This window comes from Phocoena phocoena, chromosome 4 (assembly GCF_963924675.1).
Source record: "Phocoena phocoena chromosome 4, mPhoPho1.1, whole genome shotgun sequence".
Classification (NCBI taxonomy): domain Eukaryota; kingdom Metazoa; phylum Chordata; class Mammalia; order Artiodactyla; family Phocoenidae; genus Phocoena; species Phocoena phocoena.
The window spans coordinates 75,254,514-75,398,692 of record NC_089222.1 but is presented as its reverse complement, the minus strand read 5'-3'; the positions used below and the strand labels follow the sequence as shown (position 1 = coordinate 75,398,692).

The 144,179-nt window shown below is 38.2% G+C and overlaps 2 protein-coding genes across 3 annotated transcripts in view; both read right to left on the bottom strand.

Annotated features, from left to right (window-relative positions):
* The window catches only part of SLC12A8 (solute carrier family 12 member 8), a 113,369-nt gene extending 104,335 nt beyond the window's left edge, over positions 1-9,034 (bottom strand). Inside the window, 3 exon segments of the mRNA XM_065875847.1 lie at positions 3,693-3,884; positions 8,575-8,721; positions 8,957-9,034. Of these exon segments, the coding sequence (XP_065731919.1) occupies positions 3,693-3,884; positions 8,575-8,721; positions 8,957-9,034 (417 nt within the window).
* A 30,400-nt stretch (positions 9,035-39,434) lies between these two features.
* ZNF148 (zinc finger protein 148) lies at positions 39,435-129,218 on the bottom strand. Of its 2 annotated transcripts, XM_065876348.1 has the most exons (7): positions 129,137-129,218; positions 119,263-119,611; positions 92,934-93,059; positions 82,771-82,894; positions 81,492-81,575; positions 46,484-46,602; positions 39,435-46,159 (listed from the first exon to the last, which is right to left on the bottom strand). In XM_065876348.1, the coding sequence occupies exons 2-7, from the start codon at positions 119,593-119,595 to the stop codon at positions 44,561-44,563; spliced, it is 2,385 nt and encodes a 794-aa protein (XP_065732420.1). In that variant the 5' UTR covers positions 119,596-119,611; positions 129,137-129,218; the 3' UTR covers positions 39,435-44,560. The 2 variants fall into 2 exon arrangements, with proteins under 2 accessions (XP_065732420.1, XP_065732422.1); XM_065876350.1 differs by lacking the exons at positions 92,934-93,059; positions 129,137-129,218 and having other exon boundaries at positions 44,290-46,159; positions 119,263-119,595.
* Positions 129,219-144,179: the final 14,961 nt, after the last annotated feature.

The window sequence follows — 144,179 nt, the reverse complement described above, 5'->3', positions numbered from 1 at the left end:
AAGGGAAATAAAAACAAACATATTGAGAGTTTTATTCTGTTTATGCAAAAACTGTGTCTGGGCACACAGAGCACGGTGCATCTAGGATGCAAGGCTCCCCAACAGCCGGCTCTCAGCCAGTGAGCTCGGGCCTGGCCTGGGCTCTGGCCTGCCCTCGGGAGAGGTGTGGACAACAGCGGCTGCCAGCCCTTCCCCAGAGCAATCCAACCACCCCAGACGTGGTCTCCCTTCCAACCATGAAGCTCCTCTTCATTGGAAAACATCCCTTTCGATTTGTTTAATGTATGAACCTCCCCAGAATTTATTATATTAAAAAAATGCTTTTATCTGCTCTTAAAGTTTATAATCACAGGCATTCGTTTTTCTCTTTCGTCCTCTACAGAGAACTTCTAACCCTCTGCCACAGGAAGCAGGGGGTGTCACCCGCTATATTTTCAGGGTGTAACGCCTCCCTTCCAGGGCCTCTGTTTTTAAAAAATTGCATTTTCACAATCAGAGGCAATTTTCTTTCCATCTTTGGGTACCTACCTAGAGAGCCAGAGTTGTCCCTCCACACCCCTTCCCTTCTCACACGAAATCCCTAGTTTAAAGTTTGAATTGGTTGGCTGTATGTCCTACATATGTGTTCCCTCCCACAATGCAAACCCCAGGTCCCTGAAAGTTTTCCAGTCCTCCACTGTTTTTACAGAGTCTAGCGAAGAGCAGGTAAGCCATGAATAGATGCTTTTAGACAGGACAGTGCAAGCTGAAGCTGGATATTCTGGTGTCCAGGGTAAGCAGCCCCAAAGAAGTGCTCAGGTGAGTGGGGCAGGGAGTTAGGAGAGACCCCAGCTCATCGCCTCCTCCACTGGCCCAGGGGTCTGACCCCACACTACAGGCCCCGCACCAACGTCTCAGAGAGATGAATGGAGAAGGGTTTGGGAGGATGCAAGGAAATGGAAAGATTTTGTAAGCTTTAAAAATCATTATTTTAGGGCTTCCCTGGTGGCGCAGTGGTTGAGAGTCCGCCTGCCGATGCAGGGGACACGGGTTCGTGTCCCGGTCTGGGAGGATCCCACGTGCCGCGGAGCGGCTGGGCCCGTGAGCCATGGCCACTGGGCCTGTGCGTCCGGAGCCTGTGCTCCGCAACGGGAGAGGTCACAGTGGTGAAAGTCCCGCGTACCGTGGAAAGGAAAAAAAAAAAAATCATTATTTTAAGCGTCTGTATCTCCTAAACGTTGATGCTCTGGGGCAAGGGCCGGCAAACTTTGGCCCTCTGACCAAATCCTGCTGCCGCCTGCTTTGGGCATAAGTTTGACTGGCACACAGCCATGCCCGCCTCAAACTGTCTATGGCTGCTTTCACACTTACACAGCAGAGTTGAGTCACTGTGACAGAGACCTATGACACCCTCACAAAAAACTAAAACATTTACTATCTAGCCATCTATAGAAGAAGTTTGCTGACCCTGCTCCGGGGCACAACAGGCCATCTCCTCTGGCAATTACTAAAGACACATGAGTGCATGCATGCCCTGGGATGAGGGAATTAGGGGTAATAAGAAACAGGAATAAGGACCCTCAGAAAACCCAACCACATCCTGGAAGAAAAAGATCTCAAATCAATGACAACCTTCCACCTTAAGGAACTGGAAAAAGAAGAGTGAACTAAACCCACAGCAAGCAGAAGGAAGGAAATAATAGAGATTGGAGCAGAAATAAATGAAATAGAGGTCAGAAAAAGAATAGAGAAAAGCAACAAAACCAAAAATTGCTTCTTTGCAGACAAACCTTTAACTAGACTGAGGAAGAAAAAAAGAGAGAAGACTCAAATGATTAAAATCAGGAATGAAAGGGAGGTCATTGCTACCAATCTTACAAAAACAAAAAAAAGATTATAAGGGAATCTATGAATGATTATATGCCAAAACCTTAGATAACCCAGATAAAATGGACAAATTGCTACAAAGACACAACCTACCAAGACTCAAGAAGAAACAGAAAATCGGAATACGCCTATATAAGTAAAGAGACTGAATTAGTAATCAAAAGACTTCCTGCAAAGAAAAGCTCAGGACCATATGGTTTCACCACCAATCTCTACCAAACGTTTAAAGAATTAACACCAATCCTTCACAAACTCTTCCCAAAAATAGAAGAGGAGGGAACACCTCCCAACTCATTCTGTGAGGCCAGCATGAACATGACACCAAAACTAGACAAAGATATCACGAGAAAGCTACAGACCAACATCCCTCATAATATATAGGCAAAAGTCCTCAACAAAATACTAGCCAACTGAATCTAGCAACATATAAAAAGGATTAGCAGCCACACCCTGATTAGAAAGCCCACCCAGCTCAGCTGCAGAAGAAGCAGAGGCATGGAGAGGACCCTGACCAGAGGGGCACCAATGTTTCTGGCTTTTCTTAGTAAGAAGTTTTTTGATTACTAATTCAATCTCTTTACTTATGTAGGCACATTCTGATTTTCTGTTTCTTCTTGAGTTTTGGTAGCTTGTGTCTTTCTTTGTGAGCACCTTTCCTCCAAGTCACCTCACATACAGGAGGCTTCCTCTCTCTGGGAGGCGGGGAGGCCCAAACCTCAGCGCTGGTCCCTGTCTGTGGTATCTGCTTCAAGAGTGGAGCTTTTCGTCTACCCAGAGAGCAGGGAAAGTGAGGACTGCTGTTTGTCCATCTTGCAGCCTGCTTGGCTATAAAATAGCAGAGAAGTGAAAAAAAAAAAATCGATAATACAAATCCCCAGGGTAATAAAGTAAACTGACAGTTTATTACTCACCTCCAAACTCCCATGCTTAAAGATCCTTCTCCATAAAGGCAAGTGGTTTTTAAGAGTGCACTGACCATGTGTCTGCCTTCCACACATCTCTCACACACACACACACACACACAGCTTTGTGCTGTTGGGGAATCAGATGTATTTTTGCTACAATACCCTGCCCCTGCTGCTTTAAAAATAAAAGAAACAGACCGACACTTTCTTTGAGGAGACTCTTGTACTCTTACTCAGACAGATTCTTTTAACTGTTTTTTCAGCCACCCACCACCCTTTGCACCATCATTAAAGCCTTTTTCAGTCCAAGAAGTGCTTACAAAGAGCTGCTTCTTAATGTCCGCATTTGCTTCCTCAGCATTAGGTCACCGTCCCTGTGTTTTAGCTAAACACGCTTCAGTACTTCTCCCTACTCAGTGGTTTTCCGAGGGCCTCCGTCCACATTAGTATTCTCCTTCTCAGACAAAGCATCCACACAGGGGCTTTCAGCCTCCCTGTTCAGGCCATCAAGCTATCAATGCGTCTAGAGCTCTGGTTCATTTGAGAGCAGCCTGCTTCTAAGGAAGTCCTTGGCACAGGCAAAATGTCCCCTTTTCAGCGTAAAAGTGCCCCCGGGACCGGGCCACCCAGCTGCCACCCCGGCTCCGGCCACTGCTGTGCACTCCCCTCCCTAGAACAGGCTGTAAGGATGGTCCCAGCCCAGTCCCAGCTCCCTGGTGGAAGCAGGACTCCAGAGGCAAAGGGGGTGGAAAGGACGGAGCCCTGGACTAAGGGTCAGGGCCCTGGACTATGAGCTTGGTTCCACTATGAGCTCCCTGCAACTGCCCACTTGCCTGTCACCAGGTCAGAGGGGAACGTGGATGAGAAGAAGGTGGCAGAAAGCAAGGCAAGGTAAGCGATTCCATTGGCCAGTGGCCTCACCTGTCCAAACACGTACAGCAGCCTGATGGCGCCTCCGGTCTGCCCACCGAGGACCGCCGCGATCATGGAGTAGACGCCGCCGGTGCCCACGTCGCAGTGCTCCCCAACCCCGATGCCGGACAGCACTGTGACCAGGGCCACCAGGGCGACGAAGGACACCAGAAACACACCCACGAGCACTCCCGTGTTTCCCTGCAGCGGAAGAGCAAGGAGCCAGGTCAGGGTTAGGGCACGGAGGGAGCACTGCCCACCGCTCCCACGCCCCCGGGGGTGGGCCCGCTGGACAAGGACAAAGGGCCACAGGAGTAAGGCCTGGAAGGGATTCCAGATGAATGTAGTGTCCCTGCAGCAAACTCTTAAGAGACTCCCCAGCGCCGACAATGTCAAGTCGAAGCCATGCCATACCCTCTTGAAGCCCCTCCTGGTCTCTCCCCTCTCCACCTCCCCAGGCCCCCTCATCCCTCTGCCGACAGCCCTCCCCCAGACGCACGCGGCGCCCCAGCGTGAAGTCACGTGCCCCCTTGCCCCCCCCCCCCCCACACCCATGCGGATCCCCTGCCTGGAACGCCTTTCTGCCCGTTCCTCTTCCTTGGCAGGTTCACTCCAACGCATCCCTCAAGACAGGGGTTAGACTTTCCTCCTGCAGGAAGCCGTCCCTGGGAGCGTTCCTCTGGCTCCAGGAGTACCCAGGACTTAGTGCTTACCACAGCACTTATCACACTGAGTCTTGTTCCAAAGCCCGTCTTTACCTCTGGGCTGCCAAGAGAGCAGGATTAGGTTTGGGGTTTTTTCCTTGCTTTCCCCATTTCTCTTTCATTTGTGTGCACAGCACTCCTGCCGCCCATACTGCATCTATTCTCTTCTCGCACTTCTGACATTTAAAAATGCTTATCACCTGCAAGTTATTTGAACGTTTAGAAGTTCACTGCATTGAAAAATTGGTTTATTTATATGAAAGACCTTTTATAAATGAGTAGCGAAGCATGGGGAGGGGGGAGAAAAAGGGGTAAATATTTTATTTCTATTTTGACATCTACTGATATTTAGATGGAGGCTGGAGAATGAAGTGGGATTATTGTATTTGTTAATCTGTTGGGTTTTCAGCTGAGAGTAATGTCATACCAAGCAAAATTATGATTCTGTTGATAGAGAAGGGGAAAAACTGGATCTAAAGTTCGCCACGGTAGACTATATGGTACCTAAAGAATTAGGTTATATTCAGTTATGCTTTATTCAGTTACTTATTTTGCTGTTTTTATATTTTTAATGAACTTATATAATTACTATTTTCTTCCTTTGTTCGTGCTTTTAAATTGTCTACATGGGATAATTTTTAAAAGTCTGTACCAGTCTTCAGTTTTCATACCAAAATTGCCACTTTAACGTTTTCCAAATTATAAATATGCTGCCAAATTATTCTTTAGGATTAATATTTTCTATTTAAAAATGACTTGGGCATGACCTCTACTTATTTTAATTTTATGCTATCCTCTAGAAGCTCTACCTTATTTTTGGCATTTCACATTTACCTTTCTTTCCATGTTCAAGTATGATTTTTCAGGTAAAACTAATGTCAGAATTGAAAAGGAGAGATCATTTTAGGACAAAAGGATGTATTTGTGTGGTAGCAGCCTCAAAGATGGTCCCAGTGGTCCCCACCTCCTGGCATTCATGCCCTTGTGTAATCTGCTCCCCTTGAGCGGGGGCTGGATGGAGTGACTCACTTTTAATGAGCAGAGCCCCGCAGACGTGATGGGATGTCACTTTTGAGATGAGCGTATGAGAAGACCGTGGCTTTCATCTTGGGCACCTGCTCCCTCCCTCTCTCTTAGGTTGCTGGCCCTGGGGGAAGCCAGCTGCAGTTACTGAGGCAACCCTATGAAGAGGCCCACGTGACAAAGCCTGACAACAACCTCACAAGTGATCCTGGAAACAGACCCTCTGCCAGCGGGGCCTCCCGGTGAGGGTGCAGCCCTGACTGACAGCTTGGCTGCAACCCCATGAGAAACCCTGAGCCAGAGGCACCCAGCTAAGTTGCTCCTGGATCCCTGAACCACAGTAATGACAAGATAACACATATTTGTTGCTTTAAGCCGCGAAGTGTTGGGATAATTTGTTGTACAGCAATAAATAATTAACACAAGTTGTACTTCACTTTGGGGATGGGACTGACACTTCTGGATAGCCATTTCTCAAAAAAGCCACCCAGCGAGAGAGTTAAGAGGAGGCCCTAAGATTTAAGAATAGAAATAGAGAGCGCTTACCCCTCTCTCCTTCTACCGTTCCACAAGCAGCCCCTGCATGAGGCAGAGCCCAGGGGCCTAGGCTGTCAGTGCCAGGCCTTCCTCTGCCACAGCAGTCAGGTTGCTGGGCCTCCCCTGGACACAGGCTGGAGAGGTGCTGGGCAGTGAGGTGGCGTCTGGGAAGGGGAAAAATCGGAGGTTGATCCCAGAAGCCTGAGAATGGCTGCCAGGACAAGGCATCTGAGCTGGAGGATTTGTGTTTTTGGAAGTGGGGGCCCCTGTAAGTTTGGGAGGAGTATGAGAGACACCCACACCAGAGAGGTTGCTAACCTTGCTCTAAGCTTTCCACACATTAATAAAGAAAACTTTCAGACCCATCCTGGCTATGGCTAAGGCTGAACCCTGAGCTAAGGGCCTGGATACGGAGTAGAGCAAGAGCTGAGGAAGGCGTGGCCTCAACCAGGCCTCCTAAGAGGACTAAGAACCCCATACACCCCACAACAGTGAAGCTTCATCCCCTGGAATTTGCAGATGTGATGGTTAACTTTATGTGCCAACTTGGCTAGATTATGGTGACCAGTTGTTTAGTCAAACACTAGTCTAGAAGTTGCTGTAAATGTATTTTTAGGATGGGATTAACATGTACAATCAGTTGACTTCTTTTTTTTCTTTTATCTTTTGGCCACGCCACGTGGCATGGGGGATCTTAGTTCCCTGACCAGGGATGGAACCCGCGGCCCCTGCATTGGAAGCGTGGAGTCTTAACCGCTGGACTGCCAGGGAAGTCCCCCAATCAGCTGACTTTAAGTAAAGGAAATTACCCTCCATAATGTGGGTGGTTCTCATGCAATCAGTTGAAGGCCTGAAAAGCAAAGACTGAGGCTTCCCGAAGAAGAAGGAATTTGGTCTCCAGAGTGCAACACAGTAGTTCTGCCTGATTTTCTAGGTTTTGGACTCAAAAAACTGCCACATCTATTCCTACCTGCATCTCACCTATCCTACAGATTTGGGACTTGCCAGCCCCCAAAATCATAGAGCCAATTTCTTACCATAAACACATACCCCTCTCTCTCTCTGCCTCCATGAGATGATAGAAAATATATACAGCCGTCCCTAGGTATTCACAGGGGATTAACTCCGGGACTGGTCTTGGATACCAAAATCTGCGGATGCTCAAGTCCCATCGTCAGCTCTTCCTATCTGCAGTTTCCCTTCCACGGATTCAACCAACCGTGGCCCGTGCAGTACTGTGTTATTTATTGAAAAAAACCTGAGCATACGTGGACCGTGCAGTTCAAATCCATGTTGTTCAAGGGCCAACTTGGTCTCTGCACCTGGCTCCTGGCACAGAGCTCCTGAAACCTTGTCATTTCTTAAGTGACAAGAGCACTAGAAGCATCTCTTGTGCTAACATTTGTCTTTGACCCCATCCCTGACACGGGGCTCCTAAAACCCTTGTAAATTCCTAAGCGATTAAAAACACAAGGAGCATCTTTTGTTCTAACGACGTCGCTGTCAGTGGGCTGCTGGATGGGGGCTGGTCACCAGAAAGACCAAGCCGCGATTAGAAGCTTGGAGTTTTCACCAGCACCACCCCCAACACACATATACACGCTTCTCTAGAGAGGGGAGAGGGGCTAGAAATGGAGTTAATAATTGATCATGTGTGATGAAGCTGCTATAAAAATCCCCAAAGAATGGGGTTGGAAAGCTTCCAGGTGGGTGAACATAGCCACATACCAGGAGAGTGATGCCCCCCAACTCCACGGGGACAGAAGTTCCTGCTCTCGGGACCTTTGCAGACCTTGCCCTAGGTATCTCTTCATCTGTCTTGATCATAATCCTTTAATAAGCTAATAAACATAAATAAGTGTTTCTCTGCTGCTCTAGCAAATTAATGGAATCTGGGGGGGCGTGGGTCGTGGGAACGGGGGGGTTGTGAGAACCCCGGATGCACAGCCTCGGTCAGAAGCATAGGTGACAACCTGGACTTGTGATTGGCAGCTGAAGTGGGTGGGGGCAGCTTTATGGGATGGAGCCCTTAACCTGTGGGATCTGATGCTCTCTCCAGGTAGTGTCAGAATTGAGTTACATTGTAGGACACTCAGCTGGTGCCACAGAATTGCTTGCTGTGGGGAGAAATCTGGTAACCAGCAGTGTCAAGTGAAGTGTTCCGTGTGAAAGTAAGGAGAAAGGCATGGAGGAGAACCGTAGGTTTTTACAATTTCTTCTCCCTCCCCTCCCCCTCCCCCTCCCCCTCTCCAGGCAGGGCATCAGGTGAGTTAAAGAACACCGGGAAAGCTGGAGAGGGTCACAAACTGGAGGCAAACTTGCCATCAGCCTGCTCTCTCTGACCCACCTCTAGTCCCACCCACAGTGTGCCCTGACTTCCGTGCTCATATTCCTGTAGGTAAATCCATGGTGAGGCTTCCACAGGAACCTCTGTCTGCGGCCCAGGTTCTCAGGATTCTCATTTAAAAAGCAATACTAGCTACTCCAGGTACTTGATCTTGTTCTGTGCTTCCAGAGCATCAGTGCTTCAGGAATCTGTTGACTACACTGTGGAATACCCAAGGGTGACAGAGCTTTCCATGCCCCAGGCCCACAGGAGGCTCCACGGCCACCAGCTCATCACTCACCACCAGCCAGCCAGTCCTCAAGAAAAGGACAACCCCAAAAGTGTTGATCATGCGGGACGTGAACACACCATCCCAGGTCCCGAACAGCACTGGTTCCCATATGAACAGCTGGATCTTCCACCAGGGCTGGGGCTGGGCCAGAGCCTCCTGAAAACAGGGCACACAGGAGTCAGCTCAGCAGCAGTGGGGAGGGCTGGAGCGGGGAGGGAATGGAGGTGGGTGCTGGGAGAACTCAGCTTTAAAGCTCTCCTGTTGGGCCATGCCCTGCAGGGCTGTGTGCGTAGCAATTCCTGCGCCATTCACAGCCCAGACGAGCTGTTCAGCAAACTCGGTTCCCTTTCCTTCCGGCCACTCGGGAGACTGCATTTCCCAGTCTCTTTACAGGCGGTGTGGCCACGTGACTGAGTTCCAGCCACTGGGATGCGGGTGAGCGCGGGATGCTGGGCTCCAGCTCTGACATCGGTCAGGAGCTCCGGGTGACGCCATCCTCCCTTTCAGTCTCTCCCTTCCTGGTGGGAAGAGGAGCTTCCAGCAGTTACTAATCTTTGGAGAACCTTCCTTTACTTACCTTTTTCTCCTCTGGCCCTTCTAACACTTCTGTAATGAATTCTATGTATTAAATTCCCTCTGTTGAAAAAATCTAGGGCAGTTTCTGTGTTCCTGACTGAACACTGGCTGGTACGGTGATCCCTAAGTGCCCTTCCATCCCATACCCCAGGATCCCAAGGCATCATTTGGCAGTCGTCTAGAATCACAGGCTAACAAGTGGTGAAACAGATGCTTTCCTCATTTTTCCAATTCAAAAATAACAAAGGCACTTACAGTACACTCATACAGAAACTCTTCACTAAAAAGACTAAACCTTATGGAAATACTGAAAACGATCTTAAACAAAATCAGTAGCCACTCATACGATGAACTGTACCTGCACAGGTCGAGTAATTAACCTAAATTCAGACATCACTGGACTCTTCCAATGGCCTCAAACTACTGCAGCAGTGATGAAATGATTCTCACCTGGGGGTGGGGAAGGGAGGCACCCAACTAAGGCCCACTGTGTGCACTAAGTCTAACTGGTGCGCGTATGTGATCTATAACCTCAGGGAGATGGCAGAGAAGTCAAGGGACAGGGGACATCTAAGGTCCAGAGTCAGGGGCAGAGGCCCTGAACAGCTGAGAACAATGGGTGCGCTCATGATCTAGGACCAAGGCCAGAGGCCAACTATGCTCAGTCAAAACGAAAGGAGAGGATCCCAGCTTCCCCCCTTGTATCGTACACCTACAGATGAAAAAAGGGCCTCAAGAAATCATCAGGGCCATCAGTGAAGCCACGCAGGACAGATGGGCCGGGGGGCTCCTGACACCAGCTGAAACGCCTTTCATCTCTGTATATCTCTGTGCATGTCTTTTGCAAACCACTAATGAGGAATCTCCTGAAAGTCAATAAACATGAGAACAGTGATCTTGGCTAAGAGCAAAGACCCTGCCAACCTATGCTTATTTTTGAACAAATGGTACCAAGGGACTTTGTGGTAAGTAAGATTGTTTTCTAGGATCCTAATCTCAAAACTCAGGACCTGGCCCAACTTCCCGCCTCTGCTTGTGTTCGCTTCCTACCATGGCTTGTTACAGGCCTACTATTTATTAGAAACAGTCATAACAATAGCAACTATCCGCAACAAAGAGTAATAATTTAGGGAGTGCTTTCAGCTTCCACATCAATTCCCCACTTTGATGCTCAGGTCACCCCGGGAGCGAGGCAGGGAGAGGGCCCCTGTCTACAGCCAGCCGAGGAAAGCGAGCCCTGGAGAAGAGACACAACCAGCCTAGGTCCACAGTTGGGGTTTGAATTCCCCAACCCAGACTGTAAAACCTGCACCACAGGTCACAGGCCCTTTTCTCTCCTAAATGTCAATGTTTCAGGTGCAATTTCTAACATCCTGGATTTCGCTTAATTGTGAGTACCTCTGCTTTACCCTTAAAATTCCTGTTGTGATTTTAGAAACTGTATTCCTCTGTCATCACAGCCTTCATATTTCCCCTGTAAAACCTGCTTTGTTTATTTGTTTATTTACCTAATGGGGGTATGAAAAGCTTTTCACTCCCTGGATCTCACTGGACTAAATCAGCCTTAAAGGTGCTTCACAGATGAATGAAGTCGAAACTTTAGGAGACTCTTTACCCTGAGAATAAAGGTGTAAGTGAAGGTATACATGGTTTGAAATGGGTTTGGTGCCCAAGTCATGACAGTTTATTTCAGGACATTTAGAGGAGTGCGCATATCTTTTCTTGCCAAGTGACACAAGAACACAACTAAGTCTCCCCAAACCCTGCTCATCTGATACTGGCAAGAAACACCTAAGTTTGACCCAAGGTTGGGGCCCTGATGTTTTGAGAGAGAGAGAGAGAGACATAAGCCAATGAGAGAAAAGGAAGAAGGAACAAAAGCACCAAAAAGGGGAGCTAGGATGAGATGGAGAACCCTAGAATAAAATGACAAATAGATACTCGGGAGACCCCAAGGGACAATTCCCAGCCCCCCCGCAGACATGCTGCCGCCAACATCAATACAGGACGCCAGCCCAGGGCCCATGCTAGTCACCTCTCCCTGGCCCACCACACCCTCCAGCCTCCCCACTTTCAGGACGCCCTCAGCCTTCTGCACTGCTCCAGGGTTGGCCTTGTGGAGAGTACCGGCCTGACAGGCAGCTCAAACCAGCTCCCTTGCATAGTAACTACCATCGGACCGGCTCAATTCTGACACCAGTGCCAGTGGGGGGCAGTTTCTCCTACACCAAGCAATTCTCTGACACCAGTGGGTGTCCCATAGTTCAAGACAACTCCGACACTGCCCGCCCAGAGACAGTGCCATCCCACAGTCAAGGGCTCAGTCCTATCAGACTGCCCCTCAGATGCCAATCCCAAGTCCACGTTGTCACTATGCTTCTGACCCACGGGCTACTGATCAGAGGTTCCCACCACCCCCGTCTTGGGTTCAGTTAATTCGCTAGAGCGGCTCACAGAACTCAGACAAACATTTTACTTACTAGATTACCAGCTTGTTATGAAAGGATATGACTCAGAAGCCACTAGATGAGGGGGTTTAGGGAAAGGTTTGAGGTCCATGCCCTCTCCCAGCGCAGCACTCTCCCACCATCTCCACGTGGTCACCAACCCAGAAGCTCTCCAAACCCTCTTTTTTGGGTTTTTCTGGAGGCTTCATCACATAGGCATGACTGATTAAATCACTGGTCATTGGTGACTGATTTAACCTCCAGCTCCTTTCCCCTACCCTGAAAGTTCCAACCCTCCAATCACAGGGCTGGTTCCTCTGTAACCAGCCTCCATCCTAGGTGATTCTAAAAGTCACCTCACTAATATAAACCCAGTGGTGGCTGAAGGCATTTGTTATGAATATCAAGACACCTTATCACTCTTATCACTTAGGAAATTCCAAGGGTTTTATGAGCTCTGTGCCAAATATCTATTTATTATAAATCACAGTATCACAACTGGCTACTCCCCAACCCTACTCTCTGTCTGTCCGGCCAGCTCTCTCCGATCCCCTTCAGCTCTTGCGCAGATAGGCTGCGGGCAGAGCCATGTCTGCAGCATAAGCAGACATCCAATAGGAGGACAGAATATCAGCTTCTCCCCGCCACTCAAGGGACCGCATGCCAAACCCCCTCCTTTATGGGAGGGTAAGGAAGCTCATCTCGTCTCATATATGCCCTCCCACAAAGGCCGTGGCTCACAGACTCTCCCTTTGTGCCTCTCCCTAGTCATTTCTGTTGCCCAGGGAGAGGGAGGTGGAATAGCTGGGGTGACAGGGGGTGATAGTTGGGCTAGTTCTGGGCTATCTTGTGCTTGGTACCAACTGTTGATAACTCTCTTAGAACCTCATTGTCTTCAGATTTGGGCCCCAGTCATCAACTCCAAAATAACAAGAGTCTCATTCAACACTCTACGACACAGACATGACAGGTTGCGGGGAAAGGCAGGTGGCAGTAGGATGTGTGCCGTGCCCAGTATGGAGGCTACTGGGAAGCAGGGGTGGAAACTAAGAAAGAAGAGACAGAAAAGTGAGGGGCAAAGCAATCCCTCAGAAAGGGGGCCACAAACATCCTCAAGGGGCAGGTTCCTCTCTTTCCTGAGGACCCTCAGGTTGGCAGGGACAACTTGGCAGGTTCCAGGGCACAGAGACTTGGAGTCTGGCCACAGGTGATTGCACCTGTGCGCTGCTCGTTGCTAGGGCTTTCCTTTCCAACCTCCCAGAACAAGGAGCCAGGCCCTCTAAGCCAGGACTGCACCCCACACTGGAGACACCACGGCCACCTGGTGGGTGTTTTAGTTCAGAGGTAGAAGTCTTTCTCCCATGAGAATCTTCACACTCGAGCAGGGCATCTAGAAAGACAGGGAAATCACACCTGAAATGTGTCCAGAGTGGGAAACACGTGACTTCCTGCATCCAGCAAGTGGAGCCGAGTAAGACAGAGAAAAGCTCTGCTACAGGCAATGATGCGAGCTCTCACCCAGGAGCCTCTTGTCTCAAACAGCCACCGCCCTCCCACAGGCCACCCTCCAGGCCTTACTGAACACATCTGAAATGTGAGAAAACACCTATTCTCTCTCCTGGCAGCTGGAGGAAAGGAGACTGGTAAGAAACTCTGCTTCTGCCCACTTGGGTCAGGAGCGGATCAGAGCAAGACATAGCCTGCCCCTTCCTCCCAAAGACTGGTTCTACCCTGGAGCACGCACACATGCTCCCGCAGCTTGCTTTCTGAAAGCTAATTATTTCATTATTACTCGCACATCAGAGGATATCCCAAGCTGCTGCTGAACTGTGGCGCGCTGAGCAGCGTGGGTGCCGCGTCCCTTTCCTCTGGCTCTGAACAGGCGCCACAAGCTGCAGCTGGGCGGGGGGCAGCAGGGCTCCACGGGCCAGCAGCCGCCTGCGGTGCCCGCATCCGGTGCAAGTAGCTACACACCTGCCTCGAGGCGGGCTGCGCAGGTCAGATGAGGTGATCATCGTGAAAGTTTTCCTGGTTAGAGCGTGAAGCACATCAGGCAGTTTTAAGTGGGGGTGAGGATTTCTTCAGGAAAGTTGGGAGGAAAGGGAAGAAGAGAGGTCTTACTGACTGTGCATCTTCTATCTGCCCTGGTACCTCATCCTCATGTTTCAGGTGAATCCTTGCTCTACAGTTCAGCCTGAAATCTGCCTCTCTCCAACCCCTGCCCAGTCCCAGCGCTGGGGCAGCTGGCCCTTCTGTATTGTACTAGGAGTTCGAGAATGGGTGTCCGATGAGCGCTCTGCTACCCTGACTGAAGCTGGTAATGGGAACTGCTCCGCAGGACCCACATGGAGTGGTCGAAGCCTGATTTCCCTGGATTCGAATCTGGGCAGCACGCTTGGTCAGCACTGATTTAGGCACTCCTAGAAACGTGAGATCTTCGTGGCTGTGCGGATCTCTTCTGCACAGAACAGGTGCAAAAGCCAGTGTCTCCGTAACAGTAGTTCCCGGTGCTTGACCTGTGGCTCTTCCATCGTGTGCATCCCGGTCCAAGGCCAGGAATCTCCCAAGGCACAACCTGGTCAAGCAACCACACAGGCCCAGGAGTGGCAAGACCCGCGGACGCTGTGACAGCGTTGATGTTGGTGGGGCCCCTGCCCGAGCTCTGCCTCTCAGAGCTATACAGCAGCTCATTCCCCACAGAGCGGCCACCTCTGTGGTCAGAATGAAGAACCCAAAGACACAATGCTCTGGGCACCTGACAGCACCCCGCAGATCTAAATTCCCACAGCAGCGATGCCATGGCCACCTAAACAAGAGCTTCCCCTTCCCTTCCCAGCCTCCTTGGCAAAAGGACAGAGCCCTCCTGCGAGACTCAGGCTGCCACTAGACAGTCTACCTCAGTTTAACATCAGGAAGAGAAACACAGACCCCAATGCCCTCCCCCAGTAACAGGCAAACCAGCTAAAACTCAACTGCAATCGATTTATTTTTCTAGGTGCTTCAGTGGATCAGACAATACTATACCCATTTGAGGATGCTTATGTACTAAGTACTTTTGACGTTTGGAATCACATCAATGTTTTATATACTCAAAATTAAACAAAATCAAATCAAATCGACAGGATGAGAGAGAAAAATTAAAACAGAATGCAAAGAGAAACAAATTAACCTAACTATAATTCTAATGAATAATATAACCACACCGAAGGTGGAAAAAACTGAGCAGAGTTAACTTTTTTTTTTTTTTTTTTTTTGCGGTACACGGGCCTCTCACCGTTGTGGCCTCTCCCGTTGCGGAGCACAGGCTCCGGACACGCAGGCTCAGCGGCCATGGCTCACAGGCCCAGCCGGTCTGTGGCATGTGGGATCTTCCCAGACCGGGGCATGAACCCGTGATCCCTGCATCAGCAGGCGGACTCTCAACCACTGCGCCACCAGGGAAGCCCCAGAGTTAACTTTTGAACATAGTGCTTTGACTATGTGCTCTCAGTCTAAAGACAAATAACTAACTACAAACTAATAGAAATTCTAGATAGAAAGTTTGTTTTTTACAGGGGTAGGAGTTACCACTCCTGAATCTACTTTCCATGAATTGCAGGACTAAGCAAATAAGTAAATATACCGACTGGGAGTCAAGTTTCTCACTGTTGGAGAAGGCAGTTAAAATTAAGAAAAGAGGAAAGAAGAATGAACCCTAGTGTGATAAATTAGAATTAGAGGTATCAGTTTGAATTTATAGTTTTTAATATATATAGACATATCTATACATATCTATATATCTATATCTATAAATATGTATCTGTCTACTTAAAGGGTCTGTAAGTCAAGACACCCCAGTAGCAATGAACATACCTAGCACCCAGATCTTGGTCTCTAAATACCATTTCTCACTTTAAGGAGCCAGAGCTCTTTGGAGAAATAGCTGATTCAGGGCTGGGGCAGAAAAAGTACAAAATAAGCCTACAATATTTTGTGCCAGAAAGTAAGGAAGGGCTCCTAAAAATGATGAGGATGTGTCATAAGGACATAGAAGCCAGACTGAAGGGGCACCCACTAGCCAAATCTGGAACAAGTTGAACATCAAAATCAGTAATAATCGCAATAGAATACACATGGAAAAAATAAGAATCTGAGTCCATACAGATATAAGCAAATGAATAAATTAAAGAGGAAGGAGGGAAAATTCTTCTTTATAGAAGACCAAGTAATATATGTAGAAGAAATGATGATGTTAGAAAATCACCATTCTGCAACCATCACAGTAATAACTGAGTCTGCCAAGAATCATCAATGTTTGCTAAAGCTAATGGGTAGAAAACTGATGAGGAACTGGATATTTCCATAGTCTCAAAGTATCCCCAACAAATTATTTATTAGTTACAAAGGGAAAATTAGTAACTTTAGAGTGGATTAACCTAGTGGGCACCACCTTAAATAAGTAACCAAAGTTAACATTACCAATAATGGGACAAGTGGAAACCCTGTACCTCCCTCCTGATATGATGCCTGGAAAAGAACACAATATCATTCTACGGGTTCCTGCCAAAAATGCAAAACCTGAATCTAATCATGAGAGTTCATGTCCCAAACTCAGAAATATTCTACAAAAAAAACTAGCCTGTGTTTTGCAAAAAAATGTCAAGATCACGAAAGACAAAGAAAGGCTAAGGAACCATTCCAGATTAAATGAGACTAGAGAGGTGTGATGACTAAATGCACTGCGTGATGCTGGATTGGCTCCCAGTCCGGGAGAAAAAGCTACAGGATATAAGTGAGATAACCAGCGAAAGTGGACTGTGAAACTGTGGATTAGATAATAGGATTTATCAATGTTAAATGTCTTGATTTTTTTTTTTTTTTTTTTTTTTTTTTTTTTAGTATTCCATAGTCCAGCCATCCAGGCATGGACTATGGTTATTTTATTTTATTTTATTTGACCACACCAAGCGGCTTATGGGATCTTAGTTCCCTGACAAGGGGTTGAACCCAGGCCCTTGACCATGAAAGTGTGGAGTCCTACCCACTGGACCAGGGAGTTCCCTAAGGGTCTTGATCTTGATAAATATAATGTGGTTAGGTAAAAGAAAAGTCCTTCTCAGGAAACAGACCATGAAGTATTTATGGATAAGGGGACATGATGTCTACAAATTAGTTCCAAATGGTTCAGGAGAAATATATATGTAATCGAATATAATAGGTATTAAAATATATATTATATATATGGAATAGAAATATATGTATATATATATAGAGCACACAAATAATAAAGCAAAAGGACAAAATGTTAATAACTGGTAAATCTGAGTCAAGAGTATATGGCGGTCTGTACTGCTGCGACTTTCTACAAGTGTGAAATGTTATCAAAATTTCAAAAGTTTAAAAATAAATAAATAGTAAAGGCAATTTTTATTTTTTAAAAGAAGCCCAGACATATTTAAAGAACAGCTTGTTCACTCTTGTACCTCTAGTGCCTAACACGGAACAGGTACTTACTAAATGTGTTAGTTAAATGAATGAATGAATGAATACAAAGTGCTTTAGAGAGTGACATTAGACACCTCTTTTAAGATAGCAGAATATGCACTTTCCTACCTTCCAAATTACCATGACAATGACAGAAAAGATGTGTTGTTTTTTTTTAAAAGTATGAAACTATAGTTATAACTAGAAAGGGAAAAAACCAAGTGCTACTAGCAGATCAGACATTTGGAGAGATTCCTGCAGATGGGCTTGGAGGCACAAAACAAAAGCAAGTGATAGAGCAGCCCAGGGCAGCCAAGAGAAGAGCTGCCTTCCAAGGCACCTGAGAAGTTCCAAGTTCAGAGCCAGCAAATGCTAGGAGAAGACATAGGCCACAGCAATCATTGGGCATAACATTATCTTGGAGGCTTTGTCATGTAGATGGAAGTAACATATATAGCATAAAAGACTGGAGGGCAGGGTTGGTAAACGCGCCTATGTGATTGTCAAGTTCCTGCCTTTTACATTGAAGTGGTACAATATTAACTCTAAACAAACTGAAAATTCTTAAATGTATATTTTTCTTTTTTTTTTTCTCTTTTCTTTTTCCCTTTTTTGCGGTATGTGGGCCTCTCACTGTTGTGGCCTCTCCCATTGCAGAGCACAGGCTCCGGATGTGCAGGCTCAGCGGCCATGGCTCACGGGCCCAGCCGCTCTGCGGCATGTGGGATCTTCCCGGACCGGGGCACGAACCCGTGTCCCCTGCATCGGCAGGCGGACTCTCAACCACTGCACCACCAGGGAAGCCCTAAATGTATATTTAATCTCTAGAGCAGCCATTCTCAAACTTTTTGATCTCCAGACCCCTTTACATTCTTAAAAATTACTGAGGATCCCAAAGAGCTTTTGTTTATGCGTGCTACAACTATCAGTATTCACCATATTAGAAACTTAAAGGGAGATATTTTCAAATACTTATTAATCATTTAAACATAATAATAATAAACCCATTATCTGTTAAAATAAGTAACATGTTTGCATGAAAAATAACTACTTTCCCAAACAAAAATATTCAGTGAAAAGAGATGCCTTGTTATACATTCTGCAAATCATTTTAATGTCTGGCTTGATAGAATACAGCTGGATTCCCATATCAACTTCTGCATCCAATCTGTTGTAAAATGTTGTTTTTTAAATACATGAAAACAATTTGGCCTTCCGTACTTCTATAGTTAGAAAAGGAAAGAGTAATTTACTACCACTATTCCATATATGAAAAAAATTCCTGTCACCCAAAAGATAAGAGAATTATACTCAGAAAAAGGTGACATGGGATATAAGAAACAGCAGTAGCTGCATATGAACCAGAAGAATTAAAGGGAACTTGAAAAAAATTAAGACTCTATAGCTCAGAAGCAGCAAAGCCTTAACAACTTATGCTTGTGTTTTCTTCTCCATGAGTCTAATAACATCACTTGGTTATTCAGTTAAACACACACATATACATCTTACTATTGTAAATTTATAGTACTATTTATAGGTGTAAAATTTTTATAACCAACTATAACAAACATGGAAATACTCATTACAATTACAGAAAAATATATAAATTTTATAAACCTTGACAATGTAAAAATAATAATCCAACTAACAAAAAATTCAAAATGAAATGAGAGAAAGGAAGAGAAGGATGAGGAAATGAGAGAAATGAGAGAAGGAAGAGTAAATGTGCCAATGTCCTCTTTTTTCATATCAGGAAGCAATAAGTAAACTGATAATAAATTGATAACTTAGTCTAGAAATTGAGGTATAAATAAGTTATTTAAAGTTATAATGATAACCACTAGGGAAAATGAAACCCGGAAACCAGAAACCATTAGTGACTGTCTCTGGGGAATGGTGGTGAAGGAACAAAGGAAGAAGGCTTTTAATTTTATATAATTCTCTCGTTTAAAAAAAATTTTTTACTGCATGCATGTAGTACGTGTATAATAAAAATAGTAATATCTTTTATTTGAAGAAAAATTTACCACTTTATTAGAAGTATTTGAAAAATAAAATGCTGACTTCAAGTTAGTAATTTATTTACAACTCAACTTCATTTTATGCAGCGGATGGATGTGATTTGAATCACATTTTAAATGTACTGGAAATATAGTCTACTTAAAAGTAGTGAAGTCTCTGGTAAAATTAATGTCTGTCCCTAACATTTGTGTATCTTTTTTAAAAATTAGAATTTGCCTTCGCTTTGCGTTGTTGCTGTTTTTTGGTTTTGGGGTTTGTTCATATGTTGGGTTTGTTTGGGGTTTTTTTACTGATAATTGCCTAAAATAAAAAGGGAAAGCTACTCAAAATGAGTCACAGCTTTCTGTTTTAAGTTCTATAAATACTGGGATTCACTTTACAGCAAACTTATCACCTGGACCAGACATAACTTTTTTTTTTTTTTTTTTTTTTTTTTGCAGTACGTGGGCCTCTCACTGTTGTGGCCTCCTCCACTGCGGAACACAGGCTCCGGACGCGCAGGCCCAGCGGCCATGGCACACGGGCTCAGCCACTCCACGGCATGTGGGATCTTCCCGGACCGGGGCACGAACCCGTGTCCCCTGCATCGGCAGACGGACTCCCAACCACTGCACCACCAGGGAAGCCCCAGACATAACTATTTTTGGCTAAATGAGGGTCACTAGGCTACCATGGCCTCAAATTCATCAGTGAGCACCTAAATCCTGTAACTGCTGACAGAGACTGTGGATGTGATTTACAAGCTATCTGCAGATTGGGAAAAGAACATCACAGAATTTTTTACACAGATCAGTGGTTTTTACTTCACTATCTTTTTCTCTTTCATTATACCTATTCATGTAAAGAAGAAAACACTCACACATCAAAACAAAAACAAAAGGAATGTACCCTTCTTTTGAGAAGTGGTAATGACAACAATATCCTACTAGATAGGCATTCAAGCCAGAATAGGTACTACCTCTGGAGACTGCTCATGCCAAGCTATTCTGAAGCACACCACTATCACTACAACCACTAGTCTTTTGATGACGTTATTAAACTCAGAAGGAAAGAAAACAAATTTTAAGAATCAGATTACATTACTACTTGATAATGATTAATGAGCAAAAAGAGATACTGAATTACACTCAATAAAGTAGGTATATTTCTTTAAATCTTACTACACTTATTTGACATTGTTCTATGAATACACATCTATGTAGTATTTAAACTGTTATCCTGAAGAGATATATTTTGGTCAGAGAAAGAATAAAATGAATGGAAAAATAAGCTAAAATTCAGTTATCCACTCCTATATGAAGCCAGGTTGTTCAACCAGGCCAGACCAGAGTCTAAGCACCACCTAGTGGCCTCTGACTCAAATTACAAGAAAAGTACTGCAGAGACATTAACACAGCATCTAAGATTCTCCTTGCAACCCCAAACTATTAAAAAATGGCAAGGACTGCATTTTTTCTATATCTGACCATGGATGAAATGTACCCTAAGGCAGTAAGAAATTTTTAAGTCATCTAGTCCATTCATTCATAGCTAGGCAGAATGTATTAATCATGCTTTTTCCTTTCTATATCTTATGACATTATGACTCTTAAAAATCTTGCAGGACTTCCCTGGTGGTGCAGTGGTTAAGAATCCGCCAGCCAATGCAGGGGACACAGTTTCAAGTCCTGGTCTGGGAAGATCCCACATGCCGTGGAGCAACTAAGCCCGCGCACCACAACTACTGAGCCTGCACTCTAGAGCCCACGAGCCACAACTACTGAGCCCGTGTGCCACAACTACTGAAGCCCGAGCCCCTAGAGCCCATGCCCCACAGCAAGAGAAGCCACCACTATGAGAAGCCCGTGCACCTCAACGAAGTGTAGTCCCTGCTTGCCACAACTAGAGAAAGCCTGCGCACAGCAACGAAGACCCAAACAGCCAAAAATAAATAAATAAAATAAAGTTTTAAAAATTAAAAAAAAGAATCCACCTGCCAATGCAAGGTACATGGGTTTGAGCCCTCGTCTGGGAAGATACCACATGCCGTGGAGAAACTAAGCCCGTGCACCACAACTACTGAGCCAGCGTACCACAAATGCTGAAGCCTGCGCGCCTAGAGCCCATGCTCCGCAACAAGAGAAGCCACCGCAATGAGAAGCCCACGCACCACAATGAAGAGTAGCCCCCGCTCTCTGCAACTAGATAAAGCCTGCATGCAGCAACAAAGACCCAACGCAGCCAAAAATATTAATCAATCAATCAATCTTACGGATCAGGGAAGAGATGAACCTTCCCAGGGCTAACCAGTTCTTATAGATAGGAAACAGCTGGCGAGGAGCATGTCTCTCGTATGCAAACTTACCAATTCTGAGTATATTCCCCAAGCCACCCCCTTTATCTAATTCTCACACAACGAGCCAGTATTTCTCCTGCCCTAAATCATCCCCAGGCCAGGTGCTAGGAAACTAGAGACCATCTCTATAGCCAAAGCCCACCAGAACTATTCAAACCAGCCAGTCCTAAGCTGTTCACTCTGCCCTGCCCTGCCCACCAAAAGTACAACAAAGGCTCTGGCCCAGGCTTTCGCTTCATTCCTGCTTTTGTCTCCTGACCAGAACCTGACACTTCCCCTGTGGCCCTGCATGGCATTCCTCCTTCTCTTGGGAAATGTAAGCAATAATTCTTCTTTCAATGGCACTGATCTCTCTGTGTCCTCACTCAATCACCTCCACAAATGAAGCTCCTGTGGGTACAAGTGAGACAATCCCACCTAATTCATTGCAGTGAAGAATCACTTTCATTCTAGTTTCTAGGGAACCTTCATCCAGAAAATGTCTCCATTCCACTTTTTACAAATATGAAGCATTTTCAGAGCACTGCCATTTTCAGGGTTGACCTCCTAGGCTAAGTGATACACAGGGCTGCAAAGTGGAAAGGGGTGAAGATAACAGAGAAAGAGCAGGAAAGGGCGACAGAGCCCACATGAAAGCTGCAGACTTATCTCAACCCCGAGAGTGGTTTCTGCGCTTTCTTCTCTCCCAGGTTCCAGCACCATAGCCTCTTTTCTTCTGTCACCTCACATAGGTGGTTCTGTCCGGGTACCACTGGTCTTTCACAGTGAAGCTAATAGCTTAAGTCTCCAACACCCTTCACTTGCATTAAGTCCCTCCCAAAGATTACACCTAATTTTGTATTTGTAATTTGTATCCTTTTTACTAAAGAGAATCGCTAAAAACTTTACAAGCTTCATGCCCTATAGAAGCTGGGAGGGTGATAGGGGTCACGGCTCCAGGAATCCCAGATGTGAGCCCTTCTCTTCCACCCAACCACCCTGGACCCCAGTTTCCCTATCTGTACAAGAGGTGCTAACGACAGTCTTGTCCTAGGTTCCCTTTTCTTTTCTCCTCAGATGCATTCATTTCTCTATATTCTAACAAGGCAATAAGCTGTTACCTAGCATATGGCTGCCAAGGCTTGCTTTGCATATTGGCTTTTTAAAGATGCTAAAACGGGCCTGAAAAACGCATAGCAAAAATATAAGTCAGTTCGTCACTGTACACTGGCTAATAAGGGCACAGAAAACAAGAGCAAAGCTTGTGCGATGAAGCCTGACACCAATGCTCAAAATTATAACCTAAAGACTGACTGCATTAAGATCAACCAGAGCCATATTATGGGGTCAGGGGGTCATGGGCTTGGTTCCCACCAGGGTCTGCCACTCTTCGTATGTACCTTTGGGCAAGTCATTAAACATCTCTAGGCTTCTCTTCTGACAAGCTAAGCAAGGGGCCTGGACCAGAGGATCTCTTTTTTCTTTTGAGTTTGAGAGTTATTCGCTGCAATAATTTGTACCCCCTCTGTCTCTTAACATGTTCGCTTCCTTCTGCCTCTCTTGCTGATACCACTCAGCCTCACAACTCGACCAGACTCTCTTTCTTTCCCTTGCCACGCTGAGCTAACCTAGGTTAAGCCACTGAACTGAGGAGGGGAAGACAGGGAAAGAGCAAAGGAGAGCACAGAGAAGGGAAAGGTAAGGCAGCGAGTCTGGCGGAGCGGAGTCCTGGTGCAGGGTCAGAGGCGGCTGGCACCCTGGCTCAAACGTGGACCAGATGCCACAGCTGGGTCTGCATCAGGCTTGTTTCTAGGGTGACTAGCTCAGGCCAGCCAGAAACTATCCCACAGACTTCCTAGAAGAGGGTCCTCACAGACCCACTCCTGCTGGAGCTCAAGTCTCCAACCAGATAAAGAAGAAAGAATATGAGTTGCACTAGCTAATCTGAGGCTTTGGGTGACCCATTCTCGGGCCACAGCATGACACTGCTTCCCTTTAACTTTTTCTGGAGACTGTCCAACCCTAAGAGAAGGGAAATAGCACATCAGATTAGTGGGAGGCATCCCTTATTCCATCGTAATTAAGAGGTTTCAGTTTTAATATCTGCAGCACTAGCTGGAGATCCAGGCAAGAACAGGCACTCAATAAATACCTGGTACACTGACCTGACTTTTCCCCATTTCCCACACTAAGAGCGCTGGATCCTGCTGGACTTCAGACCTCGCACAGATGTCTACTTTCCATCTCTCCCTGTCTCCAGCTACCTGCTTTCTCCTGCCAGCTGCATCTTCCCGACACATCGTGTCTGTCACAGTCCTCTCTGTCCAGCGACTGAGGGAGACGCGCATGGAATTGAAGGTCATCAGCCTTCCATTCACCTCCCTCTGGCACCAGCTGCTCCTTGGCTTTCCAGCCCCGTGTTTCACAAACAGCCTACTCGACTGGGTTTCAGTGTGAAACCTGCTTCATCCAATCACTGAACATGCACTGCGTTTAGTGCTCACAATGGGGCAGGCACTGGGCCAGATCCTTCTGCATATGGCATAAGAACCCTGAAAATCAGGTCCGCTCACCCCGTCTCGCAGTTGTAGAAGCAGACTGCAAGCCCAAGAGTAACTTGCCCAAGGGCCCAGCACATCTAGTGGCACAGTCAGAATTCGGAACCCAGGTTTCCAGGTTCAAGTCCACCACCCAACCACACTGCACATCAATGAAGTGCCTGGGGACAGAGGCTCCCGGAACAAGACTCGTACGTCCACAGTTCAACAGGCCCGCAAATACACACACACACACATACACATTCCCAAACCACTCCAGACCCAGCTAGGCCTAGAAAGCACCCCATCTTCCTCAATGGACTGCCCACCCCACATTGTCCATAGTGTCTTGCACAATGTACCACACTCTGGTTCTGGCCGGGGGAATCACTCCGGACTTGGGACTCCTGCCTTAGGTGTTTTACCTGACCTTGCTGTGCTGAGTCAGGCGTTCACGTGCCAACTGAACCCCCTGATCATCCATATCGCTACCTCGTGGACCAAACACAGACTCCCCGCATCAGTTTTATCATTAGCCAACATTTACAGGCTGCTTCCTACGAACTGAGTGCTATACTAAACATTTACATGAATTATCTCTGTTAATCTTCATAATTCTCTAAGGTACTTTCTACTACTGTAGTCGTTTCATAGGTGAGAATACGAAGGCTTAGCCAGGTGAAGTAACTTGCCCAGAGTCACAAAGGGTTAGAGCCAGTACTTGAACCCAGGCAGCACCATCAACTCTCAGATCTACAGCCTCTTCTCACTTGGTCTCCTTGACCAACACACACACACACACACACACACACACACACACACACACACACACACAGCTACTCCATCTGGTCCTGAGATGAGTAAAGCCAAACCAAGAATCCATTCATTGGGCTTCCCTGGTGGCGCAGTGGTTGAGAGTCCGCCTGCCGATGCAGGGGATACGGGTTCGTGCCCCGGTCCGGGAAGATCCCACATGCCGCAGAGCAGCTGGGCCCGTGAGCCACGGCCGCTGAGCCTGCGCGTCCGGAGCCTGTGCTCCTCCACGGGAGAGGCCACAACAGTGAGAGGCCCGCGTACCGCAAAAAAAAAAAAAAAAAGAATCCATTCATTCACCCCTCCACCTAACTCACAAGCATCCCCACTCTTGCCAAATCTCCTGAGAGCTACTTTCCAGTCACAGTGATCAAGAGCAGAGCAGACCTGAACTGAAGGGTTTAGGGTAACACCCGCCCCTCCACTCCCAGCCTGTCTTCCCACTGGGCACCGTGGACTTCAGGCCTCAAAGCTCTTAGCAGAATTCCTGCCTTCCAGACCTGGAGTAAAGGGAGAAAAAGCTCATGGGAAACTTCTAGAGGGCCAGACACTTCAAACATATCAGCCATCCAGCCTGCTCTCTGTTCCCATACAGGCTTTGCTCGGGCCACTGGGGCAGGAGGCATAAAGCAGAAAGGATTAAAACCCGGACCTTGGCAACAACTATGCCTGGGTTCAAAGTACCCCCATTTTTCATCTGTCAACCAAAATCATCATATCTACTTCAGAATGCTGTTGTGAAGACAATGCATAGTAAATGTTCAGCCCATAATAAGTTGGTAGTTATTATCATTTTCTTACCCTTTCAGCCTCAGGGATGTGCTTCCCAACTTTACCACTGATACTTCAAGATGTAATACAAACAGCAGCTCCCCCAATCCCTAACCAGGTGAATTCCGTTAAGTAGAGCCAGCACTGATTGAGCATCTTCCATATGCTGAGCACTAATGGCAGGGACTGAGGACACAAAAATGAATAAGACATGCCCCTGAACTTCAGGAGTTCACAGCCTCAAGGAAGACAGGAAAGAAACAGCTGACTTCAATGCCACACCGCAAGTGCAGTGACAGGGCATGCTGCCAGAGGGAGCAGGGGAAGCCAGGCAGATCACAGGGGACTGTGGGGGCCAGGGCAAGGAGTCAGAACTGAATTCTAAAGGCAGTGAGAAGCCACTGAAAAGCTTTAAGCAGAGGAGGCAAATGCACAGACTTATGCTTTAAAAAGGGATCACTTTAGAAGAGATGTGAGGAAAGAAGTTAGGAAGGTATGAACAATTCAATTAAGAAGTAATACCTTGGACAAGACAGTGCAAGGGAGACAAAGGGATAGATTTCAAAGATGTCTAGATAATGAACAGCAAAGGCCATGACATTTAACACTGTCTAATCCCTCAATGTTCAGAGATTGAGGGAGAGGGAGATGGAGAGGAAGGTGACGCATAGGCCTTTACATCCATCGTTTTAAAAATCAACTCTCGGGACTTCCCTGGCTGTCCAGTGGTTAAGACTCCGCGCTTCCACTGCAGGGGGCATGGGTTCGATTCCTGGTCAGGGAACTAAGATCCTACGTGCCGCACGGTGTGGCCAAAATAAATAAATAAAAGTTTTTAAAATAAAAATCAACTGTCTCTTAAGGCACTCATAGCAATTTAGCCTGCACTAACATTTACTGACCACTTGACTGCCAGACACTGCCTTAGGTACCTGGAGGGTTCCAGTGGCAAATCAGCTGAGAGAGAAGTATCAGCAAAGACCAGCATAGGGAAAAGACACAAGCACAGAGCCCGGGGAATGGTGACCTTCGTCTAGAAGGTGGGGTAAAAGGAGTAAGATGCAGGGGACCAGGCTTGAAACTCAGGCTGGGTCAGACTGTGCAGGGCCTAGCCTAAGGAGTTTGAACTCTGAGTGGTGGACACGGGGAGCCATTGAAGGTTTTAAACAGAAAGAGGATCACAGCTGAGCCTTAACAGATTCCTCTCACAGAGATGAAACAAGCGCTCTCTTTTTGGAATCCCTGGAGACAAGGGCCTCACGTTTTCCATCTGGTAACCCTTTTCATGCCTAACACAGTACCCATTATTTAGGAAGTAGTCCACAAATACACGTTAGGGCCATAAACACTCACGTACAGTCTTGCAAACCCAAAGAAAACGCATTGCCAGTATGATGCGAGACTGGTCAAGCTAAATAAATTTTTTAAATAAAGTAAATAAATCAAGGTTCTCTAAGGGTCCTTGACCACATTCAAAACTTGGCCACCGGCCTTTTCATTCAGGAGCAAACAGCTCTGGGCAAGAGTTCTGAAATATCTCTGAGGAGCTATTCCGGACCTCTAGTCACCCGTTTCTAAGCAGACTGAATACTTCAGGGGCTGGATATATAAGGAGCTCAATACAGGATGGAGGATACAGCTCTGAGCCTGCCAGGGCGAAGGGGAGCAGTACCTTTTGCTAAGCATTTGCCACTTGCCAGCCACCATGCTGCATTTTTCGTGTGTACCCGTGTACATGAAGAGGGGGTAACTAGCCAGTTTGGATTCCCCCACCAACCCTGAACCCCATCTGCCTCACTAGCCTCTGCCCTTTGGCTCAGGCCTCCTGGGTGTTGGACCTTGCTCTCTTGCTACTGTGTGAGGCTATGAGTTGATTCTCTCTCCTTCTGGGGGGGCTCATTCCCCCCTGTTATAATGCCAGAAAACCCTCCTACCCCTCTCTATAAAGATGAGAGAAATCCAAGGGACAGTAAAAACCTCATGGTTGAGTGATCGTTACAGAGCAAAGACCCTGGGTGCAAGTAGCCTCCTGATAAATGCCTAAGTATGGTTGGTTGGTTTGTTTTTAAGGGGCAGCCACTTCAATTCCATACCTGCATTGAATGTTTACTAAAGCTAATGATCAGCAGGGAGAGGATAAAGAAAGAAAAAACAAAACCTGCAGATATCACAGAACCCAGAAATCTATTTGGCTTCAGCATATATGAGTTTTTCAGAAATAGAATTACCTTCTTACATTGGTTTGATTCAGTATTAACAGGAGTTCATATTATCTGAGTCCTCACTCTGTTCATGGAAAACCTCCGTGGGTGGGACGGGGTGGGAAGAGGAGTGTCCAGGATTCAAAATCCACTACAAATACCAAAGAAGATTTTTTGCGCACAGATGGTTAGGAATTGGCTGTAACGTTTTCTCGATTAAGCTGGCATACCAAAATAAACTTCTGAGATCATTACTTTTAAAATAGTGCACTGTGATGTTTCCATTCAGCTTCCTGCCTGGTGACCTTTGCTCATGACCCCCACACCGCCCAGGCCTACCTGCTGGGCTGCGTCATGGAAGAGTTCCTGCACTTGAGACATCTGGGCCATTCTCCGGAAATGGGGGTCCTGGTAGTCTGGGTGGGGAGACCCCTCTGGAAGGTAAACAGGATTCTGGGTCAGGCTGGAGGCTCCTCCTTCCCTGGATCCTTATGGCCCATCCTTCCTCTATACCAGATAAGGCCCTGGCTGAGGGAGGGACCTTGTTCTGCCTCATCTGGAAACACCTCCTTCCCTCTTTGGTACCCAGATAGATCCCACTCATTCTTCAGAGCCTCCCGGTGCTCAAATGTTGCTGTTCTTTGAAAGCCACAGCTGCCTGCAGCTCTCTGTTTCTCCCTGAGCTCCTTCAATACGGGGGTCAGAACCAACTGCCCAGCTGCCCAGCCCTTGAGGACAGTTTTACACTCCTCTCCATCCTTGTGAACCCCTTTGTCCAGGGCAAGGGCACCATCGGCTCACTAGGACCAGCTGCAGGTGGTGAAAGACTTACCGAGACCCGCTCCGGAGCCGCAGCACCGACCCTTCGCGTCTGAGTCAGCGCTGGGACCCGCGTCCCTCAGGCACCCCTACTTACGGGAACCCCATACAGCGCAGCGCACGCCCCCTCCAGCCTCGGCCCCGCCCTTACCGAGTTCTCAGGAACCCCTGGGGTCGGCGGGAGGCTCGTGTGCCAGTGGCCGTGTGTAGACGCGCCAGGGGACAGCGAGGGGGTCTACCTGAGCAGGCGGGCAAAGGTGACCCAAGCCGGCCCCCTGACTACAGGACAGAGCTCCCCGGGGAGAGGAGCCGCCCCGAGACCACCCTACACACTGCCCACCCACCAGCCGCGCGGCGTCCGCCCTCGCCGGTTCCCGGGACGCCCGCTCCTAGCGCTGGGCCCGCCCAGTCCCCGCCCCGCCGCCACGTGGCTAACCAGGTGTGCGCGGCGCGGGTCCCAGCTGTCTCGCTGACGAGGCATGCCGCCCGGGCTCGAGCACCTGGGCCACGACTCTCGGGTCCAGGTGGAGAAGGACGGGGCTGCAGACACTTCCCCTCCCCAAGGGTGGTGCCTGCGCACCCGCCGCCGCCCAGGAGGGCTCCCAGAAGAAGGGAACAGCAATCTTAACACGGGTGGGGAGGGACTGGGCGGGGGGGGGGGGGGGTGAGGGTGCGGGGGTGGACTAGGGGGAGGGTCCGCATGCTCTCAAACGTAACAGCCACTGCCTCCACCGCCTAGACAGCTCGCTCACCGCACCCCCGCTGAGGTGCCCAGCCCTGGGATTAGGGGGACAGGACGCGAGCCTACTCACTGCAGTTGCTTCTAAGGACCTGCGCGTTACACAGCACGCAGGAGTGAGAAAGGCTGGGGAGCGGGGGAGCCCGCGGCTCCCACTGGTCCGCAGACCCCTGGACAGGTGCAGAAGCGTCTGAACAAGAGACCGTGACTGCGCTCCGGGGTAGCCAAAGTGCAGCGGCCACGCGACCAGGTGACCCTCAGACTCGCAGGAAGTGGAATTCTTTTGCCAAGAAAGTGGCCTCGGGCATGCTGAGGTGTGGGGAGGAATTACCCTCGTCACCTTCAGCAATTCCCAGAACCGGCTTGGAGGGGCGGGAGTGAAGTAAGGTTTCCAGGGTCCCCGGCTTGCAGGGATAAAAAGAAATTAACATACAGAGAGATTAAATTATCGCTATTTCCAATCTGGCATATTTCCTAAGCCTGAAATAACTTGCTAGGCCTCCATCTGGGCTTCTGAGAAACAGAAGGGCAGCTGGGAGTACTTCCCACGCCCACATGAGCCTTTGTGTGAAAATCCCTAAAAATAGAGGTTGTTCTTTTAAAAACAAAAGGGAAGGCAAAGCCATGGGAACAGTGACAGAGCCCCAACCTCTCCTGCTCCAGAAAAGGGTTTTTTGTTTTTTGTGGGGTTTTTGGTGTGGAAATATATATAACATAAAATGTGCCATTTAAACCATTTTTAAGTGTACAATTCAGTAGCGTTATTTATATTCACCATTTGGTGCAGCCATAACTGCTCTTTCCAAAACTTTTTCATCACCCCAAACTGAGGCTCTGTACCCCTAAGCAATAAGTCCCCGCACACCCCTCTACTCCCATACAGTGGTAACCTCTAATCTATTTTCTGTCTCTATAAATTTGCTTCTTCAAGCCTATTTCACATAAGTGAAATAGGACAGTATTTGTCCTTCTTAAGTCTGGCTTATTTCACTTAGCATCATGTCCTCAAAGTTCATCCATGTTGTGGCATGTGTCAAAACTTCATTCCCAGCAAAGAAGTTTTTAATAACCCATCTCTGTAAGAGGAAAGAACCCCAGGATAAATTACAGATTAGCCACCTGTGAACAAAGCATGGCTAGGTGGGCATATTACTGGAATCCACTACGTGTCCATGTATTACATCTGTACAGAGAGTAGTAGTGCCATCTTTATTATTCACTTTGGGGTCACACATGACACTTTGTTTTTTTGCCTCAAGCTGGTTTCCAGTTTGCCATCACCTTCTGATGAGCCTCTTTCAAAGTGTCAATGTGAACTCTGAAGAATCCACATTCCATTCCATATCAGCCCGAGCTAAAAACATTAAAAAAGGAAATCAACCCCTCTGTTCATACCCACCTACTTCCTGTCACTCATCATTTTCTAAACAAATGAAAAGTTCCCTTTGAAACTTACAAGCATCTTCTACACCTAAGAACAAATGTTTGTTTCTTTGCTTCATGTTAAGCTAGAGAAGCCTGGCCATTTGCAAAGAAAAAAGTTTACCCTGCTTAATGTAGATGTATAAAAATGATACTAACTGTAAACAAACAAAAAACCACTCTTATTGTATCAAAAAATAGCATACTGCATAACCTTTGAACAGAACAATTCCATTTTTAAGATACTACCCTACATGACCTAGTACAAAGATGTTCACTGCATCATTACTTTGTAATAGTTTTTTAAAATTGTAACATCCTAACTGTCTACTAATAGAAGACTGATTACATAAGTTATGGTACAGCCGTACTATGACAACCAGCACTAGAAAGAATTAGGTGTTTTTATATGTACTAACATGAAACTTTGTTCATCACATAATAATGAGTAAAAACAGCATGTTGTAGAATAATGTTCTTTTTTAAAAAGTGCATATATGTATATAGTTTGTATGGAAAAATACACATCAATTTGTTAATAGTGGGGAGGGGGATTGAGATAGTGAGTAAAATGGGAGAGGAAATCTAGTTTAATGTACAAATTCTGGATTTTTATTGAATTTTTCTTCTTACAATGAGCACATGTTATTTTAGGAATCCAAAAAAAAATGAGTAAGAAAATTAAGACAAGCAATGTAGGGCAGATTGCACTTTCCAAAGATAACTGCACTAACATATTCCATCCCATATGCTCTTCTTGCAATACGACATTGACATTCCTTCAAAAAGAGATGGGAGTCTATGTTCCCTCCCCTTGAGCCAGAACGCATCTTTGTGAGTGCCTCAACCAATAGGAGAAATGGAAGAAATGACACTGTTTGACTTCCTAGGTTAGGTCATAAAGGCAGTGGGGAGTCCATCTGGCTTCCTTGCTCTCGGAGCACTTACCCTTGGAATTCAGCCACCATGTTGTGAGGAAGCCCAGGCCACATGGGGAAGCCACATGTTCCACCAGTAGCCAGCATCAGCTGCCAGACATGTGAGTGAAACAAGCCTTCAGATAATGATTCAAGTCCCCAACCTTAGATTCTTCCAGCTGAGGTCCCAGACACTGCAGAGCAAAGACAAGCTGCCCTTGCTGGTATCTGTCTGAATTCCTGACCACAGAAACCATGAGATATAATAAATTATTGTCGTTTTAAGCCACTAAGTTTTGGGGTAATCTGTTATTCAGCAACAGATAGCAAATACATAGTGCATCTAACCAAGGTAAAAAATATTTTGCTTCCTTTCATAGTATTTTTAGTCATTTCAAATCGTTCAAAGTTACTGTTATTGCAGTACCATTATATTAAAAAAACATAATGTTGTTCTTAAACTCACATCTTTTTTTCTATTCAGGAACCACTCCAGCTAGAGTTGAAGCCCACAATAGTGAGGTTGTTGCTCTGTGTGTCTTACCCTGCTCAGCCGCAGACAGAAGATCCTTCATTGCATTCCTTTCCAGTGGTTGGTGCTGGGAACTGCCTTCTGTGCGAAAACTGGAGAAGAGACCATGTCTTGAAAAAAGATCTCATTTGTCAGAAAGTCTGAACCCTGGGGAGGGATCAGAGTGTGGACAAAGTCCAAGAAATAGAAATGTGAAAACAGTTTGAAAACATTAGATCAGAATGTAAATATGTATAATTACAAAAACGTATTTCACTGCCTATGCCTTAGAACCAGAGTCAGAAGGGCCACAAAGAGTGGGTCAGCTAGTCTGATGGTCTTCTCCTAGGCTGTACTTTACCATCACCTGGTGTAGTTTAAGAAAATACCCGAGTCTGGGGTGGGGCCTGGGCATCAGTATTTTCTTTACACTCCTCAGGTGATTCTAAGGTACAGCCAAGGTTGAAGACTGTGGAATTTCTAGCTCAATCTTTTTCTTTGTTTCTTTTTTTCCCCCTTCTTTAAGGTACCTGAGAGAGAGCATACATCCTGTCCACACTGGTGTCTTACTCCAGTTATAATCTTCAAGGACAAGGAGAAAGCATGAAATATATCACCCAGAGAACACAGGTAATATAAAATGCATGTATCTTTTTCTTTTTAGTTGGTCATTATGATGCACCTCCCTGGGGCATGCCTGACTTCTAAAAATTCACAGATATTCTGCACACACTCAGAAAAGTTTGCTGGCTCTGAGGAATCAGGATTTGAACCTAAACCAGGTTTAGTTCCAATACCAGCCTCTCTCCTGTACACAATACAACTTCTCTAAACCAGGTGAAGAGATGAGGCAGAAAAATATTTTCCTTCTTCCTGGACTTTAAAATGCTTTCCCAAGAACCCCAGAGGCAAAAAGGAAGTCAGTCAGAAGGGCTGGCAGGTGTTACTGGGAGGTGGAAGGGGGTGAATCAGGAGATGCAAACCTGATGGAGGTACCAGCCCCTCACACAGCCTGAGAGCTCTCCATTCCCAGAGAGGTGTGGACAGGACCCCTGGAAGACAAGCCTTGCTCTGGCTTCCCTGGTTGGGCTGAGTGGGGAGGGAGGGGCCGACAATGTCCTGCTGCCGGTGTCCCCAGCTCCTGTTGAGCAGGTTTCTCCTCCAGGATCTAAGCTATTTGTTGACTCTGGGGGTTTGCCCTCAGACAAGAGAAAGGCATTCTCCCTCTATCAGCCACCTGGCATCTGGCATGAGCCAGGACCTGGTGGGACCATGAGAAAATATGGGTTGCAGAGAGAAGCCTAGTGAACAGGGTACAGTTTATTTTATGGATGACAGTGGCAGCCTTACTGAACTGTGACAACAGTGCAATTAGCATTCAGCCTTTGTTTGAATATCACATACTTAAGACCCAATCACAGACCTTCAAGAGTCTAGATGAGAAAACTTAGGTCTGAATTTGAGTCCTGGATCTTCTCTTCCACTATGTGACCTTGTCCAAGGTGTTTAATATGTCTCAGCCTCAGTGTCCTCATTTGTAACACAGAGTTAATGATAAGACCTTTCAAGCCTACCTGGCAGAGTTGTTATGAACACCCTAGAATTTGCTGGGGATTGAAATCCAACTCAGCTATCTGTCGTGTCCAAAATCCACTTTCTTTCCTCCCATTGTGAAATTCACATGACCAGTTTTCTGGTCCCACAGCTGCTATCCACAGAGCCTCAAACTCCCTGGCAGTGCTTCTTCTACACCACCTGCAAGCTCTTTTGGCATCCTCAGGTGTAACTCAGAGGGCCTGGATGCCCTCTTTTAACTATATTCTCCAGACATCTGTTGATCACCAAACTGTGCCCAGTGCTGATATACAATGGGGAGCAAGATGGCTCTGGACAGGCAGAAAACCAAGTCAAATTCCCACACTAATAAGCAGATCATTACAAATAGCCAACCATGCTAGGAAAGAACTGTACAGGGTGGTCCAAGACTCAGGGTGGCACAAGGGGGCGGGTGGTTATGACCTGATCAGGGAGACCAGGATAAGCCTTTCTGAGAAAGTGGTGCTGCAGCTGAAATTGGGGTGGGGAGGTTAATAGAGAAAACTGTGTCAGTGGCAGAAAGGGTCATAACCAAGTATGAGAGGCTGAACGCAGTTCAGTAGTGAAAGCAGAGGATGAGAGGCTCACTGCAGGTGAGGCGTGGGCTAATGGCTGCAGAAAACCATGAGGGCCAAGGTAAGAGCTTAGTATTTACCCAAGTAGCAACTGAGACACTTCTGAAGGTTTTGTGCATGGCGTTAATCTGGAGAAAGTACTGGAGGCCACCTAGACTCGCTGTGCAGAAACTTGAAGGAGCCTGGGCTGTGGTAGTGATAAAGGGAGGGGGCGGTTCAAAAGGATTTGAGGAATATTAACAAGCCCTGCCTCCATGACTTGCCAATCTGATTGATTAGATCATAGAACCTTTATTGGGCCACACCCAGCAGTGAGTGAGGTCATTTTCCATTAACAGGTCACACACGTGGACCTGGTTCTTTGTCCCTATGCAGTTGGGGTGAGGAAAGGGCTGGGACCCACTTGCTCATTGATGAAATCCTGGCTGTCCTGTTTTTCACTCTTCTCATGTATTGAGATGTTCTCATTTCTCTGCAGCCAGAGCGTTGTAAGGTGACAAGGGGAAGGAAATGGCTCTGGGGCCTGTAGTCCTGGCCACATACTCTGGCACATTTCTACATGAGGGTATGGGAAACAGGTCTAGCACATGAGAAGATACCTTGTTTCCTACTAGCCATTGATCCTTGCAAGCATCTCCTTTGGGGATTTTGTTAGACGTTTGTGGTTGAGTGCAGAAATCCATCATTTCCAGGCTCCCTAATCATAGCATCATCTTAATGGCATCAAATCTCCACCACCATTTCTAATATCGTTACTGCTAATGCCTCTTTTACCCCATAACATTGTTCATTCATTCACTCATATCTGCTTATGTGTGAGGCATGGTTCTATACTGGGAACAAAATGCCCTCAAGGAGCCTACAAACTAATCCAGGAGTCCCAGAGTCTTTTCCTGATAAACAGTTTTGAATTCTCCCGAAATATTAATACTAAAAAACATTTATGATAAATAAATCTAACTTGTATGAAAGGCCAGGCACCACATACCATCAGTCAGTTGTTTCCGTTGATGTATACCTGTTACGGCACATGCCATACAGCCATTCAGGAGGAAGAAAACAAAGGAGATAGCATAGAACAAACAGAAATGGTGAAAGAAAAATAAATGTACGATGAAAAGGTGAGGGAGCAGGCCCATCGCATTCACACAGACACGCGACCCTCCCTCCCGCCGGGTGAGGCTGGCTGCAGTGCTCCAGTCTTATTGTCCATGACTCTGCTTTGGCCTCGTGGGCAGCCAGGTCCCTGCTCACGATTAACCAATAGCTTGGGATTCAAAAGTTCAATATATTCTTGCTTTTGGAAGATGGTTTTTTCTTCCTCTGCAAGTCTACTGATTTTCTCATTCACAGCAACGTATGCCGTTCTCCATCCCTCCCAGGGTCTCAGATAATGGAATCATAAATTTACAAAATTTGTCATTTCCACCTAACTAGTTATTCTTTGCTGGTCAAGTAAATCCAGACAGACAGATCCTATCATATCTTCTTTAATCTTTTGAAAGATATTGTCAGCAAGTCAGGAATTTACTCATGTGCTGCTTTACGTGAAATGAAGCTTCCAAAATTTGTCCAATTCTGCTCTATTTTGCCTTTGAGCTACTTCTAAAATCTAAACTAGGGAATATTTGTTTGTGCTTTTGTAAGTTTACAAATTATCTCAAATGATGTGATAGTCACAGCAACTCTCATAGGGATTTTTATTATGCCAATCTTACAGATGAAAAAAAACACTGAGACTCAGGAAAGATAAGTGACTTGTACAATGTTACACAGGTCAAGGTAGAGCCAGAACTTGAAGGTCTAAGTTCCTTGCTTATTTCACTGCTCCTTATCTGCCCATGCAGAATATTACCAAACTCTACGCCTGCTGTCTCACATCCTCAGCAAAATCACACACAGCTTATTTAAAGCTGTCCCACCCAGCACTGGTTACGCTGCCTTCGAGTGCCATCATCCGCTCCCAAATCCGGAGGGCCACCTCCACAAACTGTGCTGGACAACTGCTCTCAGCCAAGGCCTCCTGTGGAGCCCCGAGTTGTTCTGAACTCATTTACTCGGTTGTGCCCTCTTCCTAACATTTGATTTTGTGCTCTAGTAATCAGTCTTAACCCTCATATTGCCACTGACAAAAGTTACACGATAGTGCTCAAGGTCCCACAAAGAAACAAAGGCAAACTACCATATTGGAGGTTTAAAGATAAATTTTACAGTGGCCTAAACACCTTGAAGGAAATGGCTAAGGAAAAGAGAATACCGGATAATTAGAAGCTAGTGGAAGTTATTTGGCACGGAGAGTATCGTAATCATATCTGGGAGTACTGACTAGTAGTGTATGATTTCAATCTATTTAAAATAATATTAATACAGTTTCATGAAGACTGTGCTAGAAATGACTAAAAGCATTGGTTCTACTTCTAGGAAAGAATCCTCCAGCATCCATTTCCAAACCCCAACGAGGGGTAAGTGATTCTCTCATGCATCTTTACCCTCAGGTTTGTGAATCCCTACGGAGTATTAATCTTCCATTTCTGTAACAGGTCAGTTCCTTCTGAACAAAGCCTACTGTCTCATTTCCACAGACCAGGTTTGAATCCTATTCGTAAGTTTGATATTTTAATTAGGGGATAATTTTTAATGATATTCTCTATTTCCACTGTATTTGTATACATTTTCTATCTTCTGGAACCAATTTATTAAAATTGTCTAGAAAACTATTCTAGTTAAAATAAGGAACACTACTACTTACCCATTTGTTGAGGAATGACATATAAATTACTCAGCACGACGCCCAACACATCTTAATGCTGAATATTTGCTTTAATAACCTAAAGTACAGTCCTGCATCCTGCAACTGATACCTTTCAGATGCTCAAATAAAGACACTCGTAGCCTCAACCACCTATTATTTGCATCTAGCACAAAGCCTGTTACTAAGTAGGCGATCCATGCTGAATACCATGCCCCCACAAGTAAGGATTCAGATCAATAGAAAACACAATTACTATCACAGATAATACATTCTTTGGGCCCCTTCACCACCTTGACACAGGCATCATCGTTTCAGAATCTTATTAACAATGGGATAAGCTAGGAAAAATTAAGAAAGTTACAACTTTAAGAGTTCATCTGTATAAATTGATAAAATACGCAAAGGCTCAAATGTTCTCTACTTCACAATTCAAGTCCATTTCTAAACTTGAGTTTTCCCAGTACTTTGAAAAATCACTTTGAAAATGTCACTCGCATTTACAGTATCACATCCCAGCTCTTACCCGTATGCATATACAACTGCATGAGTGCGTTGGTAAAATGTTTTTACTATAAATGTCCTTTTAAGGACATCTGAAAATGATAAAAGAACTAAAATCATGAGACTCAAAATTTACCTTTAGTTCACTTAAAACTCTTCTGCTCCATTGATTCTTTATCCATCAAATGAATATAATTTACTCCAATACCATCATCAGTTTCATCAAAGTGGAGGGAAAAATTGGCAGCACTCCGAAAAAAAATTTTAAATTCCGTCCAAACATATAATCATTAAAATCTTCATACTCCCTTTGTGCATGATAAATTGTCAAGTAAGACTCAATAACGTAACATTAATTCAAATGACTTCAATTTTTTCTGTAATCTTCAGAAGGTGGGAGAACTATCATGTAGAGTATCTCACCACCCCCCTCCCTACCATTCCTCATCATTCAGGAAAAAGTGTGATCTAGGAAATGGGTTAGTAGACTATAGGTGGTATTATTATGTATAATTGGTTAAAGCACCATGCTAATAAAGTCAGGGTCCTACGACTAATCTCTGCAAAAGCCAGTAAGTTTCTATTTGTCCCAAGGACCCAAACTGCACTCTCCTAGCTGCAGACAGCTTTCTTACAATGTGTCCCACTGGTCACAAGATAGGGAGGGGGGACTGGCAAGGAGGTAAATGGATGAAAACAAATCTTCATTAACGGGAAAAAAAAAAAAAATTTCCATGTATGATGATAATTGAATCGTATCTACAAAGAAAAAAAATCATATATGTTCTTATGCCCTTATTCTTGGCTCTATGTTAAGTTTATCTCAAGTCTAAAATACTGGGTGACTAACACCTTAGAACTGCCTAATAAATAATGTTCTACACAAAGCTACAGTAAAGGCCCTGCTGTTACCCAATCTGTGTAACAAACTGTTCATTCCACATAGACATCCTTTTTCTCTTTTTAATATTGATCTTTCCAAAGTTTTAAAATATTTTCCATTAGTTATTTGGTTCAGAATATTGTGAAAAATTCAGCTAGGAAATTATTCATAAAACTGTATTCTGATTTTATTTTTCAAACAGCCAGTGTCCACATTTAAAATGCAGAATTTGCAAATATAAATTATCTAATAATTCAATTAAAAATAAAACAAAAACAACTTCCTTTAGTATCATAATACATAAAATGGTATTATAAACTCCAAATGGCAAGGTTAACTACATGACAATGCCAGAAGCTGTGAAACTCATTAAACCTCTAAACGAATAGGTCAGTTTAAAGAACACTTCTGTGTTCCATGATTATGCATGAAACAAACTTTCATTGTATTATAAAGGCTCAGCAAATCCATTCAGCATAACATGGGGTCAAGCAAAATTTTATTTTTACAATGACAATAAAAAACGCATTTAAACAACAACAAAAAATCCTCCCAATTGTTTAAAAGCAATTCTGTTTGGAGGGTAAAATGTATTTTAAAATATACTGACTTACTGAGTTTCAATTGCCAGGCTGCTGACTACCAATGTGAAAGTCTGTATTTAAAAATATCACAAATATCTTTTCATTTGACAGTGAAAATTTCAATGTGATAAGTTTCATTGCAAAGCAATTTTCACCTGAGTACTTTGAAATTTAGTGCTCATATATTTGAAGGGGAGGCGGGGAAGGAAAAGACCCACTTGTGTCAGATACTGAGTTTGTAGTTCTTTCACACTGATTTCCCAGAGGGCTGAAGAAACATCGGCTATGACCTTTCAGGACATACATGATGCTCCCCTTTTTCCTATAAATTTGTTCTGGCATTTCATAAATTCCCAGTATCCATATTTCCACTTAGTTACCCACTCAAGCATAGCAACCCAATTCATTCAATTCTATACAACAGTGTCTATATTATGTACATGTTTAATTATCAATAGGAAATAGAAAATAAAATTTACAGTGATTGAGAAAGGGTCAGAAAATGGGATAGGAAAAGTAATACTGTATATTCAGAATATCCTATTATCCTACCAGTTTCAATGACAAGGTTTTTCCTTTATTAGTTGAAATACAAAGAAGGCATAGGGGATCCCAGGAAAATAACACTATGTATCAGAAAATTCAACGTGCTCCACCATCAGGATTTCCATTACACATTTAATTTCTTCTGTACAATTTTTAGAAACTTGTTTTTCTTTTCAAAATCATCAGATTTCCAGGTTAAATTCAGCACTACACAGTATGCCCTTGAAGTAAGATGAGGTTACCTGCTTTATTTGGATAACAAGTTCCCTTCCAGACAGCATTAAAATAAAGACAAGTAAGACTACACAGATAAAATCCAGTATAATTCAAATCCAACAATGAAAAATTTCCCCCATATTGTTGCAAAATTCTTTCTACTGAAATGCTCTGCTACAATAATAAAAAGCATACATTACATATAAAAGATACCAGTGTACTAAAAAGTGACAGAAGTGGACTAGCAAATCCTTCAAAGCACATTATATAAATGACTAGCATTTAAAAACATTTTTCCTATAAAATGTAGGTCATATACATTTATAAATTGGCGGTTTCATTTCTAAAGCAGTGATGTGTGTGTTCAAATAGTTAGCTGTTCTGTACAGTATAATATCTACTCAAATCAAACTACAATAGGTTTGTCTTTCTTTGTATTGAAGTTGAATAAATTCATCTGATCAGCTGAGAAATCAAGGTTGAAAAATAAGTATCTAAAAATCAAAGTAGAAAGTTTAGAATTATTGAAATGTAGCTATGAAATATGAAGAGAACTATTTCACAATGGAGCTGAAGTCACCTCAAAACTTATGGGCTTGAATCTAAAACAGAAACAAATATTAAAATCCAAAGCAAACCACAAAGTTAGGTAGCAGTACAGAAGCAGGCAAAAAAACACACCCCCTTCCTTCAGTGTGATGGGCACTAAGTTTTGCAGTCTTCCTCCATCTTGCAGAAGGGTGGTAAGGCCATTCAATGCTTAGTGAAAGTGAGTACAGATGAAGGCAGATTTAGCCTGTCTCCCCTGCAACTTCAATTATGCTGTGTAAACAGTGTTACGTTCCAATAGGAGGAACAATGGAATTTGCTTATAAAAACTGATTAAAGATAATCATTATTAAATGAAATAAAGATAGTTAATAACTCTGAAATGTTTTTAGAACTTTCCTGATGCTACTTGTAAAGTTAGCACTGCTATGTATTATTGCTTACATACAGTACAACATCATATGCCTTCTAACATAAAGCAGTACTGTGATTTGTTTGTACATATTTACAGATTCTTAAAAACAAGCTGTAAAAACATTACATACTTTCAGACAATACAAATTAGCACATTGGTACTCACTTCAAAACAAATGGAATGCATAACATTAATAAACATCATAAAGGAAGACTCACATAAAAGTCCTTGATTGTCAAGACACGTTTATATATAAACTCTAACTGTGCAGAATTAAAGATTCAATCGTAGGTACATCCTTATTTGATGAACCATATTTACAGCATGGTATTGCATAAAAAAATAAAATAATGTTTACAGGGTTTTACTTTTTTATCCATTGGATTAAAGAAAGCAACAAACACAACAAGAAATGTTTGTCTGCTTTAGTTTCCTACCAAAGTTTAAGTGAAAAAGGAAACATACGTTTTTTTATTTGCAGAATATAGCAAAAACAACTGGAAAATTATTTCCCTGAAATAAAGCAATTTGAAACGGAAAATGTTTAAATTAAATTGCAGAGTCAAAAAGTTTCTCATTGATTATAATAGTGCTTCTTCAAGTAAATATACTGTGAAAAAACGAGTTCTAGTTTAAAATGTTCTAAGTCTAAGAAATGTAGTTTTACAGTAATGCCTACTTTTAAGTTTCCCGGCTTTTTTTTTTTTTTTTTTTAACAGCCCTTTAAAAACCCAAATTAATAAAATGAAGGAAGTGGCAAAAGATCTAACCTAGCTGGCACTTTGCAAGTTTCTCTGGCCTGTGGAAATGAAAGCCTACCCTGAGCACAAGGCCTCTTTTGCCTCTCAAAACGAGAAAAATTACCCAACCATGGACAGTCCTCACTCAGCCAGAGCTAAAAGGATGGATTTCTATGGTATCAACTAGAAAATCTTCAAGTAGATCCAACAAGTTTAAGAGCCACTTCAAATATTCTGAACCAAATGAAATATGTGTGCAATAAATATAAAAAAAAACCACGCTTTTAGAAGATGTTCAAGAGATATTACTTCAACTAATGTGATCTGTTTCCAATCTTCAAACATGAGAACAGGTCCTAAGAAAGCACAGCTCACTCACACTTTGCCAAGTTTAAGGGTGTAAGAGTATGTTTTCCTAGAACAATTTGCTCACCAAGAGAAATGAAAAAAAAATTGCAAAAGGATATCCTCAATATTCTGATTTAAAGCAGCACAAAAGGCTACTTGCTTTCTCTATTAATGCCCAGATAGAAATTAAGTAACTTTCTGAACCAAAGTGGGGAAACCCAAACTGCTGAGATGTTTATCATATGATAATACAAGGTAACTCTGGTAGGCATGTAGAATTTCACAGTAAGAGAGCAATGACTATACTTAAAAAGTGGTAAGTCAGTAAATTATGCCAAAGTATCATTTATCTCAAAATATGCTTATAATGTGGTAGAAAAGTCTGCCATTATGTAGATGTAAAGAAATGTGGTGAACACAGGAATGCAACACCTGAACTGCCTGCATGACTGCCACTTTCAGAGGCCTTCCCTCCTTGACCTACTGCTCAGCAGTAGAGCCACATTCTAAAAACTGTGCTGGTGATGTTAACACAAACAAAAAACCTTATTCTGTACCAAGTTCTCAACAGAACAGAAATTCTAACCAGGCTCAAAACAAAAACAAAAAAACAAAATAAATGCCTACCATCATCCAATAGTAGTATGAGAAAAACAAAAATGCCTATACCTAGGGAGAGCACAGTTCCATTGTTAACATCTCGCCTGGATGAAGCCTTCTTGAGGTTGTAATGTGCAACGCAAGACACACCATTCTTAAGAGTCAATAATGGCAGAACTTCAATATCTTCTTCAAAGAAGTCTAAAATTCTTGAAAAATTTGGCAGCAAAGAAAGCTGTCAAATGGGAAAATATTTCAAGCAAAGTTTAACAACCAAAGTGTAGAGGAAACCCATATTAAACATAATTTATATTCCTTATCACAAAAACACCATATATTCAAAATAAATGCAAAAGATGTTAAGGGTAGATATTTCTTTGTTCCCTTTCTTTATGAGAACAGTCTTGGGATAACATTAAATAAAAGAAAAAAATAATTTAAATGTATAACATTCTATACTGAAACAAAGACTGCAGATCTATAAGGCCAATACAAAAGTTAAAATGGAAATTAACATTAAGTTGCATCTTCCAAGGGTTTTAATTTTAGATTATCACTGGTGCTGTATCAGTACGTGTGCATTGTGACAAAGATGGTGGAAATTTAAAATAAAAAACCAAAAAGTTGGAAGAAATTAAACAGGATAATAAAATCAATGTAACTAATGTTACTTTCCAAAAATTAAAACTGTCCAATGTGTAACTCAAACCATCATTCTTTAGAAAAGTATATATATAATATGTATATATATAAAAGCACTATTTATTGTACCATGCTGTATTATTTTAAGACAAAGAATTAAAAAAAAAAAACATTCGTGGTATAAGGATAAAGTCTGTAGTTTATTTAGATTTTGAAATGCAACAAAAAGTTTCCGATCACTCATCTAGCTGAAAAAGAAACTGTAGTTACTAGAATTAGTAAACACTCTTGGTTTGTAAAATTGTAATGAGCAGTGTTCATTAAAAAGTAACTCAAGATAAAATAAGCAATTAAAATGCCCATTTCTTTAGTTTCTCTGGATACTGTTTAATTATCCAATCTATCAAGATTCTAGAAAGAGAAGGATTAAACCAGGTTTTACAGTTCCAAAGATATCCAATTTCCTTTTATTGCCAAAAATTAAAATTTTCAATTATGAGATGATTATGACACAACCATATCAAACCTAAAAATCTAAATTTTTTTTTTTACTTTGAGAAATCAAAAATACCAAATAGATTCTAAGTGCTCTATGTTAACTGAAGTGTATATGTAAAGTAAAATACAATTAAGCTTTAAAATGTGGAATATACATTTTGTATAAGCATTATGTTCTTGGGAATGTAATCTACAGAATATCTTTTTACTAAAACTTCAAAACCTTGATACTTGCACATGAAAAATCATAAAAAATATCTAGGTACAACTGTACAAAGAAACTGACACCAATATGCATACTTCCATACAGAAGTGAATGCTTCAACAGTTATGTATTTTGGTAAAAGTTTTGAAAGTATGCATATTTTTAAAGTAATTAGGCTTTTAAATAGTGGAGTCTTAGACTATCAGATTTTTATTACTTTTTTCTCAAAAAAAAAAACATGTCAATATAATGCAAAATGAAAATCAAGGGTATATGGCATATCATTCTTTTTAAAAGGTGGTTTCCTTTTTTCCCCCTATAGGACACACTAATTTATTTAAGCCATAATCTCTTGACATTTAAACTTTTAAGTTCACTCTGTCTATACTCAGATTCCCTGCTGAAGTGCCATGACTATGCTGAAAAACTTAGAAACAGTATGAGTAAATTTCACACAATTACTAATCTCCTAAAAATGTACAATATTATCAGTTAGGAAACAATTGTGCGAAAGTCTTTTTTTTTTCCTTTTAAACTTGGTGTAGGTGGAATAGCAAGTTTCTGATCTAAAACAAGTAATGCATTGCTTCTATAAAGGTGACAACATGTAAGGCAGTTCAAAGAATGCTGACTAACCAAACAAAATGCAGTTATTGGATTATCTTGCTATTCATATCAGCTTAACTTGTTTTAACGCATTGCTCTTAAATCTGTACAGCACTCCATTTTACACAGAGTAACCCCACTCTTGATTAATCTGTTCTAAAGTGCCAGTATTATTTACACATTTTTTTTAGCCAAAAGTCTGGCCAGTTGTGGCATCAGGTGAGGATGTCATCCCAGCTCTATTATCATTTACATTCACCAAGGGAAATTCTGGAAATTCAGCACTTGTCCCTGGTCCCCGAAGGTTCACCTGTCCATTGGCAGTGCTAAACTGAGTAGCTATTCCAGCTCTGGATCCATGATATGGAGCACGGAAGGGTTGTTCAAAAGAGCTCATTTGGTAAGCTTGGTGGACAGGCTGAGCCTCAGCTTTCTTCTGAGAAGTCACTTGATCCAAAAAGTCCTGTGTTGATGTGGCAGAAGCATGGTTTGTCTCATCACCTGAAAAGGGAAATGAGTGCTGTGAATCACCAACTATTAGTCCAAAGTGGGACTTATCTGGAGTTGTTCTTAGTGGAGAATTCATTCCTGATCGAAAGCTATTGATGGGCATGGCTGCATAGACTTGCTTGTCTATGGAAGAGAATGCTGGCTGATTTGGAAGGGTCTGGTTATCGGTCACAAAGTTAAGGCTCGGGCTATTCAAATAGGCATCATTTTGGCTAGTTCTGTCCAAAGCCTGCTGCAGAAACTTTGAGTATTCCTGCAACATGTTGGCTTTATCTGATGAGGATGCTTGGGAGCTTGATCCAACATTCTCCGACTGAGTAACCTCAGGTACTTCGGAAGAATTTATTGATATGCTAGAAGTCACCTCAGTGTCCGCAACACTGAATGATATCTCATGTTGTCCATTAGCTTTATGAGAATAATGATCCAACAGAGTCTGCAGTACCTCATCTGGAATAACATTTTTGTCATGATTACTTTTTATCTCCACATTCAGTGCCTGTGAATCTAATATGGATGCTGTGGTACTCTCATCAATGACACTTGCCACAGCTGCCTGTGTTACAGAAGGCTGAGAAGCTATGGTACCCACATTCAGCGCATACTCCCTACTATTGTTACTTGCTGCCTGAAGATATCGCTTCTTCTTCAAAAACTGCATGGCATCGTCGTAATTAGTGCTACTGTGCACAGGTTTACTAGGCCCCTCTTGCAAATTGTCAACCTGGTCAATGTCAGCATTGCCTTCTGAGTCCAGTAAAGCTTGTTTGTCCACAAGTTCAAAAGCATACTTTGAAACTTTGCTCTCTTCATATGTGGATAAAGGCGAAATTGTTTGATTTTGCTCCAATGGCTGTTTCAGACTTCTCTTACTATTAATTTTTTTGAGAACCAACTTAGGTGGATGTATTTCTCCTGATGCATCTTCTAAATGCGATCCCCCAACTGAAGAATGTGGCATTTCAACAGCATACTCTGCCACCATATACTCATCTTTTACTTTAGTACTTGAAGAGTAAAGAGGCAAGTAATCATTTTTGTCTTTCTTCAGGTCAGATTTGTCCAAAGAACTCTCTTTGTCCATCCCAGATGATTTTTTCTCAGTTTTCTGCCTCTTCTTTTTTGGCAGTGAGTTATCTTTTGGTGATGTAGAAAAGCCAGAATCTTCCTCAGATGTCAGAAGGCCACCTTTGATGGCACATCTGTTTAGTTTTTTGTCATGATTTTCATGGCACATACGTTTATGTTTCAGTACACGATCTGTTCTGGAAAAATACTGTCGAATTCAAAGTTCGGAAGTGAGTTTTTTTGTTTTAGTTTGTATTTTGGTCAACCAAGAAAAGAAAAGAAAAAACGGAATTAATATAAAGATAGATATAAGTATAATAATATGAGCAACTCCAAACTAATTTGCTGAGCCAACTGTTTATTACAAATTGAATCAACAGCAGTTAGGAAGTTCTTCTAATAGTTTTAGTAGTAACATTTTCTAACTTAACTTATTAGAATTGTTTTATAATTTAATTTCAGATAGAAGAGTTTCAATGTCACTCATACCACAATAAAATGATTTTTAAAAAATATTCAAACCACATCTTACCTGTAAACAGTATTCACACTGGTAGGGTTTTTCTCCACTATGAGTTCTCTTATGCCTTTCCATATGATATTTTTGAATGAATCTCATACCACATTCATCACAGCGAAATGGTTTTTCACCTAGCACATGATACAGAAAGTTTAAAACAAAACAAATACTGTAAAATAATGAATTACTTCACCACAAGAACCTCTAAATAAATGGCTTTTGAACGTTGCCATACTTTGTTCTTTTAAAATGACCAAAGTCTCCCTTATACTAAACATATCTTCCAGTTTAATTTGTCAAGAATATCTTGCTTTGTAAAAATGGAAGAGACTGGTACACGCCATTGGAAAGAAAAGGTTGAAAGCAGGCATACTCAATTTCCCTTTTACTGTATGTGTACATAATATACTCCTTCCATAGGGACTGGTATTATTACCAGGACCTTAACAGTAATATGAACAGGGTTTCAGTAGAGTGGCTGATGTTTCTAATCCTTTTTTCAATCATACAAAAAGTATTTCAGAAAAATTTTTGAAAAAACAAAATGTTACCCATACATAGTCCAACACAATTCTTGGGTATACCTTTTTAATTCTTCTTGTCTTTTCAAAGATATTTGTGGTTAAATGAAATTTGAATCCTAGGAAAATATTTTTTAAATCTAATTTATTAAAACATAAGAAGAGGGCTTCCTTGGTGGCACAGTGGTTGAGAGTCCGCCTGCCGATGCAAGGGACACGGGCTCGTGCCCCGGTCTGGGAGGATCCCACATGCCGCGGAGCGGCTGGGCCCGTGAGCCATGGCCGCTGAGCCTGTGCGTCTGGAGCCTGTGCTCCGCAACAGGAGAGGCCACAGCAGTGAGAGGCCCGAGTACCGAAAAAACAAACAAACAAAAAACATAAGAAGAGCTTAAATTAGAGACTAAGTTTTAAAAGTAATGTTTGTTTATCCTGATTCTCTTTTCCTCGACTCAAACCAGCATTTCTCATGTCCTTTCGGGAGCGAATTAAATTGAGGGCTGTTAACTGGGCACATGACCCCCACACCACCCCCAGTTTTTTTTTTTTAAATCACATAAGGACTTCTCAGCTTTAATGAACCACAACTAAGAAGATCTAAAATAGCTTTTAATGATAAAGCCACAGCCTAAGTAAATAGAAGGGTGTGACAAGAAGTTATCTTAAATAATGCTTGTTTGGGAAACCACTGTTTCTATCTTCCATACAGTCAGCAAAACTTTACTAATACTTCTCCTCTACCCATAAAAATATAAGACATGTTACTTGTCCTCAAAGAGTTTATGACATAATTGGGAAAACAAGAAAGAAACAATTAACAGAACTATATCCAGCTCTGGTTTACCTTTATAACTTTATAACCCACTAGTTATCTTCTTAACATTTTTCTCCAGCCAAATCGAAGAACCTACCATCTCATGCTTTCCTACTTCTGCCTTGATTCACGCAGCTCCCTCAGTCCACCTCTGTGTGTTCAGGTACTACACTCCCCTCAAGGCCCAGCCCATCTCCTCTGGGATACTTTGCCCTATTCCCCTAGAGGAAAGGCATCTTTATCTTCTTTAACTTTCCAGAGAACTTCAGCTCTACCTCTCCAATGGCACTCATTACTTTCATTCCAATAATTATTTTGTACGAATCTATTCTTTTAACTAAATTACATTCCTTTAGGTCAGAATCTGGGCCTAAATTATCTCTATGTAGCTCAAAACACTTCGGGCAACTTTTAAGGGCCACATGAATGGCATAAAGGATTATTACAGTGGATTATAATTGGAAAAAATGTTATTATGAGCTGGTATGATCTGGGAAAGCTTCTTGTGTTAGAATCTAAGCTGAGTAGCCCTTTAAGGGATTGTGTGTATGAGATTAAAGCCAAGGAAAGAAAACTTAGTGAGGAATAACAGAGCAACTAAGGGTTGAGATACTATAAAATATACTGGAGAACTGGTACCTAAAAAGACAATTTAATTTGGCAACAAATAAATTATTTGAAACTTTCAAGAACTGCAACTTCTGTAATTGCTATGGAGTTATCAAATTTTAGGGCCGAAGGGACTTTGAAATGGCTTCAAACTATGCTCCTGGGGGCTCCACAGAGGCCTGCAAAGGATCATCCTGGTGTGGCAAATGGCTCTAAGGTTGCCACCCAAAATTCACGACAGAACAGCTCCACTTCTGTACACAGGGAGTCTGAGTAAGGACTCCAGAGTCCAAAGGCTAGAATGGAGACCTAATACAACTAATCTTGACCAATTTACTTATTTTTACAAAAAAGAAAGTCCAGAAAAATTAAGATACTTGTCCAAGGGGTTAGTAAGTGGATAACTAATGAAGCAACAAAAGCTGGAAGAGAAGACCACTTATTTAGGAAGTTTGAAAGTGAAAGAAATGAGAAAAAGGAGGTGAGAAGTAATAGGAGGCAATCCATTTGAGATTAAGGATTGGTAAGGGTGGGAAACAACTAAAATGGAATATTATGGTAAATAATCGAAATAACAAGATCCCAGAAGAACTAGGATGAAAAGGGAAGGAGAGTACAAGTATTATTTTTAAAAGAAGTTTAAGAATAGGTGCATATTTTGAAATAAAGACTGTATATGATAGAGCTCATTAAGATCAGAAGTTAAAGTCATTCTTCAAAAGTGAGAGAGGATAAAAGAGAAAATTAGTGAACTTATTAGAATTCAATTAATTCTACATGATATTCATGAACTGGAAGACTTTAATGTTAAAAATGATAATACACCCCACATTGGTCAAAGCAGAAGCTGACAACCTGATCCTAAAATTCATATGGAAATGCAAGGGATCCATAACAGCTAAAGCAATCTTGAAAAAGAAGTACTAAGTAGGCAGACTCAGACTTCCCAACTTCAAAACTTACAATCAAGCTACAGTAGTAAGATAGTGTGGTAATGGCATAAGGATAGACACACATATCGAGGAATAGAATTGAGAGTCTAGAAATAAACCTTTACATTTATAGTCGACTGACTTCAGTGGGGAAAAAACAGTCTTTTCAACAATGACACTGGGACAATTTGATACCCATATGCAAAAGAATGGGGTTGGACCCCAACCCCACACTGTATACAAAAATTAACTCAAAATGGATCATAGGCCTAAATGTGGGAACTAAAACTGTAAAACTCTTGGAAGAAAATATAGGAATAAATCTTGACTTTGGGTTAGGCAATGATTTCTTAGATACAACACCAAAGGCACAAGCAAACAAACAAAAAATAAATAAAATATACCTCAACAAAATTAAAAACTTTTGTGCTTCAAAGGACACTATCAAGAAAGTAAAAAGAGAAAATGCTGTAGTAGCTGCTGTGGGAAATAGTTTGGCAATTCCTCAAAATGTTAAACTTAGAATTACCATACAAGCCAACTGTTCTACTCCTAGGTATATACCCTAAAGAACTGCAAACAGGGATTCACTCAAAGATTTGTATACCAATGCTCACAACAGCATAATTCACAACCACCAAAATATGGAAGCAACCCAAGTGTTGAATGGATAAACAAAATGTGATACATACAGACAATGGAATATTTTTCAGCCATAAAAAGGAATGAAATTCTGATATATGATACAACATGGATGAACCTTGAATAAATTATGCTAAGTGAAAGAAAACAGGCACAAAAAGGACAAATACTTCGTGATTCCATTTATATGAAATACCTAGAGTAGGCAAATTCACAGGGATAGAAAGCAGAATAAAGGTTACCAGGGACTGGCAGAGGAAGGAAAAGGGAGTTACTGCTTAATGGTTACAGGTTTTTGTTTGTGTATAATTTTGTTACACAATGTTATAAAGGTACTTCACTACACTACATTGTATGCTTGAAAATGATTAAATGATAAACTTCAAGTTATGGGGTTTTTTTAAAAAGGTGAAAAGACAATCCATGGAATGGGAAAAAATATTTGCAAATCATATGTCTGATAAGGGATGTATATCCAGTATGCTAAAAAAAACTCTTACAACTCAACAATAAAAAGACAAACTAATTTAATAACAAGTAATGGATCTGAATGAACATTTCTCCAAAGAATATATACAAATAGCCAATAAGTACATGAAAAGATGCTCAACATCACTACTCATTAGGGAAATGGAAATGAGTATCACGAGAAACCACTTCACACCCAATAGGACAGTTAAAACAGAAAGGACAGTAAGAAGGGGTCAGCATGGATGTAGAGAAACTGGAACCCTCACACTTGGGTGGTAGGATTGTAAAGTGGTACAGCTGCTTTGGAAAACAATTTTGCAGATCCTTAAAATGTTAAACATAAGAGTTACCATATGACTCAGCAATTCCACTCCAAAGCATATACCCAACAGTACTGAAAACGTTATTTCCACACAAAAACAAATATTCCTAACAGCATTATTCATAATAGCCAAAAAATAAAAACAACTCAATGTCCCTGAACTAATGAATGAATAAACAAAATATGGTATTTTCACACATGGAATATTATTTAGCTATAAAAAGTAATAGAAGTACGTGCTACAACATGAATGAACCTTTAAAACATTATGCTAAGTGAAAGGAACTAGACAAAAAAGACCACCTACTGTATGATTCCATTCATAAGAAATGTCCAGAACAGGGAAATCCATAGAGACAGAAAGGAGAGTAAAGATTGCCTAGTGCTGGGAGGAAGGGGTGCAGGATTTCAGAATGGTGAAAGTTATTCTAAAAATTAGACTGTGGTGATAGCTGTGCAACTCTGTGAATATACCATAAACTACTGAATTGTACACTTTAAAGGGGTGGGTTTTTTGATATTGTAAATTACATCTCAATAAAATTGCAACTTTAATACTGCATGATAACACAACTGACACCACGCAAAGTGAATGAGAAATGATTTCTTCCCACAAGGAGCTAGCAATTAAGTTCAAAATAAATTAAATGGAGAAAAATCGTGCTTAAATTATTTGCTACATATTAGTAGAAGATCAAGAATTAAAAGCTTATTTAACCAGAAGCAACATTAAGAAATTTACTTTAAAAAAAAAAAAAAGAAATTTACTTTAACAAACATTAATGCCTTAAAAGCAATTTGTAATAATGTTCCTTTGTTGCTTAAAACAAAACACTTTCCTGGTCCCCTAAATAGAACAATTATGACAGCTAAGTCAGCCAGAAATGAATGTAAACACAAATTCATCTTCTGTAGTCATTTATTTTTTGATTACCCACTTTTGTTATCTTTATTTCTAATCCTTTGTTTTTTGTTCTGCTTTAGTATTTATTTTCCTTTTTTACTCTACCATCTTTCTTTGTATCTTTCCTCCCTCTCCCATTTTTTTCCCTCTTCTTCTCTCTCTCCCTTTTTAACTAGCCATTCCAGAATAAAACTTTTTAAGTTTTGCCATTTAAGGATCCTTGTTTGTTTATGGATTAGCTCACATACTTAAATGATTCCCCCCCCAAAATCAAAACAATATAGAGAAATATACAGGAAAAAGTCTTCCTCTTATCTTTGCCCCTCCATAGGTAACTACATTTATTTGTTTGGGTCTGTTTCTTTCCAGAGTTTCTTGACACAGGCATAAGCAAAAATAAGTACATATTCTTTTTGTAATTTTTCCCTCTTTCTTACATGAAGATAGCGTATTTTACTGTGTTCTGCATCTTTTTTTTTTGATTCAGTAATTTGGAGATCTTATCAGTAGAAAAAGAGCTAGCTCATTTGTTCTGACAGCTGATATCGTTCACTGATGGATAGACATACAATTTATTTAACCAATCCCCTATTATTTCCAAACATTTCCTGTTATAAATAGTGCTGTAATATATACCCTGTCAATGCAAAATGTGCAGGTACATCTGTAGGATAAATTCTCAAAAACAGAATTCCTGGTCAAATAATAAATATGTTTGTGATTTTGAAATACACTGCCAAAATTGCTCTCCACAGGAGATATTAATATGTACCCCGCCAGCCATGTACGAGTGACTGTTTCCCTATAACCTTGCCATATACTACTATGTTGTTAAACTTCCTGATGACTACAAATCTAATATGTGAAAAAACAATATTTCAGTATGACGTTGACCATCTTACATGTCATTTTCTAAGAAGTGTCTGCACCTATCTTTCACCTATTTTTATTTTTTAACTAGGTTGCTGATCTTTTTCTTGATGATTTATAAGAGCTTTATTAAAGAGACTGGTCATCTGTCTGTATTAGTTCCAGTTTTGTTTTGTTTTTTTTTAAATAGTGGGGGTGGAGTTGTTTGGCTAAGAGGGGTTTTAATTTTTACATAGATGAATTTATCAATCATTTATTTTATGGATATTAAATTTTGCGTGTTATTTAGAAAGAACATTCCTGTTCCAATCTATCCATATTTTTAATGACACGTATGTAGTTTCATCTTTTACATTAAATCGCATACATTTGGAGTTCATCCTGAGGTAGAATGTGATGGATAAAACTGTCTTTCCAGATGGCTATCCAGTTTTTCCAACATCATTTACTGCAAGGTTCATCTTTTCTTGATCACATTTTTTATCACAATCATACACTAATAAGTTCCATGGGTCTATTTCTAGACCTTCTATTCTGTTCTATGGGACTATTCATAAGCCAGAACAAACAAGTTTTAGTTATTAAGACTTTATAATATACTTCAACATTTGGTAGGACTAATCCCCCTCACTGTTCTTCTTTTGTTTTTCTCTGGTTTGTCTTGTTTTTCCACTTTCCAAATCATTTCTGAATTAGCTTAGTATCTGTGGTGGGGGGAAGGGAGAGTTGCCTGAAATGTTTATGTTAACTTATGGAAAACTGATACACTTTATGTGCTTTATGATGTTAACTCTTCTCACTGAAAAAAGTGGGGGTGGGGTTGTTTTGTGTCCTTAGTAGTGTTTTAATAATTTCCTAATATGGAATTTTCCACATTTCTTGTTGCTGATATTATAAAAAGGGTGTTTACTTCCATTAAATCTTCTACTCTGTGTGTGTACACGTACAAAGCATATGGTTTTCTGCAATTTTAATGAATTTGCTGGTTTTTAGTCATTTTCAGTTGACTCTCATGGGTTTTCCAAGTTTACAATAATACAGTTATTTTTAACCTATAATATTTTTCCTACTTTTGCTGGCTACTATTCTCAAATATTGTTAAAAGTAACGGTGATAACGTGCTCTGTATCTTGTTCCCAACTCTGGTACTCTGGTATGTCTCTTGAATGGAAATGAAAATAAAATAGCTGATATATAGTTCCTTAAGAAACATAAAAACACTTAAGTGAAATATCTTTAGGAGAAAATCCCGTTATTGTTTTTCCCCTTAAGGACCAGAGACCCTCTGCTGGAAAAGGAAGACAATCTATACGGCACTTGAGTGATTTTAAGATGAACAGGAAAGACTTACATGAAAAATACCAAGGATTTTGTAAATACTGTTTACAATTTTGGAAAGCAATAACATGGTGAAGAAGAAACAATTTCAAGGTGTTCCACTAATGATAATTTTCCAATACCCAAGGAGCCTGGAGTTTCAATTCTAATGGTTATCAATGAGACCACACTTTTCCCCCACTGCAGTGTTTCTCCCTGGTAACTCTGACACTGCACACACTGAGTTGTTTACGGGTAAGAATTCTTACTTAAAATGTGGGTAATTATTAGGGCAAGTTATATAGAAGAAACTCATATGGACATAAGCTTTATGCATAAACTAGCTCAATATGACTTGATACATTAATCTCATTTTTGGTAGTTTCAACTAATCCTCTTCTTCCTTTTCAACCATTCTAATCTGGCTTCTGCACTTACTTCATCAAAACGGTTCTTGTAAATCACCTTCAGGTTATCAAATACAACCAAATGTTTTCAGTTATCTTAGACCTCTCAACAGCATTCAACTTAGGTGATCCCTTTCTTTGTCCTTGAATTCACTTTTCCCTTGACTTCTATGACATTCATACTCTTTCAACCTCTCTGACTGCTCCTTCTCGATGCTCCTTCCAGCTCACTCTCCTCCCTCCAACCATGAAATATTTTAGTTCTTCATGGCTTCCTCCTAAGCGCCCTGATCTTCTCCTTTTATATTCTTTTCTTTGGCAGAAAGGGAAACATCTATTTCCATAGCTTTAATTACTCTCTAATTTGAGCCCCAGACCACACATCCAAACTGCCTACTGAACATAACTACTTCCATGACACTTAGGGATCTCTAATGCTTCATCATATCCCACACTAAACTTGTGATCGTCAACCCACAGCTTAGTCCTTATCCAGATTCCCTCTTTGTATGAATGGCATCTAGTTTTGCAAGCCAGAGGCCTGCACAGCTTTTCTATATACCTGTCTCCATATTCAACTAGTTAACATGTTACTGACCTACTGATTCTACCCACTAAATACCTGTCAAATCTGCCCACTTCTTTCCACTTTCCACTGTCATCACCCAAGTTCAAGATACTATCACTCCCTGACCTAGACTATTTAATATCCTCCTAACAGTAGTCTCTATGGGATTCACTCTCATCTCTAATTCTACATCACAGCGAGATTTTGTTAACATTAAGTATATCTGATCACGTTGAAAGCCTACTGTTCCTAGGATTAACACACACACACACACACACACACACACACACACTCTCTCTCTCTCTCTCTCTCTCTCTCTGTCCACTACCATCTGGCCCCTACCTTTTCCTCTCATATCTGATCTTTCTTCACAACCCTCCCCTTCACTTTCTGAGCCCTAGTCAAAGTGGTCTTTCAATTCCTAGTACTGTCATGCTTTTTCTCCTCCCCAGGATCATTTTCTCCTATAACTCCTCCCCAAAACCAATTCTTTGTCATGATAGTGGATCTAAAGTGCTTTACACTCAAGAAATGGTATCTACTGTTCTTAGTAATCAGAATGAAAGTGGCAATTATTTTAATAATGAAGTCTTAATAATATCTATGTCAAAATATTTGTATTATTTAGATATTATGACATCTAATAATATATAATAAAATACTATAATATTTAGGTATTAATGGTATCTATGACAATGTTCACATGGCCTAGTAAAACATACTTGATAATACAAGGGATTTTCTATCTTTAATAAGTCATAAAAAAGGGAGATCAGACAAAATTTACAAGTATAATAAATACTACACTAACCAAAAAAGATCATTCATTATTATGAGAAGCACTATAAGTACTTAAGAGTACAGGTTTTAGAGTCAGACTAGCCAGGTTATAGTGCTGGTCTCAGCATTTCTTAACTGTGAGACACTAAGGATGTTATTTAAACTCTTAAGACTTGATATTCTCATCCATAAAGTGAAAATATTAATAAAACATATATCAGAACCAAATGTTAAATGAGGTAACGTGTGTGAGTAACCTGTCTTTGCTTAAGAAAAAGCCTAGCACATTTTAATAGCTCAATAAATATTAGCTATTAAAAATACAAATTAAAGAGGTTGATGGTAAATGATTATCATTATATTAACATATTGATTACAGTTAAAACCCAGTGACTGGGCTATACATCCCAAATGAAAATACCCTTAGGCTAGACAATTAATTCAGAAAAACGGGAAACAAGGAGGATTACTGAAATAATTACACGGAAACATAATCACACACCCAGTAATTTGCTTAAAACTTTAGAGCATATAAGAAATAAGGTCACTTACTGCATGATTAAATTTATCTAACATCCTCAAAATGGCGTAATTATAAAGATGGAAAACACATTAGTGTTTGTCAGGGGTTAATCATGGAGGAGAGGGAGTAGGGGAAGTAAGGTGTGACCATAAATAGGTAGTACAAGGAAACTTTCTGCAATACAATGAAGGTACAGTAAAATTTTAAAAATAAACAAACTAAAAAGAATATCTTTGGCATATAGGAGGTTAGAAAGTTCATTTATCAGTCTAAGAAGAACCCATATACTATAGAGGAAACTGTATTTTATAGGAAATCATCTGAGACTAAACCACAACCTATGAAGTACAAATTAGGTTATTAAATAAAAACTGTGAAGTTGCCACAGTATCATGAAGACATGTCAGTTAAATCAAACTGGCAAAAACCCAAAAGGCCTTAAGTTAATTAATGAAAGTAGTAATTTTTCTGGGTAGCAAATTTTTTAAACCCCACTTTTCTATAAGTATAGAGTGGTTTTCTTTCCTTAGCATGGAGGTCAGGGAGAAACTTCAATGCCTGCATTTTATACTTTAGAAACTCTGACAAAGTAACACACTGGGGTCACCACCTCCCCCCACAAAAGAAAATGAAGAAAGAGTTCTTTTATTTTTTTTCTGGGCTTCTTTTCTTTTCTTCTTTTTCTTTTCTTTGAGCTATGAAATTATACATTTACCGGGTAATCTTTTTAAGTGGTTTGGTTCCCTTAGGATGAAACAGCAAATGACAAGTGGGGAACTATTTCTTGGATACCACAGATTAGGTTTTGGACCCCTGCTTTGAGACAGACAACACTGAAAATGATCAATTACCTCTAGTAAGAGCAGCATCCCAGACTCTGTTCAAATTTTTAAAGATGTGAAAGTTGGCCTAGGAATCATTTGAAGAAAACAAAACAAAACAAACAAAAACCAAAAAAACAAACAACACTGCCCTAATTCTGAAAATAAGTGAACTTCATTAAATTATGGCAATTTCCACATTTCATTTTTCTGTCAGCCTATACACAACTGGTGCTAACATCTAAGCATATTAACCCTAAGTAACTGATGTCCCAATGACAGCACCTAGGCATACAAGACAAAGTAATAAATTAATGGTAAACACCATCTAAATGTGGAATAACTATTTTCTATCTATTTTAAAAACTAATTCAGAATATCACACAAGTCTATCTTCCACAGATGTGGTTTTAAAATGTTTTTAAAATTAGTAAAATGGCTGGATAGATGGGTGTCAGTATATCCCCACCAAAAAGAAATTTAAGTTAGAATCTCAAAATGTAAATAGATTTAAAATAGCAGTGAGCTAAGTTAACATTATCCTGACTTGTAGACATTTTAAATTAGTCCATCTGTTTTTGAACTTTATATATAAACCCCCAATTTCCAGCTACCTCTTGAAAAAAAGTGCTCTAGAACAAAAGTTCAGCAGTTAAGACTACATTAAGCACAAAAGGGGGTTAACCAAATCAATAGACTCTATATTAAATCCCTTATATTGCATCCCGTAAAAGAAAAGAACTCGTCATCAGCTTGTCTTCATAAGAGACTGGACAAATGCCTATCAGCTTTCATCCTTTTTTTTTTTTTCTTAAATTAACTAGGATATCAAAGGGTGAAGGACCGTTCTCTCAAAAACATACTCTGTTCAACAATAAAACCCTTCTCCTAACCAGAGCTAACTAATCAGGGCCCTTTACTTTTTGCCCACCCTTAAGACTGTCTCTACCGTTCTGTCACGATACAGTGATTTGCCTTTTTACATTAACTGCACCCTACACTTTTATTTCATGTACAATTCATTTCAGAAATACAGTGCAGATGCTCTAATTTTAACAAGGAGCATAGCAGAACGTATATGAAAAGAATTCAGGTAGTCTGACTCAATAATCAGTGATGATTTCAGCAGCTATCTTTTTTGAATTCAGTTGTCAGTTAAACAGCTAAAGAGAATGAACAAGCCCTACAGGTTCCACGGACATTTATGAAGTGATCTGCTCCAAGCACTCTATTTTTTAAAGTGAGACCTTAAAAATGCAGGTGAAATAGCATTTCAACCTAGAATATATATCTTATTTATGTCATTATCTTAAAATTTTATAGAGCACCTACTATGTACCAAGCACTTGCTGGGTACCTTTACATTTAAATCAACTCTATTCTTGTCAAGTAAATTATCCCCATTTGGCAAGGCTAGGAAACTTCTGCCCAAAGTCATCGTGATAATAAACCAGGCCCAGTATTGAACCCTGGTGGCCTTGTTTTTAGTACCAAATTATGTACCTCATGGTTTATCTCAGAACAATCCCAAACTGTGGACCAATAATACATCAAGTCTCACCCAGGCTTTCATCAATTCATTTCACACGTACTAAGTGTTTGCCAGTGTTGGGAAATGACAGGAAATGTCCAGGAAAATGATAGTAGTGGAATGGCTGGAACCTAAGTTTGCTTCCTTTTTTTTACACTATTTGATGAATTTTCACAAGTGAATACACCTTTGAAAGCATCACCATGATAATAAGAATGAATTTACCTAAAACCAGTTTCCTGTTACTCTATAATCCCTTCCTCCTGCCCCTCTATCACTCCCTTCCGCATTCTCCAGGCAAACAATTATCCGATGTCTGTCCCTATAGTTTATCTCTATTATTATTTATGTATATCTTCAAACATACACAAAAGTAGAGAAGGTAGAGTCCTCAGGTACCCATCACTCAGTTTTAATAATTATCATCACTTGGCAAATTTTATTTCAACTAATTCTTTCTTTCTTCCTTTCTTATTATCAAGTAAACTTTTTACTGGAATATAACAGCCATACAGAAAAGCAAACAAATGCTCCCAACACCAGAGATCAGTTCTGCCTTAACTGCTTATTATGGAAATTTTAAAGCACATAAAAAAGTACACAGAAAGTACTCTCACCATATTTTGAAAGCAAATTTCTTGAAATGTAATATACCTACACAAAACTACACCAAACATAAATATAGTCTGATGAATTTTCTCAAAGTGAACAGACCTGTGTAATGAGCCTCCCAACCAAGAAATAGAACACTACTCTTACGAGTTACGAGCACTGCAGAAGCACTCCTACCCCTTTTCCATTCGTAATGGCTACATTGATTTCTAACAAATAATTCATTTTGCCTTGTTTATGAACTTCACATAGAGTCATACAGTATGTATTCTTCTGTGTCTGGCTTCTTTCATTCAATGTTATGCTCTTATAATGCTGTGTCTAGTATTCCATCATATGAATGTACTACAATTTATTCATTCAACTCTCGATGGAAAGTTTGGTCTATTCATAACAATGCTGCTTTAACATTCTGGTACATGTCTTTTGGTGAATACATGTATACTACATAAGCATTAAACTAGGAGTGAAAATGACAGATCACAGAGTCTGTGGATGTGCAGCCTTGGTAGATAGTTTACTAACGTGGATGTGCCAACTTACGTACCCACCGGCGTAATATATGAGTTCCAACTGCTCCACATCCTAGCAAGTACAGTCATCCCTTAGTATCCAGTAACCAAGGAGACCCTTGGATCCAGGAATGCCTGGATTTTGGATACCAAAATCCACAGATGCCAGAATTCAATCAACTGAAGATCATGGAGCATTTCTGATCTGTGACTGGCTGAATCCATGGGTGCAGAACTGCAGATACAGAGGGCCTAGTGTACTTTGTACCACCTGTATTTTTCATTTTAGCCATTCTGAAGTGTGTACAAGTGGTATCAGATTGCAATCTTAAGTAATTTTCCTGGTGGCTAATGAAACTGAGAACCCTTTCATATGTTTCCTGATCACCTTGGTATCCTTTTTTGGCGTGTGTTAAGTGTCTGTTCAACATTCTGTATGCTTTTCTACTAGCCTGTGTTTTTCTTAATAGATTAGGAGGAATCCTGAACATACGTACCAGGCTTAATTTTCACTTTCTTAATGGTGTCTTTAAGGGAAAAAGGGTCTTAATGTAACCCAATGTATTAATTTTTTCTATTATGACTGTTTCTATATCCCAGTTAAGAAAGGTTATCTCCCTGTGATATTTTCTATTGATGTCTTCCATTTCACTAACCTTCTCTTTTACTGCCTCTATTATTCCATTAAACCCATGTGCTATGTTCTCTGTATCAATTACTGTATTTTTCAGTTTTAGAATTTTCATTTGCCTCTTGTTTACAGCTTACAATTCTTTGGTAAAATTCTCCATCTTTTCTTCTATTTCCTGAGTCTTTTCTATTATTATTATTTTATAAATTTATTTATTTGATTTATTTATTATTTTTGGCTGCGTTGGGTCTTCGTTGCTACGCACAGGCTTTCTCTAGTTGCAGCGAGCGGGGGCTACTCTTTGTTGAGGTCAGAGCTTCTCACTGCAGTGGTTTCTCTTGTTGCAGAGCATGCACTCTAGGCGCATGGGCTTCAGTAGTTGTGGCGCACGGGCTTAGTTGCTCCGAGGCATGTGGGATCTTCCCAGACCAGGGCTTGAATCCGTGTTCCCTGAATTGGCAGGCGGATTCTTAACCACTGCGCCACCAGCGAAGTCCCTATTATTTTTTTAAACATATTAGTCACAGTTTAAATTGTAAAGCCCTTATCTGGTAACTCTAATATCTAGATAACCTGAGAGATTGTTTGTATTATCTTTTTATTCTCTTGCCTTTCTGTGATTCCATCCTATCACTTGGTATGCACTGTAAATTCTTGACTGAATGCAAAACACTGTATATAAAAAATTTTACAGGCTCTGGATAATGCTATCTTCTTTTAAAGAGGGTTCACCCTCTTTCTGAGCAAACAGTGTGTGAGCGTTGATAACCTAAATCCCCAAATGGATTAAGCCACCTTGAGTCTGGGTTATTTTACAGCAAACCTAGGACACCGGCTTTTCAAAATTAGAAATGATTGTTCTCTTCCCCATTTCCTGTCTACTCTCAAAAATGGTCAGTGACAAGCAAACTGCCTTAGTGCTTTAAAATTTAATACTTAGTACCAAACAACTATACACTTTTACACTAGTAGTTCTACATTTTTACATACCTATTCTCTCCGATATTATCAGGTCTCTATGAATTTCATTATGTACTTTTAGATTATTCAATATGAATAAGGGTCTTTGCTTACTGAGAATGCACCATTAATTTAACATATAATGTGGTAACAGCACTTTAATTGTTGCAAGCGAAGCACAAATCTGATAAATTACATTCTATATAATTAAAATAAGTCAGATACTAAAAAAAAAAAAAAAAATAAGTCAGATACTAAAAATATTTCCCAAAGATAATTTATTTTCCATATGATGCAAGTTAAATTCTTTTAGTGCTTCCGTTTGGTACTGACACTGATTTATGTGAAATAAGCAGTTTAACCAGTTTTTAGATAATAGATGTTATGTGACAATACTTTATTACCTACTAAATATAAAAAATATTCATACTGTTCTTTGAAATATATAAGGAAGAAAAATAAAGCGTAATATTGTTGGCACATTTTTGTTTTTCAATTTCTGCATACTTCAGAAAATACATTAATGTAAGTATTTCATTACCATTTTACTCTTTATTTTGTAATACAGTTAGAAATATGAAGTTAATATTGTATATCAAAATAAAATTAAATGCAATGTTATCTTGGAAGATACCAAGAGGTCTATTAAGAAAACAATGGGGGCTTCCCTGGTGGCGCAGTGGTTGAGAGTCTGCCTGCCGATGCAGGGAACACGGGTTCGTGCCCCGGTCCGGGAAGATCCCACATGCCACGGAGCAGCTGGGCCCGTGAACCATGGCCGCTGAGCCTGCACGTCCGGAGCCTGTGCTCCGCAACGGGAGAGGCCACAACAGTGAGAGGCCCGCGTACCGCAAAAAAAAAAAAGAAAGAAAGTCGCAAGTCAACAAAACATATTTCCCTTCAGACGAAAAAAATAATGAAAGTTTAAACTATCCATATGCCTATCTATATAAAATATTGGAAAATCCTCAGCTACTTTGCAAAATAAAATCACTATTAACCCATCTTCCTCCAAAAGATCAAAACCTTCCAACTCACAGATGAACAGATATGATACTAGGATAAAGTTCTCTTTAATTATTTTGATTTTCTCAGTGAAACAGGAAGCAAGTAATCAGCTGAAAGTGAGAGGGAAGGAGGAAATGGAGATTCATTGAAAGGAGAAAGTAAGAAATACCTGTTTGGGAGAAAAGTTGGCAAGCATAAAGCTGTAAAAGATCAGACAGTAAATATTTTAGACTTTGAGGATCATACAACCTCTCTCACAATTACTGGACTCGCCTATTATAGAGAGAAAACAGCCACAGCCATTACATAAAGGAATGGGTATGGCTATGTTCCAATAAAATTTTAATTACAGTAACAGGCAGCAGGTGGAACTAGTCCACTGGCTGAAATATGGACCCCATCTAGATGAATGGTAGAATGAACAGACTAAGGAAATAAATTCCAGTACGCATTAAGGGCCCACTCAAAATTAAAAGCGCTCCTAATTCAAGCACAGCTTTCTGTTTTATTCCAGAGATGGAAAGAGTTAAATTTCCCACATGAGACTTCACCAAATTAAAAAGCTTTTGTACAGCAAAGGAAACTATTAACAAAATGAAAAGGCGGCCTACTGAATGGGAGAAGATATTTGCAGAAGATTTATCTGATAAGAGGTTAATATCCAAAATATACAAAGAACTCACACAACTCAACACCCCCCCAAAACAAGCAAACAAGAAGACCACAGAAAAAACAGATTAAAAAATGGGCAGAAGTCCTGATAGACATTTTTTCTGAAGAAGACACAGATGGCCAATAGGCACATGAAAAGATACTCAACATCACTAATCATCAGGGAGATGCAAATCAAAACCATAATAATGAGATATCACCCCACACCTGTCAGAATGGCTATTATCAAAAGGACAAGAAACAGTAAGTGTTGGTGAGGATGTGACGAAAAGTGAACTTTTGTGCAGTGCTGGTAGGAATGTAAATTGGTGCAGCCACTATGGAAAACAGTATGAAGGTTCCTCAAAAAATTAAAAACAGAACTACCATATGACCCAGCAATTCCACTCTGGCTATCTTTCCAAAGGAAACAAAAACACTAATATTTTGAAAAGATATATGCATCCCTATATTCACTGCAGCATTAATCACAATAGCCAAGATAGACAAGCAACCTAAGTGCCCAACCATAGATTACTAAATAAAGAAGATGTGGTATATAGATACACTGGAATATTACTTAGCCATTAAAGAAAAGAAATCCTGCCAGAGTGAAATACATCAGAGAAAGATAAATACCTTATGATTTCACTTATACGTGGAATCTACAAAACCAAACAAATAAACAAACATAACCAACAGAAACAGTCACAGACACAGAGAGTAAATCCTAAAAGTTCTTATCACAAGGAAAAAATAATTTTTTTCTTTTCCTTTTATTTTGTGTCTATATGAGATGACAGATGTTCACTAAACATTCCCGTAATCATTTCATGATGTATGTAAGTCAAATCATTATGCTGTACACCTTAAACTTACACAGTACTGCATGTCAATTAATAAAACTGGAAGAACAAATAAAAGATCAACCTATTGAACTCTACAAAAATAATAATTTAAAAACTAATAAATTTCCCAAAGTTCTAACTTAGCCAAGTGAATACTATATACAAGAGGTCTGAGTGTAAGCAAGGGAGTGATTACAATAAATGACAACAGAATTTACACTGGGTAAGAAAAGTAATGAAGATATGAGGAAAACAGGAATAGTGAAAAGGAGGTAGAATCACTGGACTGAAGGCACTAGTGGAGAAAAAAGATTGTTGAAACCTAAGTACTAGAAGGCATGAGCAGGAAGTATGCTTGGAAAATGAGAAACTGAAATCATGAGGAGACTGAAGTTTAGTAAGCACTAGTCCAAGAGTGAGGAAGAATGAACGACAAGATCACCAACAAAGCAGAAGTCTGAGTAGGACGTTCAAGGAATAAACTTTTACAGAGATCAGCAAACTTGTTCTAAAAGGGCAGAGACATACAATCAAGGATATTGTATACATACTCGTACAATGAGAGAAAACAACTTCCATACATTGGGTTGGCCAAAAACTTCGTTCAGACTTTTCCGCAAAATGTCATGGAAAAGCTCAAACCAACTTTTTGGCCAACCCAATATTTTACTGGTGAAATTCAAAATATAATGATAATAATACTGATGATGACAATGATGGTGACAATAGAATACAATTTTTCACCATACAGCTGTACTAATGAGAAGACTGGAATTATTTTTTAAAGGAAGTGGTAGCATTTTGCTGAATTGGGATTCAAAGTTAGTATTTCCCTGTCATCAAAGTCAATTGCAAATGTTTATCTGCTAATGCTAATCTGCTATGAGATTTTACAAGTATTCTACCTTTGAAATTGTTTTGTCACAAAGATAGGTACTGATATCCATGAAAATATAATCTTAAGAACTATTCATCAGTTGGAAGGGATTTATAGAATTCTATTAGATTCTTTTCTTGATATGTGTCTTTTAACACGCCATCACATTACAGATGAATTACTTCCGAATGAAGATTAGGTGAAGTTCACAATTTAATGAATTTTGAAATATGGAAATTTCCTTTGCACGTGCATCAAGGTCCAAAAACTGATCAAAGTGTGGTCTGAACTTGGAAAATGATCTGCCCCATATTTGTGTGGGAATAGAGATTGTGCTTCTTGAAACTTGTAACAACAATGGAAAGTGTATAAAGCAGCATTTTGTGATTCTACATTAACAGCTGTCAAAACGACTTTGCCACAGTAGAAGTGTCACTGTAAGTACTGTTTTCCCCTTGTTATATTAGGATGAATTTATTAAGAAACATTTTCAAGTCTTCAGCAAAAGCTAATTTTTCCAAAGCCATTCTTCAGTATTCAAATAACAGTGGTTGAGAGTGGTTTCATTCAAAAAAATTTTAACCTTGGCTCTACACTCAAAAACTCCCAATAAAACTTTACCAATTTTAAGATATTAAACTGCTGTATAGTAGAATAAGTCAGGATGTTCAGTTTCTATATAAGAAAGAAATTCACGGTTAAGTCTGCCAGAGCAAATGAAGTTTGCTGTTGACCCTACTAGTTCAATGACACATAATACATTCAAATGTCTTCCACAAAATTCTGCTCATGTAATACAATGAATAGCCATAAGCTTTAAATGCTTTACATTTTCTCAAGCTTTGTAAATTAGGCCAACTAAACTTTTTTCTGCTCCACACATATTTCTCCCACCATCAGCTGCAACACATCTTAGTGGAGTCCACGTCACATTTATATTGAAATGTTTTCTCATGTATTCATTTAAAAAAAAAAAGCTTTATTGAGATCTAATTCACATACCATACAATTCAACCATTTAAAGTGTATATAATTCCATTTTGAAAATACTGCCTATAGTTGTTCCACAGAGGCTAATTCTTCAGTCACTTCAAATTTGGCATTGTCTCCTTGAATAAATAACAACTAAGTAGTATTGGTAACATCTGTCAACTTATCAAGAGCCAAGAAACCACTTGAAATCATCTGTCTTGTTTTTTAATTGACTACTGATGTTGCTTCATGTAGGATTTCCTTTGAAACCCAGGGTTCCACAAGAAGAGCTTAAAATCACTACCCTGTATTAGTTTTGCTCCTTTAGTTCCTTCTGTTTAAATTGTTATTAAATTTCATCTATATTTATTCTTCCTTTGAAATGTCTTTCATAGCCATTTCATTCGATTTCTAGTCTCAATGTCTTGTTTGTAAGTTCAGACCCTCATCATCTCATTATAAAAGCAATTCTTTCAATGAAGGAGAAAAAGAAAGATTGGGATTTGTTTCAGAAGTTAATTTCCTGCAGTGGAAAAAAATTTAATAGCTAATTAATTAATCTAAAACCCAAACACTGCTAAGCAAATAAATCAGGACTGTTACAGAGCAGTAGCTTCAACTCAATTCAGTACAGTTAATGATTTAATGCAAACTTTAAGTTTATACACAATACTCAGGGACATATTTACTATTCAAGAACTTTCATCCAAGACATAAAAACAATGCAAATGCAATAGCTTAGAAATAGAAAATACCACATACAAGGGAAAAAATGACCCAAAATGCTATTATTCTGCTAAAATAGTCTGTTATAGTTGTCTATCTCTTGGCTGCAACCTTTTTTTTTTTTTTTTTTTTGCGTTACGTGGGCCTCTCACTGTTGTGGCCTCTCCCGTTGCGGAGCACAGGCTCCGGACGCGCAGGCTCAGGGGCCATGGCTCACGGGCCCAGCTGCTCCGCGGCATGTGGGATCTTCCCGGACCGGGGCACGAACCCGTGTCCCCTGCATCGGCAGGCGGACTCTCAACCACTGCGCCACCAGGGAAGCCTCAACCTTTTTCTTAATATCATAAAAAGCCTAGGTAATATTAGTCACTGAGCAAATTCTCCTACTAAATAATAATCTAGAAGTCTCAGTGATTAAGCAGAGCATCAAGCAATGCTTTTGGTAAGGTAGTCTCTACCACTCACTGTAACAATCATTCTCTTCACCCTTGCTTATTAGTGTCTCATCCCCTTAATTACAGCCCCTCAAATGTCTCCTGGTCAGCCCCTAATATTTATGTCCACGGCTTCCGCATAAGGGAAAACCCTTGCATTTGTCACTGAATCCTAACCTTTTAAAATGATCTTTCAGTTCCAGGTTCCCATGAGTCCACTGTTCATTTCCCCCAATTCTCATATAAAAAAACAAAGTATCTTAATAACAGGTTTATTTTTCTATAGGAATAAAGTTAGACCTTCTCAAGACTCCAGAGTTTCAGCTGATCAGACTCCATGTCCCTCCCCTCTATACAAGTATAAAGAACTAAAAGCTAGATGAAGTAGGCAAGAACATATCCGATTGATTTTTAAGGATGAAGAGTGTTTATTATGTAAGCACAACACAGAACACTATGTTATTCAAACAACAGCAATAAATATGTTGCTCGTTTTGTGTTGGTAATCATTTTATTTTTTCACAACTGCATTTGTCAATCTGGTCAATTCCCGAAGGAAATTAAGAGTTGACTGAATATATTTTCTGGAATAACTAAAAATGAACGCTGAAAGCAGTAATTCTTTAAACACCCTTAGAAAGTCAAAGTCAAAACAGATAATGAAATGTAGGTAAAGAACAACAAATTAAGCCCTGTAAAGAATTTACAGAGGGGTGAAAATATATGGGCGGAGGGGGGTTGAACAATAAACTTAATTTGTCTATCAGCTTTTTAACATAGCTAGGAAGAGGAGACAAGTCAGACTTCTACAGGAAATAAAGAGCAAGAAGTATTTGCATCAATGACTAATAATGCGAACAGCATAAAAGCAGCCCTGGGAGATAAAGCTGGATAGATAAGTACCTAGTACTGCCTTAGGATATCAATCCTATGACCTCCATTTGCTTCGCAACAGTATCATGAAGTTAGACTCTCTCCAAAAGATCTACAGAAGAGCAAAACAAACTACAAAATATGCAGAAGCTGTTATTATTATTGTGGCTGCTTTCAAAGAATGTCAAGATGCTTTCAACAAATTCAAATTGGGGTTGAAAATGATGATGACACTTCAGGCATTTTTTTTAAAACAAACTCTTCAGAGATAACAACATCTAAAGATCTTAAAAGTATCCAGAAAAATTAAAATGAATGACCTTGAAAAGTAGATTTAGGTTGCCCTAAATATTTTAAATCCAATTTCTTCACCATGCCTGAGTCCAACTCAGACGGTACATTTTGTCAGCCACTCTTCCACCAAAGGCCCAAATAAAATATATGAATTCTGAGCCTAAAGTATCATTCAAAGTCAGTCAGTGAAATGAAAAACTTTATCAACAAATTTTAAAACTGTGTTGTCAGCCACTCCAGACATCTGAAACTTAATGAATTCAAGATCTGAAAGGCAAGAATGTTGGTCATTCACTCAACTAGGCTCTGGAATAGTAAGTAGTAGTTGTTGTCGAAAAGCCAGCTTCAATATTGGAGAATCCTGAAGGTGTATGACTTCAAGGAATGACTTCAAGGAAGTAATTGAGTATTTTTCCAAAAGAATATGGTGCCAAAGGATTTGTAAAACAAAACATCAGATCTAGACTCAACTATCTTAAAGTTTCATCTTCTGCAGAATGTAAAATAATTTGGGGGGTGGGGAGGAAGCAGGGAAAAAGCCACATTAAGGGAAGGCAAACTAACAAGGCAAAGAGTAGAGAAACTTACGTCATTCTAGACTAACCATATTTTCTAAAGTAATTGAAAACGGTTAAAAAAAGAAAAACCAAAACATCAAAAATGAGAAACTGCTGTCAGAAGTAACATTTAAAAAATGAGAAAGTTCTATGTGTGAAATTAAATTTTGGGAGTCCCTTTTCAGTTCTTTTTCTGAAAATTAGTTCATCCTATACTGCTCAAAGAAGAGGCTCTGAAGTCCAGAAATCTTTATTTTCTTTGTTTCACTGTAATATTCAGTGGTTTCCAAGTTTTGCCTATTTCTGATAAACTTGGTGAAAATGAAGTAATAATATATTCCATGAAGCTTAACAATGTTGTTTTATTTGTTTAAAAGATTTTTTAATACCTGAAAGTAAACTTGATTAATAAATGTGCAATTATGTGTATAAACTATAATTTTTCTTACTACTTATACATAGTTAACAAAAAAGTAACACATTTGCCAAATTTCTAGTTTTCTTCACAAAACAATAATATTCCTCCAACATGGCAGTTAAAATGCAGTTTTTAAATAATGCTTACAAGATAAATTTGACACCTCCTCATTCGGCATCAAGGTTTGACAATATCATTCTAAAATCAAGCTTTCTACTCTTATCTCCTCATTCCCACTCTACCCACCCCTTTCTGCTCTACTCAGAATGGTCATCTACATGTTGTTCATCTTGCCTTTGTTCATTCCACATCAGGTGGAATTTCCTCTTACTCCTCCATCCATAGACTTCATCTCATTCCGACATACCCAACTGCCTGCAAGCCATAAGTCTAGGTTCAGGAGTGGCTCTGCTCTTACCTGAACAAAATAAAAACCTCCATGTTTAAAACCAAATTTTCTGTCAACTAAAAATGTTCCTGGTGCCCGATCTACTCTTTCAATAGCATAGTGGTTAAGGGCATGAACTTTGAAGACCTAAATTATGTCATAAACTAGGTGTGTATATTGAGGCCGATTACTTAATCATTTTGACCCTCAGTTTCCTTATCTGTTTAAAAAAAGGAGTAATAGTACCGTCTTCACAGAACTGCTGATGATAAAGTGAGATAATTTAAGTACTGTGTTTAATACAGTGCTTGGCAGAGAACAGGTACTCAATAAATCTATCTGACAGTATTATTAGGTTTATAATAATGATGACTTCTAGGAATTTCTAGCTTTTTAACTATCCTGAAGTACCTTCCTCTTCCTGGTGCTTTTAAACGAGCAAATCTGACACACTGCTTCTCCTGGTATCCAGCACTGCAATGATCTTAATGGCTTCATGTCTGCCTGATTTTTAACTTGCTGCTCTGTGTGTTTCTGAACTATATGTGTATCTGTCTACCTATCCTTCCCCAAAGATTCCCAACTTCAGTACACCCCAGATTTTTTTCCTGGTCCTGGCTTCCATCATGCTTCTGCTCGATAGTTCCTGTGATGACACTTGACTCCCATGTAACATATGAACTAAATCTAACTCACAGGGCCACCAATCTGACTCCTCACTTGTCTATTTTATCTGAACCCCTAAAGCACAGGTTGTCTGTACTACTTGTATAGTTTGTCAAACTGTGAGTCGCGTGATTCACATGTTGATCCATTCAATAATTATACCTAAACAAGAATGAGACCACTTCAAGAGATTCCCAATTTGTTAAACTAGAAACTTGTCAAAACAAATGGTAAACATTCTTCTTTTAACTATAGACACTATAAACTAACAACACTGTATATGGATTTGAGGGGGAGGGATACTCACACACACAAAACACCTACAATTAATTGAAAACTATGCAATTTTCATTTTAAAGACTCTGATTCTTTATATTTCAGTTCTAAAGTATAACGTTTAAATGGAGTTTTCTGGATGACTTCTCTTATCCCCCAAAACAAAATATTTTTTTAAAGTTACAGTATAGTTTTATATGTAGGTATGTATGTATATATGTGTATGATTTCTTTTATATCTTCTCTGGGATGTTTTGTTAAATAGTCAAACTTTTTATACGTGTTTTATGTTATATCTTTTAATGTGAATTACTAACAGTTTTGCAAAGAAAAAAAAAATCTGGCTTCTGAAAGTTTTGTTAAACTGGAGAATGTCAGTCACAGCAATCTGAACTTCCCTGCTTAATCTTTCTTGGCAAGCTCTGCCCACGCCAGTGCTGTCTGGCTTCAGCAATCAGAACGCAAGGAGCTCATACTGCAGTAGCCCAACAGTTCCTTCATCTCCACAAAGAGAGTTTAACTAGGTCTGTAACATTTTCTTTTAATAAGACTTCTCCATTATGGCTAATAAACTCTAAGTTAGGGCTTCAAAGTAATGAGAGGTAAACTAATTTTTGACAATAACTGAACCATACTGAAGGAAATACAAAGTGCTGAACAAACCTAGTCAGGGGTGAATCAACATTCTCTCGGACTCCACCTCACTAGCCCAACTGGTTTAAAAAGAAAATAATAATGGTGTTATTCAGCTATTTAACATGGTTGTGAATAAAAGTCATAGTCAAGAGGAAAAGAAGATCAATGCATGTTTTCAGGCGTGAAGAATGCTAACTTAGAAGACAGATTTTTAGAAGACAGATTTTTAAATTGTTTCTTGCTACATCTGTATCTATAGAATTGTGTATATTCAAGAACTAAAGCCTTAAAAAAGAACATTGTGGGAAAAGAAACCTAAGGAATATGTATAATTCTGAATGACTTGCTTTTTTTTCAAAATCCCTTTTATTTGGGAGAAAAATCATTTTATAAAAACTTACCTATATATGGAAATAATTTTGTAACATTTTACTAATGAAATAAAAAATAGATTATGAAAAGTGCTATAACTATAAAAAAACAGCCATAATTTGCTATAACAGTCACAATATTAGAATAAGTATTCTGTGGCTTACTATTTAAAAGAATTCAGAAAATTAATATAAAATTAAAATACTGAAAACTGTACTTAAGTTCTTTACTCCTCAAACCAAAACACCCTACCCATGGCAATAAGATGGCATTTCCTTAAAGTGGTAACAAAATGACTAGAAAAGAACATGCAACTGGAGATATGTCATTCTAACATTTATTTTACATATGTATTAAAAAATGCTAAGAAAAGACACCTTAGATAAAGGTATCTGACCACATAGTAAATCTGCCAGTGACAAATGTTCAACCTTGGCTGTATACCTTACCAGTAATTCTGACCCAAACCAAAATGATCAATTAGGATTATCTTCAACCCTGGCTTCAAGTCCTCACCTTCTCTCCCATATCCCCAAAACATACTCTAAGTAAAGGATGTAATACATTCACAAAAGATATAAATCTCCCATAATTGCCAAAAATAGCAGTCCCAAGGATATCTGCATTTTGACAGTTTCAGTGCCTTAGGCTAAAGGAACAAAGCTTTAACCAGAAGTTCAGGGATCAGCCTTGGTACTCTCCCCTAAAATGGTATTTCATAGGCTGGCCCAAACAATTAAATAATAACCTGTCCAGGCTGAGTTAAAAATTTTTTGATTTGAAAACAAAATCAAGCTAGGTTCCTGGTTTTTAAAAGCCACAGAAGATTTCTTTACTGGTAACAAGAGCAGCCAAGCAAGTAATGATTTTTAACCACGTTGCAAATGGAAAAGACAATAGGTTTGGGGGCTGGGAGACTGGAGGTGACAGTATAATGAGACCCAAAAGGATGAGGGAGGCTATAAGGAAAACAAAGCCTGTAAGAACTGGTAGTTCTTCTCACCAAACAACCTTTGAGGTTCAGTTGATAGGTGACTTACTACTTATTTGACAATTTAAAAATGGATAGGGATCAAAAACCACATTCACAGAAAGACAAGATGAAAAGGTAGAGGGCTAAGTACCAGAGGAAGGAACAACATAAAGCCCCAGAAAAACAACTAAATGAAATGGAGATAGGCATTCGTCCAGAAAAATAATTCAGAATAATGATAGTGAAGATGATCCAGGACCTTGGAAAAAGAATGGAGGCAAAGATCGAGAAGGTGCAAGAAATGTTTAACAAAGACCTAGAAGAATTAAAGAACAAACAGAGATGAACAATACAATAACTGAAATGAAAAATACACTAGAAGGAATCAATAGCAGAATAACTGAGGCAGAAGAACGGATAAGTGACCTGCAAGACAGAATGGTGGAACTCACTGCTGTGGAACAGAAAAGAGAAAAAAGAATGAAAAGAAATGAAGACAGCCTAAGAGACCTCTGGGACAACATTAAACGCAACAACATTCGCATTATAGGGTTCCCAGAAGGAGAAGAGAGAGAGAAAGGACCCGAGAAAATATTTGAAGAGATTATAGTTGAAAACGTCCCTAACATGGGAAAGGAAAGAGCCAACCAACTCCAGGAAGCACAGAGAGTCCCATACAGGATAAACCCAAGGAGAAACACGCCGAGACACATAGTAATCAAACTGGCAATAATTAAAGACAAAGAAAAACTACTGAAAGCAGCAAGGGAAAAATAACAAATAACATACAAGGGAAGTCCCATAAGGTTAACAGCTGATTTTTCAGCAGAAACTCTACAAGCCAGAAGGGAGTGGCATGATATACTTAAAGTGATGAAAGGGAAGAACCTTCAACCAAGATTACTGTACCCAGCAAGGATCTCATTCAGATTCCAAGGAGAAATCAAAAGCTTTACAGACAAGCAAAAGCTGAGAGAATTCAGCACCACCAAATCAGCTCTACAACAAATGCTAAAGGAACTTCTCTAAGTGGGAAACACAAGAGAAGAAAATGACCTACAAAAACAAATCCAAAACGATTAAGAAAATGGTCATAGGAACAAACATACTATTACCTTAAACGTGAATGGATTAAATGCTCTAACCAAAAGACACAGGCTTGCTGAATGGATAGAATATGCTGTCTACAATGGACCCACTTCAGACCTAGGGACACATACAGACTGAAAGTGAGGGGATGGAAAAAGATATTCCATGCAAATGGAAATCCAAAGAAAGCTGAAGTAGAAATACTCATACGAGATAAAAGAGACTTTAAAATAAAGAATGTTACAAGAGAAAAGGAAGGACACTATGTAATGATCAAGGGATCAATTCAAGAAGAAGATATAACAATTATAAATATATATGCACCCAACATAGAAGCACCTCAATACATAAGGCAACGACTAACAGCTCTAAAAGAGGAAATCGACAGTGACACAATAATAGTGGGGGACTTCAACATCTCACTTACACCAATGGACAGATCCTCCAAACAGAAAATTAATAAGGAAACACAAGCTTTAAATGACACAATAGACCACATAGATTTAATTGATATTTATAGGACATTCCATCCCAAAACAGCAGATTACACTTTCTTCTCAAGTGTGCACGGAACATTCTCCAGGATAGATCACATCTTGGGGCACAAATCAAGCCTCAGTACATTTAAGAAAACTGAAATCATATCAAGCATCTTTTCTGACCACAATGCTATGAAATTAGAAATCAATTACAGGGAAAACAACGTAAAATACACAAACACATGAAGGCTAAACAATACTAAATAACCAAGTGATCACTGAAGAAATCAAAGAGGAAATCAAAAAATACCAAGAGACAGGGGCTTCCCTGGTGGCGCAGTGGTTTAGAGTCCGCCTGCTAATGCAGGGGACACGGGTTTGTGCCCTGGTCTGGGAAGATCCCACATGCCGCGGAGCGGCTAGGCCCGTGAGCCATGGCCACTGAGCCTGCGAGTCCGGAGCCTGTGCTCCGCAACGGGAGAGGCCACAACAGTGAGAGGCCCGCATACCGCAAAAAAAAAAAAACCTAGAGACAAATGACAATGAAAACACAACGATCCAAAACCTACGGGATGCGGCAAAGGAAGTTCTAAGAGGGAAGTTTATAGCAAAACCAGCCTATCTCAAGAAACAAGAAAACCTCAAATAAACAATCTAACCTTACACCTAAAGGAACTAGAGCAAGAAGAACAAACAAAACCCAAAGTTAGAAGAAGGCAAGAAATCATAAAGATCAGAGCAGAAATAAATGAAACAGAAACAAAGAAAACAATAGCAAAGATCAATAAAACTAAAAGCTGGTTCTTTGAGAAGATAAACAAAATTGATAAACCATTAGCCAGACTCATCAAGAAAAAGAGGGAGAGGACTCATATCAATAAAATTAGAAATGAAAAAGGAGCAGTTACAACAGACACCACAGAAATACAAAGCATCTTAAGAGACTACTACAAGCAACTCTATGCCAATAAAATGGACAACCTGGAAGAAATGGACAAATTCTGAGAAAGGTATAACCTTCCAAGACTGAACCAGGAAGAAATAGAGAATATGAACAGACCAATCACAAGTAATGATACTGAAATTGTGATTAAAAAGCTTCCAACAAACAAAAGTCCAGAACCAGATGGCTTCACAGGTGAATTCTATCAAACATTTAGAGAAGAGCTAACACCCACCCTTCTCAAACTCTTCCAAAAAATTGCAGAGGAAGGAACACTCCCAAACTCATTCTATGAGGCCACCATCACCCTGATACAAACAAAGATACTACAAAGAAAGAAAATTACAGACCAATATCACTGATGAATATAGATGCAAAAATCCTCAACAAAATACTAGCAAACAGAATCCAACAACACATTAAAAGGATCATACACCATGATCAAGTGGGATTTATCCCAGGCATGCAAAGATTCTTCAATATATGCAAATCAATCAATGTGATACACCATATTAACAAACTGAAGAATAAAAACCATATGATCATCTCAACAGATGCAGAAAAAGCTTTTTACAAAATTCAACACCCATTTTGATAAAAATTCTCCAGAAAGTGGGCATGGAGGGAACCTACCTCAACATAATAAAGGCCATAGATGACAAACCCACAGCAAACATCATTCTCAATGGTGAAAAACTGAAAGCATTTCCTCTAAGATCAGGAAAAAGACAAGGATGGCCACTCTCACCACTCTTATTCAACAAAGTTTTGGAAGTCCTAGCCATGCCAATCAGAGAAGAAAAAGAAATAAAAGGAACACAAACTGGAAAAGAAGAAGAAAAACTGTCACTGTTTGCAGATGAAATGATAGTATACATAGAGAATCCTAAAGATGCCACCAGAAGACTACTAGAGCTAATCAATGAATTTGGTAAAGTTGCAGGGTACAAAATTAATGCACAGAAATCTCCTGCATTCCTATACACTAATGATGAAAAATCTGAAAGAGAAATTAAGGAAACACTCCCATTTACCACTGCAACAAGAAGAAGAAAATACCTAGGAATATACCTACCTAGGGAGACAAAAGACCTGTTTGCAGAAAACTATAAGACACTGATGAAAGAACAATCAACAAAACAAAGAACAATTAAAGGTGATATCAACAGATGGAGAGATATACCATGTTCTTGGATTGGAAGAATCAATATTGTGAAAATGACTATACTACCCAAAGCAATCTACAGGTTCAATGCAATCTCTATCAAATTACCAATGGCATTTTTTACAGAACTAGAATAAAAAGGCTTAAAATTTGTATGGAGACACGAAAGACCCCGAATAGGCAAAGCAACCTTGAGAGAAAAAAATGGAGCTAGAGGAATGAGACTCCCTGACTTCAGACTATACTACAAAGCTTCAGTAATCAAGACAGTATGGCTTCCACCCCTTTTAGATGTTACTAAACCCACAAGGAAGGCTAAGCCGTAACTGGCTTACTGGTAGAGCAAGAAAAACTCAAAAAGGCAAATGATATCGTTCTGCTTCTAGTCCCATTCTTCATAGTTAGTGATTTCACATTGTGTGGTCTGGAGTCGCAGAGATTTGAGCTGGAATCTTGGCTCCACCATATACTAGATTATATAAATTTCGGTAAGTTTCTTAACTTCTGTGTGCATCCTACTTCTTCAACTAAAAAATGGGGATAGTAATAGCGCCTCCCTTTCAAGGTTAATGAGGACTGAATAAGACATTTAACAAAACATTTAGCACAATATCCAGTCTTAGTAAATTCTCAATAAACATTAACTACCCAATATAACCTGCTGAAATCCAAGATACCCCATGGCTTAGCATAATTATTTTTCCAGACTAATATTACAAAATTGTGACCAGCACTGTAAAAAAGAATTTACTACTAGAACTGAAAAGAAAACAGCAGAGCGCAATAAGTCAAGTATTGTTCTGAAAATCTTTTTTCAGACTCAGACACACATTCTTTCTCTCTCTCCCCACCCCCCTCAACTGAGCCTCCCACAGTTTTTCTCTGTTGCCTTCACTATGTAGTCTTCAAAAGACTGCATATCTGGCTCTTCTTCAGGGCACAAGAGCATTTTGTATAAAACTCTACAACACTTACTACACTCGGCTTGTTTATATGTGTATCTCTCCCATTAGAATGTAAATTCCAACATCACTAATTATTAGAGAAATGCAAATCAAAACTACAATGAGGTACCACCTCACACCAGTTGGAATGGTCGTCGTCAAAAATCTACAAACAATAAATGCTGGCGAGGGTGTGGAGAAAAGGGAACCCTCCTATACTGTTGGTGGGAATGTAAATTGGTGTAGCCACTACGGAGAACAGTATGGAGGTTCCTTAAAAAGCTGAAAATATCAGGGTGATGGTGGCCTCGTAGGATGAGTTTGGGAGTGTTGCTCCCTCACATACACCATGTTCTTGGATTGGAAGAATCAACATTGTAAAAATGACTCTACTACCCAAAGCAATCTACAGATTCAATGCAATCCCTATCAAACTACCACTGGCATTTTTCACAGAACTAGAACAAAAAATCTTAAAATTTGTATGGAGACACAAAAGACCCCGAATAGCCAAAGCAGTCTTGAGGGAAAAAAACGGAGCTGGAGGAATCAGACTCCCTGACTTCAGACTATACTACAAAGCTACAGTAATCAACACAGTATGGTACTGCCATAAAAACAGAAATATAGATCAATGGAACAAGATAGAAAGCCCAGAGATAAACCCACACACATATGGTCACCTTATCTTTGATAAAGAAGGCAAGAATATACACTGGAGAAAAGACAGCCTCTTTAATAAGTGGTGCTTGGAAAACTGGACAGGTACATGTAAAAGTATGAAATTAGAACACTCCCTAACACCATACACAAAAATAAACTTAAGGGCTTCCCTGGTGGCACAGTGGTTGAGAGTCTGCCTGCCGATGCAAGAGACACGGGATCGTGCCCCGGTCTGGGAAGATCCCACATGCCGCGGAGCAGCTGGGCCCGTGAGTCGTGGCTGTTGAGCCTGTGCGTCTGGAGCGTGTGCTCCGCAACGGGAGAGGCCACAGCATTGAGAGGCCCACGTACCGCAAAAAAAAAAACAAACAAAAAAACTCAAAATGGATTAAAGACCTAAATGTAAGGCCAGACACTATCAAACTCTTGGAGGAAAACATAGGCAGAACACCCTATGACTAAATCACAGCAAGATCCTTTTTGACCCATCTCCTAGAGAAATGGAAATAAAAAAAATAAACAAATGGGACCTAATGAAACTTAAAAGCTTTGGCATAGCAAAGGAAACCATAAACAAGACCAAAAGACAACCCTCAGAATGGAGAAAATATTTGCAAATGAAGCAACTGACAAAGAATTAATCTCCAAAATTTATAAGCAGCTCATGCAGCTCAATATCAAAAAAACAAACAACGCAATCCAAAAATGGGCAGAAGACCTAAACAGACATTTATCCAAAGAAGATATACAGAATGCCAACAAACACATGAAAGAATGCTCAACATCATTAATCACTAGAGAAATGCAAATCAAAACTACAATGAGATTTCATCTCACACCGGTCAGAATGGCCATCATCAAAAAATCTACAAACAATGGATGCTGGAGAGGGTGTGGAGAAAAGGGAACCCTCTTGCACTGTTGGTGGGAATGTGAATTGATACAGCCACTATAGAGAACAGTATGGAGGTTCCTTATAAAACTAAAAATAGAACTACCATACAACCCAGCAATCCTACTACTGGGCATATACCCTGAAAAAACCATAATTCAAAAAGAGTCATGTACCAAAATGTTCATTGCAGCTCTATTTACAGTAGCCAGGACATGGAAGCAACCTAAGTGCCCATCAACAGATGAATGGATAAAGAAGATGTGGCACATATATACAATGGAATATTACTCAGCTGTAAAAAGAAACGAAATGGAGTTATTTGTAGTGAGGTGGGTGGACCTAGAGTCTGTCATACAGAGTGAAGTAAGTCAAAGAGAAAAACAAATACCATATGCTAACACATATATATGGAATTTAAGGGGAAAAAAAAAAAAGGACATGAAGAACCTAGGGGCAAGATGGGAATAAAGACACAGACCTACTAGAGAATGGACTTGAGGATATGGGGAGGGGGAAGGGTAAGCTGTGACAAAGTGAGAGAGTGGCATGGACATATATATACACTACCAAACGTAAAATAGATACCTAGTGGGAAGCAGCCACATAGCACAGGGAGATCAGCTCGGTGCTTTGTGACCACCTAGAGGGGTGGGATAGGGAGGGTGGGAGGAAGATGCAAGAGGGAAGGGATATGGGGATATATGTATATGTATAGCTGGTTCACTTTGTTATAAAGCAGAAACTAACACACCATTGTAAAGCAATTATACTCCAATAAAAATGTTAAAAAAAAAAAAAAGAAAAAGAAAATAGAACTACCATAAGACCCAGCAATTCCACTACTAGGTGTATACCCAGAGAAAAATCATAGTTCGAAAAGATACATGCACCCCAATGTTCACTGCAGCACTATTTACAATAGCCAGGACATGGAAGTAACCTAAATGTCCATCAACAGAAGAATGGATAAAGATGTGGTACATACATACAATGGAATATTACTCAGCCATAAAAAAGAACAAAATAATGCCATTTGCAGCAACATGGATGGACCTAGAGACTGTCATACTAAGTGAAGTAAGTCAGACACAGAAAGACAAATATCATGATATTGCTTATATGTGCAATCTAAAAAAAGGGGTACAAATGAACTTATTTACAAAACAGAAGTAGAGTCACAGATGTAGAAAACAAACGGTTACCAGGGATTTGGTGGGGGCGCGGTGGATAAGTTGGGAGACTGGGATTGACATAAACACACTACTATATATAAAATAGATAACTAATAAACACCTACTGTATAGCACAGGGAACTCTACTCAGTACTCTGTAATGGCCTATATGGAAAAGAATCTAAAAAAAGAGTGGATATATGTATATGTATAACTGATTCACTTTGTTGTACACCTGAAACTAACACAACGTTGTACATCAACTATACTCCAATAAAAATTTTTTTTAAAAAGGTAAACTCCAAGGAAACTGCCTTTTATTACCTATTTCTGGTACATGAAAAATACTGCCAGCTCAGTAAAATTTGTTGAATGAGTGATTAAATCATCAAAACCTAATAGGTATTAAAAACATACAAAACCTTTAACTGTTTTCATTTATCATTATCTGATTGGGTTTTATTATTGTATAAACTTTAAATTTACCTATAAGTCACAAAAAAAATCAATAAAGTTGGGACCTCCCTGGTGGTCCAGTGGTAAAGAATCCACCTTCCAATGCAGGGGACGCGGGTTTGATCCCTGATCAGGGAACTGAGATCCCACGTGCCACGGAGCAACTAAGCGCTCATGCCACAACTAGGAAGAAGCCCGTGTGCCAAAACAAAGAGCTCACATGCCTCAACGAAGATCGCACATGCCACAGCTAAGACCCAACGCAGCCAAAAAAAAAAAATAGAATATTAGAAAAAAAATAACAGGACTTAAAAAAAAAAAAAAATCAATACCGTTGTTCTTCCTCCCAAGTGCCTTGTATACTCCCGTCTAGAAATGGTGAAAAATGTTTACTTAAGAAACTGAAATGGGTGGTGTGCATAATGATCTTTGAAAAGTAGAACATCAAAGCATACAGATGTGCTGCACAGCTGAAGTTTTATTTAGGAGACTAGCCATGTTCATGTTTGTTAGGGGCCAATAAAGTTAAGGAAAGTTTATTAGGCAGAAAAGCTTGCTTCCTCTATATGACAAACTGCCCAAAGATCCCCTTTCACAGGTACTGCAGGTACCATGAGAACACATCTAAATAACAACACTGGGCAGGTACTTGCTTGACTACTTAATATAGAGATATATGAAGAATCTTAATATTTTCAATATTCATATATTATCACCATCATTTTCAATTCTATTTAAATATAAGAACCAAAGTTATACAAATTTACCAACTCTTTTATTCCATCACAAAAAGGCAAAATACTGGAAATAAATTCTAAAGAAACACTTTTCATCATGCTTAGAGATGTCAAAAGTTGACAGTTTACTAAATCAAGGTTACATATAAAACTTGGTTTTACGTTCGTCAAAAAAAAAAAAAAAAAGAATAAATGCAACTAAATGTTTGCTCTAAAATGAGGCTCAACTTTTAAAGGTATGGGTTCCTTTAGAGTGATCTTCCAAAATATTTGTTTCTAAATCTTTAACAACTTGACTGAAAAACTGGAAGTTTACAATTTATAAGATTATAACTCTCTTGATATAGTAAGCTATATACATGAAACTGTAAGGGGGAAAAACGTGGTATTGCTATTTTAGGACTCAGGCACTTTGCTTCATCCCCCTGGCTAATTACTGCAAATGATATTGTTACCTACTCTAAACTTGTTAAACATCTAAGGAAACAGCTATTTCACAAAAACTTCTTTCCATTTGTCACTTTAAACATATTTTAAGCTATTATGAAACTCTATTTCAAAGTAATTTATTAGGCTCAGATATTAAGCCAAGTCCTACAGTTAACACTGATTTACTGAAGGAAGAAAAAAAGATAAGCTGTGATAAATACTCTTAAGAAACAAAACTGACAAAAGTTGCAACAAGTTGTTGCTCCTTATTAAAAATTCTTCTCTATATTTGACATGGTAATTTTAATGACCCTAGTAAGGGAGGCAACACTCACCAGTATGAATCTTCTCATGTCTCTGTAGCAGGTACTTCTGTATGAAACGCATGTCACATTGACTACATTGAAATGGTTTTTCACCTTAAAATAATTTCACATCCACAAATTAGTTACTGGATAAAACACAGTTTATAGTTACTATTTTTGAAGAAAGAGAAATCTTAGAAGCCCAAGTTCTGGAAATTCCAAATTATCCACACAAAGTTTTTATACTATTCATTAACAGAATTTTATATCCTCTCAATTTCCTCCCCAAGATTTAAAAATTCACATTCTCACAACCTCACAAAAATGAGATTAAATCTTTCAAGGGAAAAAGAAGTAAATAAATAAAGCAATTTAAAATAGAATTTAAAAATCACAAGGCTAGAAAGGACTCTACAGGTTACCAAGTGTGTCTTAAACATCTCTTCTTTTTATCTGGAGGAAGATCCACCCACCTTGTTCTCCCTGGCTAACCACCACTTTATGCCCTTTCACTTATTTTCTCCAGAACCTTCAGAACTTTCTAAACATCCCCTTAAAAAAAAACTAATCCTGTCTCTTCAAACGTTCCCTCTCTGTTGGAGCCTTTCCTTTCAGTAGTCTACCCTATGTCTCAAATTCTTCACCACCCACTTGTCCTTTAACCCTTATACTCTGATTTCTGAAAAGCTTACTCATGATCTCCCTGCTATTTATTCTAACGGTTTGTTCTCAGCTCTCAGGTCTCTCTCTATCCTCTCAGAAGGTTGTGCTATGATTGATCCTACCCTCCTTGGAATTCTCTTTGGGCTTCTGGAACACTGTATTTTATCAGTTCATCAAATCTACCTTATTACTCTGTCTCCCTACCCACCCCTTAACTCAACGTACATGTCTAGTAATCTTTCCCCAAAGATCTGTGATCAGGTCTTTAGTTCTGATCTCCACAACTTCATGTTATTTTTTTATATTTGATTCCCAAATTCATATTTCAAACTCCATCTGGACATCTTACATAGAAAAATAAATGCTGACAGGCTTTTAATAGTTCATTCTTTAACTGTTTCTCTAGCTAAAAAGAACACATTAAGCCAGATAAATATTCAGTTAAGACTAATTTTGCACATCTATGCTAATTGTTTTCTCATTTAAAGTTTTTCCTGCTTTCCTTCTTACATCCTGGCCTATGAAGTCTCTGATTTGAAATGCCAGGTTACCTAAAGCCTTAGAAATGAATGACATTTACAAGAAGATGAAAATAGCAAAGATAATAATTTTAATGGCCATAAGCCCACTTTAATTCAAGAAATACCTGTATGAATGAAGACATGTCTCTGTAAGTGATAGTTCGTTCTAAAGGCAGCATTGCAGTGCTCACAAACGTGAGATTTAGGGGTTTTCAAACCAAGTGATCCATCCTCATTTATTGTAAGGATCTGGTTTTAAAAAAAAAAAGGCGAAACAAAAGAAAGAAATTTTTAAAACGTAATACTAATTTATAAAACAGATAATGCCTTTTAATGCAAACAATGGTCACCAGAAATTATGAAATATTTTTTCCTAAAAATCTTGAGAGGGCTATTAGAATAATGTTACCATTAATTTTAAGAAAGTACAATGTGACTCAGTATGGGTAAAAATCACTAATAAAACCTTGGAAGCTGGTTAGGTAAGATCTCAGCACTCTGCCCCCTCCTCTCCAAACCTGATGTCTAGTAGAGTCCCTAAGTGTTCTCTGCTAGGGTGAGTATAGCTTTATTTTCAATTTAAAAATATCACATATGCAGGACAAAAGTCTTATGTTTTAGACATGGCGTAAATATCAATCAAATAGCACTGGTTAAATAAATCATGGAAAATGAATACAATTTAATATCATGTGGCTGTAAAACAAAACGAGAAAGCTCTCTATATACTTACATAGAAAGAGCTTGAGGATTTATTCTTAAGAAAAAAAGCAAGGTCCAGAATCTAGTATATAATTTTGCTAATTTTGTATACAAGATAGTACATATAGCAATATATATTTGTTTGCATATGCATAAAAACTATTTGAGAAGGATATACATAAAATGTATATAACCTTGGTTGTCATGGCTGGGGAACTTGGCATATAGGAGGTATGGCAGGAGGGAGGTTTTACACTGTACACACTTAAAACATTTTTCTGAACCATACAAACACTTACTACGTTCTCCTTTTTCTTTCTTCTTAAAGAAGAAAAAAAGAAAACTAACTTTTTAAGTCATCCTAGAACTGAATTTTGAGTCTGGCTCAGTTTAGGACCTCTAAGGTTATTCTAGGACTACTGAACTATTGTTAAGCGTATTCCTTAATAAATGAGAGTGGGTATGGGGAAGGAAGACAGGTGACAAAAGACATCAACCTTGTCTGCCTGTGCTTCCTGTGGTCGAGAATATCTTGGGCCAGGTCTGGACAGTTCCAGAGAGAAGCTCACCTTTGGGCTTCATGTATTCCAGTTTATCAACCATTTGCCCAACATGCAACATTTAAACTGCCTCTTCTCACCAGACACATGGCAGAGTGAAAATAACAAATAATCCCTTTTTTCATTATTGAGGAGAGAAGAAAGATGACAAAATATGATGTGAAGATAAGAAGCAGAGAAAACTAGGAGGTAAGATCAGGAGGAATATGGCAAGTGAGAGGGAAACAGTACTGGAGGTGGGGGCATACAGAGTGGGAGCCAAGAAACTGTGTACCACACAGGGTAGAGAAATCTAGCAAACATCTTACAAAATACAAAGTCCTGTGGAAACTGATTAGGACCTGTAAATACACAGCTATGACCCCCTTCCCAAAACCTAGAAAGAGGGAGTAAGTAAGGAAAAAGGGCTTTAATTTTTAAAAAAAAATTTTTTACTTTAAATTCAGGAAGACAATTCAGCCTATACTGTATGTAAATCAACGGTATTTATTATGCAAATTATACAGAGCATGTGGGTTCTGGGCAAACTGCCAATGTGGTCAACAATGCTTCAAAGTCTATGTACCAAAGTCACAGAGGGAAACATTTGGCAGGAGAATTCAAGTGGGTGTCACAGCTTCCTGAAGAGTCAGTGAGAACAGAAAGTTTCATCTCTGGTCAGTCAGTCTAAAATTTTTTCAACCCCTCCAAGTCACAAAATAATATTCAAGCTAACAATGTGTAAAACAAATGAACAAAAAAACCACAAAATCTTTTAAAACATGATTCAAAATATTTCTAACATAAAATAAGTAACAAAAAGATGTTAAACATTTTATACAAAACAGAATAAAAACAAGATAGCACCAGGTATTTTTTCACATATGTTGATAACAAATAAGAAGATCCAAGTGCCAAAAACATGGCAACTCAATAGCTTTCTGTGGCATAGCAACTGCAAGGAAAGGCTCTGTAAGGAACAAATCCGGCCCAAGTTACTTAATGTGAAACGGATGTAATCCTTGACTATACAAAGCCCTTTTATGAAGAGTTAAGGAGTTCTAGGTCATTGTTTTCTGGCACTGGGGGTAATGCTGCCTTTCACTGTGGACTCAAGCCTTAATTCAAGGTGGATTTTATGGATGAAACAGCAAACACTGACTTGTGAATAAGCAGACTGAAAAACCTAGCATATTTATAAGTTCAATGACACAAAAATCAAATTGTTGGACATTTTGTATTTAATTTTATATTAATTTTTTTCTTTTCTTAGGCCGGGGTAACACACATCTTTGTATCAATATAAAAGAAAATTATCTTGCCTCAGAAGAACACCAGTGGCTCTTCCAATTTATAATCTGTTTTAAATATAACCGACAGATCTTGTCTGTTTTACTCACCACTATAACCCCAGTATCCAAACGGTATCATAGTGAAACTCTATAAATGTCTGTTGATATGGCTGCCTACTACTACCCATACCAAACATCCTCACAGCTTACCACTCTACGTAAAACTTTCTGCAAATTCACTAAGTAGTACCATAGTGAAATGGCTATGTAAAGAACAAAGTTCCTTGGTGGAACAGAAATTGCTCATTAATACAGGTAAAATTATCTTCCTTGGTATAGACTTGGTTTCTTTTCCTGTTCACATCCTTTCCAGATCTTTTAGTAAAATGTGATCTACCAGGTAAGTGGATTTGCCTGAGATTGGCAGGCTTACTTGCTACTAGTACCATAAAATGTTTTTGCTTTTCTTTTTCCCTTAAACATATGAGCACCATTACAACGGAAGAACTTGAAATTTCCAAGTTTAAACCCTAAGGTGCCTGCTATAATATCTCCACATGATTTGTCTTGACTCCTGTCACTGCTGCTTTTGGAGAAATATGATACGTTATAAAGATCAAGCAGCCGGGCTTCATCAAGAGTAAAGAAATTAGTAATAGTCTAAACAATACTCAGCATACTTGATTTTTTTCCTTAACTGTTTCATAAGTTTAAAACAGAATTTTTCAGTAGAATATTCCAATACCAAATGGAACTCCTCAATTAATCTGCTTTCTTAACCTCACGGTCCATTAGCAGATATATTTTTTGTTCTGAGCCAAATCTGTTCCCAGCTAGCTATACATAGCAATGCCTATGTTAAATAATATACCAATTTTCATCCAAGGAAGCACTAACCTCTGCCTATTCAATTTAGAGATTTTTGACTCCTCAAGGGTCACTGCCACCAAATAACTGAAACTTGACACCCCTCAGTGAGAAAGTTTTATTCTCTTAAAAGGCAGATGTGATTTTCCCCATTCTATGTATACTATGTACTACTGAAATTGTTAAAGCATATTTTAAACTAATGATTATAAGTTTTATCATACATTCTTAAATCAATTTCTAAACCACCAAAACCCCAAAAACAATTTGGAGGAGACAGTTTAAAATTCTCACCTATTATGAGCTGTTTTACTGCAACTGAGGGTGTGGAGTGAGATCTAAAGTTCACTTTACTCTCCAAATCCAACTAGAAATGGAAGAGTGCAAGCCCAAAGACATACAACAAAATAACACAGTAGCCCAAAGCAATAACCACCTAAACATCTTGACCATCCTACTTATCGTTAATATCCCACCTCACGTTGTCACTTTCTTTCATTCTCCATGATTTTTACTGTCTCTCAGCATTTGATTTTACTTATTAACAAATTTCATTTCTAAACGGCAAGCTTTTGCCAGTGCTAGAACATGAAATTCACTATATCGTAAGCATGGTACATATAACATGATATCAATAACTGATGTTCAGCAGAATGACCCTGAGCCTTAGAAAAGGTTATTTCTCTCATATTTCCTAAATATCAGGCAAAGAAGTATGTGAATTTTTTAAAAGAAAGATTTACAGACAAATATTTTTTTAAATTAGGGTTTGATTCTGTGGAAAAATTATTTACCCAGAATACAAAATTCCCTGGAGAAATTAGATAAATAAAATACTAATACTTTTTTTTTAAACTAATTTTCTTCTTCGTTTTTCTCTTAAGTACTATTCCGTATTTCCATCCCCAGTCTTACAATCAGTTATTTACCGTAAGGCTACTCCTTCCACAATCAAGCTAACATGTAGGAGAAAGCTTGACAAATAGCTAGTATATCTATTTCTCTCCTTCTTTCAATTAAATTTTCCTCATTTTAAATCACTCAATTTAGAATCTTTTTGATTCTAAAATCACTAATCTTTTCTGGGACCCAGTGGTGTATAATAAATTGCTGGGAATGGATTCTCTATATAATTCATAATCTATTTGATTTGTGGGATAGGCTCTTCCTTCCTGAGTTCAGCATAACTCTGAAAAATCAATTTCTACTCAGACCACCTATAGTGTTATAACAAAAAACCCAGTTCCTTTCTTCAGTACCTGATAAGAGATCCTGGCACATAACAGGCACTCAAATTATTTGCTAAGAGAATGAAAAAGGAGATACATTTCAGAATAAGGTAATCAAAAAGCACTCTGCTCTACCTCATTCTATTTACTAAAGAGTTTGAAAAGACCTATAAAGCATATATAATACTGGATTAAGATAATATTGTTATATTTTACTGAAAAGGATTCTTAGAGTTCATCAATGTTAACTCAACAATCCTCATAAAACCCTTCTGTGGTGGAAAACGTCATCACCTACTTCACATAAGTCAATAGCAAAGTCGGATGGTAATACCTCATTTATCCAGAAACTTTTACTATTAAGACTTGAGATTCTCAAGCCCCAACGCAGCCAAAAAAAAAAAAAAAAAAAAAGGGGGTGCTGGGAAAACTGGACAGCTACATGTAAAAGAAGGAAATTAGAACACTCCCTAACACCATACACAAAAATAAACTCAAAATGGATTAGAGACCTAAATGTAAGGCCAGACACTATAAAATGCTTAGAGGAAAACATAGGAAGAACACTCCTTGACATAAATCACAGCAAGATCTTTTTTGATCCACCTCCTAGAGAAATGGAAATAAAAATAAACAAATGAAACTTAAAAGCTTTTGCACAGCAAAGGAAACTACAAACAAGACGAAAAGACACTCCTCATAATGGGAGAAAATATTTGCAAATGAATCAACAGACAAAGGATTAATTTCCAAAATATATAAACAGCTCATGCAGCTCAATATTAAAAAAACAAACAACCCAATCCAAAAATGGGCAGAAGACCTAAATAGGCATTTCTCCAAAGAAGACATACAGATGGCCAAGCAGCACATGAAAAGCTGCTCAACATCACTAATAATTAGAAAAATGCAAATCAAAACTACAATGAGGTATCACATCACACCAGTTAGAATGGGCATCATCAGAAAATCTACAAACAACAAATGCTGGAGAGGGTGTGGAGAAAAGGGAACCCTCTTGCACTGTTGGTGGGAATGTAAATTGATACAGTCACTATGGAGGACAGTATGGAGGTTCCTTAAAAAACTAAAAATAGAACTACCATATGACCCAGCAATCCCAGTACTGGGCATATACCCTGAGAAAACCATAATTCAAAAAGACACATGCACCCCAATGTTCACTGCAGCACTATTTACAATAGCCAGGTCATGGAAGCAACCTAAATGCCCATCGACACACAAATGGATAAAGAAGATGTGGTACATATATACAATGGAATATTACTCAGCCATAAAAAGGAACGAAACTGGGTCATTTGTAGAGACGTGGATGGATCGAGACTGTCATACAGAGTGAAGTAAGTCAGAAAGAGAAAAACAAATATTGTATATTAATGCATATATGTGGAACCTAGAAAAATGGTACAGATGAACCGGTTTGCCGGGCAGAAATAGAGACACAGAAGTACAGAACAAACGTATGAACACCATTGGGGAAAGCAGCGGGGGTGGGGGAGACGAATTGGGCGATTGGGATTGACATGTATACACTGATGTGTATAAAACATGACTAATAAGGACCTGCTGTATAAAAAAATAAATAAAATAAAATTCAAAACAAAAAAACAGTACTCAGAGTTGTGAGTATTAAATGAGTTAATGATATCAAGTGTTTAGAATAGTGCCTGGCACATACTAGTGTGTGTAAGAGCACTATAAAAATAGTTGTTATTATAAAGTTTGGAAAACAAGAAAAGCTGAGAGCAACCTTTTTAGTATGCAAAGAGTGTTAAAAGAGAATGAACCAGAATAGTAGGAAAGCAATTTCATTTCTTACAATAGTGTTAAATATGGTGGAAGGGTAGACTATTTTATGTGAGGTTTTGCAAAGAACAATAAAAAGAGGGTGAAAATTGACCTCGCCAAGTACTGCAGGGACATGACATTAAAGTCAGGACAATAAATTCAACAAAAAAAGACTAGGTGATCTTTAAAAAGAAAAAAAAAAAAAGTAAACCATAATCACCCTGGACTCTTTTAGTATAAATGGAAATCCCCTAAATTAGAATCTCCGAGGATGGGGCCTGCATATTTATAACTGGAATAGACCTATGGGTGATCTAATGCAGAGCCACAAGAACCACTAACATGAATGCACTGAGACTGAATTAAGTCTACTAAAACTTTTCATACATTTCTAATAACTTTAGTTCTCTGTAGTCCTAATCCACAACAAAACAAAAAAAGAGTCAAAGGGGCAATGGAAGGTGATGTTAAGTGGCCACATAGGTACAGCAATGTAAAAATGAATAGTAAGTATATCATTAAGGAATGAGACAGTGAAGCAATTATAAGCAGTCAAAAAACTCTTAAAGTCTAGCAGTCAGGAGTTTTCAGGATGAGGGGAAAAAAGCCCTAACATCTCAGTCTTCCCAGAGGGCTTCACTATGATACGTATGATTTTTTCTTTAATGTTTACAACATCAACCCCAAAGCATTAAAAGCTGAATTATGTTCAAATGTACTATGTTTTAAAAGAAAACAACATATTAAAGATTTCCAACTAAGTGGTTAAAATAAAATTAAACATTTAAAAGTGACAAGTTTTTATTATATAGAAAATTTGCTTTCATAAAACAACTTATTCCATGACAGTATCAAATAACTTGATCAAGATAACATTCCCTACCTTGATTACCCTCTTCTTCAGACATGCTGCCAAACGTATTTTGGCAATTTTCAAGTGTCAAATCTACCTTAAGATGACTAAGCTTTGCCATATGATAAAGGCTCAGGAAGCAACTACTGCTTAAAATTCATGGCAGCTAAAAATGACATAACATTACAGTATTTCTCACCACAAAGCTTAGTTGGAAGGGACCAGGTCTACATGGATGTGTAAGCTCTAATATTTTTACTAAAAGTCCATAAGATAACTTCAGTGATACTTCCTGTACAGATCCCCAATCTAACAGGACACAATGGTAACATATACTCAAAATATTAGCAATGGCAAAATCCAAGATTTGGGAAAAGTGTTTCCAGAGAGTAGAGTCCTCTAAGCATAATACATTACAATTAATTGAGAAACTTAAAGCTGTTTTTAAGGAATTTAAAACAAGCAACACATTGATTTATAAACATGAGATAAGGTTTTCTTTCTCTTCATACAGAAAGGGGAGAGTTACTTTAATGAAAAATCAGAAGTGTGAATATTTAAACACATGTTCAAAGTTCTGAGACTCCAGACACAAAACCACTCATCTGGACACTGCAAGACCAGTGTTAAAAACAGACCACAACCATTCTCTGTCCTATTACATGTAACAGGTCAGGATAATCTAAAAATAATTGTTTTTGTTATTCTCACATCCATGTCTGCCATATATTATTTCCAGTCATTTCAGCCTCCTAAGAACTGCTCTAAAAAGACTGCCCAAAACATTTTCTTATATACAATACACTCAGAATAGGCCAAATCTTTCATCTAGCAACTACATAGATATATATACAACTATTTAAATAATGTCCTTAGAAATATTTTGATAATACATTATAAATGACTTTATCTGAAATTAGACAAGGAAAAATGGCTTAAACTGTAAAAATCTGATCTGTACTACCTAGATCATATAAAGATTCCAAATAACACCCTACTAGAAGATAATAATCTGAGTTTTAGTCAGAATTTCAGAATTATACTCAAGAATAGTATCAGAAAAACATGGCAATGAAACATCAAGGAAAATGTACAACTTACATATATTATTTTTAAAGACTTGAAATAGATTCCCCATAGATCAGCAATGAACCCAAAGTAACATAATCACTATCTCAATTTTAGAAATTAACTTTTTCCTCAAAGAACTTGATGTATTCATTAATGTAAAATTTTAAAAGTCTCATATATCACTGAGAAAAACATTAACCTCAAGAAAAGAAAGGGAAGAACGGAAGGGGGGCATAAAGGGATAGCACAAAACATGAAATATAAAATGTCAATAATTATGAAAAAAAACACAAGTTTTAGTATGACCAATATCCAAAGAAATTAAAATTTAAACGATAATGAGACACCCATCTTAAGCTACAAAAAAAACAAAGTTTCATACTCAAGGCTGGTGAGAGTATGGACAAACACACCTTAGGTCCACTGCAGGTAGCAATGTAACTGATACAACATTTCTGGAAGGAGTAACATTATCAAGAAACTTTACTTATTTTGCTTGCTTCCTTGCTTATGTACTCATTTATTTTTAAAGAAACCCTTTTAAAAGTTCACGCACTTTGATTTAGTAGTACACGAAGATCCATACACAAATATTTCAAGAGCAGCATGATTTAAAATGAAGGCAAAGAGAAAACAACTTTCCAACAACAGAGCAATCACTGAATATAATGTGATATATCAAAAAATAATACATTCAGTATGCAGGTAATAAAATCTTTATAAAAAATCTTTAATAACTTTAAAAATAGCTTACATACTCTTTAAGTTACAAATCAGGAAATTCAGACAATCTACACAAATTTGAAAATAGAAAGGGAATATTGCAGAAAATTAAGGTATTCATCTCTAGGAAATGTAACTATGGGTTATTTTAGTCTCTATATTTTTCAAACAGTAGCCACGCTTATATATCCTAAAAGCAGTGGTATGTTGGTAAATGTTTAACAACAGTTTAAGGAGTCAGTGGGCTGCATTGCTGATTTCCATGGTGTAAATATTCTCACCATGCCTAATTTCAAGCTACCAATGGTTTTAGCACCAGCTTGCAAAATTCCTGAAAACTCAGCAATCAGCTCTGGCAAGCCAGTACAAACTGGGTTCAGCACACCATTTGAGTCCAAAAGTATACAAATGATGATGATGATTATGATTTAAATCACAAATACAAAAACAAGTAGCCCTCAAAATAAAAAGGTCATGTTATAAAATCTTTTTTAAAAAGCCTTCTTCACTATACAAGGGAAGAAAACAAAAGATGAAAAATAACTATAAAGATATAAATTATACTATACAGAGTTCAAAGACTTCCCTGGAATACCAAAATGCTACATATAGTCAACTACTACTGTACTGAAAAGGAAAAAAGGCAGGCAATTCCTAATAGTATTTACGGGTTAGTTGTTTATTTATTAATCCATTCATTCACCCACAGTATTTATTGAGAGTGCCTTAGGCCTACTATTCCAGGCTCTTAGGATATAGCTGTGAATAAAATTAGTCCCTGCCCTCGTGGAGCTTACAGTCTATTCTAGCACAGTTATCACACAACCTTTTCCTAATGAGTAATCAATACTGAATTTTCCTGAAACCATATATTAACATAAGTAAAACTAATATGAATGAGAAGCAAGGGCACTGCATACCATCTGTTAGTTTTTAAAGAAAAGAGAGACACGGGGTAAGAAAAGTTTGTTTTCAAAAAACACGGTGAAAGGGAAGTGGAAAAATTTAAAGCAGTGGCCCACCACCTCTATTCAGGCAAGCATCCCTTCCTTTCTCCTGGTGAAGCTGATGCAACATTCCAACTTTACTAAGCCATATGAGACTTTTATGTTGCCTATGGTCCAGCCAGATTCCTGCCAATAAGATTAAGCAATTGTATGGGAGTAATATGTTAGGAACCACCACCTTAAAATATTCTCTTACTTTTGCAGGAGAACGTTGTTTCCGTTTCTTCTTTTTCTGTAAGTCTACTGGCTCTCTGATTTGTTTTTTGTCTCTCATCAGTTGCTCAGATACATCAGTAAAAGTAATTTCCTGCTTTACACTTATCTGTTAAAAAAAAAAAAGCCAATTTTAGAAATAAACAAAAAGTCTATTGTGACAAAAAGCCATTGCATGCTTAATCCTTTGCTAAACCTACCTACAGGTGCTCCCAAAATGATTATTTGTGTGTGCAAGTAAAGAGTGTGTTGAAGAATTCATTAATATGTAATTGATATGTAAGAATCAACAGTATATAAATTGAGGGAATAAACTAGGATTTTACAAAAATTTATCTGGAAATAAAAAGATTAAAATGTCCTGGGAAAAGATAATTAAGACCTAGCAGAATAAAGGAGAAGTGAGCACACAATTTCACTCCCACATTTAAGGAAACTGATGTTAAAGTTAAAGGCACAAAAAAAGGTTAAATTCCAAAATCAATAAAATATTGGGGGATAAAAGGGGTATTCAGACTTCATGATGGGTTTCTCTCAATTTACAAAACATCACAAAAACAACACAAAATTCTAAAAGGTAATCTCATCAAAAAAGGAATGATAAACTAACAATGAAATCTAATTATCTTTAAGTTCAATGTTTTTGGCAATATCTTAGCCAGTATTTTCCTGGCCTCTACAACCATCATCAAATGTGTGTTTATAGAACTGCATATGGTTTTAGGCCCCTGCTATGTACAAGACACAATTCTAGCTACATGATAACAAGGAATGTTAAGATGTCAACAATGTTATCTCATCTTTAGATCTCAGTTCTCACAAATGTGAAGAGCTGCATGTCCTAAAAAATAATATGGGGACTTCCCTGGTGGCACAGTGGTTAAGAATCCATCTCCCAATGCAGGGGACGTGGGTTCAATCCCTGGTCAGGGAACTAGATCCCACATGCATGCCGCAACTAAGAGTTCGTGTGCCACAACTAAGGAGCACACATGTCGCAACTAAGGAGCCCGCGAGCAGCAACTAAGACCTGGCACAACCAAAAATAAAAAAAAAATTTAATTTAAAAAATATATGGAGGTTCTATGATCATTAACAGTAGCATCAATTCTCATCAGAATTGATGGCGCACAGTCATCCTGCTGTGCTACATTTTCAACCTGTCCCTGCAATGAAAACACAAGTACCTTGGAAAACTAAGAAACTTTCAACTCAACAAGCTCTGAAATACGTTAAAAATCCTTGACTCTTCGACCATGTGAGGACACAACGAGAAGTCTGCAACTTGGAAGGGGACCCTCACCCGACCATACTTGCACCCTGATCACGGACTTCCAGCCTCCAGAACAGTGAGAAATAAATTTCTGTTGTTTATAAGCTTCTAAAAAAATCTTGATAATAGTCCAGGAAATACAATGTGCTAATGGCTACATTTTCAAAACATACACTTAAAAAGGGGGTGCAAAAGGTTATAAACATCTTACAGACTCATAGTGTAAAGCTGGAAGACAGAGCTGTGCAGAGGGGTTCACGAGGGAGATGCAACATAAGCAAGGAATTTCAAACTAACCAAATAAAGAACTGGAAGTTTTCAAAAATTCCTGAAATGTGGGGGGCGTGAGAATTGCAAATCAAGGAGAACCTAGGCATAAAAACATGACTATAAATGATTATTTAGCTAATAATTCTTTCTATCAGGTTAGAGAATCGTACTAATGACCATTCTTATGGCTTCTTTTGGTGTAATTATTTGAAACATAAAATAGAATGGTAAGGTCACCTCCAACAAGGCTTTGGAACACAGACATGTTACCATCTTTGAAGTGATGTTTACTGAAATACAACTATTGAAACTGGGTATGAGACAAGGAGAAATGACAACAGACTAAGCAGCTGCTGAACTGCTCTGTCTTATGTTGCAGCAAAAAGTAGTTCCAACATTTCTGTCAACTTATAAATTACAAAGAAACCATGAAAACATAGCATGCAGCAGTAAGAAAGAGCCGGGGACTTCCTTGGTGGCACAGTGGTTAAGAACCCGCCTGCCAATGCAGGGGACACAGGTTCGAGCCCTGGTCCGGGAAGATCCCACATGCCACGGAGCAACTAAGCCTGTGCGCCACAACTACTAAGCCTGGGCTCAGAGCCAGCGAGCCACAGCTACTGAGCCCACGTGCCACAACTACTGAAGCCCGTGCCCCTAGAGCCCGTGCTCCGCAACAAGAGAAGCCACCACAATGAGAAGCCCGTGTGCTGCAACAAAGAGTAGCCCTTGCTCGCCACAACTAGAGAGAGCCTGCGCACAGCAAGGAAGACCCCATGCAGCCATAAATTAACTAATTAATTAATTTTTTAAAAATGAGACCAACTTTTTTTCAGCAAAAGTGTCGAGTAGAGTGTAAGACAGATTCACAAATAGGTTCTTCAATAAGAAGCTATTCACAAACAAGGGAAGAACCTTTATATGCACACAGTGAAAAACATTAATTCATATATCTGAACCTTTTATCTATTTTCATATATATGGAAAGTGATCATATTGGTACTAGCATTGACAAATATAAGGTACACTTTTAACATTATGAAAGCACAGACCAAAACCTAGAAGTATCAATGAATCAAAGCATTGTGAATACCAAGAGGCACATAGCAAGTTACATGTTTAGAACAGTCCAACAGGCTTATCACTCATAAATGGAACAAAGTAATCTCTACATATAACACAACCACACACTAAAGTATACGGCCCAGCCTAAGGTGCTTAGAAAGGATGTTGGTAAATCCATAAACATAAAGAGATGGGTATGAAAATGACAAGGCAACTAGAAAGAATGAGGTGCAAAAAGTCTGGGAAAATGAATATTCTTTGGCCCAAGAAAGACTACAATAATCTATAAAAACATGTAAACTTCTTAAGCATGACAAAAGAGTCAGCAATTCATCTATAAGTTCCCTACTATTTCCTTGAGAACTATCTTTAAAAGAAAATCAAGTACTCAGTGTTACTTTTCACCTAAAATAAAACAAAGTATAGTTAATCAAAGCAGGCATTTGCAGATGTGTGATAGTTGAAAAGACAGGTTTGCTGGATTTTTGAAACATTCATTGGAACATCAAGAAAATCAATAGGCTAGGAAGTATGTCAGATTAAAAAACAAAGGCAAGAAAAACCTCTGGTTTCTTCCCCATAGCTTAATCTTTACCATTTCACCTAGTCCCATGTACAACCTCCTGCCTACATTTGAGAGCCTGAATTTCAATGCTTTTCTCACTACCAAACCAGAAATACCATCAATATTGTCAATCACCCTACTCATACTTCTCTCATAAGATTTCACTAAACCCAGACGCTTCTCCACCTGAAGCTGTTAAGACCCCTGCTCATCCACTGATCAAAGCTCCCTCTGGATCTCCCCTTTGAGACTGGGTAAGCCATCAGGCATGACTCCCATGTCATATTTACCTTGTATATTCATCTAACTTCTTCCCCAACATCCTATCAAGAGGCAGAGCCCATGCTTCCTCACCCCTTTCCACTGCCCAAGCTGGTTCATTCTTGCTAGTTCTAATATATATCTCCTAATTATACTGAGGTATTCCTCATTTTTGATCACTCTCTCTTTATTCTCCCAACTTTAAACATAAAGAGGCCTCTCTAAATTGAAAAAATCTTTCCCTTGATTCTAATCACTAGTAAATCACGCCCAGAATCCAGAATGACTTCTTCTTTTTCAGGACTTATTTCATGTCTTTTATATTTCACTATTTCATGTACCTGTATCTTATCTTGGTATCTGAAAATAAGATAGTCTTCTTTTGTATTTCTCATAACAGCTTTCACTCACTTATTCATTCAACAGCTATTAAGTACCTGCTACATGCTAAATTCAGTCAGTCTAAAGTAATACAATGGAAGCTTTAAATTTACTGAGATTCTAGTATGTACAGAGCAAAATACCAGATACTGAGAACACATTCTATGACAAGGTCTCCTTTCCAAAGGTCTTAAAATGGAGATGGGAAGTTTTGATGCCTTAGAAAAAAAAACAAAACAAGTAACACTAATAAACGAATAAAATGGCACATATTTGGCTCAATCTAAATGAATGATACAGGGAATAAGGGCAGGAACCAAATGGAGAAATTCATGAGATCTGAAATAACTGCAACTATATCTATCCCCCTTTAATTTTTTTCTTCCAAACATGCTACTCTTCCCAACAACTTTCTTCCACACTCAATAATGTTATTAAGCGATGTAACAAATTTAAACATACCTAAAATAATGTTGCTAGACATAGTATGTGAAGAACATTTCATGTCGTTTGCAAATTTTGGTCTACCCCTAACTCCCAAACAAGGTGACCCCTTATAATCATTTTGGACTCTTCTTTCACTTCATTCTCAATATCCTACGTCCATATGCATTTCATTCAAAGTAGCCTTATCAACCTTGATACTTTAGGGCATTATCATCTACCAATGTATTCTTTCACAAATAAATTAATATAAAACTGTTTTCTTGCCATTTCCCCAATGAGGAAATCTACAATAGCTCCTTGTTGCCCATAATATCAATTATACTCTCCCCAGCTCAGCTTTCAAGATTCTACACAATCTACTTTACAGAAAAGACCTAGGTCACTTGGCAGAAGTATCTGTTCTTACCATCTCCCCATTTCTGGAGCCATATGTTCCTTTCAATTTTCAATTTCTCTTTTAGGTATTCTCATTCATCTTCCCACCCCTGTTTAAGAAAAAAGAAAGCATCTTGTGCTTTCCTCTATATTCTGTGCTACTGACTCCATTACCACCCATCTCTAAGGCTCTGCAGCTTCACTGTCTCTCTAAAATAATCTCCCTTACTTCACCAACTACTTCTCTGCCTAAAAGCACGCTTAAATTTACCCTATAAATTCTTGTGGACCAAAATATTTCCAGCAACTTCCTTCCTCTTATGGCCAAACTTTTCAAAAGAATAATCTGTAGTAATAAGCATATAGGCAAAATAACTGCCACCAAACTTAGAGAAATGGTTATTCTGAGAGTAAAAACAGTATGTAGTCATATAAGAAGAATGTGTAACTATCGCTAGAAGGAAATGGTTCCAAAATACTGCCTAGGAAACAAATTGAATCAAAGTGACCACAAGTACTACAAGTGTTTAAATGTAAAAAGAAAGATATAAAACAATTAACTGTACTGCAAATATACTGCCTAAATAATGTAGCAATATTTAGAAGTATTCATGGAGTCCAGAAAAAGAGAAATTTAACACCAAGAATATATCTCTGTGTGTATGCGTGTTTATTTCCAGGATGGTTTTGGAAAGAACAGTTACATATAACCAGTCAACAGGAAGATTTCTAATTCCAAGCTCACGAAGCTACAGAACAGGGCCAGGAAGAAAAGCAGCACATTGATGGACAGGCCTTTATGTGAATCATGACCCATAAGCCTCCCTTTCTGCCTGACCCGACTGCATTCAAACTTCTGAAAGGAGCTACATTTGTCAGGGTCTGAGAAAGTCCATAACTATCTTTTGCTTTTGAAAAGGTTCAGGGACCCACAGTTCACAACAAACATTCTAGTGTACTTCTCTATAATATTTCTCATTATAAATTTGCATTTTGGTTGCTATATCAGCATCTTACAATTTAGATAACTATAAGATGAAGTGGAAGAAGTGATCAAATCAAGTTATCTTACCTGAAACAGTGCTGACCACCCCCAACCTACCCAGAAATTCTATTCTTTTAACTTCTATAGCATCATGGTTTAAGTTCTTTGCTGTTCCTCACACAAGTTCTTCTGCATCCATCCTTCTACTATATATGTACCTTTATTTTGTAAGAGTTTTAGTACACCTCTATCAGTGGCTCTCAAAGTTTCGTCCAGGGACTTCTGAAGATCCCTGACACACTTTCCAGTGGGGTGCTCCATGAGGTCAAAAATACTTCCATTATAATACCTATTTTTTTCCACTCTCCTCTTATGAGTATATAGCGGCAAAATTGTAAAACACATTCTCACGAAATTTTTTATTTATAAAAGGGTTATATTTCATTAAAAATATGTTAACATGTAATGGGATTTGTTACTGATAAATAAATAAAAATTTAAATTTCTCAGTTTTAATTTCTAAAATGGTAAATATCGATATATATAACCAACAGAAGAGCTGTTAAGAGTCCTCAATATTTTTAAGAATAAAGGGGTCCCCAAGACCAGAAATTTTGAGAACCACTGAGCTAGATACATCTTAACTATATTTTGCATTCCCTCCCTTTTCTCCATTCAATTTCTTTCAATACAGGTGCCTGGGCCCAACTAACATAAAGAAATTAGTATAGACGTGTGTGCATGTGTGAGTTAGTAGACACACATGTACTGCCTAGCTCTGTCGGCTAAGATCACTAAGAAGCAATGAAATCCAACACAACTAGCATCCAAAACTTAGTTTCTAAATACATTATCCAAACAAAAGGAAATGGAGCTCCTTGGAGAAGCAACTGATTTCAAGGCTGGGCAAAGAAAACTATACGATGACCTTGGAACATCTTGTGGTGCCAGAAACTAGAGTACATGTCAAAAGGACACAAGGGTCTGTCTGAAAGAGCTCCCAATAGGCAAAGCTGAAACAACTTGAGCAAAAAAAAAAAAATGATATTACCAGATTATAACTCAAAGAATAAGGCAATATCCATTCTGATATAAATGGAAATAATTTTTTTAAATGGAGAGAAGGGACAGCTACAATTAACATAAATATAGAAGGAATGAGGAAAATACAAATTCACATTTAGGCAAACACTACATTAATAACTACAACTGGCAGGATCCACCAATGGACGCTTAAATAGGTAGGAAAAAATTTCAGTAGAAATAGGATATTTAAGCAGATTCAAACTATTTCCTACAAGATATTTGCCAATTACAAAGAAGAAAAAAGTGACTTTAAGGGAAAAACTGGCAGATATGACGTTAACAAAGTACTGAGAGTGCAATATCACCTGTAATAAGACATACACCCACATTTTATAGTCCCTGATATGATACACTGAGAAGAGCACAACATTTCTGTGGATTTTGTCGAAAAATGAAAGCTTCAATCTAATCATAAGAAACATCAGGCAGGGACTTCCCTGGTGGTCCAGTGCCTAAGACTCCACACTCCCAATGCAGGGGGCCTGGGCTCAATCCCAGGTCAGGGAACTAGATCTGCATGCCACAACTAAGAGTTCACATGCCACAACTGAAGATCCCACATGCTGCAACTAAGACCCAGCACAGTCAAATAAATAAATATTTTAAAAAGAAAAAAAAAGAAAGAAAACATCAGGCAGCCGCAAATTAAGAGACATTCTACAAATAACTAACCAATACTCATCAACTATCAAGGTCATAAAAGATAAGCAAAGACTGAACAACTGTCATGGAATGGTGGAGACTCAAGAAGATACAACTAAATACAACATGGAATCCTGAACTGAATCCTGGAACAGAAAAGGGATATTAGTGGAAAAACAGATGAAATTCAACTAAGGTCTGTAGTTTATTTAATAGTATTTTACCAATATTAAGTTCCTGGTTTTGATAACTGTACTATGGTTGCATAAGCTTTGATATTAGAGGAAGCTGGGTGATGAGACTATGTGAACTCAGTACTACTTCTGCAACTTTCTCATAAATCTAAAATTATTTCATAATAAGTTTTAAAAAATTATTCTATAATTTTTCTAAACTAAAAATAGAGTTGCCACATGATCCGGCAATCCCACTGCTGGGTATATATCCAGATAAAACTATAATTCAAAAAAATATATGCACCCCAATGTTCACAACAGCACTAAGTACAATGGCCAAGACATGGAAGCAACCTAAATGTCCATCAACAGATGAATGGATGAAGAAGATGTGGTACATATACACAATGGAATACTACTCAGCCATAAAAAAAGAACAGAATAATGCCATTTGCAGCAACATGGATGGACCTAGAGAATATCATACTAAGTGAAGTAAGTCAAAAAGAGAAAGACAAATATCATATGATATCACTTATATGTGGAATCTAAAATATGACACAAATGAACTTATTTACAAAACAGAATCAGAGACATAGGAAACAAACTTACAGTTACCAAAGGGGAAAGGGAGCAGAGGAGGGATAAATCAGGACTTTTGGATTGGCAGATACAAACTACTATATATAAAATAAACAACAAGATCCTACTGTATAGCACAGAGAAAAGAATATAGAAAAGAATGTGAAAAAGAATATGTACATATATATAAACACACACACATATATACATATATATGTATAACTGAATCACTTTGCTTTAAACCAGAAACTAACACAACATTGTAAATCAACTACTCTTCAATTAAAACAAAAAACCCAGGGGCTCCCCTGGTGGCACAGTGGTTAAGAATCCACCTGCCAATGCAGGGGATGTGGGTTTGAGCCCTAGTCTGGGAAGATCCCACATGCCGCGGAACAACTAAGCCCGTGTGCCACAACTACTGAGCCTGCGCTCTAGAGCCCGCAAGCCGCAACTGCTGAGCCCACGTGCCACAACTACTGAAGCCCACGCACCTAGAGCCCGTGCCCCGCAACAAGAGAAGCCACTGCATTGAGAAGCCCACGCACCGCAATGAAGAGTAGCCCCTGCTCACCACAACTAGAGAAAGCCTGTGAGCAGCAATGAAAACCCAATGCAGCCAAAAATAAAATAAATAAATTTTTTAAAAACCCAGCATTTATATGGTGTTCTACAAATTTGTGATGCCTCCTCAGCATAGTAACTATAATTTATCTGACATTTACTATGTGCCAGGCACTGTTCTAGGTACTAAGGATACAATGGTTGGGCATGCAGGGAGGGAGGGGGGTGCTCTTGGTCTCTATCCTGTATAATCTATTGCATTTAATCCTACAGTAAGACTATGAGGTTAGCATTTTCATCCCATTTTACAAATAAGAAAACTAAGGCTGAGAAAGGTTATTTGCCTAAGGGAAACAAAAATTTCCACCCAAGTCTTCCAAATCCAGCAACAGAGATCCTACTTACTGTTATCTGTGAATTATTTTTTATCCTCATGTTACCAATAAAGAAACTAAAACTTCACAGAGGTAAGTGTCTTACCCAAGCTATTGGATTTCAACCCTAGGACTTAAACCACGATTTTGTATCTCTTAATCTGGTGTTATTTCCATTACTATTGGGTTGGCCGAAAAGTTCCTTCAGTTTTTGTTTTTTTTTAATTTATTTATTTATGGCTGTGTTGGGTCTTCGTTTCTGTGCAAGGGCTTTCTCTAGTTGTGGCAAGCGGGGGCCACTCTTCATCGCGGTGCGCGGGCCTCTCACTACCGCAGCCTCTCTTCTTGCGGAGCACAGGCTCCAGACGCGCAGGCTCAGTAATTGTGGCTCACGGGCCCAGTTGCTCCGCAGCATGTGGGATCTTCCCAGACCAGGGCTCGAACCCGTGTCCCCTGCATTGGCAGGCAGATTCTCAACCACCACACCACCAGGGAAGCCCTCCTTCAGTTTTTAAGTGAAAATAAAAGACACATTTTTCATTTTCACCAAGGACTTTATTGAACAACGTATTCACTGTTTTGTTCCACTACCTTCTGCCATTTTTCAGGCAACTTCATAATTCCATGTTCCCAAAACTTTTTATCTTTTTGAGCAAAGAACTGTTCCAGATGCCTTTTACAGTCTTCCAAGAAATTTTTTCCATTAAGAGAATTTTGTAAAGACCGAAATAAATGAAAATCTGAAGGTGCAATGTCTGGTGAATATGGAGGATGAATCAGAACTTCCCAGCCAAGCTGTAACAGTTTTTGCCTGGTCGTCAAAGAAACATGCAGTCTTGCATTAACCTGATGGAAGATAATGCGTTTTCTGTTGACTAATTCTGGATGCTTTTCGATGAGTGCTGCTTTCAGTTGGTCTAACTGGGAGCAGTACTCGTTGGAATGAATTGCTTGGTTTTCCGGAAGGAGCTCATAATAGAGGATTCCCTTCCAATCCCACCATATACACAACCTCACCTTCTTTGGATGAAGACCAGCCTTTGGTGTGGTTGGTGGAGGTTCACTTCGCTTGTCCCACAATCTCTTCCGTTCCACATTATTGTACAGTACCCACTTTTCATCGTGCATCACAATTTGCTTTAAAAACAGAACGTTTTCATTACGTTTAAGTAGAGAATCGTGGGACTTCCCTGGTGGCCCAGTGGTTAAGAATCCGCCTGCCGTATGTATAGCTGATTCACTTTGTTATAAAGCAGAAACTAACACACCATTGTAAAGCAATTATACTCCAATAAAGATGTTAAAAAAAAAAAAAAAAAGAATCTGGCTGCCAATGCAGGGGACATGAGTTCAATCCCTGGTCCAGGAAGATTCCACACACCTCGGAGCAACTAGGCCCGTGCACAACTACTGAGCCTGTGCTCTAGAACCCGAGAGCCACAACTACTGAGCCCGCGTGCCACTACTACTGAAGCCTGCATGCCTAGAGCCCGTGTTCCACAAGAGAAGCCACCACAATGAGAAGCAGGCGCACCACAACCAAGAGTAGCCCCCGCTCGCCACAACTTAGAGAAAGCCCGCCCCCAGCAACGAAGACCCAACGCAGCCAAAAATAAATTAGTTAATTTTTTTAAAATGCTTCCCAGGGCTTCCCTGGTGGTGCAGTGGTTGAGAGTCCACCTGCCGATACAGGGGACACGGGTTCGTGCCCCGGTCCAGGAAGATCCCACATGCCGCAGAGCGGCTGGGCCCGGGAGCCATGGCCGCTAAGCCTGCGCGTCCGGAGCCTGTGCTCCGCAACGTGAGAGGCCACAACAGTGAGAGGCCCACATACCACACACACACAAAAAAACCCAAAAAGCTTCCCCAAAAAAGTAGAGAATCGCATGCGGAAATACAGTCAAAAAGGTTTTTTTCACTTAACTTATGTGGAACCCAAATATCAAAGTGATTAACATAGCCAAGCTGGTGCAAATGATTTTCAAAGCTTAATTTGTATATATTGAGTATGTCGGCTATCTCCCTCGTGGTATAACATTGATTGTTTTCAATTAATGTCTTGATGTGATCACTATCAACTTCAACTGGTCTACCCGACCGAGAAGCATCGTCCAGGGAGAAATCTCCAGGAAACTTCGCAAACCACACGTTCAACCAGTCACAGCACCTTCTCCATTTGCATTTCAGTTGGGTTTTTACCTTTCTTGAAATAATAAAGCATAATACACCAAAAATGTTGCTTTTTTCCTTCCATCTCCAATATTAAAATGGCTACACAAAAATTCACCAATTTTGATATTTTTTTTAAAATGCATACTGATATGACGGCTGTCACAATACAATCAAACAAAACTGTTTCGAATGAAGTTAAAGACAACTTAGTGCTACTAGACCATCTTACGGAAAAAAATGAATGAACCTTTTGGTCGACACAATATAACTGCTTCTTAAAAATCTAAATTAATCAAACTTATTCAAAAAGATTTTTACACAAACATATTTCATTTTCCCTTATATAAACTATAGTTAGGTTGCTGCCAAAATGTGGAAAGAACTTCTAGTGGTTCAAGAGAAAGGAAATAATTTAAAAAAAAATAAAGTGGACAAAATGTCAACAATATTTATTGAAGCGTTAAGACTTGAGTTTCAATCCCTTCTCTTCCAATTATTATTTGGTAAACTTGGCTTCCATAAGTAGCATGGAAAAATAAAAAAAGCATAGGTTGGGAGTTAAAAGAAATACAATCTAATCCCAAAGAGTGATACTAGCAGTGTGAGGCTAAACAACTAAAATTTAATCATTTGGAACTTTCTTCACCTATAAATGGAGGGAATATTCCTCACAGAACTTCTGTAGAGTTAAAAGAGATTATATAGGTAAAGCATCAACTATAGTACATAGCAATATATAGTTGATTTTTTGATGTTACTGATTATCATAATCATTTCCTCATCTGTTTATTAGTGGTATAATAATATCCAGCTTACACACATCAGAAAATCAAATGAGATTACATAAAAAGCACCCTGAAAACCTTCAAGTTCTGAATAAATATCTATGGTTATTAATTATTATTACACAACTGCAGATGTGTAATTGCTTAGATACATAGAAGATTACCAATTTCTACAGACATCTCCACTTAGACATCCTATTATCTAAAACTCAATACTGCTAAAAATAAAACCTTTTTTCACACCAGAACCTCCTTCCAAACTCCGTGCCTTTCTTTCTTCCCCGTGCCTTTCAATATGCTGTATTATATCCCAGTCTCCCATCTAAAGACATCTTTTAATTTTCTTCTCCACTCCCAACCCAAGACCAAGTCCAGTTGTTTTCCTTTTTTCTCAATATCACGTACAAATCTGGAAATTATATTTCACATTTCCTACTCCAGATCATTTAAAGACATTAAATTGGGAATCTCATACACTACTAGAGGGAGAATAAATTGATCAACATTTGTGGACTATAAATTGGCCAGTATATAATCAAGAGTCTTAAGAAACCTATACTGAAGAAATAATCTCACATGACAACAATGCCTACATGTAACATCACAATATTCTTTACGATCATAAATAAAGTGCAAACAGTCTAATACCCAGTAAAGAAAGAGTGAGATAAATTACAATACAGCTATATGACATACAGTAATTAGAAATCTTACTTTTGATTAATATTAATGACATAGTGAGATGTTCATTGTTTGAGGTTAAATGATATAGATAAATATGTTGATAAATATATTTTTACAATTTTACACAAACACAAATACATATGCAGCACATTTTATATAAACACAACATATGCAGAAAACAAACAAAAAAAGGAAATACTAACAACAAAATGTTAGTGATTATCCTAGAGTAGTAAGATTACAGCAATTTTTATTATCTTTATAGTTTTTAAATTTTTACATTTTCTCAACAAACATGTGTTACTTTATAATCCTAAAAAGACATTAAGTCCAGTCTTAGTACAAATCCTTAGTATTAATCAAAGAAAAATCTATTCATTGTTATCTTAATGTATTAAGTTATTCTAAGAAATGAAACATTAAGCCAGCAACGTGAAACTGAAAACATTTCTATGGGTGAGTTGGAAAAAAGAAAAAGCCATCAAGTAAATCTTGATCCCTATACTCACATCATCAGCAAAAATCAATTCCAAACGGATTGTTAATCTAAATAGAAAAGGAAAATCAAAGTTTCTAGAAGTTAACAAAGGAAAATATCTTCATCACCCTGGGGCAGGCAAAGAATTCTTAAATAGGATACACAAAACACCAAAAGGAAAAGACATAAATTGAACTTCATTAACACTGACTTTTGTTCATCAAAAGAGTATAAAAAGGCAAATCAGAGTGGAAGAGTGGAAAAGTTAATTGATATATATATCCAACAAATATATAAAGAACTATTACAAATCTGTAAGAGAAAGAAACAACCTAATAGAAAAATGGGCAAAAGATGAACAAGTACCTTACAAAAAAATAATATCCAAATTGTCAGTAAACATGAAAGGCACTCAATTTCATTAGTTATCAGTGAAATGCAACCTAACAGATACCAAGGATACAGAGCAATTAGTATAAATTGGCAAAACCATTGAGAAAAACTTCTGACAGAAATTCCTATAGCTGAACATATCCATACCCAGCAAACTCAATCCTAAGCAGCATAAAACCAACAGAAATGAGTGTGCACATGCACCGAAAGACACAGCCATGAATATACACAGCAGGGAATTCCCTGGCAGTCCAGTGGTTAGGACTCAGAGCTTTCACCGCCAGCGCCGGGGTTCAATCCCTGGTCGGGGAATTAAGATCCTGCAAGCCACTTGGCACAGCCAAAACAAAAGAGCACTTTTCAGAATAGCCAACATCTTGAAACAAGATGGCTATTATATTAGATATACTAGAATGAATAAATTTTGATACATTCACAAAACTGACAATTATACAGAAATGAGAATAAACAACTACCTATGCAATAACATGGACATACCTCATAAAAAATGTAAAACAAAGAAATCAGACATCAGAGTAGATAGTACATGATTCTATTTATACTGAACTCAAAGTCAGGTACAGCTAACTGACCATGATAAAAATGTTTGGGTAGGGGTTATCTTTAGGAATTAGAGGAGGGTTGTGACTAAAAGGGATACAAGAAGGGGAGGGCCTCTGGGATACTGATAATGTTCTATGTCTTAACGTGAGTATCGGTTACACATGTATGTTCATTTTTGAGGAAATTCGTGACTTACAATTTGTGCACTTTTCAGTATGAATGCTGTATTTCAATAAAAAGACATATACCTAGAGAAAGAGCTTTACAAATATGTAGACATATAGATAGATACAAGAAACATGCTTGTGTATATAGATATCTATATATATAAGCATGATCCTTTCATCATTATTTCATTCAAACAAATCTAGTAATAACAAATATCCATCAATAGGGGAGCGGTTAAATAAAATAAGGCACGTCATTTAATCATTCATTAAAATAAATAAGCAAGCTTTATATGCAATAACATGGAAATTTCTACAAAATGTTATTAAATGAATAATGCAAATTTCAAAAGTATATAAAAATAACATCTAATTTGTATAAAACAAAATGTATATTTTCATAAGATATACATTTACAAAACACATTATATAGAAATAAATACAGACACATATTCTGTACGTTTGTTATAAATTTAAAATTTCCAGGATATCAGTATTAGTGGTTATCTCTTTGGAATCAGAGTAGGAAACAAGGAACTTTTACTTTTTTCTTTGTTCTCTTCTATACTATTTTAATTTTTATAAAGACTATGTAGTCCTTTTATAATAAACTTCATCATACAATTATGAAAAAACCCCAAGTAGACATCTCTGAGACTGATCTAGCTAGAATGACCCTATCACAGCCTTGTCTATAATGATTTACAATCTGGGCACTACTTGATGTAAGAAAGAGTGTAATTCTCATTCAGTACCACTATCTCACAATTCCAAACCAAGCAATTAGACATCAAAGATCAGACAGAACTATATGAAAAGTGTTAGGAGACTGGCTATGTTATTAAAGAATCTAAAAAGAAATCTTCTATTAACAATTTATGTCCACCTAAGGGGAAAAGAAAAAGATAAATTGAGTCCAACAACTTTACGAGCACTGGAGGATACTGAAAAATAGACCATTCTGGGTTAGCTCTCTAAAACAACCTACTAGTGGAGATACCTTGATTCATCGACTTGCCAGGTGAGTTGAAATCAGTAACAATAAGCAATAATATGACTCTCACCAGGAAAAACTATAAAGCAAGATTACTCACTCCATGTTTTCTGCTAAAATATTGATTCCTATCAAATAGGACACTTTCTAAGCGCCATATAAGCAAGTAAAATCTTGTTTAAAATAAAAACCCTAGAGAACTGATATAAATTACCATATATTTTCTTTAAAATGAGCTCAATTAATAAATGTGTTTCTGAAAATGACAGCCGAAGAGTATGCTGAAGTAAAAAGCATTTGAATGCGGGCGGGGGGAGTACCTCTTTAAGTATACAGACCCAATAAAAGCCAATGCAATCGCCTCAAAAGACAAGGACCCAAGCTGCAAGGAACATAAAATTACTTCTGAATCCCCCAAATGAACTTTAAAAGAAATACAATGCTAATAAGAACTGGCTACAACTAATAAATAACTTTGTTGAAAAAGTATACAGGTCATAGGGATAACAAGTTGGGAGTTAGCCAGAAAGAGAGGAAGAAACATATCATACCAATGACTATTTAAGCAAATAAATAGAGCCACACAGACTTGTCACCTTCTAGGATGATTGTGAAAGATCATTTGTTACCAATAAATGTAATACAATTCTGCAACTAAAACAGAGTATAAAATATGTGGCAAAAATAGTTAAGTATCTTAAAATCAGTGACATGGATAAAATGATTATTATTTTTGTTGTTGTTAAATAGGAGAGGAAAAGTCACTCATTACAGGACATATACTAAAATTCCTAGCAACAGCGTATTGGAGTTTTATTGACTGGAGCAACATGTATTTGGGGAAATATTTATACAATTCTCCTTAAACTAGTGACAGGATTTAAGGCAATTTTAAAGCTAAAAACAAAAGAGAGGTTTTAAAGCAAGGGCTAAATAAGTTGAGTTTCCTAGACCATTAAACAAAATAATCATAAATACTAAATGCATAAAAGGATGTCTACAATTTTATTCATGCTGTTTTACAGCACAAATTCATGACTAAAATTAAAAACCTACACAAGCGCTGAAGTATATTTTTTCAGGAATACCTTACACTTTATTATATCATCAAATGACTAGAACATGATTTTTTATAGCTCCTAATTTATAAAATTCTTTCCTTCAAGTACAATCCAATAGCCTTCTAGAAAACAAATGTGGCATATATCGTTACGAATGACAGTTTGCTCTATTTTGTCAATACAAACATGTCCTTTACTCTTCAACATACTTGATATCAAACTGGAAAAATATAAACCATAAAGTTCCCAATCCCTCTTCTATGGGTGTAAGAATTAAAAGGATAAGCTAAATACTTTTTTTCAAATTTCTGAAATAGATTTAGTTTTTGAGTTGAGAAGCTTTCTAACACAGTGCTATCCAATAAAGCTTCCAGCAATGATGGAAATATTCTTTATCTATGCTAATACAGAAGCCATCAACCACATGTGGCTACTGAGCACTTGAAATGTGGCTAATGCAACTGAAATATTAGTTTTAGCTCATTTTAATTCAAATTTCTAACATCTTTGAAAACAAAGTTCTAATGAGCAAACTACGGACATTCACAAGTTGGCCTGCAGGACTTCCTGGTGGCGCCGTGGTTAAGAAGCCACCTGCCAGTGCAGGGGACACAGGTTTGAGCCCTGGTCCAGGAAGATCCCACATGCCACGGAGCAACTAAGCCCATGCGCCACAACTACTGAGCCTGCGCTGTAGAGCCCACGAGCCACAACAACTGAGCCCGACTGACGCAACTACTGAAGCCCCTCTGCCTAGAGCCCGTGCTCCGCAACAAGAGAAGCCACCGCAATGAGAAGTCCGCGCACCGCAACAAAGAGTAGCCCCCACTTGCCAAAACTAGAGAAAGCCCGCGCACAGCAACGAAGACCTAACGCAGCCAAAAATAAATAAATAAAATATATTTTTTAAAAAGGTTGGCCTGCAGACTGCAGACTGCTGTTGAAAATGTAGAGCCACAGAGTTGAAGCTGGGTGACTGATTTAGAGTAGTACAGTCAAGATAAATCCTGAAAACCAGCAGTTACCTCAAATGAAAAACTTTTACTTCAACTGTCACGAAACAATAGGGTGTTTACATAGGCTACAGAACCTAAACCGTTATTAACAGTTTAAGAAAACACAAAACTCAACTTTTTGTTTTGAATTAACAAAAAAAAGTTAATATGAAATAAAGTTCTTTGTGACTTCCAAGAGAATGAGCAAATAAAAGGAAAAAGCACTTATATGTTCAATATCTATTTTTAAAAGACTTTTAGCACACAATCTAGAAAGGATGAAAGGCCATGTAGCTTAAGCTTTCACATTCTGGGGGACCTGGATCATACTGTTCTACATCAATGCCCTCTATTTAACTCAAAAATGTATATTCATGATCCCAAGACCTGCCCTTCACCACTTTGCCTTATCAGCAGGAATGCATAAGTAGTAAGTAAGGGACAAAATGTCTCATCTGTTATGTACTACTATAAAGCAATATTACACAAATCCTAAATTCTGCCATTTGGTATAGAGTATGAGACAACTTTTCATTGATTCATTCTCACAAGGGACTCAAATTTATCATCATCTATTAGGAGTAACAGGACTCAATTATGGACTATCCAAAATTTGGAATATCAAGCAGGTATTTAAGAAGTTTTAGAAGAGTAAGGAGTTGAGAAAAGTGCTGGTAAATGGAAAGAATACATAAAAAGCAACATGACCCTATGCATGGTAGGCATATCAAAGAAGCACTGAAGAACATACACCAAAATGTTAGGAGTGATTATATCCAGTGGCAGGGGTATGATAGGGTATTTATCCTGGAGATATGTACACCTACGTTCACACAAAAACCTACACATGAATGTTCACAGCAGCTTTATTTGTAATAGCCAAAACATGGAAACAATTAAAATGCCTCTCGATAAGTGAATGTTTAAACTGTGGTACAACCATACCATGGAATACTACTATATAATTAAAAAGAACAAAGAATTGATATATACAACTCAGATGGCTCTCAAGGGCATTAAGTGAAAAAAAAAGTCTCAAAAGGTCACATACTATATGATTCCATGATATAATATTCTCAATATGACAAAGTTTTAGAGATGGAAAACAGATTAGGGTAGGATAGCCAGGGGTTAGGAATGGTGGGGGTAACAAGAAGAGGTGTGACTACAGAGGGGTAGCACCAGGAAGATCTTTGGTATGATGTTCTGTATCCTGAGAGTCATGGTAGTTACACACACCTACATGTATACAAAGAAAGGTCTAAAACAGTCATCTAAACTTCTACTTTAAGAAGCTACGAAAAGAAGAGCAAATTAAAAATAAAGTAAGCAGAAGGAAAGAAATAAATGAGAGTAAAGATGAAAGAAAGTTCAAATGAACGATAGAGAGCTCAATAAAACCAAACCTTAATCTTTGAAGAGACCAGTAAAACTGATAAACCTCTACCCAGATTAATCAAGAAAAAGACAATTAGCACTATCAGGAATGTGAAAAAAGAAATTATTACAAATCCTTTAGACAACAGAAGAATTAAGAAAATATTATAAATATTTTTGTTCAATTAAAAAACAGAAGAATGAACAAATCCCTTGAAAAATATAATTTATCAAAACTAAATCAAGAATAAAATTTAAGGGCTTCCCTGGTGGCGCAGTGGTTGAGAGTCCGCCTGCTGATGCAGGGGACAAGGGTTCGTGCCCCGGTCTGGGAAGATCCCACATGCTGTGGAGCGGCTGGGCCCATGAGCCATGGCCGCTGAGCCTGCGCGTCCAGAGCCTGTGCTCCGCAACGGGAGAGGCCACAACAGTGAGAGGCCCGCGTACCGCAAAAAAAAAAAAAAAGAATAAAATTTAAAATCTGAGTAGCCTTACATGTTTTAAAAATTATATTTGGAAGTAAAAACTTTCCCACAAAGAAAACTCAGCCAAAGATTAGCTTTATTGGTGAAGTCTACTAAATATGTATGATAGAAATAATACCAATCTTACAGAAACTCTTTCAGAAAACAGAGAAGGAACTATTTCCTACCCCATTTTTAATGTGGCCAGCATACTTAAAACAAAGACTGCAAGAAAACTAGTATCCCTCATAAACATACACAAAAAAATTCTTTTAAAAAAATTAGTAAACTGAATCCAGCAACTTATAAAAAAGATGACACATCATGACCAAGTGTGGTTTATCCCAGGAATGCAGGGTTGATTTAACATTTGAAAATCAATCAATAAATTCACTATATTAAGAAAAGGGAGGAGGGACTTCCCTGGTGGCGCAGTGGTTGGGAATCCACCTGCCAGTGCAGGGGACAAGGGTTCAAGCCCTGGTACAGGAAAATCCCACATGCCGCAGAGGAACTAAGCCCGTGCGCCACAACTACTGAGCCTGCGCTCTAGAGCCCGTGCTCTGCAACAAGAGAAGCCACCACAAGGAGAAGCCCGCACACTGCAATGAAGAGTAGCCCCCGCTTGGCGCAACTAGAGAAAGCCCGTGTGCAGCAATGAAGACTCAACGCAGCCAAAAATAAATAAATTTATTTTTAAAAGGGGGGGGAAATCATATAATCATCTAACAGATGCAGAAAAAATATTGATGAAGTTATACATCCATTCATAGTTTTAAAAAATTTCAACAAACTAGAAAGAAAACTTCTTCCACCTAATAAATAAAGATCACCTAAGAAAAATCTATAGCTAAAATAATTCTTAACGGTGAAAAGCTGAATGCAGTCCCCTAAAGATCAGGAAAAAAGCAAAGATGTCTACTTTTACCGCTTCTATTCAACACTGTACTGGAGGCCTAGTCAATACAATAAGGAAGAAAAAAGAAGTTAGATTGGAAAGGAAGATGTAAAATTTATGGATAATAGGGACTATGAATAAACCTAAGGAATCTTACTAGAACTAACAGGTACATATAACACGATCACAGAATACATGATCAATATAAAAAGAATCAACTGCATTTCTATATACTAGTTATGAACAATTACATATTGAAAATTTTTTGAACACACAGCAACAAAGACCCAACGCAGCCATAAACAAACAAATAAATAAATTTATATTAAAAAAAATACAGCTATCAAGAGCAATACCGATGCAGGAGGGAAATCCAAAAGGGAGGGGATATATGTATATGTATGACTGATTCATTTTGCTGTGCAGTAGAAGCTAACACAACATTGTAAACCAACTATACTCCAACAAAAATTAATTTAAAATAAAAGAGTAATACTAATGCAAAGACAGACACTAGATGAAACAAAATGAAAACAGAAGAGAAATAGTTTAACTTCTATAAAAATGTACCCAAAAGAAATGAAAACAGACTTGCACAACAATGTTCATAGCAGCTTTATCCATAAAGGTTGAAAACTAGAGATAATAAATAACCATAAAGAAGGAAATAAATAAACAAAATTTTAGGATAATAAAACAACAGAATGTTAATCAACAATGAAAAGGGATGAACTACTTATACACCCAACCAACATGAAAAACTGCAAAAACACTATGCTGAGCAAAAGAAGCTGGAGAAGAAATTGTAAAATACCTACTTCATTAGTGTGACAACTAAATAACCAAGTCATCATTCTCATTCTAATGCAACTGAAAATTAATTTAAAATACATCACAATGGACTACTGCTTTGAGGTGTTCAGTACCAACACCTGAGAAATGAAACCCTCAATCAATCTCTAACTTGTGGTATTATACTCTAACACAATAGGAATGCACACTTTGTAAAGATGAATGTTACTTTTTAATATACTTATCCACAGGAAAAGCAATTATTATTTTACATTGTTTCAGTTACTTTTCAATTAATAAGTAAAAACTATGTGAAAAATACTGATGTTACAGCTATTTAGTTCTTTTTTTAAATTTTATTTACTTATTTTCTTCGTTGCTGCGCAGAGGCTTTCTCTAGTTGTGGCGACTGGGGGCTACTCCTTGTTGCGGTGCAAGGGCTTTTCATTGCGGTGGCTTCTCTTGTTGCAGAGCATGGGCTCTAGGAGTATGAGCTTCAGCAGTTGTGGCACAAGGGCTCAGCAGTTGTGGCTCACAGGCTCTAGAGCTCAGGCTCAGTAGCTGTGGCACACGGGCTTAGTTGCTCTGCGGCATGTGGGACCAGGGCTCAAACTCGTGTCCCCTGCACTGGCAGGCGGATTCTTAACCACTGTGCCACCAGGGAAGTCCCTATTCAGTTCTGTATTAGAATTTTTTCAAATAAAACTGATATTCCATAGTGGAAAAAAAAAAAGAAGCTGGACACAAGAGTTACATATGATTCCATTCACATAAAGTTCTCAAAGGACAACACTAATCTATGATGGGGGGAAAAAACCCACAACAACTGTTGTGGAGTGAACTGACCAGGAAGAAACACAAACTTTCTAGGATGATGAAAATATTCTGTACCTTGATGCCTTGTGGGCTATACAAGTTTATGCAGTTGTCAAAACTCTAAACTATAAACTTAGGATCTCACAGCATTTCAATTTAAACTTTTTCTCAATTAAAAAAAATTTCTTTCACTCAAAAAATATCTGACTGGGCCTCCCCGGTGGCGCAGTGGTTGAGAGTCCGCCTGCCAATGCAGGGGACGTGGGTTCGTGCCCCGATCCGAGAAGATCCCACATGCCGCGGAGCGGCTGGGCCCGTGAGCCATGGCTGCTGAGCCTGCGCGTCCAGAGCCTGTGTTCCGCAACGGGAGAGGCCACGACAGTGAGAGGCCCGCGTACCGCAAAAAAAAAAAAAAAAAAAAATATCTGACTGCCTACCACAGCCCAGTTATTGAGAACACAAAGTTAAAATAGAGGTTCCAGAAAAGAGACCTCACGGTCCTGCAAGCCAAGAAATGAAAAATAAGTTAGTTACTATAATGAAAATTACACAAAAGAAAGTTTTGAGAAGTGAAAAACAGTAGACTGCCAAACAAAGAATATTACAGGTATATACAACATGTACAGAAGTAACAGAAAAAATCATATTGGACCTGGCAACTAGTGTAATTTCAATGTACTTAAGTATGAAGCGGGGAGAGGGGCTTGAAGCACTGTACACAGGGGCTGGATAAGATAAGAAGAAACATGATCACAGGCCCTTTCAGCCCAAGCAAAATACATTTCAGCTGTTTAGCAATAAGAAACCTCTGAAAAAGTTTTGGTAGGGGAGTGATAAGTATAAATATCGTTTTGGAAAGATCACTACAGGAACCATCTGAAATACAGACTGGATAAGGGTCAAGCTACAATCAGTCCAATAAGAAAGCTATTGCGGAACTTCCCTGGTGGTGCAGTGGTTAAGAATCTGCCTGCGAATGCTAGGGGACACGGGTTTGAGCCCTGGTCTGGAAAGATCCCACATGCCACGGAGCAACTAAGCCCACGCGCCACCACTACTGAGCCTGCACTCTAGAGCCCGCGAGCCACAACTACTGAGCCCGAGTGCCTAGAGCTTGCGTTCTGCAACAAGAGAAGCCACCACAATGAGAAGCTTGCACACCACAATGAAGAGTAGCCCCTGCTCACCGCAACTAGAGAAAGCCCATGTGCAGCAATGAAGACCCAATACAGCCAAAAATAAATAATAAATTTATTTTTTAAAAAAAGCTATTGCAATCAATAGACTACTTTATCCAACAACAGCAAAACACTAGTTCTTCTCAATCTCACATGGAGCATTCACCAAGACAGATGACATTCAGGGCCATAAAACACAACTTCCCAAATGTAAAAGAACAGAAAATCATATAGTAAACACTCTCAGACCACAACAGAACTAAACTAGAAATCAGTAACAGAAAAATAGTTGGAAAATCCCCAAATGCTTGGATATTAAACAACATACTTCCAAATAACACATGAATCAAAGAAGTCTCAGAAGAAATTAAAAGATAAAATGAACCAAATGAAAATAAAAATACAACTTATCAAAATGTGAGGGACACTGAAAGCAGTACTTAGAGAGAAATTTATATCATTGAATGCTATATTAGAATGCCATTTCTATATATCAGAAAAGATCTAAATCAATCACCTAAACTTCCACCACTGAAAACTGGAGGGGCAGATGGCAAATTAAATCCACAGAAGAAATCATAAAACTCAGAGCAGAAATCAATGAAACTGAAAACTGGATATCAAGAGAAAAAATCAAAAGCTAGTTCTCTACAAAATTAGTAAGTCTTTACTGGGGGGAGGTAAAAATGGGGAATTGGTGTTCAGTGGGTATAGAGATTCAGCTTTACAAGATGCAACAGTTGTACAGTAGTTCTAGAGATCTACTGTACAACAATGTGAGGATAGTTAACTGTATGCTGATACTGTATGTAATACCATATGCTTAAAAACTGTTAAGATCCTTTTTTAAAAAAAAAGGCAGCAAGCCTCTAGCTAGGCTAAGAAAAAAAGAAGATATAAATTACTGATATCAGAAATGAAAGTGGGGACATCACTACAGACACCATAGACATTAAAAGGATAATAAAGGAATACTATGAACAACTCTATGCCCACAAATTTGATAACCTAGATGAACTGAACCAATTCCTCAGAAGACACAATCTGTCAAAACTCACACAAGAAGAAACAGACAATCTGAATAGGTCTATAGCTATTAAAGAAATTGAATCAGTAATTAATAACCTTCCAAAAAAGAAAGTACCAGGCCCTATGGATTCACTGGTGAATTCCACCAAACATTCAAGGAAGAAATTATACCAATTCTCTACACTCTCCCAGAAGACCAAAGCAGAGGGAATACTCCTAACTCATTCTATGAGGCCAGGATTACTCTAATATCCAAACCAGACAAAGATATCGTGCAAAAAGAAAAATCAGACCAATCTCTCATGAACACAGATGCAAAAATCCTCAACAGCTATTAGTAATCTGAATCAAACAATGTGTAAAAAGAATTATAAGCCACAACAAAGTGGAATTTCTTCCAGGTATGCAAGGCTGATTCAACATTTAAAAATTAATTAATGTAATCCATCACCATCAACAGGTTGAAAAAGGAAAAGGCTATCGCAATGGACTAGGTAAAAGTTCGTGAGCACATGTATTAGAACACAACTGTAAGTAGTTATCCATTCATTCACACCATGTGCCAACACCTGGGACATAATAGAAAATAAGACAAAATTCATGCTGTCATACATAGATAGAGCCTACAATCTATCACAGACACAGACAGTGAACAAGTCCCTATTGCAGCAACTACACCTAGACCAGAGAGAAGTGACAAGCTGATGATGATGAAGTTTTTTTGTTCTTTTTTTTTTCATACACGGACCTCTCACTGTTGTGGCCTCTCCCATCGCGGAGCACAGGCTTTGGACTCGCAGGCTCAGCAGCCACGGCTCATGGGCCCAGCCGCTCTGCGGCATGTGGGATCTTCCCAGACCGGGGCACGATCCCATGTCCCCTGCATCGGCAGGCGGACTCTCAACCACTGCGCCACCAGGGAAGTCTGATGATGAAGTTTTAACTAGGTTAAAAAACAGGGAGGGGCTATGACTGAGGGGAATATTACAAGTAGGATATACAAAGGTCCTAAAGCAAAAGAAAAAGCACAGTATATCAGAAGTACTGAAAGGATCCAGGTTTAATATCACATAAACAATAGAAGAGGATTACATTACAGTTGTAGCTTTGCTGGTCATCAGGTAAAAATAAAGATACAAGAAGGCAAAGAAAAACACTCAGCCTCCTTACCTTCGTAAGCCTCCCACACTCCCCGCCAGCATCAGCACCATGCTCAGGAAGGCCCTGCTCCTCTCTGCCTGGTTTGCCCTGGCTGTGACTTACCCCACACTACTCCCAGAATTCATCACTGACCTACAGTCAGTCAACCACTGTCCTACTACACTTGACCAGTGACCAAGATACAGAAACAACCATTGACTTGTATTTGGAGAACACACAGACTTTCGCATTACCTACTAATGTAGAATTAAACACCTTCAGCTCTGAGGAAGAAGTCACTAAGGCCAGAGTTGATAACGAGTCACTTCACACAGAAAACTTATGGAGTAAAGATTATGAAGATGTCACTGCTGGTTATTCCAAAGAGCCCGTGACTGAAGCACCAGATGAGCCCAGCATCTTCAATGGGAAGCAACGAGTCCAGCTCACTGTTTTTGTTTTTTTGTTAGAAAATGAAGCAGTTCTCATTAGCTGTGACCATCACTCTGCTAACTACAACTTCCTAAAAGGATTCTGAGCCTCTGAACAAGCCTACCATTCCATTATAGGTGCTTGAATAATTGCGAAGACTGAGACATAGGATGTACCCACTTGAGGAAAGAGTGGCAGAAATTGTACACAGACAGAAAAGAGACATCTCGTAATCTCTTCATCATGTCCCGTTTAATGTGGGCCCAATAAATGTTCGTTTGAATTGAAAAAAAAAAAGTTATGGGTGCCTACAAGGGAGTACCTTAGGTGATGACCTATGACATCCAGGGTAAACAGACTGAAGAGCTGATATCCTTTTTACAGATAATAAAAAAAATAAAGATGGCAGGAACTGCCAAGAGTTACAGAATTTGAAGGAAAAACTCTCAAGTGTACAATCTTTTTCTAGCTGTGCTCCAGATTCAATCCTTCTACTCTTTAAGGAGAAATCCAGAAGTTGAAACAAAGTTATCTTTTAAAATTAAGCACTTAAAATTTAATACACACACACAAAAATTCAATACACGGTAACCCTGATAAATAGATAAATAAATGTTATCCAGAAAAGATAAGTTTCTGAAATGTATGTAATATCAAAACTTAATTTTGCCTTTTCAACTATGATTTTTACCAATATTTAGTATATCTATTTAATAATGGCCATTTGAACTATTTATATTCAGCCTTTAAACACTTTCTGAAATTTCTTCAATGATTTGTATCACTTAATACAAAATTAATTATGTTTCTAACTGTAAGTTTAGTATCTTATAAAGGAATTACTTACAGGGACATTAAGTGCATACTGTAGTCCTTGAGGAAGTCTTTCATGTGTCTCCATCTGCTCTTCATCATTTTTCACTGTCTCCTCATGGACCATGAGTTCATCATGTGATATCATATCCTGTTGTCTCATTTCACTTTCTTGTAACACTTCATCTGCAGCAAGGATCTCCTGGTGAGGCATACTCCGATCTTGAAGAACTGACTCCTGCAGCTCTCCAGACACAGTAGACTGGCCAGACACTCCACCCATTACAACCATTGCCCTGGAAGACTGCATTTCGTCTATGCCGCCACATTTAAGAAATAATCCTTCCAGTTTGTCGTCAATGTTCATGCTTAAGTATAAATGCCTAGAAAGACCAAGTTTGGCAACAAAGCATAATAAATTAGTTTTATATGTTTACCTGAATTTTTAAAATTTCAAATTATGAAAGGTACACACTTTAATAAAAGTTTTATTCATATAATTCAATATTGCCTCCAATTTAAAAATTACCACGATAAATTTCCAAAGGCTGGTAGAGTAAAACACAAATTTTTGTTTTTGACATTAAGACACAAAATCCTAATCTATTTCATTATGAAAAATGAGCATGACATAAAGCAAATTGGGGGAAAGTATTTGTAACACCAGAAAGATCCACATCCTTTAATATACTAAAATATCTTAAAAATAGAAATAACATTAAGAAATAAACTGAGAGAACAGTATCAGGCAAATCATAAAGAAAAATTAGAAATAGTCACTAAATATATAAAATAATATTCACTTACAGTAGTAATTAAAGAAATGAACATTAAAACCATATTTTATCCACCAAACTGATAATAATTCTTAAAAAATACACCTCGGGCTTCCCTGGTGGCACACTGGTTGAGAGTCCACCTGCCGATGCAGGGGACACGGGTTCATGCCCCGGACTGGGAGGATCCCACATGCCGCGGAACGGCTGGGCCCATCAGCCATGGCCGCTGAGCCTGCGCGTCCTGAGCCTGTGCTCCGCAGCAGGAGAGGCCACAGCAGTGAGAGGCCCGCGTACCACACACACACAAAAAAATACACCTGACGTTGAGGTGGCAGGGGGAAAAAAAAAGACACTCATCTACTGACAGTGGGAGTGTATTAGTTCAACTGTTTTCAAAGGTTATTTGGTACCATGTATCAAAAGCCATAAAAATGCACATATTCTTTGAACTGGTGACTTTACTTTTAGGAACCTATCCTGATGAAATCAGAAGTACATATAAAGATATGCATGGAAAATCACTATAGCAGTACTTCAATAGTGAAAAACTGGAATTACACTGCATATTCAACAAAATGAAACTGGTTAAATTATATTCATACATATGTTTTAAAACTAGACTGCAGTAAATTTACTAAAAATCATTGAATCGTACACTTAGGATGCGTGAATTTTATTGTATATAAATTATACCTCAATGTTTTTCTTAAAAACAGAATCAGAAAAATGGCTATCCTTGGGTGAAGAGGCTGTTGATAGGAGGTAGGAAAAGGCACCTGGTCTGGAAACTGACAATGTTTTTCCTGAGTGGAATGCTGATTGCACAGGTGTGCTCACTTTGTAAAATTTTAAGATGTATATCTCTGTGATATGCATACATTTCTGCCAGAATAAATAAATTCAAATTTACTGAATTTATGCTTCAGTAAAAAGTTAAAGTCTGTTGGAATTCAAAAAATATCCATACAGTCAAAAAATATTCTTGAAAAATATTTGAAAATTTGGGGAAAAAGCCTGATATTAAGGGAAATGTGTGTATAAATATGTGTTTGTACACAGATTTATTGAAAATGCTAACAATATTAATATTACCACTGGGTGGTGAAATTACCAGGCTTTTTTCATATTTACATTTATCTCTAATTTGAAAACTTTCTATAATAAAATTTTATTCTTTCAAATGCTTTTAAATTTGTTAAAATGGAAAAAGTAGTATTTTCATTACTAATATATTCTTAAACAGTTGCACATGATTAAATAAATTTAAGAGGTCACAATAAGAACTAGACACTATTAAATAATTACATTATCTTATTTTTTCCATTATTATAGAAAAAACAGGCAATATTAAATCTTCTAACTTTCACTGCTGTAAATTCGCACTCCATTGTGTTACTTGAGGAACTAGCATAACAATAATCATGAAATCCAAAGAAACTTCATCTCAAAGAATGTCAGAACACTGGTACTGTTTGCTTTTTATCAGATTGTGCAAAATAAACACACACACTCCCCCAACATGATGGGCCCACAATTAGTAAATGCATTAACTATGTTTCAGTTTAGTCACCTCTTTCCCAAATCAATCAGGTAGTAATGGTTACTACTTTGATCATAGCTTTCAGAGGTAAGATAAATGATCAGTTAAATTCAAATACACTACTGAAATTTAAATACTCTTTCATTTACTAAGGTTATCATCTAGGGAGAAAACTTTACTTAAATGTACAGCTCAAAAAACAGCTCATATAAACAGCAAAATAAATAAAAATATCATTCATACTTGCTAACTTTGTCTTCCCTGGTACCAGGTAATATGGTTAAGTCCAGAATACATATGGGACAAAGGAACAAGAATCTAATTTCTCTTTCCAAAATCTTTAAGTAGTCTAAAGGACAAACATTTAAAACATATCACCAAATAACTGTCCTCTTCAAATATTCTATTTATCACATTTCTAGAGAATAAACTATCCCACAACTAAGTGAAATTTAAGTCTCTTAGGGTTAAAATTTGCTTATTTCTTTGGAAATCCTTACCAAATCAATTATATTCTTCTGTTTATTGTTTTCCTAAAGGATTTGGAAAGCCCCCAACTTAAAAGGGACGTATATATACACAAAGCCACTCCTTATTGCTGTGACATCTGCTATTGCCACATACATCATTATTAAAAAAAAAAAAAACCCACACCCTTGGAAGCTTTTAAAGAATACGGGAGAAGTAAAAGAAGTAGTTATTAAAAGAAGACATTAATAAAAGACATTAGACAAACTGACCTAGGACAGAACTTTTTTTAAAAAATTAGCTGAAGTTGAAACTGGCTTACTAACCCAATGCAAGGTCTATATTTCCCTTAAGTAGTGGTCCTCATCTCCAATGTTTTTTGTCATGCACCTCATCAATTTTTTAAAATTTATCATATCCTAATACATGTATACTATTTAAAACTATACCTATAATACTGTGTTAATATGTAATATGCCTATTAAAATAAACATAAAAACATAATTTTTTTAAACTAACCTTATCCCTAACATCAGGCTGAAACAGTAAGTACTGAGGAAGTCAAAGTACTTTGGAGAGAGAGAATATCTGGGGGGAAAAAGGCAAGTTTGCAAAAAAGTGCCAGAATGAAGGATTTGGAACAGGAAGATACCACACCTCAATATACAGGTAGTAAATAAAACAGGAAGTGGAAATACTGTTAATGAAGGCAAACTTGACCTCCTCAAAAATTTTCTCAAAAACAGGCCATATATACAGAAAAAGGAATCGCTCTTTGTTACATATGGTTTCTTATTCCTATGACCCCAAATTAAGCCATATATTTCAAATTACTGGCTAGCCTAAAAACTGTTCTTGAGACAATTTCCCTTAAATACCAGAAAATACAAAGATTTCAACACAGATTTCAGTATCAATGAACTCTGCTTTGACAAGGTTTTAAAGTTAGTTTTGGAAAATCTGCCAGAATGAAAACTGTATGTACCACTGAGCCAGCAACCTCACTGCCAGGAGTATATACAATCCTATGTATGTGCTTAGTCATAAAAATTAACCAAAGATGTATGTACAAGGATGTCTGGTGTGACCTTTTAATGGAAAAAGACTGGAAACAACCTAAGCATCCAATAATAGAAGACTTGTTAAATTAATTATGATTCAACCATACACTGGAATACACACAGCCATTAAAGTGAATGAGGTAGTTATATGTGCTGGGTAAAAAGTTTTCCAAGATATATTAAGTGGGAAAAAAAAAATCAAGAAGAAGATACATAGACAAATAAGTGAGCCCCACTTGTATCACACACCTCAACCAGAGTCTGGGCAGAGTAAGCTGGACAGGAAATAAACAAGGCTCTCAAACAAAAAAAGTTAATTTCACTAAGCCCATGGTAAATGGGAAAAGGACAAAGCCACCCTAAGAAAAATGATAAAGAAAAGTATGTTTTTTGTTGTCCTTGAAGCTCTCTTATATGCACTTACTATCTTTAACTTTCCCCCTTGTAAATCCTACATGATCTATGTCAAAGCTCTTATGTGCTTCTCTGCACATTCAAAAACCCAAATACAGCAAAAGGTCCCATGCTCAAAAGTTAACACAGGCTACTTTCCTTCTCTAATTTCAATATTTTCAGGAAGGATCAGCTGAGTATAAAGAAAGGAAACTGATGTTATCAATCTGCACTAACATGTGAATATTTAAATGTCTCTTCCTGCTAAAACTTCAAAAAGCCAACTGTTTTTTGACCCAAATGTCTATACAATTAATGGAAATTCAGGTGTCAGGAATATTACACAGGAGAGAGAAACAAAGAAAGAATGCTTAAGTCATGTCACTTACATGAAAGGCTGCTCTGGAAGAAAAAACAAAATAAACAACTAATCTGCATTCCCAGGAGCCTCTGTCAAATGGGGAAAAAGAAGAACTAGGTGGAGTAATAAGCAATAAGCCGCCCTGAGCTCCTTGTAAATGACCCATTATTCTGCAATTGAAGGAACCTTGGGCAGCTGACAAAGAATATAAAACCGCAGAGCTGTTATGATCCAAGACAGGGTGGACAATGATGTTCTAGAACTAATTCAGCTAAAGGTAAGACGGCACTCCTTCTGGAGTTACCCAGAACAGAGATTGCTAAAAACTAGAACTTAGTAAGAGAGGGAGGGAAGGGAGGGGCCCACTTCAGGCCAATTTCTCTGAAAGCCCCCTTTAGCAGATTACTTCAAATGCTGCATTCTTTTCCCCCTTTCAAGTTTTGTTCTTCCCTCATCTCCATCCCTCTGCCAGAGAAGCTAGAAGGTATAGTAAAAGGAATATTGAGGGGACCACATTCAGCTTTCTGCTCCATTCAATTCTCCCTCTCCCACACACACCCCCACCATCCTTTCGTACTGAAAAATGTTTGGTTCAGCTGTGTGAAAGTAATCCAAATTGCAGCCGATTAAGAAATCCCTAGTCATTTAAGCCTAATGGCAATGCGGTACTTAAAGAGAATATAAATTATCAGCCATCACTTTCTCCTGCCTTCCAGAAAAGACAGTTGACTCTTCTTGTTGGACCTTCTAATTTAATGCTTCTAATCAACTGTGTGCAAGCAATTAGAAACTATGCTTTATAGATCTGTATAAGTTGAAATAGAGTAAATAAGCTTTGAGTCAGGGCTTTTTCATATTTTCAGAGGACAAAGTTAACAGAAGCATAATATATGAACAAGTTGGGCATTACTACTCATTTTTAAAATTTTTTTATTTTTTTCGGTACGCGGGCCTCTCACTGTTGTGGCCTCTCCCGTTGCGGAGCACAGGCTCCGGATGCGCAGGCTCAGCGGCCATGGCTCAGCGGGTCCAGCCACTCTGCGGCAGGTGGGATCCTCCCGGACTGGGGCACGAACCCGTGTCCCCTGCGTCGGCAGGCGGACTCTCAACCACTGCGCCACCATGGAAGCCCTACTACTCATTTTTAATCAACTATACAATGCTTACTGTGTTTTTCTTATGGGAATTCTATAAATTATGGGAATTCAACTTAAAAATGCTTACTGAGTTTTTTATGGGAATTCTATGCAATTAATAAGGAAAATTTCTTTCCAAATTTATTAATAGGTTTGAGTCTATATTATAAAATTCAGAGATTATCATAACCTGGAGAAGAAAGACAGCTAACATGTGTTGAGGATCTACCAGATGTAAGACACTACGCTGGGCACACTGATATGTTACTTCACTTAATATTTACAGTGACACTCAAGACAGTAATAGTATATCCCCATTTAACAGACGAAGAAACTGGAATTTACCCAAAGTCACAAAGCTAGCATGTAAACTGGGATTTGAAAACAGACTTACCTCGTTTAATGCACTTTTTACCATACCGTACTAGCCGTCTTGAAAAGGCCCTGGACACTAAGAACTCGTTGAACTCATTCTCTTCTCACCCACCCACTCTGAAGCCACCCTGTCACCACTGCTTGGCTTGGTAAAGCAATCCTTAGTTGGCTACCATCGCATGGCTACCATGGGAGAATTCTGTGTGACACAGAATCCCTTTTCTTCTTCAGCATGCATAGACACCTTCCACAATTCCTAAATTCCACTTCTACCTATTATTCACAGCTCAGTAAGTTTCTCCTCGTTCTTTTTTCATGGGTTCACATATACCCCCTTAATCCTTCCATTCTTTCTTCAAACCTTTACCAAGTTACTTTAGGAAAATCTCTCTTTCTTTTTCCTTTACTTTCCCATTTTCACTTGGAAATCAAAAAAATAATCCTAAATATGGCTGATAAATGTAGGAGCTATGCTAAAGATATACCTGTATCAAAGAAAAGAGGGCTGTAAGTTTTAAAGTGAAAACAGATTTGAAGGCTTGTGCCATAATCCTCTAATATTCTTGAAAGCACCTACTTTCCCCTTCAGAATGTACATGAATATTGATCTGCCACTTTATCACCTTTAAATGAATCTGCATTCAAGTGTGAAAAAAATATATCTCACTTAAAGATACTGCTTTTTTGTTTTATTTACTGAGTTTGGCTGTAATATTATTTTCCATCAACATTTACTGAATAATGTAAAACTTCAACTAAATGAGTCAAAACAGATTATAGTTGGCAAGCTTAGGAACCTAAACATCATTCTTTTCTATAAAAAGAGTAATTTCCAACTCAAAGTCTTCTCCCAAATCAATACCCTGCCTTGTATCAGAACCCATTCAATCTATAAAGAAACTTCACTCACAGGCTAAGGAGAAGTACTCAAAGGAACCTGAAACAGATTTAAAAAAAAAAAAAAGCTAGATTTCACAAATTACTTCTGATTCAAAGTATTTTCAACAAACTCCTTGCTGTCTGGAGGATGCCAGTTACATTAATTTGGATATTAATATTTCTAACCTATGTAGTCAGTGAGAAATTACACCTTACAAATATCAGCATTAGAAATACAAGTATCAATCAGTCTCAAGGTCAAATTGGTATTACAAAGAAACCCATGATCAAAATGGATTTAACAATCTGCCATTTGTCGTTCCTCAGAAGTTTTCTATTCCCTCTCATCCTTCAAAAGTATAGTTTTGATCTAAGCAAAAACTGCTTCATCTCTAATTTAGAAACAAAATCTAGCTCTTATCTAGGGATACTCTACACTCAGAAACCCCTTCAGATACACCTTTGTATAACTACCATTTTGCATCTATAAAGCATATTTTGTAAACTATGCCCTTTGATTTTTAATTGTTACTATTCAAAACATCGTAATAGGAGCATCATTTACAATAATGGCAACTGACAAAAAGGCCTTTTTTATTAGTGCTAGCAACAATAAAAGATGTTTAATAAGAGAATTTACAGACTAAGATAAATCACTTTACACAATATGACAACTAAATAAAAACCTGTGACCGTTTTTTAACCACAGAAAAATAATTTATAAATATTTAAGCCAAAGTTAACAGGCATCTCTATATGCCCAATGCCCCGCTCAAATAAAGCAGAATCTAAGCATATTCTCCATTCCAAATACTCATCACCAGTCTTCTAAAACAATGCAACAACAAGAAATTAGTGGTATTTAGAAATGGTAAGACATCAAATTTATGGCAACTGTTTGTTGAGAAACAGCTATATTTTATCTTTAAAAGGAGAGGGAAAGGGAAAAGGTAAAAAAGATCCAAGCAAAACAGAACCCTACATTCTGCTAGATCTAGTTGTTTCATCCATCTCATTTTATGCCAATACCAACAATTCAAACATTTGTATTAAAAATACTTACTCTATTAGGAAACTATAAATTTTCTACAGTTTTGTAAATTAAAAGAAACATTAAAAATACTTCTTAAACTTCCCTACACACTAAGCTATTTTTAATATGTACTATGTAATAACCAAGACTCATTTCAAAACAGAAAAGTGTTAACTATTTAAATCAAAATTTTAATTTTTAAACACTGGATAAATGCTCTCACTTCACAATACAAACCCTATTTGTGAAGTACAATAAAACTAAAAATGCGTTCATCGCCTTCAATGCCAAAAACACCGAAAATGTCTTATAACCATTTTCTAATAAAGTTAAATCAATAGGCCTAATATAAATACTCGATACAAGTATACAAAATTTACCAAAACTAACTGTTATCTCAAGTCTCAAAAAAAAAGGTACCTAGGTTAATATATGTTGATATTGACATAAAATATGATGGAAAACTGACAACTAATTTCCAACCCTTTAATAAATTCTCTAATAGAAACATACAATATTTGATACTTGTTTCAAAATACAGTATTTACAACAGACCAAGAACCATATAATGTAATTACAATGAAATATTTTTCATCTACAAAAATATAAAGTATATAATGTCTTTGGGAATAAGTTGTTCTGATGAGATCTAAACATTTAGAATAATAGATTTTTTTAGAGTTAGAAGGAACCAGTTACACATCATTTAGCTTTATGTGTAGCTAAAAAGATCCTCTCACCCAAGCCCCTCATCCTTGCCTTAAGACTCTAAAATGTTAAACAAACCATTTCAACCTAATGGCAGTGAAACAAAATGAGGAATTATCTCAAAAGTCACTTTTAACTTTTAAGACCTTATTCCACCTTATGACATCAAGACAGCAGTATTTAATCAAAGAACCATGATGACTATTCACAAAACTAAAATTGTCTCAGAACTCAAAACAATTTCCAAAGCACTGTCACAGGCCAAGAGTTAATATGTCTTAATATTTAAAACTTATATTTTAATGTTAGTCCAACTAGATAAATGGAAAGTAAATCTGACAAACCCTAATGTGACAGACAACTAGCTATCCCCCCAGATTCTGTTCTCTCCTTCTTGCCCAATATTAAGTAAAACACACAATGACCTAGGTAAGACTCATTTTCCAGCCTCCCATGCAGTTGGCTGTGGTCATGTAACAGTTAAAGCCAATGGGACATAAGTAGAAATGATATACACAACTCTCCTAAAAGGAAAAGAAATGTTCTTCCTTTTCCCTCTTTCTGTTGGCAGACATGATGGTAACCCTCTTGGACCACAAGATAGAATAACTAATACTTAATATAAATGATTATTAAAATTATCTACATGACTGCTTCCTTATATTAGCATAGGAAAACATACAATATGTACAAAGGTACAGTAACATATGCTTTTTCACATTTAAAAAATTATATGCCAAACACCATTAAATTTGATTAATAGGTCTAATTTTCCCACATATGAAAATAGTTTCCCTGGAAATCCTGGAAAATTTAATGTGGGTATGTATGCGTTTATGACAGGTGAGTGAAAAATGCAATAAACCCTGCTGAAGAAAAGGGTTAAAGAAGGAAAAACCTTCCCACTTAAATTTCACCTAAGATTACATAATAAGCTACACATATTTTCTTGGGCTAAACTTAAAACCCAAAGCTGTATCATTACTCATCAATTTTCTCTTAACACTGTTTTCTCAAGAAAAAATATTAAATCCCAAGTTTCTTCCAGATATAAATACTACAACATAAAGAAACTATTATACAAACTTAACATGAAATTCTAGCAGCCAAAAAAAAGGTTTCATATTTGAAAATTTTACTTATTCATGATTATGAAAAATAAGTATTGAAGTTACCTGAGACTAACGTAAAAATGAAGACTTCAAGGAAGGGAATGCTGTAGAGTTGAAAAAGAAATCATGGTTGAGTTTCTACCTTTCATAGGCTTCAGAGACCCTCAATACCACTTCAATCATTTATGCCATCCAATTCCTACAAAAAAAATAAAAATAAAACACAACAAACAAAACACATTACTTACTGAGACAAAAATACTGTACAAATATAACATGGACAAACTGGTATGCATAATGAAGTGAGCACTCTTTGTAAATAGTGAGCTATGCCTGAATAACCAGTGCAATGACTTCTTTTTAAATCTGAAACTGGGAAAATACGATAGTGATAAGTAGTAACTGTGAAATAACCCTGGCCTTGTAAAGAATAATTTGCCTAGATCTGGAGTGTACAACTTCAGAGACATGGGATATTGAAGGAAATTCAGAAGGTTATAGACCTACACGTTTACAAAAGAGAAATCAGTGATTAAAAACTCACTTAATAACACTATTTTTATCTGCTTTGTAAAGGCTATGAAGTGAAGAGAGAAGCAAACACAATTCTAGGCCTTAAAAATAACAAACAGAACTAGTCCTGTACAGAATGTACATGTATTCACAGTAGAAAGGACTACAGTTGTAAAATCATACTAAATACCTACAGAAATATGATCACCAAGGTCATCTTTGACTAGAAAAGCTGACAAAAGTGGGAATAATCATAGGGAGACTATGTTCCATACCCCAAAAAATTAAAATGAAAAACATAAGCTATACACAAGAAGAAAATTTCCTGTCAGTGAGTATTTCTGAACCCAGTAACAGACTAAAGAGTTTATGGAGTTTCCTACCATAGAGGTTTTTAAAAATACTACATTCCTACCTATTAAGAATAATTTGTATTTACTCCTCCACAGAAAGCTTGGAGACCAGATGATATGACACACCTTACGATTTTGTATCAGTTTTTACAGTGGTGCAAAGGCAATAAGAATAGTCTTTCTCACCTAAAACATACCAGTAATAAGTCCATCTTTGTACTTCAGAAAGTATAATACATTCACTTTTTAAAACATTTCAACACTGTATCCATATTTTTTAAACTTTAAATTCTGATGGAACTATTTACCCCTCAGTATCCTTTCATTTCAGAATTTTCCTGCATATTCACACATGTCTACTTTTGCAGATGAACTCTTGCTCAAAAAAGAATTTTTTTTCACTAGGATTGTATCATATATAAATAAATAGCAAAATGACAACAGTAACAATAACCCGGGCAGGCAGGGAGGGAGTCACAATCTGAAATTACTCCAATATGTTATCTAAAATGCCCAGTTTTCAACAACAAATTATAAGGTGTACCAAAAAAGAGAAAAAAAGAAAGAAAAGAAAAATGTGACCCACATTAATGAAAAATAGCAATCACAACAAACAGTTTCTGAGCATCCCCAGATGTTGGTTTAAGCAAAGGTTTCAAAACATCTATTATAGACATGTTAAAAAAGAACCCATCTTTAACTTTTTTTAATTATGAAAACAATCAACAGATAAGAAATTCTCAATAAGGGTACAGAATTTATGTAAAAGAACCACATGGAAATTCTGAAGTTGAAAAGTATAATAACTAAAACAAAAAATCTACTACAGGATTCAAGATAGCAGAAGAAAATACATGACCTTGAAGATATATCAGTAGAAACTATCCAATCTGAAGAACAGTGAGGAAAAAAAATTGAAGAAAACTGAACAGAGCCTCAGAGAACAACTTATCAACATTTCTGGAGTTCCAGAGGAGAGAAAGGGCAGGGAAAATAATTTTTTTTAATAAAACACCACCAGAAAATTTTCCAAATTTGATTTTTTAGAAGAAATCAAATCTATGAGTCTTAGAAGTTCAATGAATCTCATGGAGAATAATTACAAAGAGACACACCTAGACACATCATAGCCAAACTGTTAAACACAAGGAGAAAATCATGCAAGCATAAAGAGAAAAATTACTCAGCATGTGCAGGGAACCACAATACGATTAACAGCTGACTTTCAATCAGAAACAACAGAGGCCAGAAGACAGTGGGATCACATTCTCAAAGTGCTGAAAGAAAAAACCTGTCAATCAAGAAGGCAACAAAACTACCCTTCAAAAATGAAGGCATAATAAACATAGTCTCAGATGAACAAAGACTGAGAGAATTTTTTGCAGACCTGTCATACAAGAAATACTAAGGGAAGTCCATCAAGTTGAAAGGAAATGACACCAGACTTAAATACACAGGAAGAAAAGAACACCAGAAATGGTAAATATGTGGGTTAAACTAAAAAACTCTATAAAATACATTTTTTTCATTTCTTCTCTTAACATCTTTAAAAAATATAAGAATCTATAAAGCAATGGTTATAACACTGTATTGCTGGGTTTGTAGCATATATGAATGTTATATATATATTTATTTATTTATTTATTTATTTATTTATTTATATATAAGTTGTGGCACAATAGAGGAAGGAGAAAATGGAGCTATACTGGAGCAAAGTTCCTGATACTGACTTAGTGTTAATATTAAGCAAACTGTTAAAATGTATAATGTAAACACCATAGCAATCACAAAGAAAATATCTTAAATTATATTTAGAAAAGACATCAATAGAGTAATTAATATGGCACACTAAAAAACATTTAACACAAAAGAAGGCAGCAAAGGAAGCACAGAGAAACAAAAACCATAAGAGACATATATAAAACAAATGGCAAAATGGCAAATGTAAATCCAACCATGTCCATAATTAAATATGAATGTCTAAACAGCCCAATAGAAAGGCAGAGACTGCCAGATTGGACAAAAACAAGATTCAACTATGTGCTGTCAACAAGATACACACTTTACGGCTTCCCTGGTGGCGCAGTGGTTGAGAGTCCGCCTGCCAATGCAGGGAACATGGGTTCGTGCCCCGGTCTGGGAAGACCCCACATGCCGCGGAGCGGCTGGGCCCATGAGCCATGGCCGCTAAGCCTGTGCATCCTGAGCCTGTGCTCCACAACGGGAGAGGCCACAACAGTGAGAGGCCCGCGTACCGCAAAAAAAACAAAAACAAAAAGGGGACACACTTTAAATTCAAGACAAAGTAAAAAGATGCAGAACAAGGATATATATACTATGGAAAGAGTAACCATAAAACAGATGGCACGGTTATATTAGTATTAGACAAAACAGACTTTAAGACAAATATTACTGGAGATGAAGAAAGATATTTCAAAATGACAGTCAATAAATTAGGAAAATATTATAATAATTATAAATCCTAAAATAATGAAGAGCCCTAAAAAAATAATAACTAACATTATTAAAAAGAAAAATAGAAAATTCAACAATTAGCATTGGAGATTTCAATACCCCACTCTAAATAATTGACAGAATAACTATACAGCAAATTAACAAACATATAGAAAATCTGAACCACACTCTCAACCAACTATACCTAGTTGGCATATAGAAAACTCCAGCAAACAACAGAATACATATTGTTGTCAGGTACACACTCTCCAGCACAGACCAAATGCTAGGCCATTAAATAAGTCTCATAAATGTAAAAGGACTGAAGTCATACAAAGTATGTTCTCCAACCATAACACAATTAAAGTAGATATCAACTAAGTTAGAAACTGGAAAATTCTCAAGTGTTTGGAAATTAAACTTCACAATTTTGAATAACATATGGGTCAAAAAAGAAACTAAAAGAAAGGAGATGTTAGAGAATATTTTTAACTGAATGAAAACAAAAACAAACACATCAAAATCAATGGGATGTAGCTCGAGCAGTACTTAAGAAAGAGGAGTCTCAAATAAATGACATGAGCCTCCACTTTAATAAATCAGAAAAGGAGTAAACTAGGGGACTTCCCTGGTGGTCCAGTGGTAAAGAATCCACCTTCCAATACAGGGGACGTGGGTTCAATCCCTGGTCAGGGGAACTAGGTTCCCACATGCTGCAGGGCAGCTAAGCCCGTGTGCAACAACTACTGAGCTCGCACACCTCAACTGGAAAGCCCGCATGCAGCAAACTACAAAGCCCACACACTCTGGAGCCCACACGCCACAACTACAGAGCTCACATGTCCTGGAGACTGCATGCCACAACTAGAGAAGAGAAAAAACCTGCACACCACAACTAGAGAGAAGCCCGCGCACCACAAGGAAAGATCCCGCACGCCTCAACGAAGATCCCACATGCTGCAACTAAGACTCAACACAGCCATAAATAATCAATTAATTAATTAAAATATTTTTAAAAAGGAAAAGAGCAAACTAAACCCTAAAGCAAGCTGAAAAATATATTGAAAATTTAGAGCAAAAATAAATAAAATACAAAACAGGAAGATAGAGAATAACTTGTTTTTTTAAAAAAGATCCAAAAAATTTACAAACTTTTAGGAAGACTAACCAACAACAAAGAGAAAAAACACAAATTACCAAAATTAGGAATGAAAGAAGGCATATTACCACTGACCTCACAAAAATTAAAAGAATTATACGGGAAGGAATATTATAAACAGATATATGCCAATAAATTAAACAACTTTTATGAAATTCCTAAAAAGACATATATTACTGACACATAAACTAATTAAAGAGGAAACAGAAAAATCTGAACATAACAAACTGAGTTAGTATTTAAAATCTTCCCACAAAGAAATGGCCTCACTGATGAATTCCATCAAATATTTAAGGGGGCAATACCAATCCTTCACAAACTCCTTCACAAAACAGAGGAAGAGGGTACATTTTGCAACTCAATCTATAAAGCTAGAGTTTCTTTGATATAAAGACATGACATGAAAACTATACTCCAATGTCTCTCATAAACATAGATACAATATCCTTACAAAATATTAGTAAACTGAATCTAGCAACAGATTAAAAAAAGGCATATATATACACCAAGACCAAGTAATATTTACCCCATGAAGGCAATGGTGGTTTAACATCTGAAAATCAATTAATGTAATACACCATATTAAGAGACTAAAGGACACAAACCACATGGTTATCTCAATAAACATGGTTATCTCAATAAATACTAAAGGACACAAACCACATGGTTATCTCAATAAACAAAGAAGAATTTGAAAAAATTCAACACTTACTCATGATAAAAAAATCTCAACAAACTAAGACTAGAAGAGAACTTCCTCAAACTGATAAAAGGTATCTACAAAAAAAAAAAAAAAACTAAAAACTAACATCATGCTTACTGGTTAAACACTGAATGCTTTCCTCCTAAAAATCAGGATGTCCATTTTCACCACTTCTATTCAAGATTGTACTAAAGATTCTAGCTAGTAAAATAGAGCAGGCAAAATCAATCAATCAACCAACCAACCAAGAAATCAATCGATCAAGTAATGGCATCCAGATTAGAAAAGACGAAATAAAACTGTCTTCACTCCCTAGCAACGTGATCTTGTATGTAGAAATTTCCCAATGAATCCACAAAAAAGCTACGAGAACAAATAAACAAGTTCAGCAAGGCCACCGCCACTGAGAACTGATAAACAAGTTCAGCAAAGGCACAAGATATTAGATCAATAAAGAAAAATCAATTCTATTTCTATAGTGAAATGACAGCTTTATATCACATCTTCCGTGTTACAAATTTGAGCTGAGGGCTTCCCTAGTGGCACAGTGGTTAAGAATCCACCTGCAAATACAGGCGACACGGGTTCGAGCCCTGGTCCGGAAGATCCCACGTGCCATAGAGCAACTAAGCCTGTGTGACACAACTATTGAGCTTGCGCTCTAGAGCCCGCGAGCCACAATTACTGAAGCCCGTGCACCTAGAGTCCATGCTCCACAACAAGAGAAGCCACCGCAATGAGAAGCCCACGCACCACAAAGAAGAGTAGCCCCCACTCACCGCAACTAGAGAATGCCCGTGTGCAGCAACAAAGACCCAATGCGGCCAAAAATAAATAAATAAAATAGATACATCATTAAATAAATTTTAAATGTTTAAAAAAAATCTGAATTGATTCAAATTTTCTGTCCTATCCCTCAGTAGAGTTTTAAAGTTTTTTTCAAGTAGATTTCTCCCAGGTATTTTATCTTTTTAGTTGTTACTGTGAATGTATACATCTTCTTCCTTTATTAGCCCTAATTCTACTATTTGTATTTAAAAAATCTATGTATAACTGATTTTATAAGCAGTTCCTTTACTGAATTCTCAGTACAAAAAACAAGCAGGCAGATGAACTGAACTGATTTCAGGAACAGATCCCCCCCATGCAAAAAAAAAAAAACCATGGAAATTCAGTATACGATAAATGTGGCGTTTCAAATATGTAGAAAAGAAATGCATCATTCAATAACGGGAATGAGGACAAAGGGTAAGCCATCTGGAAAAAAGTAAAGCTGACCTCTACATTTATTGCTTATACCGAATATATTCAATATAAATCAAGATTTTAAACAATTTAAACCATAAAAAGTAATAGAAAACCCATATAACTTTTCAAGTTCACTGAATATAAAACTACCAAGCTAAAACTACCAATCATAAGAAACACAACTAATTCTGTCACTTAGAAAAAAACAATGCCAAACCATGACAAGCCAACAATTCATGTCATTCAGAGATGTTATAATGTGGAGGGGAAAACGAGTCCTACAATCAGTGGGGGAGACCTTTTATTTTAAACCTTACACAGGAAACCCCACCCCCACCCCAGCCCTGAAGAAAAAGATCTCTAAATTCAATCATACAAAATTAAAACGTCAACAAGGCAAAAATAAAATCAAAAGATAAACAAAAACTGAGTAAAAACCATCTGCCTAACGCATGACCAAACAGATCACTGAAAAAATATATATGGCCAATAATAATGGGGAAAAAAATGCTCAAACTCACAATGAAATTTTGAAAAGCAATACTAAACAACAAAAAACTGACAAATACTACAAGCTGACAGTAGCTAATATTATCAAAGAGATAAAGAGATTCCCATTTTCCCAGACTACTGATGTTGGGGCAATCTTTTTAGTTGGGCAATTCAACCACCAAATTACTAAATGTACACACTTTTTGACCCAACAATTTTTCCTTTAGGAATTTATACTACAAATGTATTTTTAAATATGTGCAAAGATGTATCCAAGAATATTCACTATATTCCCATTTATTACTGCAAAAAAACAACCTAAATATCCATAAATAGGAGGCTAGTTAAAATAATAATGGTACATCCAAATATAGGAATACTACACAGAATGAAATAAGAGGAATGATATGCAAAGATACAGAAGCTAACAACAAAAAAGACATGCTGATAATAAACAACATGTATGGTGTGATCTCATTTTTATAAAAGTTATGTAAATATAGGTATACATATAAATTTCTGCATATATATGGAAAATGTCTATAATGATACACACACACACACACACAAATGTTATCAGTAAATGGGAATAAGAAAAGACTTTTAAAATTTTTTTACATTATAACATTCTCTACTGCATAAGTGTATATTCCTCTTATAATAAACCTGGGTAAGAAGTGAGAAGTGTTAAACGAAATCTTAAAATATGGCCACTAAAACTGCTAATATTTTCACACCTTCGCTTTAAAAGAATTCTCAAAACAAAATTTATGAGAATCTTTGAATTTTTATGATCATTAATAATGACATGAGACTATGTGCCATTGACAAACATGTAAATACCCTGAAAACTGTGAAATACTTAATTTTTTTCACTTTGTTTGAAAGATAAAAGCAAGGTCTAATATATGTACCAACATAGCCCAACAAGACAGGAGAGGATCATGGTTCTTCCTAAAATAAGGGAACCTGAGCCAAAAAAAAGAGAAATGCAAGTAATCTTGTTAAGTGAGAAAAGATAATGGCCTTCATACAGAACTAATAACATTAATTCTTTCCAATGTATAAATGTTCATATCTGTATATAGTGATATCATGCTATGTATATGTAATATTCACGCTATATATACGCAAGTATAAAAGAAAAAGGGAATGTCCAGTAAATGCAGAGTACTACCCAACAGCTATGATATGTGTGTTCATGTTCAAGTATATGGGCATATATCACAGGAAAAAATTAGAGGTTGAGTAAAACAGGGTTGGATTACCTCTACAAAATAGGTCAGGCAAATGCCCATCCCGCCAGATCACTTGGCCGAATTTCCAAGCTGTTGATTCCTCCCTCTATCCTATAAAAGTAAAAAAATACAGGTTATGTCCCCCCAAAAATCAGGATTAGACATATTCTTAAAGTCAGGTAAAATAGGTATATCAAAATGTGCTAAATCGGACAAAATTCTTTCCATGGTAGATACTATTGGATTAAATAAAATTACTTCACTTAGAACACTTAGTTCAACTGTAATGACCCATCAGTGCTGAATGATATCATGAAGAAAAGAAATGACCCAGACACTAACTGGACTTTTCAAATTTAACTTCTAGCTGAGGATTAGGATTTCTTTAAAATCAGGGTAATAAACTAGAATTATCATAAACAACTTAAAACAGGAAGGAAGGCACAAAATGTATTTCACTAAAATCATATGTTGATGTCCTCAATTACTCAAATAGTACTAGTTCCTGTTAAAATCCCAAAGTAACATTTCCCTGAGCTCAAAGTCTAATTATATTAAGAATATAGCTTTTGAAAATACAAAAATGTTTAAAATTTTCAAGGCAAAGATATTTAATAATATTAAAATGGTCCATAAATATTTTTTTAATGTCTATAATCAATCTTTTAACAGAGACTAATACAGAAAATTAACACTCCATGTTGGTATTGCATTGATATCAGACATATATAATTTTCTTCCTGCAACTGGGATATGTTTTCCTGGTATATGAAATGGAGGTAATGAGGACTGAAAGCTGAAATTTTATTAGAAACAAAGAATAGGCCAAATATAACTTTTATTCAGAAATAAAAAAGCATTTTATATAATAGCCTAAACACATTTTTAGGGCTCAATACCCTGCAAATAAATAAGGTATAAATATAACAGCAGGAAAATTAAAGAGACTCTAAATCTTCAGAAAATAACCAAGTATATTAATTCTAACCTGTATTTACACAATTTTATCAAGGGATTACAAACATTACAGCATTTCTGATAATTCAGCATTTTCTAGTCCTTAGCCAGTCAGTAGCTTTGTTGCTAAACTAGTTATGAACAAAAAATCTATTTAAAATAATTTATTTCTACTAAGCTCTTAATTGCCTGCCTCAAAGTTTTGTTTCCAAGCATTCAAAAGAGCATATATGCCATTCCTCTCAATTACTTAAAACTACTTTTAAATATATTTTTTCTACAGTGTTAGTACCAAAAAGATAATAAAAGCCATAAAACTACATTATTGTGGTAGACACAAAAACAGTTGAAGTAAAATAAAACTGTATCTGCACTACACTGCTATCACCATTCTACATTATTTACTGTATTCAACTTTCAGAATTTCTAACACAGTTCACAGGAATAGAGTAAAGTTGAACAGAAATGGTAAAGTCTATATATGGGAAATAAAAATGTCTTTAGACTTAGCAACTTTGGTATTACATTATGAGTCTTTTAAAGTTGACTGGATTTATCTAGTCCACAATCAAAACATTATTACTTACGTCATCACATAATAATGGTAACATATACAGCTGGACAAACGTTTTTGAAACGTTAATATTCTGCTGAAAACATTTTCACAAAAAGCCTACTCACCTTGCATCACTTTTTATTGAAAGCTCTAAATTAAGGCTGTCACACATCAAAGACTATAACTAGGTATGTTAAAAGAGAAGGAAACAAAAATAGTGAAGAAGGAAAAAGCAGCATGCCTCACTCCCACATATACACATCCCCCAAATGTGCAAAATAATATAACCTGAAAGTCCAAATCTATAAACAGAAATTTTGGAATGTCTTTCCCATCACAACCTTTCCTCTACCATGGAAACCCACAATTCCCCCTAACTCACCTGCCACATAGTCTCTGTCTCTGGAAACCTAATTCATTTAGCATCATCTACCAATTTCACTTATCCTTCCAAGTCTCTGTCCCTCCTTCTCCTCTACCACCCCTCTCCACCAAAAATGGGGAAAAGAAAAGAATCTACCAGGCTGGAAACTAAGACCCTGTAAGTACAAAAAGAAAGGTATAAAGTTACTTGGGCAACCACCCAATGATCAGCTAAGATCTTCCTCTTTCCCTGCCCCACTTCCCCTACTTTAGGAGTAACTGAATATTCCTGCTTAGCAATTCCTCTAATTTAAGATTTTGCTGGCTAATTATTCCCTGATTATAATCACTTGTGCAGGGGCTTCCCTGGTGGCACAGTGGTTAAGAATCCGCCTGCCAATGCAGGGGACACAGGTTCGAGCCCTGGTCCGGGAAGATCCCACATGCCGCGGAGAAACTAAGCTCGTGTGCCACAACCACTGAGCCTGCGCTCTAGAGCCTGCAAGCCACAACTACTGAAGCCCATGCACCTAGAGCCCGTGCTCTGCAACAAGACAAGCAACCACAATGAGAAGCCCACACACCGCAACAAAGAGTAGCCCCTGCTCACCGCAACTAGAGAAAGCCCACGCACAACAACGAAGACCCAATGCAGCCAAAAATAAGTAAATAAAATAAATTTATTTAAAAATAATAGTAATAACCACTTGTGCAGGTATAATAATCAAATTAAGACAAAATACATATTAAGGAAAAAAATAAATGAAATATTTTTCAGGGACCGTTAGCTACTACCTGTCCATTATTTAGTTCTGATAGACTGGCAGGATTTCAATGTATTTACCAGCAGGTGGTCTGATCAATTATTCAGGCCAACATTTTTGTCATTAACTGAATCAACATTTTTGATCAACTGATATGTATACGCAACACTACCTAAGATTCCTAAGACATGCATAAAATATCATGGTCTCTGCCCAAAGGAGTTCATAATCTAGCAAGAATGGAAAACACAAGAAATAATGTTAGTTTTGATAATATAATGTGTTAAGCGCTATAACTGAAGTTTAAGCAATTTATCATAGGAAAATCAAAGCAGGGATCAATTAATTCTCCCTCTGTTACCTTTCCAAAAGAAAAGGAAGAAGTGACCTTTATGTTGGCTCCACATTTAAGAATAAAATGAATACCACATGCTTTGGACTTTGCTCAGTAGTGTTCCTAGGTCTTTGCAGATATTAACTAACTTAATACAAAAAACAAACTTATGAGGTTGGTGCTAATATTATTCACATTTCACAGAAGAAAAAACTGAAGGGTTAAGTAACTCACCAAAGGTTATAAAATTAGTAAGTGGCAGAACCAAAGTCTTTATAATGGTTTAGCAGGCTCTCCACAATCTACTGTGCTATCACCTCCTCCTCCTCATCACTACCATGGCTTTAAGAATCTGAGAGGAAAAATGCTTCAAGTCCTTTAGCGTCTTTTAACTAGATCATATTTGAAAGTAATTACATAAGTTCTACTTTTACATTAGTTTTACTTTTGTGATTTAATAATGCTTTCTGAACAATGTTGTTTTTTTTTAAAAAAAGACAAAGGTAAAGGAAAAAAGTTTGTTCCAGGCAAGAGATTTCTATGAATATGTTTAGAATTTCTACACAGTAACAAAGTAGACATATGTGTTCTTTTAATTTACACTACCTGCTGTGACAATTAAAGTTGTTAGAACTCACAGTGTACTTTTCATGACCAGATCTATCCTAAGGAGGAATGAAAGCTCCAAAAATTCAAACCACCCACCCCAGAAACTCCCCTAACCAGGTCTTTCTAGAACAATTTTCCATTTCTACCCTCACCAAAAATTAAGCCAAAATCTTAAAAAATTTCACAACCAATGTAGTTAACCCACTCGGTTAAGAAAGAAAATCCTACAAAGGGGTAATCAAATAAATTCTTTAAAATGCTGGCCGTGGGCTTCTCTGGTGGCACAGTGGTTGGGAGTCTGCCTGCTGGTGCGGGGGACGTGGGTTCGATCCCTGGTCCGGGGGTATCCCACATGCCGCTGATCGACTGAGCCTGTGCACCACAGCTGCCGAGCCTGCGCTCTGGAGCCGCAAGCCGCGGCTGCTAGGCCCACATGCCACAACTAATGAAGCCCGCACACCTACAGCCCGTGCTCTGTGGCAAGGGAGGGCATCGCGATCGGGGGCCTGTGGGCCGCAGCGAAGAGTGGCCCCCGCTCGCCGTAACTAGAGAAAGCCCATGTGCAGCAGCAAAGACCCAACGCAGCCAAAGATAAACAGATAAAATAAATTTTATAAGTTTTTTAAAAACCCTTCACCATTAAAAAAAAAAAAAAATTGGCCAAAGTGAGTAAAATAAAGGCACCAACTGAAAATGTTCACCTGCCTTTGGCCTTTTCAAATCACCTAACCAGTAAACATGTGTCAAATAAGAAACCAACTCCCCACCCACGTTAGAAAACACAACAGTATAAGCATTTTTAGAAAATCCTTAGACTATAAACCACTAAAGAGACAAACCTAACCTTTAAATCCAAGCCACCTGTTGAGGAAAGACACCTTCCAAAAGCTAACCTTATCACAGAGGGGATGATAAACTATCAAGCAACTATGTAATCCTTCCCCAAATTCACCAATAGAAATTAGTTTTTAAGAATAGTAAATCACTAAACTCAAGGAAAAGCTGCTTTACTTTTACATGAATTTTTACTTGAATACATACCAATTTTGTAAATAATCATAAAATATTTTGCACTATGATGATCAAGATCACTCAGGTCAATTTTCAAATGATCTCCTCAAAAACATTACAAGCATGCTCTGATAAAAGTACTTCACAGTTTACAAAGTGCTTTCAAGTGTCACATTTCACGGGACACGCCCTACACACACAATTACCTAGGCAGGTATTAGTGTTTGCCTCCATTCTATAGATGATGAAACTGAGGTTCCAGAGGTTAAGTACCCATGGTTACACAACACCTGTCACGGCAAAGACTTCAACCAGATCCTCTGCCTCCAAATAAATGTCTACTTTAACATAGCACAACCGGAAAGGTCATTCCCAAGTTAAAATATTGATACATTTAATGTTACTCTTAACAATATTCTAAGAATCAAAAATAAATAAATACACATCTTTGAAGTAAGGATAAGATCAATGAACATAAACTTTGAAATTAAAATGCTATCTACAGTAAGTTACCATGTAAATAAACAAAAAATTAAATTCATCTGATTTTCATAACACAAAAATTATCGTACTGTAATAATAAGGAAACCCTAGAAAAGATTATAGGAATACCCATTTGAAAATTAAAGTTTAACTATTTAAATTTTATTTTTAAGTGTCAATTCTTCATGAATAAAAACATGTTAATATATTATTAAAAACCAAAAACAATAAGAGGGAACTGGAATTATTACTTCTAATATGAAATATAATTACTCTCATTTAAAAACATGTAAATGGTCCATTAAAAAGCTCATTTTCTGACAATTTTATCTTATTCAATACTAGAATCAGTCATTCTTATCTCCTCTAAAACACATGCCCAGAATCACATAAGGCACTAGACACAATGTAGAGGTGTGTCCACACATAAAAGAAATGATTTTTAATCTGATTAGAAATCTAAGATTTGCCATCAGAGTCAATCTGAGAGTACCTCAAGAAGTGGCTGCAAAGAAGCCCAGTGATTTCTCTGTAACTGCAGTAACTATATTAGTTTGAACAATTCATGTAATATGTGAGATTTTTTAAAAATAGTAGTAGGTGGGACTTCCCTGGCAGTCCAGTGGTTAAGACTCTGTGCTTCCACTGCAGGGGGGCACAGTTCGATCCCTGGTCAGGGAACTAAGATCCTGCATGCTGCACGGGGCAGCCAAATAAACAGTAGTAGTTGATTTAACAAGTTAACTCATCATTTAGAAGCACTAGCTTCTACTAATGTAGAATAGACATTTTCTTATTTGGGCCCAATTTACTCTCAATTAGAAAACTAGGGAATGTAAAAAGCAGGACATTTTATCTTTCCTTTTCAACCTATGAATTAGAAACATATTAAACTGGCTGCATAATACAAGATTTTCCATATTTGTTTTGAAAAATATTTACTAATATTAAAATACTATTACATATTACTGGAATTATTAAATACCTTAAATACAAATTATCCATAAAATAAACACATCTTTGAAGAAAATACCAGAATTCACAATTTCATTTTAATTAACTATACTACAAAATTCTGTTTACGTGACAGATGCCTAGTAAATTGCATGCATCTATTCCCTGGCACCCTCTTGAACTGGTTATGACTGACTTTCCAAAACCTTCCTAGGGGTCCAATACTGTGGGTTATAATTGAAGCAAACATTGTGCTTAAAAGTTCACAAAGCACATGGCCATAAACCATTATTTTCAAAGCTGAAACAACCCGCTGAGTAGAGATGACGCAGGTTCACAAAAAGTAAGGAATCTGAACTTCCAGCCTAGGTGAGATGGCATAGCTCTCTTTTTCCCTGCCCCTCTTCACTAAACACCATGTTAAACTAGGGGAATAACACCAAAGACAATTGAAAGAAAACTATGAAAACTGATAAGCAGGCAGCTAACCAGTTTGGGACTCCAAGACTAGAAACAGAAAAGCAGCAGAGTGTTTTATGTCCCCAGACCCAACAGAAGAAGGCAACCCAGACTGGCATTTCCTAAGGTAGGCCAGACAGTCACACTCCTCCCCCAAACTAAACAGGCGTCCCTCTACAATATCAAGCAAGGGAGATCAACTGGAAGCCCAGTCAACAACAAAGACCAGAAAGGGGAAGCAACTCTTCCATCACCACATGACCTGAAACTCCTGTTTCCCACCTAGAAATACTGAGGCAAGTGGGCAGAACTCAGGGACCCAGCCAGTGCAAGCATCTCAGTTTGTGCCAAGACTCTCCCTCTCACCCAGAGACATGGGGACAGGGAAGAATTGGGGGTTTGAGGTGGGTACCAGGAGGAGGATCCTACCACAATCCTCTCCCATTTAGAGACACC

Coding starts and splice junctions, on each gene's coding strand:
- ZNF148 (XM_065876348.1), bottom strand. CDS start 119,595: ATGAACATTGACGACAAACTGGAAGGATTATTTCTTAAATGTGGCGGC. Junction 93,060..119,262: donor AGTATGCACTTAATGTCCCT/GTAAGTAATTCC, acceptor TTTTTTTAACAG/ATAAGTGTAAAGCAGGAAAT. Junction 81,576..82,770: donor ACATGTCTTCATTCATACAG/GTATTTCTTGAA, acceptor AATTATTTTAAG/GTGAAAAACCATTTCAATGT.